This window comes from Schistocerca cancellata, chromosome 1, assembly GCF_023864275.1.
Source record: "Schistocerca cancellata isolate TAMUIC-IGC-003103 chromosome 1, iqSchCanc2.1, whole genome shotgun sequence".
Classification (NCBI taxonomy): Eukaryota; Metazoa; Arthropoda; class Insecta; order Orthoptera; family Acrididae; genus Schistocerca; species Schistocerca cancellata.
In genome coordinates this window covers 745,962,004-746,106,182 of record NC_064626.1, presented here as the reverse complement: position 1 = coordinate 746,106,182, position 144,179 = coordinate 745,962,004, and the positions used below count along the sequence as shown (strand labels likewise).

The 144,179-nt window shown below is 44.1% G+C and overlaps 1 protein-coding gene across 1 annotated transcript; it reads right to left on the bottom strand.

Annotated features, from left to right (window-relative positions):
* Window positions 1–30,076: 30,076 nt before the first annotated feature.
* Window positions 30,077–131,320, bottom strand: LOC126100115 (lipopolysaccharide-induced tumor necrosis factor-alpha factor homolog). The gene is made up of 5 exons (XM_049910683.1): window positions 131,274–131,320; window positions 117,214–117,279; window positions 53,874–53,992; window positions 50,118–50,256; window positions 30,077–30,269 (listed from the first exon to the last, which is right to left on the bottom strand). The coding sequence occupies exons 1-5, from the start codon at window positions 131,318–131,320 to the stop codon at window positions 30,167–30,169; spliced, it is 474 nt and encodes a 157-aa protein (XP_049766640.1). The 3' UTR covers window positions 30,077–30,166.
* Between the last annotated feature and the right edge of the window lie 12,859 nt (window positions 131,321–144,179).

The following is a 144,179-nucleotide window of genomic DNA, read 5'->3' as shown; positions in this document are numbered from 1 at the left end:
ACTGCAACATAGTGTACACATCATATTCTCTCGATCGAATACTAGTTTGCTGTACCATAGGTGGCAGCTGCGGTGCAGCACCGCAAACTCCACTTTATAGGCGCTACAAATAGTCTTCAACAGAAAGGGCAATTTAGGATCTGCAAAATGAGTTTTCACAAACTGATTATTGAAACAGGACACTTCGAGCGAGTTGGTGCAGTGGTTAGCACACTGGACTCACATTCTGGAGGACGATGGTTCAAACCCACGTCTGGCCATCCCGATTTAGGATTTCTGTGATTTCCCTAAATCGCTTAAGGCAAATGCCAGGATGGTTCCTTTGAAAGGACACGGCTGACTTCCTTACACATCCTTCCTAATTTGACAGGACCAATGACCTCACTGTTTGGTCCCCATCCCCAAATCAGCAGCTAAAGCAGGACATGTGGAGTTTGGATAGGTCTAGTATGCACATCCCACGTAAGAAGGCTTCGTAAATTCTACTGGAGTCTTCGGCATCTCCACAGTAACGAAGTTCTTTTTCAATATGGAAACCCATTTAAAGTTTGGTCTGCCGATGCATTTTCTTACGCCATAACGCCCATCCCATTCGGTTCTAATCTAAATTTCATGTCATACCGTCAAATTCTCCAGTGTTTTGCCGAAAATCGAAGTGTTCATTAATTTATAAAAATCTTTCTCAAAGCCACATGCTGTGGAAGCTCTCTGTCTCGTATTGAAATCAATATACTCCTTCAATCAGGAGGACTTCTTGATGGAGACAGCCCTGGCAATTCTGACCTATTAACAGAATTTTATAAGTAAATGGTGTACCCTTTGCTGTGTAATTGACACTGATTTGAATTTCCCATAGTGAGATACTTCCTCTCCAGCACAGACTCCATTGCCAATTTCCAATTTGGGGATGGGAGGGGCTGAGGTATTTACCAGGAGGGAGGATGCATTAATTTATTGTTTTAATCACTCAGTCAATGAAATTAATAGAGTGGGAATAACTCATGCCAGAAAGTGTGCTTGAACTGGTGAGGTGGAGGGGGGAGGGTTGGAGGTTTTCAGATAAATAGGGGAGTTGGAGGGGGAGTGGGAGGAACAATGGGTTTCTCAGAAGAATGGATTATCCCCAGCCAATCGTAAATAAATTAACAGAATAATGGGTTAAGGGGAGGTTGATGGGAAGAAGTTACTGAAAAACCACTTAGCGGAACAGTAGGTTAAAGCCATAGATCAGTCAGCAGTCACAATTTAATTAATTTGTGTATCAATTTGATATCAAAAGTGGCGCAGAGCCCGATTCGTCCCCCTACTCTCAGCTCGATGTGGCAATGTGTTACGAGTGGTGCTTTGCCTTCTACAACAAAGCACTACTGGCAAGACCCAGATGTCAGTTCTGGTATATGGTATAAACTGGACCAAATTTCATGTCTTCCTTTCCATATAACAACATCAAAAATCTATACGTGCACACAGGAATCGAATTTGCTGGTGAAAAGACTGTTATGAGTAAGGATACCAATGCAACAATTTAGAGAAATAGTACGAGATCTTCATTTATATATTTACCTATTGGTGTAGTATGTGATCGCGATCCGTGTGCAAAAGAGTATGAACCCTTGTGTGTGTGTCGTTAGCACTTAGAGCTAAAGCTATTGTTCACTCGCAACATCTCCCAAACGTACTGTAGTGGCTATTAGCAATGGGGCAACAGTAATATACGGCTATGAAGAAGCTTACACGGGATAGAGTAGCATGGAGAGCTGCATCAAACCAGTCTCAGGACTGAAGATCACAACAACAACATGTCGGTCTAGTACATACGTTTGTCTGTTGCCACTTCAGACCAAGGAGAGGGTAGCTTCTCACTTCTTTCCCACATTTTTTTTAACTCATACTCGCTCCAGCGCTGATCCTATGCTCATACTATCCTACGTTTGCTTCTGCAATTCCTTTTCAAGTGTGTCATGGGTTCAAGGTATTGTAGTTATAAAGTGAGGAACGATGAAACATCATACGGCACTAGCAAGCAAAATTGTGTTTCAGAATGGAAAAATCCGCGGACAGTACGTCACAGCCAGTACCGCACGATACAGCAGCAGTTGGTTACGAGCGGGCAGGGAATCCAGATGGAGAGCCGTGCGGAGGGGCACCAAATGAAATGGTCACCGTAGAAGATTCTTTACAATCCGGTAAGAGTAAGCAATTCTATGTCTGTGGCTGTAAAAGATTCTCATTGCCCATTCCCAATACGTCTATCACATCGTTGTTACATTATATCAAAACCTTATGCCAAAGGTATCTGAATACCTGATATGCTTGCAGCCCACATAATGTAACTTCCTTGCAGACCCATTTTCGGTACACTCATTTGACTACACAATATTGTTACTGCAACTGACGCATAGAGACCAATGCTTCCAATTGCAATAAGTAATACCACGATACCGTAAATATCAAGGAACATCTAATTAGAGAGGGGTGGTTATGGAGTGGCAGTTGTAGCACTGCCAGATGTCCCTTTACTAATATTAACTTTTCACCTAGGACTTTTTTCTCGTACCAAGAGCCTTTTTCGAGATATTTAACTGGGTCAAGTTAAAAAAAAAACACTCTGCATGTGCCACGCTATCTAAAATATGGTGGGCCATATTTCAGTTTGCAGGATAAGATTTTGCAGATATGCTGTTGTGTACTCCTATCGATACGACATGCTGAGTGACTCGTGGTGTGCATGAATTCGGGCAGTGCACTGTTCTTGTTCTCCTACGTGCCAATCATGTTAAAGCATTTATGTATTCGAGTTCGGCAAAATCTTTAGGATGTGGTGTGTGATCTGTATGACAGGGCACACAATTATAGTCACCGCCGAAAATTATTTGTTCATAACCACTGAGCCACAGCCCTGATATGACAACAGCTGCTCAAAAATTCTTCATACTCTACGCGTAAATCCTTAGAAAGTGTTTTATCTTTTCCTATGGCCCACTCAGGAGAAATATTCTAGGTACCTGAACGGGATATCGACTTGCTTCTACTCACGTAGTCTGAGCTAATTCGGTGGAAGCTGTCCCACGCCCTCCCCTCGTTAGATTTAAATGTGAAGTAGGTCTACCTAACTCTTTACCTCTCACTTCCTTCTCCAAAAAAGTACTGGAAAAGGGCCTCTCCAACAGATCATCTACAGAAGACACTTTCATTACAAATTTCCTCCCTTTTTTGCCAGTATCTATAGCCTATTGAACTACAAGAGTAGTAATCGTAACTAAACTGAACCTATTACATAGATTGAACTTACCATACATATTTGAATTTTGTAATTGATAGCCAAACATTGCGAGGAATAAAATAAAGCGAAAGAGATTATGGTAGCGGCAGGAATCGAACTCAAACCAACGCAATTGTCAGTTTGTAAACTTGACCACTTATTCCTTATTTTTTATTTTATTTATTTTTTTATTTTATGTATAGTGATTACAGCAAATTCCGGGAAACTTGTTTAAAGTTAGTGCGTACGCAGCGTTGACGGCAGTGATCGCTCACTCACGATCCGTGTCGTCCAAAAATTAAAGTTTTGTGTTACTGAAATACCAAATAATGTACGGCCTGTTTAACAGAACCACTGACCCACAGCACGATTACATCAACTACAGCTCAGGAATCCCTCCTATGCCGCGCGGGATTAGCCGAGCGGTCTCGGGCGCTGCAGTCATGGACTGTGCGGCTGGTCCCGGCGGAGGTTCAAGTCCTCCCTCGGGCATGGGTGTGTGTGTTTGTCCTTAGAATAATGTAGGTTAAGTAGTGTGTAAGCCTAGGGACTGATGACCTTAGCAGTTCAGTCCCATAAGATTTCACACTCATTTAAACACTTGAACAATCCCTCCTACTCTATAAGTAAATCTTTAGAAAGCGTTTTATCTATTGCTAAGGCCCACTCAAGTGAAATATTCTGCGGGCTTGGAATGGGCATCTACCTGAATCTACTCACATACACTCCTGAAAATTGAAATAAGAACACCGTGAATTCATTGTCCCAGGAAGGGGAAACTTTATTGACACATTCCTGGGGTCAGATACATCACATGATCACACTGACAGAACCACAGGCACATAGACACAGGCAACAGAGCATGCACAATGTCGGCACTAGTACAGTGTATATCCACCTTTCGCAGCAATGCAGGCTGCTATTCTCCCATGGAGACGATCGTAGAGATGCTGGATGTAGTCCTGTGGAACGGCTTGCCATGCCATTTCCACCTGGCGCCTCAGTTGGACCAGCGTTCGTGCTGGACGTGCAGACCGCGTGAGACGACGCTTCATCCAGTCCCAAACATGCTCAATGGGGGACAGATCCGGAGATCTTGCTGGCCAGGGTAGTTGACTTACACCTTCTAGAGCACGTTGGGTGGCACGGGATACATGCGGACGTGCATTGTCCTGTTGGAACAGCAAGTTCCCTTGCCGGTCTAGGAATGGTAGAACGATGGGTTCGATGACGGTTTGGATGCACCGTGCACTATTCAGTGTCCCCTCGACGATCACCAGTGGTGTACGGCCAGTGTAGGAGATCGCTCCCCACACCATGATGCCGGGTGTTGGCCCTGTGTGCCTCGGTCGTATGCAGTCCTGATTGTGGCGCTCACCTGCACGGCGCCAAACACGCATACGACCATCATTGGCACCAAGGCAGAAGCGACTCTCATCGCTGAAGACGACACGTCTCCATTCGTCCCTCCATTCACGCCTGTCGCGACACCACTGGAGGCGGGCTGCACGATGTTGGGGCGTGAGCGGAAGACGGCCTAACGGTGTGCGGGACCGTAGCCCAGCTTCATGGAGACGGTTGCGAATGGTCCCCGCCGATACCCCAGGAGCAACAGTGTCCCTAATTTGCTGGGAAGTGGCGGTGCAGTCCCCTACGGCACTGCGTAGGATCCTACGGTCTTGGCGTGTATCCGTGCGTCGCTGCGGTCCGGTCCCAGGTCGACGGGCACGTGCACCTTCCGCCGACCACTGGCGACAACATCGATGTACTGTGGAGACCTCACGCCCCACGTGTTGAGCAATTCGGCGGTACGTCCACCCGGCCTCCCGCATGCCCACTATACGCCCTCGCTCAAAGTCCGTCAACTGCACATACGGTTCACGTCCACGCTGTCGCGGCATGCTACCAGTGTTAAAAACTGCGATGGAGCTCCGTATGCCACGGCAAACTGGCTGACACTGACGGCGGCGGTGCACAAATGCTGCGCAGCTAGCGCCATTCGACGGCCAACACCGCGGTTCCTGGTGTGTCCGCTGTGCCGTGCGTGTGATCATTGCTTGTACAGCCCTCTCGCAGTGTCCGGAGCAAGTATGGTGGGTCTGACACACCGGTGTCAATGTGTTCTTTTTTCCATTTCCAGGAGTGTAGTTTGAGTCAAACTGGAGAGCCCCGTCACACGCGGTCCTCTTCTTAGATATAAGGGCACTTTCAAAAAAACTGTGGACCTGGTGCTATAAGCAACGTAGTACACCTAGTGCCCGAAGAGGTGACGTCACAATAGAGCATGCGCAGTGGAAGACAGCTGACCATTGTTTCAACCATTGAAAATGGTTTCTAGTTATCGTGGAGAGAGCACTACAAAACATGTTTTTGTTCGTTTTATTTGTATACCAGTTTGCATTCAGAGACTAATTGAGTACCTGTAACGCGATTTCTACCTCACATTCTAAGAGAAACGGTATAATTTAAGTTCGATATTTATAGCGAACTGTAGCACATTAGGGCGTGATTGCCCACATTCTAAGAGAAACGGTGTAATTTAAGTTCGATATTTATAGCGAGCTGTAGCACATTAGGGCATGATTATCAGCCACCACTATGTATGTTGTACTGTGTTACGAAACTGAGCAACCATAACGTATCGAGGAACATATCCCAGTGGGTTTCTTGTGGTCTATACCTATCATAACTGTTTGAACTTCCACAACAGAATATTCTACCTATTTAGGCATATATGCACTTGGATAGATTATATCACGTGGTAGCTTTCAGACAGTGCAAGGGCTTTGCTCTCTGCGACAGACATATATATACATCGCAGTATGCAATCAGCATCAACATTGAACGAGAATGTCAAAATCCAAATGGTTCTGAGCACTATGGGACTTAACTTCTGAGGTCATCAGTCCCCTAGAACATAGAACTACTTAAACCTAACTAACCTAAGGACATCACACACATCCATGCCCGAGGCAGGATTCGAACCTGCGACCGTAACGGTCGCGCGGTTCCAGACTGTAAAACCTAGAACCGCTCGGCCACCCAGGCCGGCCGAGAATGTCACTCCATATTTCCATACCCTTGACAAAGGAAGCTCTCTGATTAGCATATTTCCAAGAAATGAAGTAGAAAACGGCAGAGTTGGCACGGCTGAAGAAAGAGTTGTGAAACTTGATTGTACAAGATGATATGACTAAGTAAAATGCTGGGCCATGTTTGAGAGACCAAAATGTGTCTGTCTGTGTGTGTGTGTGTATGTGTGTGTGTGTGTGTGTGTTTGTGTGTGCGTGTGTGTGTGTGTGTGTGTGTGTGTTCTGAAAAATGGTGACAAAGCTGTGTGTGTTCTGAAAATTTTGGCAGAGATATGTGGGTTCCGCAGTTTCTGACAATAGGGCGGTTCTAGGGTATACAGGGTGGTCCATTGATCGTGACCGGGCCAAATATCTCACGAAATAAGCGTCAAACGAAAAAACTGTAAGAAACGAAACTTGTCTAGCTTGAAGGGGGAAACCAGATGGCGCTATGGTTGGCCCGCTAGTTGGCGCTTCCATAGGTCAAACGGATATCAACTGCGTTTTTTTAAAATAGGAACCCCTTTTTTTATTACATATTCGTGTAGTACGTAAAGAAGTATGAATGTTTCAGTTGGACCACTTTTTTCGCTTTGTGATAGATGGCGCTGTAATAGTCATAAACATATGGCTCACAATTTTAGACCAACAGTTGGTAACAGGTAGGTATTTTAAATTAAAATACAAAACGTAGGTACGATAGAACATTTTATTTCGGTTGTTCCAAAGTGATACATGTACCTTTGTGAACTTATCATTTCTGAGAACGCATGCTGTTACAGTGTGATTACCTGTAAATACCACATTAGTGCAATAAATGCTCAAAATGATGTCTGTCAACCTCAATGCATTTGGCAATACGTGTAACGACGTTCCTCTCAACAGCGAGTAGTTCGCCTTCCATAATGTTCGCACATTACTTTCGCCACAGAAAGAAATCCGGGGACGTCATATCCGGTGAACGTGCTGGCCATGGTATGGTGCTTCGACGTCCAGTCCACCTGCCATGAAATATGCTATTCAATACCGCTTCAACGGCACGCGAGCTATGTGCCGGACATGCATCATGCTGGAAGTACATCGCCATTCTGTCATGCAGTCAAACATCTTGAAATAACACCGATAGAACATTACGTAGGAAATTAGCATACATTGCAATATTTACATTGCCATCGATAAAATGGGGGCCAATTACCCTTCCTCCCATAATGCCGTAACATACATTAACCCGCCAAGGTCGCTGATGTTCCACATGTCACAGCCATCGTGGATTTTCCGTTGCCTAATAGTGCATATTATGCCGGTTTACGTTACCGCTGTTGGTGAATGACGCTTCGTCGCTAAATGGAACGTGTGCAAAAAATCTGTCATCGTCCCGTAATTTCTCTAGTGCCCAGTGGCAGAACTGTACATGGCGTTCGAAGTCGTCGCCATGCAATTCCTGGTGCATAGAAATATGGTACCGGTGCAATCAATGTTGATGTAGCATTCTCAACACCGACGTTTTTGAGATTCCCGATTCTCGCGCAATTTGTCTGCTACTGATGTGCGGATTAGCCGCGACAGCAGCTATGAAACTGAGCAACCCATAACGTATCGAGGAACAATCCCATTGGGTTTCTTGTGGTCTATACCTAACTATCCGGCGAACGGTCCGGACACTTGAATGATGTCGTCCAGGATACCGAGCAGCATACATAGCACACGCCCGTTGGGCATTTTGATCATAATAGCCATACATCAACACGATATCGATCTTTTCCGCAGTTGGTAAACGGTCCGTTTTAACACGGGTAATGTATCAAGAAGCAAATACCGTCCGCACTGGCGGAACGTTACGTGATACCACGTACTTATACGTTTGTGACTATTACAGCGCCATCTATCACAAAGCGAGAAAAGAAGTCCAGCTACAACATTCATATTTCTTTACGTACTACACAAATATGTAATAAAAATGGGGGTTCCTATTTTTTTAAAAAAAACGCAGTTGATATCCGTTTGACCTATGGCAGCGCCATCTAGCTGACCAACCATAGCGCCATCTGGTTTCCCCCTTCAAGCTAGACGAGTTTCGTTCTTTGTAGTTTTTTCGTTTGAAGTTTATTTCGTGAGATATTTGGCCCGGTCACTATCAGTCGACCACCCTGTATAGCAACTGACTGTTTCATTTTAATGAACAGAAAAATAATGGTCTGTGATTGGGAGAGGCCGATGATTGCTGGCAGATTCCCAAGAAAGGGGTGTGGATGGGAAGGGAGGGGAAGGAGGAGAGGTGGAGCATGATGACATAGTTTTTTCGCTACAGTTTTTGTCGCCGCAGTCTGCCATATCATCCACCCGCACAGACTAAGGAAAGGCCAGTGTTAATATTTTGTCCCAAAGCCCTGTTCCCCTCCTACTACTAAATAATTTTCATATATGATGACTGCGGCTTTTTTATTTCAGTCTTTTTGGGAATACTTACGAAAACTTTTATGTACTATATTTGTGAGTGAAACATAAATGTCACGACGCTGTTGTATACTTCACAATCACTTGCTTATCACACTTTTTTCTTTTCAGTTTCCAGTCTTACTGCCCACCGAAGACTTCGAAATTTAGAAAAATGAGATTCATTCCACTCATAGAGGATTTTGCGTTACTGCACGGTCTTTCGACCTGTGAGGCTCCTTCAAAATGGTGGTATTCCAGAAGTAATAAGATCCTGCACAGGAATAGCAAGTTCAGTGATACAAAAATCGAGAGCTAGAAGCATTTTAAAACCAGGATCGCATAAATATTTCTTCATTCAAAACAACCAGTTTCGACAGTCTTTGCCGGCCGCTGTGGCCGAGCGGTTCTAGGCTCTTCAGTATGGAACCGCACGACCGCTACGGTCGCAGGTTCGAATCCTGCCTCGGGCATGGATGTGTGTGATGTCTTTAGATTAGTTAGGTTTAAGTAGTTCTAAGTTCTAGGGGACTGATGACCTCAGATGTTAAGTCCCATAGTGCTCAGAGCCATTTGAACCATTTTTTTCGACAGACTTTGCTCTCATGTCAATTCTTAAAAATTTTTCGTTATGAATCGTGTTCATTTTAAGCTGGACCTCACGCCAAATTGTCACGTTTTTAAATATTTTAGTTGCAAAATTCCTTTTGTAATGATCCGCTTTTTATCCAGATGACAATTTGGCATAAGGTCCAACTTAAAACGAACATGTCTCATGACAAAAGGTGTTTTAAGACATGACAACTCTGTCTTTGGCCAACTTAAAACGAACACGTTTCGCAACTGAAAGATTTTTAAGACTTGAATATGACAGCAAGATGTGTCGAAAACAATTGTTTTAAATAAGTAAATATTTATGTTATCTTGGCTTTTGAATGCTTTTAGGACGCAAAGCAGATGGCTCGTTCTGTCTTCTCAAAATGAGAAAATTCAGTCAAAAATTAGGAGAAACCGATACGTTTGTATATGTGGACGATTTATGGAATAATGACATTTAAACATACTTTAAATATGTTGTTGTTGTTGCTGTGGTCTTCAGTCTTGAGACTGGTTTGATGCAGCTCTCCATGCTACTCTATCCTGTGCAAGCTTCTTCAACTCCCAGTACCTACTGCAACCTACATCCTTCTGAATCTGCTTAATGTATTCATCTCTTGGTCTCCCTCTACGATTTTTACCCTCCATATTGCCCTCCAATGCTAAATTTGTGATCAGTTGATGCCTCAGAACAAGTCCTACCAACCGGCCCCTCCTTCTTGTCAAGTTGTGCCACAAACTCCTCTTCTCCCCAATTCTATTCAATACCTACTCATTAGTTATGTGATCTACCCATCTAAGCTTCAGCATTCTTCCGTAGCACCACATTTCAAAAGCTTCTATTCTCTTCTTGTCTAAACTATTTATCGTCCATGTTTCACTTCCATACATTGCTACATTCCATACAAATACTTTCAGAAACGACTTCCTTACACTTAAATCTATAGTCGATGTTAACAAATTTCTCTTCTTCAGAAACGCTTTCCTTGCCATTGCCAGTCTACATTTTATATCCTCTCTACTTCTACCATCATCAGTTATTTTGCTCCCCAAATAGCAAAACTTCTTTACTACTTTAAGTGTCTCATTTCCTAATCTAATTCCCTCAGCATCACCCGACGTAATTCGACTACATTCCATTATCCTCGTTTTGCTTTTGTTGATGTTCATCTTATATCCTTCTTTCAAGATTAAATATGTATAAATCTAAAAGACGTATTAGGGAAATATCTTGGCGATTAGGACCTGTAACAAAGTTGTAAAGTAAAACCTTAGGAATATAGAACATCTGCCGCAGTTGCGAGTACATTGTCTAGCCTTATAGAGAAAGAGTTATTTCATGATGGTGTTTTATTTATTTCCTAAATAATTTATGCCCTTGGACTACTATTCACGACAGCTGTGGGTGAGCACTGAGCAGTTTCTGTGTACTCCCCGTGTAGGTGATACGCTGGCGGCGCCACTGACGCTGGGCCCTAAGTAGTGCACCGTCGTGTGTGCGGCGTGCCACCAATCCGTCCAGACAGAAGTGAAGCTCAAGTCGACCACCAAGACACGCTTATTTTCCCTCTCTTTCTTTGTCGTTGGGTGAGTATGACTTACGTGTCATTAACACGTACGCAGACTGCAGATATAGCATGTGATTCAGTTTCTGCGTAACCTGAGACCCCTCAATCCATCATCTCTTCTGTCTACAATATTGCATATCTCTTACCTATTCAGTGATTTATTATATGTCCCAGTCAACAAGCCGGTCGTTGTGGACGAGCGGTTCTAGGCGCTTCGGCCTGGAACGGCGTTGCTGCTGCGGTCGCAGGTTCGAATCCCGCCTGGAGAATGGATGTGTTAAGTTCAAGTAGTTCTAAATCTAGGGGACTGATGACCTCAGATGTTAATTCCCATAGTGATTAGAGCCATTTGAACCACTCTGAACCAGTCAACGAGATTAAGTTTATCGAATTATCAGTAGCTTCTAGTAAGTAGTTTAGTTTTTGCAGTAATTTATCTTTACTGTCTGAAACTTCACGTCTCTCTTAGTATGTCAATATTTAAAAGTTCATTCTATTCTTACAATCGTGTTACTGTAAAAAGTCTGAAATCTCTGCCGAGTTTCTCTTGAGCTGATGGCCTGCGACATCATACTATACGTCATACTCTACTATAGTAGCTCGGCGTGTTCCTTGACGTCACCAGAAAATAACTCGATATGCCGCAGCGGTGGACTCCACCCTCTTCGTTTGTACTTTTACAGGATCCAGGCACCACAAATATATGACAATACTAATTAAAAAGAGCCGTACGTCACACAGAGAGTCATAAATTAATTATAAAAATTCGAGTACTAACTAATGACTACAGTAACAACTCCAGTCCAACAGCTGCTATAATATTGACTAACTAAGCATATTTGCAACTCTTCTTTCTTGTTATCATGCTAAGTTAAAACAGCGATAGTATTCGAATGAACAGAGTCAAGTTGTGTTTTTGAAGACAGCATTCTGAGGAGCTCTGACGAGTGCGAGGAAAATGCACAAGAAAAGTAATAACTGTTGTATACGTAATGCAGTCTACAGACATGGGCGTTTTCAGAAATTTATCAAGGTTATGATAATGAACTGCGGATTAAAACTGAACCAACTGCATGAAAGTAAGATAATCTGAAAGAATCTGTGGTGTCACCGCCAGACACCACACTTGCTAGGTGGTAGCTTTAAACCGGCCGCGGTCCATTAGTACATGTCGGACCTGCGTGTCGCCACTGTCAGTAATTGCAGACCTAGCGCCACCACATGGCAGGTCTAGAGAGGCGGACTAGCACTCTCCCCAGTTGTACGACGACTTTGCTAGCGACTACACTGACGAAGCCTTTCTCTCATTTGCCAAGAGACAGTTAGAATAGCCTTCAGCTAAGTCCATGGCTACGACCTAGCAAGGCGCCATTAGCCTTACAGTGCTTGTAATTAAAGTCTCATTTGTATCGTGAAGAGCGATGTACCACAATGATGGATTAAAGATAAGTATTATACAAGCTACTTACTTTTCTTATTAGCATTCATTACTTATCCTGTTCCAGACTTCACGCTAGTCGGTGTGAGTTGACGTGTGCCCTTTCGGTAACCTCACCCTGTGTCTAGACTGTCTTGTCTAGACACAACAAAAGTTGGCGACGAGTCTACAAAGGATCTTGTGCTTTATACTTGCTTTGCTCTGATTTGCTTGTGTCATGGCTTCGCCACATTCTCCAGATGTACTGTCCGAATTTTATCGCTTGCAGAATCAGCAGACGCAGGCGTTATTGGATGCCCTTGGACAGCTCGTCCAGGGTCAACGTGCGCTGCAAAACGATGTGGCCGCCGCCGCTTCATCGCTACCGCAGCCACAACATGCAGTTGCACCCCCGTTCCGTCAATTTCGTCCCGACGACGAAAGCTGGACGGAGTGGTCACGCCAATTTGGATTCCATCTCGTCGCCTACAGAATTCAAGGTAATGAGCGGCAGCCGTTTTTGCTTTCGTGTGTAGGTGTGTCCACCTACCGTGTAATAGTGAAATTGTTTCCCCGACGCGATGTAGCAACTCTGTCCTACGAAGAAATTTTGTCTGCTTTAGATGCCTATTTCAAAGAAACAGTTAATGTAGTTGCAAAACGGTATACGTTCTTTCGTACAAAACGTACGGCCGGTCAAACTAATCGGGAGTGGGTTGCAACTTTGCAAGGCCTAACAAGGGATTGTGCTTTTCAATGTGACTGTAGCCTCCCTTATTCAGATACTATGGTGCGTGATGCAATTGCACAGAACGTTTCTGATGTTCGTATACGGGAACAGATTTTGAAACTAGTCAATCCCTCCCTTCAACAAGTGATAGACATATTGGATAGGCAAGACACACTTGACTTTGCTCAGGAATCATTTGCAACTTCGCCAGCTGTGTGTCGCATTAACCGGCCCGCCGGGCGCGCTGCACGGAACTGTAAACAGCCGTCGCGCACGTCCGCACAACCACGTGTCCCGCGAAAGCGAGCAAATGCAGTGCTGAAATCATGCCCGAGGTGTGCAACTAGACATTCGCGTGAGAATTGCCCGTCACGCCAAGCTATTTGCTTTTTCTGTAATAAGAAAGGACATGTTCAAAGTGTTTGCTAGAAAAAGCTTAGATCGGACACTCCCAACCATTCCAGGCCCTTTGCTTCGCGCTGGAGTCGAACCAAGGACACTCAGGCTCGGGAACCTTCGCCCATGGACATTCATGTAGTTAATGCCACTCCGCCCATTGTTCCTCTCTCTAACAGTGACTGTGTTCGTCCCACAAAAAGTGTGCGTCGACGTCGACGGCACTCCCGTCACGTCGCAAGTGATTCTGTCCCAGTGTCTGTTCAAGTTGCACAAAACAATCGCTCTTGTCGTCAGCAGGACAATAAACTTTTTGTGGATTTGGACTTTGCCAGACGAGTGATACCGTTCCAGCTCGATACCGGAGCTGCAGTTTCATTGCTCAATCACGCCACGTACAAACAACTGGGCGCCCCTCCTTTGCATGCCGCAAATGTTCAGCTCACTAGTTATTCACGACAGCATATCCCTGTGTTAGGACAGTGCAGCCTTCTTGCAACATACAAGGGACAAACAAAACTAGTGTCATTTTACGTTCTTCGTTCTTCTGCTGCAGTGAACTTGTTTGGTTTAGATTTATTTCAGTTGTTTAATTTGTCTATCGTAAATCGGGTCCTATCAGTGAACCAGACTGTGCCTTCCGCCAGTATTTCTCGTCTATGTGGGGAATTTGCAGACATTTTTGCACCGGGCCTTGGTTGTGCTAAGAACTATGAAGCACATTTGGAACTAAAAGTCAACGAGCAACCGAAATTTTTCAGAGCGCGCAATGTTCCTCACACACTGCGTGATGAGGTCGCACGAACGTTAAACGATTTAGAATCACAAGGTGTCATTGAACGTGTGCAGGCTTCTCTCTGGGCCTCACACTTAGTAATTTTGCAAAAACCTTCCGGAAAATTGAGACTTTGCGTGGACTTCAAGGCCACAGTGAATCCACAACTAGTGACTGCTACTTTTCCTTTGCCCCGCCCGGAAGATCTTTTTGACAAACTGTGCCCGGGAAAATATTTTTCAAAGTTGGACCTGGCAGATGCGTACTTGCAAATACCGGTGGACGAAGAATCCCAGCGCGTATTGGTGGTTAACACGCATCTTGGATTGTACAGATCCAAAAGACTGCCTTTCGGGTGTTTTGTTGTTGCGTTCTGATAATGATCAGTCTAGGGTCGTGGTCCCACGTTCGTTACAGTCCTCTGTCTTAAAGCTTCTCCACCAAGGACATTGGGGTATAGTGCGTACGAAACAACTTGCTCGTCGGCACTGTACTTGGTTCGGAATCGATGCTGCGATTACGAATATGTGCTCTTCTTGCATGGCGTGTGCCGAACAACAATCCGCACCACCGCGGAAATTCTTTGCATGGCCAAAAGCCACTTCCCCTTGGCAACGCTTACACATAGATTTTGCTGGTCCATTCTGCAATGCTCGATGGTTGGTTGTTGTCGATTCCTTCAGTAATTTTCCTTTTGTTGTCCAGATGTCTTCCACGACGTCATCTGCCACAATCCAAGCGTTGTCTGCTATCTTTTGCGTGGAAGGTCTTCCACAGACTATTGTTTCCGACAATTCATGTCCGCAGAATTTCAGTCATTCTGCAAGGCCAATGGTATTCAACATCTGACATCCGCGCCGTTTTCGCCTCAGTCCAACGGTGCCGCTGAACGTTTGGTCCGGACTTTCAAGTCACAGATGTTGAAGTTGAAAGAGTCGCATTCTCGGGAGGACGCGTTGTTGCTCTTTTTGTCCTCGTATCGCTCTCAGCCCAGGGATGGTCGCTCGCCGGCTGAGTTGCTCCATGGTCGTCCTCATCGAACCTTGATGTCTTTGCTGCATCCGCCGCATCAGGTTCCTGTGCAGTGGCAGACTCCTGCTTTTGCTCCAGGCGACGTTGTATTCTATCGCAACTATCGCGGTTCACGGCGTTGGCTCGCAGGGCGCATTCTTCGCTGCCTCGGCCGCGCGATGTATTTGGTTTTGGGGGCCTCTGGTGAGGTGCGTCGGCATCTCAATCAGCTGCGCCTCTGTCGTCGCACGGGTTCTGCCGCTCCCCGTCTGCTTTCAGCGGCGGTGCCGTCCGGTCAGCGCCCTGGGGACCCATCTACTGGCTCACCTCATCCCCAGGTGTTACCGACGATGCCTTCCGTTTTGCCCCATGGCGACGCGTCGCAGCCGCCGCCGCCGCCTGTTCTCCCGCCGCCGCCGCCCGCAGTGGACGCTTCGCTGCAGCCGCCTACCGCCTCCCTGGGTCACGCGCCGCCGATCTCTTCCCGTGACCAGCTGTCCTCCGCCATGGAACTCTTGCCCGCTCCGGACCGCATGGCGTCATCGCGCGTCGGATACCCCGACGCAATGGAGGTCGACCCTTCGGCTCCTCCTGTCTCATTACGGGCGCAAACGCCGCATGTTGACGTGCACCCTGGAGTAGGTTTCCAGGCGTTTCCTAGCTCCCCTCGGATCGAATGGCCGGGTGCGGGTGGCACAGCCTCGCCTGTTGTTAGGCTCCCCACCTCATCGCATACGTCAACATGGGGCCCTCCCCACGGCGGGCGGAAGCCTTATAACACGACCGTTCGCCGATTTGCGGAGGAGGAATGTGGTGTCACCGCCAGACACCACACTTGCTAGGTGGTAGCTTTAAATCGGCCGCGGTCCATTAGTACATGTCGGACCCGTGTGTCGCCACTGTCAGTAATTGCAGACCTAGCGCCACCACATGGCAGGTCTAGAGAGGCGGACTAGCACTCGCCCCAGTTGTACGACGACTTTGCTAGCGACTGCACTGACGAAGCCTTTCTCTCATTTGCCGAGAGACAGTTAGAATAGCCTTCAGCTAAGTCCATGGCTACGACCTAGCAAGGCGCCATTAGCCGTACAGTGCTTGTAATTAAAGTCTCATTTGTATCGTGAAGAGCGATGTACCACAATGATGGATTAAAGATAAGTATTATACAAGCTACTTACTTTTCTTATTAGCATTCATTACTTATCCTGTTCCAGACTTCACGCCAGTCGGTGTGAGTTGACGCGTGCCCTTTCGGTAACCTCACCCTGTGTCTAGACTCTCTTGTCTAGACACAACAAAAGTTATGGTTGTTGGGAGAGTCAAAGGCAGTGTTGGACAATTCTCTATTAAAACAATGGAAAGGAATACAACAGAAGACGAACGGGTATCTTTGGGTAATGAAATGGTAAAGGCGGCTGATCATCAAATAGGCAAAAAGACAAGGCCCAGTAGAAATTCGTGGGTAACACACGAGGTAATTAATTCAATTAAGGAAAGGATAAAATATGGAAATACAGGAAATTATGTAGAGAAATGGGTTTAGAAGCGTCTAAAAAGCTGGAGTTACAGGAAAAATGGTAAACTGGCGAAGCAGGATTGGCTAAAGGAGAAATGCCTTGCTGGAGAAGCATACATGGTCTACAGAAAGATAAAATTTGGGTATACCAAAGTTAAAGAAACCTTTGATGAAGAGATAAGCAAAAGTAAAAATACAAGGACGGCGAAGTGCTTGAAAATTTGAAAAAATGTTAGTTTTCATTTTTAGATTTATTTTTTATTAATTAGCACAACTCATTGGCAATACATTATTGAAGTTTCACAATCCAAATTGTATCCTAAGTTCCATAAAAAAGTTAAATAACCAGTGTGTCGATCCCGCCATGACTACTTGGCGAAGAAGCTCTTCAGTATTAGCTTCCGTGTTAGTCATACTGTACAATCAGAACACTTCGCTCAAGCAAAATTACAACTTGTTTTGCATATTTTCTGCGACTGTTGGATATCTCCTTTAAAACAGTAGGAAATTGTAATGTTTGCTTACAAAGTGTGATTATTTGTATTTGCTAGCATAATTTGAAGAATTTAGACGTTAAGGCAGGTGAGGGATACAGCAGTCAGTCACAGTCCCATGGGATTGCGATTGATTGCAGTGGCCTCTCGCTCCTTGTTGTATACGGTCGCTGTGCACAACGATTCCTGATGGAATCAAAGTTGGTTAACTTCGTCGTTTTGTTCTACACTCCTGGAAATGGAAAAAAGAACACATTGACACCGGCGTGTCAGACCCACCATACTTGCTCCGGACACTGCGAGAGGGCTGTACAAGCAATGATCACACGCACGGCACAGCGGACACACCAGGAACCGCGGTGTTGGCCGTCGAATGGCGCTAGCTGCGCAGCATTTGTGCACCGCCGCCGTCAGTGTCAGCCAGTTTGCCGTGGCATACGGAGCTCCATCGCAGTCTTTAACACTGGTAGCATGCCGCGACAGCGTGGACGTGAACCGTATGTGCAGTTGACGGACTTTGAGCGAGGGCGTATAGTGGGCATGCGGGAGGCCGGGTGGACGTACCGCCGAATTGCTCAACACGTGGGGCGTGAGGTCTCCACAGTACATCGATGTTGTCGCCAGTGGTCGGCGGAAGGTGCACGTGCCCGTCGACCTGGGACCGGACCGCAGCGACGCACGGATGAACGCCAAGACCGTAGGATCCTACGCAGTGCCGAAGGGGACCGCACCGCCACTTCCCAGCAAATTAGGGACACTGTTGCTCCTGGGGTATCGGCGAGGACCATTCGCAACCGTCTCCATGAAGCTGGGCTACGGTCCCGCACACCGTTAGGCCGTCTTCCGCTCACGCCCCAACATCGTGCAGCCCGCCTCCAGTGGTGTCGCGACAGGCGTGAATGGAGGGACGAATGGAGACGTGTCGTCTTCAGCGATGAGAGTCGCTTCTGCCTTGGTGCCAATGATGGTCGTATGCGTGTTTGGCGCCGTGCAGGTGAGCGCCACAATCAGGACTGCATACGACTGAGGCACACAGGGCCAACACCCGGCATCATGGTGTGGAGAGCGATCTCCTACACTGGCCGTACACCACTGGTGATCGTCGAGGGGACACTGAATAGTGCACGGTACATCCAAATCGTCATCGAACCCATCGTTCTACCATTCCTAGACCGGCAAGGGAACTTGCTGTTCCAACAGGACAATGCACGTCCGCATGTATCCCGTGCCACCCAACGTGCTCTAGAAGGTGTAAGTCAATTACCCTGGCCAGCAAGATCTCCGGATCTGTCCTCCATTGAGCATGTTTGGGACTGGATGAAGCGTCGTCTCACGCGGTCTGCACGTCCAGCACGAACGCTGGTCCAACTGAGGCGCCAGGTGGAAATGGCATGGCAAGCCGTTCCACAGGACTACATCCAGCATCTCTACGATCGTCTCCATGGGAGAATAGCAGCCTGCATTGCTGCGAAAGGTGGATATACACTGTACTAGTGCCGACATTGTGCATGCTCTGTTGCCTGTGTCTATGTGCCTGTGGTTCTGTCAGTGTGATCATGTGATGTATCTGACCCCAGGAATGTGTCAATAAAGTTTCCCCTTCCTGGGACAATGAATTCACGGTGTTCTTATTTCAATTTCCAGGAGTGTATTTTCTAATCATGCCACGACAACGAAAAGTGTTCATGAAGACGTACAAGAAGCGTCTGCGTGCTTTATTAAATTGCAGACACGCTAAGGACGCCAGTAATGGAAAAGAGGTTATGACTGATGACACCACATGTTTTGAACATGTGAACTCACCGTCCATCAGCTCAAGACGGAAGTGTAATTATAGTGATAATAGTGATGAATATTAAAATAGCACTGGATACAGGTTGACTGCCAGTGAGTCGTTGTCCAGTGCAGTGAAGTCGACATGTGCCTGTACGAAATGTGGTTCGTGCAATCTTAATCTTTTCGTTGATGGTAATAGAGGTAATAATTGACGACGGGTGAAATAGAGAGGATGCAAAAGGCAGACTTGTAATACAAAGGAAAGCCTTACTAGAAGAGAAATGTTTTATTATGGAAATAAATTATAAGTGTTAGCAAGTGTTTTCCAGAGAACATTTCTCTGGTTCTAGTCTTGCATGAAAGTGAAACGTGTGCTACAAACAATACAGACAAGAATAGAAGCTTTTGAAAGGTGATGCTACAGAAGAATGCTATAGACTAGAAGCGTAGACCGGATAATTAATAAAACGACAATGATTGGAATCACTAAGAAACGAAATTTATGGCACAACTCGATTAAAAGAGAAAAACGTTATACAACCTAACCTAGAGGCATTAAGGAAAGACCAAAGACTAAACTTGTAGAAGGGGAACAAGATCTGACTATAGTAAACGGAGTACATTACGCAGAGATGAAGCAGCTTGACGGTAGAGACTATCATGGTGGGCTGCATCAAGCCAGTCATCGGAATGAAGACCTCAATAACACCGCAATTCACGCGGAAAAGAGGGGTTAGGTGATGGGAAAGGGATCTACCTAAATTTGCCATGTTTTTTCTACGAATATAATTTTACAAGAGCTATATAATTTATATATGAAGATGCTATCTGATCTTTCGGACATGTCTGAACAGGTTTTTTAGGTAAAATTAGATGCTATTAAAACTGACCGTATGTAATGAAGAAGTAAAGAAGAAAAGGAACACCACTCAATAATTAAAAACGCATTGCAGTATCATATAGTAACATACTGTGAGATACTGACACAATATCAGAAGGAAAATTAAGATAATGAACAGAGGTAATCAGGATTAGCCTGAGAATGAAGACGTATTGGGTTGACATAACATGTACTTATTAAGTCATCCGTGATCCTAGAGGGTCAAAACGAACCAAACAATAATAATAATAAGATTAAATTATATATTACAATGAAATGAAAACCCCTAGCTGCATACAGGCGTTGATATAAGTCATCGGGGACAGTTCAAAATGTGTGCCCCGCTGCTTACATGACAGACGCTCTATACATCTTTTTTTTTCTTTTTTTTGCCTCTTTGTTCGTTGTTGATCGTTGGGTTTGATCGTTGCGGACGTCACATGACATCCGTTTAAGTTCGTTTGTTGATCCTTCCACTCAGTTTTGTGTCTAGGGATGATGATAATGTTTGGTTTGTGGGGCGCTCAAATGCACAGTTATCAGCCCCCGTACAAATTCCCAACCTTTGCTCAGTTCAGTCTCACCACTTTTATGAATGATGATGAAATGATGAATGCCAGTCATCTTGAGGCACGGGAAAATTCCTGACCTCGTCAGGAATCTAACCCGGGACCCCGTGCTCGGGAAGAGAGAACACGACCATGGGACCACGAGATGCGGACGTTTATCTCTGGCACGCCTCCCGTGAAACCCACATTCCCAACTTATTGTCCTGCACTATATTCATTGTTACCCCGCCCATTATACTCATTACTCGCTGCTTTTTGCCGATTCCCGTAAGAGTTCGGGCACTGTTTGTGCATCCGCACAGAAGAAGATGGTAAAACGGTCGGTGAGCCTTTATATATATATATATATATATATATATATATATATATATATATATATTGTAAAAACGAATAAAAACAATATATTTTATATAATAGACACACTGGTGATGTCAGGCATGTTTTTTTGCTTAGAATCATTGATAGTATCTGAGTGGGTGGAAGAAACATGGGGCATGGGACATCTTTCTGCATTTTTGGAAGTTCAACCGCTATGGGGATAAAATAGTGAGTGGAGGATTTTTTAAAACAAAACATAATTAAGGAACTACTAAAGCACTTTTAAAGCTACGTCTGTGAAAACTGGTATTTTGACTTCTCCGTTAAAAAAAAGAAAATATGTGTAGACAGTAGCGAATAGAGAGAGACGTGATTTAGATGTGAGTGAGAACTGCGCAGGAATGTGTGACTCCGGCGCAGGGAGTATGCGCGCAGCAGTGTCTTGTGGTTGCGAGAGCTAATGCAAGATTTAATGGCCACAGCACAGTGGTCATTTACGATGAAGCTTCAAAAGGTTTAAAAGAAGAGTTATTGCTTGGCCACTGTACGCGTAAGGAAAGTTTGCATTTGGTGACGAAACAAGGTTATTGCAATTGTTGCCGCCGAGTTACTATTTTGCGCCTATAGCGACTAAGATGTACGATCGAAATATTTCAGACTTTTAGTGCTGTAAGAGGTTTGCCAGTGTTTTGAGTTACTGGTACAGTATGATATTTGTGCGAACTTCAGTCACAAATTTATAATTGTCGTTAACGCAAGTGATTTCACCTCGAATAGTGTCCATGCCCTATTATTCTAAGTTCCGAACATCACATTATGAGTGAAAAAATCTACTTGTCCAGAAGTTGGTAACTTTTCCGCAAAATGTAACTACATTTTTCTCTTATTTTGAAAGTCAGTTCCTTGTTAATGAATAAAAGCCATTACAATTTTTGAGCTACGGTGATTATAAAAAAACTTTTGAAAGCGATTTGTATGAAAACTGTTAAAACCATTGAATGTGTCAAGCCATAATGAATTATCCCGTTTATTCAATCATGCGGATTACTATTATTTATTTTAATAAATTTTACGTCTTGATCATCGTATTTCGTCATTGCCATTGTATTTTGCTGTTGTTTGGAAATCCTTCACATAAAAATGTAATAATTTCATGAAAGAATTTTAATTATTTCGAAAGATTGGTTACTTAAAATTAGTAACAGTAAAGACAACAGTGAGGTTATGTTACGTAATTATTACCACATTGTATAATGCCGTAATTCAATGGTTTTGATTTTGTCGTTTCAGAAAAGATTTTCAGAAATTCCATCACTAAGGGGTGAAATAGGGGATGAAAATTGTTTTGAAAATAAGTCGCTATTAAGGCAATTTTGAAGCTAGACCTATAAAAGCTGAAATTTGGTTTTTCACTCAGAAATAAAACAAATAAATTTTTCTGCATTTTTAGAAGTTCAACCACTATGGGGATAAAATAGTGGATGACGGATTTTTGAAAACAAATCATAATTAAGGAAATGCGAAAGTATTTTAAAGCTACGTCTGTGAAAACTGGTATTTTGACTTCTCAGTTAAAAATAAAAAAATATGTGTTTGTCTTTTTGGAAATCCAATTTCAACTCAATAAGCGACGAAAATTTTTACGAAAATATTTCTTTATACTAGAACAGTTTCAAAGCTAAACCTATGAAAATTGGTAGTTAACTTCTGAGTTAGGTATAAAGAAATATTTGTCAGGGGATAAAATTTTCTACGGTAAAATCGCAACAGGAACGCAAAAGGCAGGATTAACAAAACCCTTCGACTCCGTCTACCAGAATCGCTTTTTGGTCAGAAGAACATTCGGAAAATATCACGCTTTATGGCCTTAATTAGCGTAAAAAATTTAGAAGGTGTTGCAATTAGTGAGCAACATAAAAATTTAATTAAAGAAAAACACAAAAATCGGTGCATACCTGCAATCAATCATTATTAGGGCAGTGTATTCTTTTATCACTTTTCCGCATCGTTTCGGTCAATTTTCTTCAGAATCGATGCCTTTCCGACTAATCAGAAACACATACGGATATTCCAGTTGTTTGCTAATCCCCTGCTCAAAATGATGTCCGTCAACCTCAATGCATTTGGCAATACGTGTAACGACATTCCCCTCAGCAGGGAGTAGTTCACCTTCCGTCATGTTTGTACATGCATTGACAATGCGCTGACGCATGTTGTCAGGCGTTGTCGGTGGATCACGATATCAAATATACTTCAACTTTCCCCACAGAAAGAAATCCGGGGACGTCAAATCCGGTGAATGTGCGGGCCATGGTCTGGTGCTTCGACGAACAATCCACCCGTCATGAAATAAGCTATTCAATACCGCTTCAACCGCACGCGAACTATGTGCCGGACATCCATCATGTTGGAAGTACATCGCCATTCTGTCATGCAGTGAAACATCTTGCAGTTACATCGTTAGAACATTACGTAGGAAATCAGCATACATTGCACCATTTAGATTGCCATCGGTAAAATGGGGGCAAATTATCCTTCCTCCCATAATGCCGCACCATACATTAACACGCCAAGGTCGCTGATGTTCCACGTGTCGCAGCCATCGTGGATTTTCCGTTGTCCAATAGTGCATATTGTGCCGGTTTACGTTACCGCTGTTGGTGAATGACGCTTCGTCGCTAAATAGAACGCGTGCAAAAAATCTGTTATCGTCCCGTAATTTCTCTTGACGTTATAAGACGTCGCCATGCAATTCCTGGTGCATAGAGATATGGTTCGGGTGTATTCGATGTTGATATAGCATTCTCAACACCGACGTTTTTGAGACTCCCGATTGTCACGCAATTTGTCTTACAAAAGGGGAACAGTGGAGAATAGTTTAATTTAAAATTGATATTAATCACACGAATTACATGTGGTTGGACTGACACACGGTCTGCGAGGCAAAAGACGCGTCATTTAAAAAAGATGTTGACTTATTTCTCTGAAATTATCCGTGTAAACAGTGAAGCCTCCCTGAAAGAACATGGATTATATCGTTGTTGTTGTTGTGGTCTTCAGTCCTGAGACTGGTTTGATGCACCTCTCCATGCTACTCTATCTTGTGCAAGCTTCTTCATCTCCCAGTACCTACTGCAACCCACATCCTTCTGAATCTGCTTAGCGTATTCATCTCATGGTCTCCCTCTAGGATTTTTACCCTCCACGCTGCCCTCCAATACTAAATTGGTGGTCCCTTGATGCCTCAGAACATGTCCTACCAACCGATCCCTTCTTCTAGTCAAGTTGTGCCACAAACTCCTCTTCTCCCCAAACCTATTCAATGCCTACTCATTAGTTATGTGATCTACCCATCTAATTTTCATCATTCTTCTGTAGCACCACATTTCGAAAGCTTCTATTCTCTTCTTGTCGTAACTATTTATCCTCCATGTTTCACTTCCATACATGATGGCTACACTCCATACATATACTTTCAGAAACGACTTCCTGACACTTAAATCTATATTCGATGTTAACAAATTTCTCTTCTTTAGAAACGCTTTCCTTGCCATTGCCAGTCTACATTTTATCCTCTCTACTTCGACCATCATCAGTTATTTTGCTCCCCAAATAGCAAAACTCATTTACTACTTTAAGCATCTCATTTCCTAATCTAATTCCCTCAGCATCACCCGACTTAATTCGACTACATTCCATTATCCCCGTTTTGCTTTTGTTGATGTTCATCTCATATCCTCCTTTCAAGACACTGTCCATTCCGTTCAACTGCTCTTCCAAGTCCTTTGCTGTCTCTGACAGAATTACAATGTCATCGGTGAACCTCAAAGTTTTTATTTCTTCTCCGTGGATTTTAATTCCTACTCCGAACTTTTCTTTTGTTTCCTTTACTGCTTGCTCAGTATACAGATTGAATAGCATCGGGGAGAGGCTACAACCCTGTCTCACTCCATTCCCAACCACTGCTTCCCTTTCATGTCCCTCGACTCTTATAACAGTCATCTGGTTTCTGTACAAATTGTAAATAGCCTTTCGCTCCCTGTATTTTACCCCTGCCACCTTCAGAATTTGAAAGAGAGTATTCCAGTCAAGATTGTCAAAAGCTTTCTCTAAGTCTACAAATGCTAGAAATGTAGGTTTTCCTTTCCTTAATCTTTCTTCTAAGATAAGTCGTAGGGTCAGTATTGCCTCACGTGTTCCAACATTTCTACGGAATCCAAATTGATCTTCCCCGAGGTCGGCTTCTGCCAGTTTTTCCATTCGTCTGTAAAGAATTCGGGTTAGTATTTTGCAGCCGTGACTTATTAAACTGATAGTTCAGTAATTTTCACGTCTGTCAACACCTGCTTTCTTTTGAATTTGAATTATTATATTCTTCTTGAAGTCTGAGAGAGTTTCGCCTGTCTCATACATCTTGCACACCAGATGGTAGAGTTTTGTCAGGACTGGCCCTCCCAAGGCTGTTCTAATGGTATGTTGTCTACTCCCGAGGCCTTGTTTCGATTTGGGTCTTTCAGTGCTCTGTCAAACTCTTCACGCAGTATCATATCGCCCATTTCATCTTCATCTACCTCCTCTTCCATGTCCATAATTTGTTGTGGTATATGCACCACCAAAACCACCCTGCTCCTGTATATTACTGGAACTCAGTTTTTCCTCTATGCATTCTGTGATATCTTATACGTTGCAGATAGCTGGTGGATAGATCTGTGGTATTTTATGTTCTGTCTATCTCCCATCCTGCGAAGGAACACAATTTTACCATGTTGCTTTCTTAGCCTAATGACGTCCTCCAGTTATCGTATTGTAACTGCCGTATTCTGTGACCACTTGTAGATCTTCTGAGGACTATTCCCTCTAGCTTCGTCTATATTTGGACAGCTCTGGAGTCAGCCCCTACACTAGCCTGCAATGAGGTGCGTTCTCGATCCTGAGAGTGTGTCCGTGCGAGTCTTCATCAGTTCGAAGAATTCTCTCTACTGCTTCGGTAATACCTCCAACCTAACGACCACTTCACCGAGCTCTCATGCATAATCCTTACACCTGGCACCACGAATCAGCTCGATTTCTTTATGCTCCATCCACTGTTGTAGCACGTCTCCGTTGTTTCCATTTTGCTCATGGGATAGTTTTGTAATCTATTAGAAGGTTCAGTGCAAGGCATCTTCATATTGACTAGTACAGTGCTGATAAGTGGGCCTTGGATGCCACGATTAGGGCATCGGCAAATATAGACTGCTCTTGTGATATATAGTAAAATGAATTTAAGCAAGTATGTGCTAACGTCATACACTGAAGCGCCAAAAAGCTGGTATAGCCATGCGTATTCAAATACACAGATATGTAAGCAGGCAAAATACCGTGCTGCGGTCGTCAGCGCCTACACAAGACAACATGTGTCTAGTGCAGTTGTTAGATCGGCTACTGCTGATCAATGGCAGGTTACAAAGATTTAAGTGAGTATGGTGTTGTAGTCCGCGCACGAGCGGTGGGAGGAAGCATCTCCAAGATAGCGATGAAGTGGGAAATACCCATACAACCATTTCAGGAGTGTACGTATCGAACCCATAATGTACAGAGCACTTTGATTTGTCAATACATATTCATATCACTGCGTATTTAACATTTATAAATGCGTGTCTGATATCATTTCATTTCGTTTCATTGATTTCATCATGGATTCCGTTCTTGTTTTTAGTACATTTAATTCAGTTGTTGAATTTCGTTACAAACAAAGACGGAGTTTGGTTCAAAAAATGCATCTGAGCTCTGTGGGACCTAACTTCTGAGGTCATCAGTTCCCTAGAACTTAGAACTACTTGAACCTAACTAACCTGACGACATCACACACATCCATGCCCGAAGCAGGATTCGAACCTTCGACCGTAGAGGTCGCGCGGTACCGGTCCGTAGCTCCTAGAACCGCTCGGCCACCCTGGCCGGCGACGGAGTTTGATTTTGCCTAGTCTCAAGGTACTATCACTGACCTCCTTCTGCAGTAGTTGGTGATTGGAATTCAAAAATATTTTTGAGAATACATATACAAAAGCTCGATGCACAGTCTGTCTGTGCATCCCTGTGTTACGATTTTTTTACCTGATGTTGATCATAGGTATAAGAGAATCTCTCTTTTTTTATAATAAGTGTGCAGCTCATTTTCCAAAAAGTGAACAGCAGTACGTCCATCATCTTGAACAGGTGTTGAAAAACGGAAACTCTCCCACTGTTTCCTATGTGATGACACATACCCAGAACATTTCAGGTGTAAATCCCTGTGCAAGGGAGAGGAAGTGGATTCGAAAGTGAGGTAATTTCTATTTTGAATTTCCTATCTAAAATGGGAGAGGAGAGAAGTATGTGCCAGTATATACATATATACATGTTACATAAGATCAGCTAATAGTATCTCACAGGCTTGTTACTGTCTTCATCCACGCCTAACCTTGATGTCGACGACAATCTGGGCTCAAACAGTTCTTCTACTACGATTAAATCTTCTCGCTTTTGAAGTCAAGTCAGTTCGAATGAAATGCTCCAGCTTTCGACGGCTATCTCTGGCATGTCGTCAGATGAAAAACCACTGACTGGCGGGGCTGGGACGGTTTTGCGCCTGTATAAGCACTACTGCAGCCTCTGGTAGCAGTCAGGGGGGCCGAGACGACGCATGCGCGGAAGGCGAGTTAGGCAGCTCATGGCAGCTCCCCATCTCACCTTGTGCGCGCGCATCGTCTCGGCCTTCTCTGGTTGGCACCAGAGGATGCATATATAAGCAGAAAACCGTGCCAGCCCCGGCCCAACAACTGTCATCAGTTTCCACCTCTACTCCATCCCCCCCCCCCCTTTTGTCCCAACAGGCACCTCTATCCTATCTCTGCACTAAAGTGCGCGTCATTTACGACGGCGGCCGAGTTTAGGTTCGTTCCGCGCATCTGACGTCACAAAACACAGTCAGCCAATGAACAGAGAGCGACGTTGCCAGAGCTTGACTGCAGTGCATAGCACGGACGAGTGTCTTCAGTTTTAGAAACATTCAGTCATAAATAAAGTAATTGAACAAAAGCAATGTCTTGATAGCAGACTTTCTTGTATAGAAAGTTTGGAAAAAGCATTCTTTGTACCAATTGCTTCATATTCTGTTAATTAATTAAAACAAACAAGCAATAAGCCTCCAATTCAGGTGATAGAAAGGAAAGGTGTTTGTATCATTCTCACTAACCGTTTTTTCGCAATAAAGAACAGCAGTAATTGTTTATTTCCTATTGTACTTCGACGAAACGTGAGTAATTCATAGTCATACCAGCAGTGTTTGTCGGTATTTTCTGTGCTATTTTAAAGTCCTGCAGGAAATCCATAGAACGATGAGCTGTGTTAGCATAATGGTTAAAGTGTTTGGCTCCTAAGCGAAAGGTTGTGAGTTCAAATGTTGTTCGATGCTTAATATTTTCCTTAATAAAAAACAATATTGAAGTGTCTTACTTCATGAATTTTATTCGTGTGAATGTAATTTTTTGAAATTTCTAGTGGCAACTAAAATCGACCATATGGCAAGTATAAGCTATGGACTTTTACCTCTGCAAACTCTTCAAAATTTCGTGCAGCGATTTACTACATCTAGATGCACAATAACTGCGTTGAACATCCAAACAAAATTAAGTCATTTATGGGGGGGAACGTATCAGTCAATAAGATGTGTAAAAATCAAATTTTTGGGCCAAATAGTCTTTGTGAAATCGAATGATAAAGTGTGTCAAAGCAGTCGAAACACCATGTGTCTGCACAGGCGAGCAGTGCAGTGATGACAAAATCGCGCACAGCCCGGAATGCAGGGAGCATGTCTCTGTAGCAGTGAAAGGGTTAATGCGGCCGTGGTGGCTTTACTGCATAAACTGCACGCTCCCCCCTAAATGTAAGTTTGCAAACTATACTATGGCACTGTTCTCTTGGCGCGTACAACAGGCAACGCAGCAATCTCCCGCGTCTGGGCGGGCATGCGCGAACCGCCAAGATAAAAGAATTGAACTATAGTCGCCCACCTTATACCACAGTCCTATCTCTTCACCGACCAACCTTTCCCCCTTCAACAACTGACTTCCTATACCATGGCATGTCCTTCCAGTTTCTAGTGACAGGAAAGTATTTTCACATATCAGTTTGTCAGCAACATGTTTAAATGTGCACTTATTGTATTTCATTGCATGTTTTATTATTACTGTTTTTAACCACCAGTGCAAAATGTCATCCATCGTATTTCTCCAATGATCCATTTCAGTTTTCGCCTTTAAGTTTTAAATACAGTGTATATATATCCGCTACCTGTTCCTTGTTTTTTCGTCTACTTTACTTTCCTGTTGTCCATTGGCTGAAGACCCAGTTGCCTGTACCATTGACAGCCCACCCCCTCGCCCGTATAGGTCGCGAGGGGAGGGGGAGGAGGATAAAATAACAATAATGAAGAAAAATCAGCCCCGGCAGTCAGTGGTTTTACTACTGACGAAGATGGCGGAGATAGCCATCGATAGCTCAAGAATATCAGTCGAACTGATATGGCTTGGAAACCGAGAAGATTTTATTCAGACGTGCCACCACAAAAGACTCCAAGCACACAGTTCTTATTTTACTCTCCACGTGTATTATCTATGCTGTAACTGTCATGTTCGTTTGTAGTGTCAGTACATACTATTTGGAAATTTATTTGCAATGTGACCACAAGTTTGTAACAATCCATCTTTACATCTTTTAGTTTCCTGTATCAAAGTACTCAACATTTCACCTCCGGTGGATTTATTTCTCATTATGACATAAAATAGACAATTTCCCGAAATGAAATGCAAAAGAGATCATCGGATCAATTCAGTGCGCGAATGTAGTTACAAAAATTAAACGCAATCTGTCTTTTTAGCAGTGTTGGCTTCACAATATAAGCTTCGAATATGAAACACTGGTTTTAATTGAATAAGCAAACTCGTAATATGACAATACTCTCTTTAGAAATTAAACTTTTTTTACGTGACAGTAAAAATATTTTGAGTATATTGATGATGCTAATACAGATTCTGGCTGAGCGTTAATAACTAAAGATTTCGGAAATCTCTGTGGCTGCCACAAATATTTCTATAGATTAGGAAAATCGTTAGTATATGATCATTTATTGCGATAGTTTCACCCTCGGTTTCTGTTTGCTTTACAGTAGCTTTGGAAGGCGAATGTTAACTGACGAATGGCTCACAAAGAATTTGCAAACAATAAATATTTATTAACGGTCATGCAGCTGCAGTGTCATAAACACCAAATTCATGCGTTTCTGTAACAAAAATTAATAACAATTTTACATATTTTGTGTTATCACGAACACATCATTTGTCATACGTGCCAATATAAGCACCACAGTTAGGGCAGTAGTGTATCTTGCTTTTGCAGCTGTCCATACAGTAAGGAATCCACATGCAACACAGGCCTCTGAAACAGAAATGCATCATAATGAGAACATTAAGGTGAGAAAAGATAGTTGCAAAATAGAGAAAAAAGTTAATATATGAATACACTGTAGTTATTCTACAGAGAAGAGCACACAGCTTTATCAGTGGTACGAGTATAGGATCGAGATACTGAACCATTCATATTACATGTGCATGAATGTTATAAAAAGCCTCATAGCGGCTGAAGTAAATATAATGAACAATACATCTGTGGGTTATGTCGAACAAAACTAAATGCTCGCACAGTTACATGTAATCGCTTAATGTTGTACTTTTAGTCAACATGTGATCCAGAACACTCAGAGACTGCCATTTCCGTTTAAGTTCAAAGATAGCGGTAAATGTTATGCAACTTTAGTTTTACTCGATGAAGTCTGCTGACATTTGCGTTAAGTTGAATCGCGACATACACTATGTGATCAAAAGTATCCGGACACCCCAAAAACTAACGTTTTTCACATTGGGTGCATTATGCTGTCACCTATTGCCAGGTACTCCATATCAGCGACCTCAGTAGACAATAAACGTCGTGAGAGAGCAGAATTGGGCGCTCAGATTTCGAACGTGGTCAGGCGATTGGGTGTCACTTGTGTCGTACGTCTGTATGCGGTATTTCCACACTCCTAAACATTTCTAGGTCCACTATTTCCTATGTGATAGTGAAGTGGAAACGTGAAGGATCACGTACAGCACAAAACCGAACAGGCCGACCTCGTCTGTTGACTGACAGAGACCGCAGACGGTCGAAGAGGGCCGTAATGTGTAATAGGCAAACGTTTACCCAGACCACATCACAGAAATTCCAAACTGCATCAAGATCCACTGCAACTATACTACTGGCCATTAAAATTGCTACACCACGAACATGACGTGCTACAGACGCGAAATTTAACCGACAGGAAGAAGATGCTGTGATACGCAAATGATTAGCTTTTCAAAGCATTCACACATGGTTGGCGCCGGTGGCGACACCGACAACGTGCTAACACGAGGAAAGTTTCCAACCGATTTCTCATACACAAACACCAGTTGACCGGCGTTGCCTGGTGAAACGTTGTTGTAATGCCTCATGTAAGGAAGAGAAACGCGTACCATCACGTTTCCGGCTTTGATAAAGGTCGGATTGTAGCCTATCGCATTGCGGTTTATCGTATCACGACATTGCTGCTCACGTTGGTCGAGATCCAATGACTGTTAGCAGAATATGGAATCGGTGGGTTCAGGAGGGTAATACGGAACGCCGAGCTGGATCCCAACGGTCTCGTATCACTAGCAGTCGAGACGACAGGCATCTTATCCGCATGGCTGTAACGGATCGTGCAGCCACGTCTCGATCCCTGAGTCAACAGATGGGGACGTTTGCAAGACAACAACCATCTGCACGAACAGTTCGACGACATTTGCAGCAGCATGGACTATCAGCTCGGACACCATGGCTGCGGTTACCCTTGATGCTGCATCACAGACAGGAGCGCCTGCGATGGTGTACTCAACGATGAACCTGAGTGCACGAATGGCAAAACGTCATTTTTTCGGGTGAGTCCAGGTTCTGTTTACAGCATCATGCTGGTCGCATCAGTGTTTGGCGACATCGCGAGGAACTCACATTGGAAGCGTGTATTCGTCATCGCCATACTGGCGTATCACCCGGCGAGATGGTATGGGGTGCCTTTGGTTACATGTCTCGGTCACTTCTCGTTTGCATTGACGGTACTTTGAACAGTGGACGTTACATTTCAGATGTGTTACGACCCGTGGCTCTACCCTTCGTTCGATCGCTGGAAATCGTACATTTCAGCAGGATAATGCACGACCGCATGTTGCAAGTCCTGTACGGGCCTTTCTGGATACAGAAAATGTTCGACTGCTGCTCTGGCCGGCACATTCTCCAGATCTCTCACCAATTGAAAACGTCTGGTCAATGGTGGCTGAGCAACTGGCTCGTCACAATACGCCAGTCACTACTGTTGATGAACTGTGGTATCGTGTTGAAGCTGCATAGGCAGCTGTACCTGTACACGCCATCCAAGCTCTGTTTGACTCACTGACCAGGCGTATCAAGGCTGTTATTACGGCCAGAGGTGGTTGTTCTGGGTACTGATTTCTCAGGATCTATGCACCCAAACTGCATGAAAATGTAATCACATGTCAGTTCTAGTATAATATATTTGTCCAATGAATACCCGTTTTGCCATGGGGCAATGTTTTTAAAGTTTGCAATGTAACAGAGACACGAAAAAGTCTCACGCTAAAACTTGCAGCTGGTGTGGTCCTTTTAGCGTTATCGTAAGATCTATACTGTTCTTCTGGAGGGCTCTATCTTTTAACATGGGCAGGGGGGTGGTCCTGATGTAACAGAGACGTGAAAAAGTCTCACGCTAAAACTTGCAGCTGGTGTGGTCCTTTTAGCGTTATCGTAAGATCTATACTGTTCTTCTGTTGGCTCTATCTTTTAACATGGGCAGGGGGGTGGTCCTGATGTAACAGAGACGCGAAAAAGTCTCACGCTAAAACTTGCAGCTGGTGTGGTCCTTTTAGCGTTATCGTAAGATCTATACTGTTCTTCTGGAGGCCTCTAGCTTTTAACATGGGCTGGGGGTGGTCCTGATGTAACAGAGACGCGAAAAAGTCTCACGCTAAAAACTTGCGGGTGGTGTGGTCGTAGCGGTTAGCTGGCGACGTGGGTGTCCGTCCCTTATCGTATGGCCTTCTCGCTTAACACGGTTCTGCTCTCGGCTTCTGTTTTCGTTTCTCCCCTCGGAACTGCGTCTGTCTCACGGTGGGAAGGTATGACATGCATTTAGGCATTCTTGTGTTAGTCTGTGGTATTCCATTTGTTCACTCGTTACTCGTATTACTTTGGTTAATTTAATGTCACGATTTATTCGGAGCTATGTGACATACTACTGGATTTGCTTATCATGTCAGGGTTTTCATGGAAGGTGTTGGTTTGCCTGACACCTTACAACAGGTGGTTCTAAAATATTTCTGTTTGATCGTGACACTAGCTTGGTAGTAGAGGATGTTGTGTGCAACGCTGGCACTGTTTCAAATAGTGCAGTTTAAGACATAAGTTCTTGGTCTGTATAAAATAAACTAACTTCAAATCACAGTAGACTCAGTTTTTACAGTTTCTAACACACAATTCAGCAAAAGCTGACGTTTTAGTCACACAGAATGGCCACATGATTGGTGAGCCTGAACAGTTCAAATTTCTAGGTGATCAGATGTAGTAAACATTCGTGGAAAGCCCATATTCAGGACCTTGTCCAAAGACTTAATGCTGCGATTTGTACCATTAGAACAGTATCTGAAGTAAGTGATAATTCGACACGAAAAGTAATCTACTTTGCTTATTTTCGTTCGCTTATGATGTATGGTATTATATTTTGGGGTAACTCTTCCCATTGTCAAAGTATAATTTTGGCTCAGAAACGGGCGGTACAGCCAGTAAGTGGTGTAAGTTCGCCAATCTCTTGTCGATCCCTGTTCATTACTCTGGGTATTCTGAGATTGGCCTCTTAGTATATGTATTCTTTAACGTGGTTTTTGACAACAATATCAGCTTATTCCCATGAATTAGCAGCTTTCACTCAGTTAATACCAGGCAGAAATCCAATCAGAATTTGGACCGCACATCGTTGACTCTTGTGTAGAAAGGCGTGCAGTATACTGCTGCATTAATTTTCAGTAATATACTACAAGTATTCAACTATCTTGGCAGTAATCCACGCCCTTTCAAATTTAAACTGCAGAGTTTCCTCATGGGCCACTCATTCTATTCTGTGGAAGGGTTCCCTGAAAAATTAAGCTAACTCTTGTGTTATATTGTTGATTGCGTTTATATAAACTTATAGCTTCTCTTTCTAGGATTCATAAACATTTCATTCTATCTGTTATTATTTTTCTGTTGTAATTTCAGATACTAACGCGGTCCATGACGATGGCGATAAGCTCCTCCCTTTGGTCCTACGGAACTAGACTTCACCTGATGACATGCAACGACATAATACTGCAGCCTGCTCAGACATCTCTTCTGAACTGCTAGCACGTGTGCAGCAGACGTTCCAGAACAGGCTGGAAGCGTGTTCATTTTGAACACAACCTTTGATGGTCAGTTGTCTCGTCACTAGCCAGAATCCACGTAACTAGTGTACGCACTTCAGTTGTTCTTTAGTGTGTGCTACTACGACATTTCGCAAACGACTCGCACTACAATCCTGCAACAGACACCACTGACATTCTAATATACTCCATCTTTAGTTTGTTAATGTCAATAACCGTTGTCCCATTTAAAAAGTGTACTTTAGCACAAGAAATACAGTTTCTGAGTATTTTTACTGTCTGGTTATTGGCTAACTATATGAACTCCTGACTACCAATCCATATTCAATCCATTCTGTGAAAACTGTACATCAATAGTACAGATTCCCGTATGGAGGACATAGTGATAGACATCCCTGGGGATGTGGAGCAGCTGAATGGGTTGAAAATAAATAAATCGCCAGGTCCTGATGGGATTCCAATTCGGTTTTACAGAGAGTACTCTACTGCATTGGCTCCTTACTTAGCTTGCAGTTATCGCGAATCTCTTGCCCAACGTAAAGTCCCGAGCGACTAGAAAAAAGCGCAGGTGACGCCTGTATATCAGAAGGGTAGAAGGACGGATCCTCAAAATTACAGACCAATATCCTTAACATCGGTTTGTTGCAGGATTCTCGAACATATTCTCAGTTCGAATATAATGAATTTCCTTGCGACAGAGAAGTTGCTGTCCATGCATCAGCACGTCTTTAGAAAGCATCGCTCGTGCTACACGCAACTCGCCCTTTTTTTTCACATGATATCTTGCGAACCATGGATGAAAGTTATCAGACGGATGCCATATTCCTTGACTTCCGGAAAGCGTTTGACACGGTGCCCCGCTGCAGATTCTTAACTAAGGTACGAGCATATGGGATTGGTTCCCAATTATGTGAGCGGCTCGAAGACTTCTTAAGTAATAGAACCCAGTACATTGTCCTCGATGGTGAGTGTTTATCGGAAGTGAGGGTATCATCTGGAGTGCCCCACGGAAGTGTGGTAGGCCCGCTGTTGTTTTCTATCTACATAAATGATCTTTTGGATAGGGTGGATAGCAATGTGCGGCTGTTTGCTGATGATGCTTTGGTGTACGGGAAGGTATCGTCGTTGAGTGACTGTAGGAGGATACAAGATGACTTGGACAGGATTTGTGATTGGTGTAAAGAATGGCAGCTAACACTAAATATAGATAAATGTAAATTAACGCAGATGAATAGGAAAAAGAATCCTGTAATGTTTGAATACTCCATTAGTAGTGTAGCGCTTGACACAGTCACGTCGATTAAATATTTGGGCGTAACATTGCAGAGCGATATGAAGTGGGACAAGCATGTAATGACAGCTGTGGCGAAGGCGGATAGTCGTCTTCCGTTCATTGGTAGAATTTTGGGAAGATGTGGTTCATCTATAAAGGAGACCGCTTATAAAACACTAATATGATCTATTCTTGAGTACTGCTAGAGCGTTTGGGATCCGTATCAGGTCCGATTGAGGGAGGACATAGAAGCAATTCAGAGGCGAGCTGCTAGATTTGTTACTGGTAGGTTTGATCATCACGCGAGTGTTACGGAAATGCATCAGGAACTCGGGTGGGAGTCTCTGGAGGAAAGGAGGCGTTCTTTTCGTGAATCCCTACTGAGGAAATTTAGAGAACCAGCATTTGAGGCTGACTGCAGTACAATTTTACTGCCGCCAACTTACATTTCGCGGAAAGACCACAAAGATAAGATAAGAGAGATTAGGGCTTGTACAGAGGCATACAGGCAGTCATTTTTCCCTCGTTGTGTTTGGGAGTGGAACAGGGAGAGAAGACGCTAGTTGTGGTACGAGGTACCCTCCGCCACGCACCGTATGGTGGATTGCGGAGTATGTATGAAGATGTAGATGTAGATGTTTCCACAATAACCGCGGTGCATATATGACGTATCAACCCGCCAGGATAGCCGAAAGTGCTAACGCGCTGCTTCCTGGACTCGGGTAGGCACGCCGGCCTCGGATAGAAACCGACAGTCGGATTAACGACGACGGCCGGTGTGCCGGCCAGCCTGGATGTGGTTTTTAGTCGGTTTCCCACATCCTACTAGATGAATACCGGGCTGGTCCCCAAGTCCCGCCTCAGTTACACGACTCGCAGACATTTGAAACAAATTCACACTATTTCACGATTTACACTAGACGCAGACAGCTGGGATAAACTAATTCCGTCCCCGGGGGTACGGGGTTGCGGCAGGAAGGGCATCCGGCCACCCCTTAAAATTAACCATGCCAAATCCGTACTTAACCCTGACGACCCTGCGCACAATGCGGGATAAAGGCAGTAGCAAAAGAAAGAAAAGAAGATATATGATATATCAGACAACATTCAAGATCTGTGAAGGAAAACCTACAGAGGATGGACGCTTCGTGCAGGGATTAGCAATTAACCCTCAGCATAAACAACGTACTGCATATGCATAAAGAACTTTTATTGCATGATTGCACTATTGCAGAACAATCACTGGAAGCGTTACTTCCATAAATTACCGAGGAGTGTGTGTACGAAACGACTGAAGTGGAAGAGCTACATAAAACAAAAAAAGTAGCTTGCAAAGTCCTCGTTCGCCAAATACTTGAATACTGCTCGTCAGTATGGGTTCCGTACCAGATAGGATTGATAGAGGAATCAGAGAAGAGCCAAAGACGAGCACACGTTTCGTTACACGTCATACAGTCACCACTAAAACGTCCCCGAAATAATGAACCGACTCCAGTGTCAGAGGCTGCAGGAGAAGTTCCGAGTGTGTGCTTTCCTCGAAGAGTCGACAAATATTTTGCTACCTCCTTGTTCCACCTCGCGAAAAGACCTCGAAGATAAAATTCGAAATTCGAGCCCTCACGGACGCTTGTCGGCAATCGTTCTTCCCGCGAACCATTAGCGACTGGAACAGGAAAGGGAGAAGTGAGAGTGGTACACGAAACATTCTCTGCCACACACCATTAGATGGCTTGCAGGGTATACAGTGTAACAGGATGAATGGTCAATCTTCAGGGATTTGTGTCACCGAGCGAGGTGGCGCAGTGGTTAACTATCTGGCTTCTCATTCAGGAGGACAATGGTTCAAACACGCGTCCGGCCATCCCGATTTAGGTTCTCCGTGATTTCCCTATATCGGTTCAGACAAATTCCTAGATCGTTCCTTTGCAAGGGCACGGCCGATTCCCTTCCCTAATCCGATGCGACCGAAGACCTCGTTGTTTGTATATCTGTAACTTGAAGTTTTCACGAGCCTTAATAATTTTGCTTTGTTCATGAACATTTACGGCATTTGCCGGTGTTTCTTTCCAGCGAAGCTTAATTTGACGCGCAAGGTAATGGAGATAAATTTCTTGTCGAAAAGAGTTCGCGGCCTCTTCCGCCGGAGGTTCGAGTCCTCCCTCGGGCATGGGTGTGTGTTTGTGTGTGTGTGTGTGTGTGTGTGTGTGTGTGTGTGTGTGTGTGTAGTTATTAACATAAGTTAGTTTAAGTAGTGTGTAAGTCTAGGAACCGATGACCTCAGCAGTTTGGTCCCTTAGGAATTCACACACATTTTTGAAAGTGTTCCATAGCATTCTTATTCACATTAATTCAGTCTCGGAGAGAGGAATGAACCTCTGAGCCTCTGACTTAATGTGATGGGCATAATTCTTTTTGTCTCTATTCTTGAGTGTGAATCGTGAATGTTTATGTGAACTTTTCCGATGCGCGCCGAAGATTTGGTTTTCATTTATCAGCGCTGTGCACCACAACACAATATAATAGCAAGTGAGATAATGAATTACATAAGAGGCAACGACAGATCATAGTTTATAATTATTTTGTGAATTTTAATATGATGTTTTATTATAATAAACTATGCTAAACTGCGATCACTGTTTCTCAGACCAACCCGCACAAAAGGCAGGCCTTATATATGTAGTCTTTCTTTGATTATCGTATTCTTTTTGTTGAGGCTTAAGCTCCTGCTTGCCCTGAATTATTTTATTTAACGATCGTACTTAAATAGTTTCCATGTGCTCATTCCATATGCTCACTTGGATCTTTTTATTAATATTAACACGTTAGTTATAGTTACCAATTCAGTGATTAATTCAGTTCTTATATTACAATTTCACAATTTTAACGAATTTGGTTGTTGTTGTTGTTGTGGTCTTCAGTCCTGAGACTGGTTTGATGCACCTCTCCATGCTACTCTATCCTGTGCAAGCTTCTTCATCTCCCAGTACCTACTGCAACCCACATCCTTCTGAATCTGCTTGGTGTATTCATCTCTTGGTCTCCCTCTACGATTTTTACCCTCCACGCTGCCCTCCAATACTAAATTGGTGATCCCTTGATGCCTCAGAACATGTCCTACCAACCGATCCCTTGTTCTAGTCAAGTTGTGCCACAAACTTCTCTTCTCCCCAATCCTATTCAATACCTCCTCATTAGTTATGTGATCTACCCATCTAATCTTCAGCATTCTTTTGTAGCACCACATTTCCAAAGCTTCTATTCTCTTCTTGTCTAAACTATTTATCGTCCATGTTTCACTTCCATACATGGCTACACTCCACAAAAATACTTTCAGAAACGACTTCCTGACACTTAAATCTATACTCGATGTTAACAAATTTCTCCTCTTCAGAAAGGCTTTCCTTGCCATCGCCAGTCAACATTTTATATCCTCTCTACTTCGACAATCATCAGTTATTTTGCTCCCCAAATAGCAAAACTCCTTTACTACTTTAAGTGTCTCATTTCCTAATCTAATTCCCTCAGCATCACCCGACTTAATTCGACTACATTCCATTATCCTCGTTTTGCTTTTGTTGATGTTCATCTTATATCCTCCCTTCAAGACACTATCCACTCCGTTCAACCGCTCTTCCAAGTCCTGCTCAATAAACAGATTGAATAACATCGGGGAGAGGCTACAACCCTGTCTCACTCCCTTCCCAACCACTGCTTCCCTTTCATGTCCCTCGACTCTTATAACTGCCATCTGGTTTCTGTACAAATTGTAAATAGCTTTTCGCTCCCTGTATTTTACCCCTGCCACCTTCAGAATTTGAAAGCGAGTATTCCAGTCAACATTGTCAAAAGCTTATGAATTTGGTGGTGACCCAGAAAAATTTTGTAACAGACGAAACGTACAGTAGAGTGCATAGTTTCACATTGGTTAACTTCCCCCGGTTTCTGTTTGCAAACCTCTCTCTAGATAACCATTTATCCAGCAGTAACCGTTTACAACAGAAAGTACCTCAGAAAAATTTTGACACGTGAAGTAGTGATATGGATAAAATGTACGGGGAAAGTGAGAAATAAAAGCCAACGCTTCTACACTTGCACCTATGCTCAAACGCACAACTGGATGTTCACAGTAAAAAGGGTCGCCTGCACTGAGGAGTCATAGTACACGTTGGTACACGTACGTAGGATTAGAGTGCTTAAAAGGAGACGTGATGCGATGCGCCTTGCTTGCCAACAGGCTTCTTTTCAAGCACTGACGAATGTTTTTTCGTGCGAAGGGCGCTTACTTTGATGAAGTGGCGCTACCGATATTTCTGCCTGTATACTTTACAACGCAGATACTGCACGCATGGATTGGACGAGTACCAGAAGAAAAATCAAAGATCATAATCTATATCTATAAAAACCTCTAAATAGCACGGGTATGGTTCGACAGCTTCTGGTTAATAGAGAGAATTATGACATTAACAAAGCGATAGTTTGATCATGTACAGGGATTGTCGATTGATGATGTCATCAACGAAACCTCTAGATTTCGTAACCATGCAGTGGACTGACATCTCTTCCGTTGTTGAAATCTTTCGTGGTTTTTACTGTTCCCTGGTGTGCCTGGCACTTTCCATCACTGTTGCTACAACTACTGCGTGGGTCATGCGCTGGACAGGCGAGCGAGAAACGAAGACAACACAACGAATCATCAAGTAAAGCCCGCATGGGGCGATGATTGAGGTTTCACTGTCGAACCAATCCTCACGTTAGTATATCCGGATGAAACCACAGAATGAATAGTCGCCTTCGTTGATGACATCCTAGTTACGTGTGCTAGAACTGTTGAGGAGCTGATGAATCACTGTGTAATGTGGTGAACTTGTACAAAGGAAAATTATTCTTTATTAGATTTCAATATCAAATGATATTCATGTCTATAATGTGAAGTATTCCCAAAGAGCATAGCATTACGGCTACAGCATATAGACTTAACTGTGGCAGGAAAATACGGAAACACTTGATATACAAACATTTAGTGTGGCTCTAACAGCCACTGTGGTCAGAGGTGTTGGATACGAAAGGACAAAAAGTAAATAATATTTCTTCTCTGCGGGCAGAAGGACAGTAATGGATGTATCCTGCTGGAGACTATGACAAGACAGTGCTTCGGAAGCAGTCTCACCACGTACGCAAATCAGTGATGGAATATGATTTAATCGGAATATTTAATTTGCGTCAGTAAAGCTGTTATACTACGGTACTAGTGATTTTCAGTGTAAATCTCATGCCTCATGCCGTCTTGCTGTTCTCCTACTTTTAATTCACGCTTGAAGAAATGTAACAGTGGGAAATGTTGAAAGCTCTGTGAGGCGACAAGCAGGATCGCACTCGGGCCGAAGCCGTAAGAGAGTCACCCTCCAGAGCAAGTTATTGAAAAGACCACTAGGGATGGTCCAAGGGGTTGCTGGACAAAGAAGGAGGCTGTTGCCATGCCCAAGAGCTGCAGGAAGTTAACCCATTGTATAGAAACGCAGATAACATCGCCATAGAGCAATGCCTCGCGAAAACATTTTACGACTAGGAAATGGAATGAGAACTTTCTCTCTTTACCTGGAATGCACCTTTGTATGCAAGATGTCGAAAGCTGGATGTTTCTCCAGAAAAGCACAGACAGTGGACGATCAGTCCTAGACCTTTGAAATTGTGGGAGACTACCAAATGCTCTGACTCTGCGGAAGAACAATGTTATTTGATGTGAAACCCGCCGCTATTGGGTAACGTACACAAGCTCTACAGTATGTTAGAAAGAGTCACTGGTCTGTGACGAGACAGAGAGGCAACAGAGAGAGACAGAGAGGGTGCCGCGAGACGTATTTTCATATTGTAAAAATGCTTAGAAAGTGTGTATCTTGTGCAAATATACACTTTTTAAATGGGCCAACGCTTATTGACATTAACAAACTAAAAGTGGCGTAAATTAGAATGTCAGTGGTGTTTGTATTAGCCACTGGAGAGGGCCACTGGTTCCAGTAGTGAACTATTCTGCGGCCACTTGAACCATCACCTGCAATACTACGGTGAGATCGTGCAGCACCCGCGAAACGAGGGTAGGGAAATAAGAGTCACTATTTCATCATCCTATTACTTCAAGCTTCTCTATTGAAACTTGCATTTTGTCAGTAGTGAACAATTTGCTTTCGACTTCGCGCACTGGTGGGGCGCTTTTCCTTTCTGTAGTATGGTTCAAATGGCTCTCAGCACTATGGAACTTAACAGCTGTGGTCATCAGTCCCCTAGAACTTAGAACTAATTAAACCTAACTAACCTAAGGACATCACACACACCCATGCCCGAGGCAGGATTCGAACCTGCGACCGTAGCAGTCGCGCGGTTCCGAACTGAGCGCCTAGAACCGCTTGGCCACCGCGGTCGAATTCTGTAGTATGAGTTAGTACCATTAACTATACGACAATCACTAGGCATTCCGAGATCGTGAGTAAATTTATTGTGTGATTATTAGCTTTTCCCCCCAACGCTTATGCCAGGTGTGCCAAGGACATGAAAGTAAATTTTCCACAGGTTGCTACTCATTTGTGTGTTTATCTGTGATTTACGGTGCCAATGTTACCACAGGCTGCCATTGAAACAAAGAAAAAGAAAACAAGAAATGATCGAATAGCATTGATGACCTGTTTATTCCATCTGAGCAAGTTCAACCGCCAAGCTGCCAGTCTTTTCAATTGATACCACGCTGGACGACTTGCTTGTTGATGATGAAGAAATAATGGTAAGGACAAAACATCACTCAGTCCTCGAGCGAAGAAAATCTCCGACTCGGCTGGAAATCGAACCGGAGCCCGCTGCATGGCAGTCTGACGTGCTGATCACTCAGTTAAGGGGGTGGGCTTGCACTGTTTAATATTCATTGTATTGTAATAATCTAATGTAATTACAGCTCTTGTTTCAATTAATAATGCTCAATTCTGCAATCTCAGTATTGGAGGGTACATTTGCACACGTTTTATCGACGCCTAGAAGAATTCGGTTCACTGACGTAGAGCGTCAGCCCCCCGTTGAGTAGAATAGAGAATCATCCGCATGGAAGCATCCGTCAGATTACAGTTTTATTTTAAAAATCTCCGTTTTACGGGTTTGAGGATTTTGCAACCAGTCCTTGCAGATAACCGCGCTATCGTCAAACGCGTTTAGTCTGGAGAGTGGTTTTCGCTGTATGTTGGTCAGCCACACTCCTAAGACTCGTTATATTCCTCCAGTAGAGTTTAAAGGAACCGACTATTCTATTGCTTCTATCGATTGCGCCTTTGTCCCGCATTGGCGTGGTTAAATCGGATTTGGCACGTGAAGGTGAAGAGGTAGCCGGATGCCCTTCCTGCCGCCAACCCGTACCCCCCCCCCCCCCCCCCCCGGAATCAGAGTACCCCATCTGTCTGCATCCAGTGTAAATCATGGAAAAGTGCGGATGTGTTGCAAATGTCTGTGAGTCGTGTAACTGAGGCGGGACGTGGGGACCAGCCCGGTATTAACCTAGAGGGATGTGGAAAACCGCCTAAAAACCACATCCAGGCTGGCCGGCACACCGGCCCTCGTCGTTAATCCGGCGGGCGGATTCGATCTGGGGCCGGCACTCCTACCCGAGTCCAGGGAGCAGTGCATTAGCGCTCTCGGCTAACCTGGAGGGTTAATTTAAAGGAACCGACTATAGTATATGTGGTGTCACCGCCAGACACCACACTTGCTAGGTGGTAGCCTTTAAATCGGCCGCGGTCCGTTAGTATACGTCGGACCCGCGTGTCGCCACTATCAGTGATTGCAGACCGAACGCCGCCACACGGCAGGTCTAGAGAGACTTCCTAGCACTCGCCCCAGTTGTACAACCGACTTTGCTAGCGATGGTTCACTGACAAAATACGCTCTCATTTGCCGAGACGGTAGTTAGCATAGCCTTCAGCTACGTCAGCTATTGATACTGGAGTCATGTACAGTCAAGAGCGACGCCCATCATTAATGTGTTAAAGTTAAGTATGCCACCAGCTACGTCCGTTTTTCTAAAGTCTAATTTCCTTGTCCTGTTCCAGACCTCACGCCAGCCTGTGTGAGCTAAAACGCGTGCCTTTCGGCTTCCTCTAGTACCCGGTGTTGGCTCTCCTGCCAACCCACAACAGTATGCACATTCTCTCCATCCACAGGCAGTGGCAGACCCATCAGGACCGACCATCCGCTGTGTCATCCTCTGACAGTGGCATCGTTGGAAGCAGTATGGAGCGAGAGGCTCAGCGCACCGTTCTCTCCGCCGTTGTCAGTTTTCGTTACCTGGAGCCACTATCACTCGGTCATGTATCTACTCAATTGGCCGGTCCAGTCCTACCACCAAGGGAAAGCCCCTGGCAGCACCGGGAATCGGACCCCGATCTTGCACACGGCATCAGCTACGGAAGCGGACAATCTAGTTATCTAGGGTGTGTCATATTTGATAGAGAAAACTGACATTGGTTCTATCTACGAGCCGCCACTGAGTTCAGTATGAAATATTTTCGCAGCTTTGAATTGTCTCATGTAACTGGGACCATGGAAATGAAAAAAATACGTAATTTATTGTTGGGCCTCGTGCAGTATTCCCGCTTCAGACCATATCTTATTATGAAGGTTCGATAAGTAACGGAGGTGTGTTTTAAATACAGAGTTGCCATGGTGTTTTTTTGTGAAGGGAGGGGGGGGGTGGGGGAGAACCAGAGCATCGCAGAAATTCATAGGTGTTTGCAGAATTTCTACGGAGATCTGGCAATGAACAAAAGGACAGTGAATCGTTGGGCGAGACGGGAACCCAACCCTCGTGCCGGCCAGCAAGACACAGCAGCGACTCCTGCAACGCTGGCAGGTGTTGATGCTCCCATTCGAGGTGATCGACTGATCCGAATCAGACACCTCCCTGCACAGTTGAACGTCTCTGTTGGCAGTGGTGACACATTCTGGCAGTGGTGACACATTCGTCCACCTGTTGGGATATCAAGGGTGAGCGCCACTGTGTTCCTCGCTGCCCATCAGAAGACCACGAAGAGCAACGAAGGACCATCTGTGTGGATTTGTTTGCGCGTTATGAAGCTGATCGTGACAATTTTTGTCAAACATGGTCAAAGGCGATGAAACATGAATTCATCACTTCGAACCGGAAACAAAACAGCAATCCATGGATTGGCATCACACCACCTATCCTCCGATAAAAATGTTCAAAGCCTCATCTTCAGTCGGTAAAGTCATGGTGACTGTATTCTGGGACTCTAAAGGGGTTATTATGTTTGATTTACTCCCTCATAGCGTAACGATCAACTCTTAATTGTACTGTGTTACCGTCAGGAAACTGAAGTAACGACATCAGCATGTTCGTCGCCACAAAAATGAGTCCGCGGCTCATCGTCTAATGACTAGCGTCGCTGCCTCTGAATCACTGGGTCCCCGGTTCGATTTCTGGCCGGGGATGGGTGTTTGTGTTGTCCTCATCATTTCATCATCATCATCATCATCATTCGTGGCAGTAGCTAGATTGGACTGTCCATAAAAATGTACTGCGAAAAAGTTGAGATTTTGTACGGGCGCTGATGACTGCGCAGTTGAGCGCCTCACAAACCAAACATAATCACAAAAATGCAAACGAACTTTTCCTTCTCCTTGACAACGCTAGGCCTCACACAAGTCCGTGCACCCCAGAAGACTTCACAACACTTCATTGAAGTGTTCTTCCTCATCTATCCTACAGCACATATCTCGGATCTACAGACTTCCGTCTGATTGGCCTAATGACAGATGCACTCTGCAGGAAGCAGTGCGTGGTTGATGGGGAAGCTACTGATGAGGCAAGATGACCTCTCCGACGTCGACCAGTAGAGTGCTACCGTACTGGCATATAGGTCCTCCCGGTTAGATGCGGTGAGACAATCGCCGTGAGCGGAGATTGTATTTAAAAATTAGGTTTTTTAGCCCGAAGAGTAAGGAATACTATGGTGTATTGGATAGCGAATAAAACCAACCTGCTTTCAAAATCAAAATGTGTTGCATTACTTATTGAATCCCCCATGTAGATGTATGTTGGAGCACTGGAGGTATTGATGCTGATCTGAGATGACGTTTAACCCTCCAATAAGGTCCAGAATGGACAGATCGAACAAGCCTGTATCACGGTCTTCAACATCGTCTGACCTCAATCTGTCGGGTTTTTGCTGTCTGGGATGAAGTATAAACACTTCCGTTGATAACGTTGAAAAACTGGAACTCAGAAATGTACAGTATTGCCTAAATATTCCAAATATTCAGGAGTGGTGGAAATAATCCGTTACTCACCGAAGCATCTAGTGCAGTACTGCATGTAAAAATGAGAACGACCCTTGGAACACTTTCTTATGATATGTACGAAAGTACAATTAATGTACATTGAATGTACATGTAACGTGCTGCTGTAGTAGGTCATGGACGGTTTCTGCCGAGTTACTTGGAGATTTAGTCGAATAGTTTATATTTCAAATTTATTTGTGCTAACTAGGATAACGTTTCGTAGCGAAGTCAGTGACTACTGGTAACCACGCATTCACATTTACCTCGCAAACAGCTCGTTGCGGATCTGTGTTTACCGGAGCATTCTTTCTGCTATTATCGAGTATTTTAGCCTTGTCAGTTTTCACTATTATTAATGATACACACTGTATACTCACGCCTATGGTACTTCGTATTGGGAGAACATGCGTCACTGCAAATGTCTAGCAGGGGTAAAATACCTATTTCATCTACAGGCATGATATCAAGCACATCTTTTTATGGAGCATATCGACCAACCCTCCATTCGACGGTAATTGCAGGAGAGATGCACGAATACCCGTAAAGTGAGGAAATGTCCAGAAATACCAACTCCAAATTCGCTTGAGGATGCAGCGGAGGCTCTACGCCAAAGTATTGCAGACTCAGTGCAAGACATTCTGTACGGTCAGATCCCCAGTTAGCAAAGCTGTTGCGTATCCAGTGTTGCCAGGCTAGAACATTACATCATGTACGTGTTATTCTCAAGTCGACGGGCGGTACAGGATCTGAAGACATCCGAGGCACGTGAGTAGCCGACGCACTCTCTTGACCGTGGCGGACAGTACCAATATCCCATCAACACAGCACTTCCATATGAGTGAGTTGCCTATGAGCATACATCGCTCTAAGAGTATGTGACAGTCCGTTAAAGTAAGTGCGTGCTGGTAGAACCGTCCGGTACACACGTTCTTTCACGTTCACTTTCTTGTCCTGGAGTCTACAGTTCATTTCCTCCATACGTGAAAGAAATTGGCTGCTGTACGATCATAGGCCGTTGTCATTTTCAACTATCTGGAATGGCAGGATGACTCGTGACGACTAATGCAGGTGATACGCTCTCCCATCGCCTTGAGCCGGCCGCGGTGGTCTAACGGTTCTAGGCGCTCAGTCCGGAGCCGCGCGACTGCTACGGTCGCAGGTTCGAATCCTGCCTCGGGCATGGATGTGTGTGATGTCCTTAGGTTAGTTAGGTTTAAGTAGTTCTAAGTTCTAGGGGACTGATGACCATAGATGTTAAGTCCCATAGTGCTCAGAGCCATTTGAACCAGCCATCGTCTTGGCTGTTAGTAGCAGTCGGCCAACACGCCAACTGCGTTCGCTCAGTGTGTCTAAGGCGTTCAGTCTGACCGAGTTGCCTCCAATCACGTCTGAGGCGATTGCCTGGTTGAGATGAAGAGAACATGATACCAATCCTGAGCGGTCCATTCGGCATGTTGGGCCCATCTGTACCGCGCTGCATGGTGTCGTGGTTGCAAAGATGGACATCGCCATTAAAGTCGGGAGTGAAATTGCGCATCATGCAGCCAGTTGCACACAGTTTGAGTCGTAACACGACGTCCTCTGGCTGCACGAAAAGCATTATTCAACATGAGGCGTTGCTGTCAGGGTTCCTCCGAGCCGTAATCCAAAGCGGTCATCCACTGCAGTAGTAGCCCTTAGGCGGCCTGAGCGAGGCACGTCATCGACAGTTCCTGTCTCTCTGTATCTCTTCCATGCCCGAACAACATCGCTTTGCTGCACTCCGAAACGCCTGGACACTTCCCTTATTGAGACTCCTCCCTGGCAGAAAATAACAATGCGGACACGATCGAACCGCGGTACTGACCGTCTAGGCATGGTTGAAGTACAGACAACACGAGCCGTGTGCCTCCTTCCTGGTGGAATGACTGTAACTGATCTGCTGTCAGGCCCCCTCGGTCTAATAGGCGCTGCTCATGCATGGTTGTTCACATCTTTGGGCGGGTTTAGTGACATCTCTGAACAGTCAAAGGGACTGTGTCTGTGATACAATATCCACAGTCAACGTCTATATTCAGGAGTTCTGGGAACCGGGATGATGCAAAACTTATTTTGATGTGTGTAGAACATTGCGGGTTGCATAAAACGATATAGGGTAGCGGCAGAAGAATCACCTCGTATAAAACCTGAACGCAGCATAGCCCCAGTAGTAAATGCAGGGTGAATCCCTTTTATTTCGTGAACGGTTCAAAATACCGAAATGAGGTTCCTGGCATACGTGTATGATAGGGCACGTAGTTTTGATGTGTGTATTACTCTTAATGTCGTATCAACCGAGACATTGAAGTAAATTTGTTTTTTTAATATAATGTTTTTGAAAAGACGAGTACGGTGACATAACAGTCGGTAATGTTGTTGTTGAAACTTTTTGCAAAAGTATCTGAGAAATGTACAAAAGCGGAAAGTAAAATGCATGGAATCGGCTGTTACGATGTATTTTCATGTCAGACTCCGTCTTATACACAGCATGAATACAGGGCTGCACTACTACGACAAAACGTGTTTTGTCTTGGTTCTACTTTATACGACCCAGATATTAATTACTCACTCTAAGAAGACTATCGGAGCCACCCTGTGATTACAATAATGTGCAGAGGACATCCACTCACCAATAACTGAAGCTGACAAATTCGTTTACGAATAGTTTGATGCACTGACAGAGCGCAGTGTCGTCTGTTAGCCAAAGTTCTCCATGAAAGCTGTGGGTACCGACGAAGGCCATTCGATTTGCATCGAAACAACTACTCCCGTCAGCCACAGCGTCACAACTTTGCTTTGAGTGAACACTTAGTACAGCGTCAACTGTACTAATCTAAATAAAACTGAATGCCAATTTCTACAGTATCAGAAGGGGATGGCAAAACTATTTCAAGTGTTATTGTGTATAATATCTAACGGTCAAAAGAACAGCATTTTTACAAACAAATAAATATTTGAAAGCTCTGATGCAGCAGTGATGCCTGGCTTGAGAGTCAGAGTTTATACGGCAATAGCTGATTCCGGCTCGCTTTCCTTTTTGTTTAAGCACATTTCTGGAATATTTTTGAATTTCAATGTTAACAAGCGTTATATCACTGTATTCGTGTTTTCAAGAGCTTTTGATTGCTGCTACAAGAAATACATCATAGATAGCTTCATGAATATGCGGTGTAGATGATCTTCAGAGCAAAATAGAACAGTTAGAGACAGACATAAATAAGAATATAAAAATTACAATACAAGAATAAAAAGAAAACATATTCGACACCAAGGATGTAACTATAAAAAATTATCACAGCCATTTGGCATCTCTAGAAAACCCAAAACAAAAGACCCAAAAATAAACGAACCGCAGACCATGTACAGAATAACAGAGAAGCTGCAATCAGATACATACTAAACATAGTCAATAAGATCCCGCTAAACACTGTAAGACAGATAACATTAAAAATGAGTGCAAAGACACAATAGTCCGCGGCTCGTGGTCGTGCGGTAGCGTTCTCGCTTCCCGCGCCCGGGTTCCCGGGTTCGATTCCCGGCGGGGTCAGGGATTTTCTCTGCCTCGTGATGACTGGGTGTTGTGTGATGTCCTTAGGTTAGTTAGGTTTAAGTAGTTCTAAGTTCTAGGGGACTGATGACCATAGATGTTAAGTCCCATAGTGCTCAGAGCCATTTGAACCATTTTTTTGAAAGACACAATAGTAGATAAACAGAAAAATAAAGACACTACAGATGAACCATTTCAACAGAAAAATTTACGTAGCTATCGCAGACTCAGGGGAGCAATCGACCCTGTAAACTGGAACAATCTAAAGGAAATTTTGAAAATGATTAAATTAGACTATACGGTCAGTATAGGAAATAAATTCGAAACGCTGGGCACAAACATTGACTACAAAACAAATACTTCATTACAGAAACACATCCCAAAACTAAAAGTAGAAACAGTCACGTACCAACAGTCTGGTATCTTCCAACTCAGTTGCACAGATTGCGAAAATATCCACGTGAGTGTGACAGCCTGGGCGTTTGACACGAGGCGTAAAGAGCACATCTGAGTATGGAAATACCACACAAACGAAACACTATAGTACGGAAAGCATGATAAACCCGCGAGCGGCAACAGGTATAAGAGCGCCTTACCCCACCAGACACAGGATGCAGGCGTTGCAGTGTGTCCTGCTGTTGCTGACGACGTCCACCCGGGTCTTCACGGAAGCGTGGCAGAAGGGGCACACCAGGGAGCACGACTCCGGCCCGATCGCCAGCTCAGTCGCCACCACTGCACAAGACACCAAACACACGACCTCAACAAACTACAAGCGATCAGAAGCTTTTGAAATGGCAGATCAGAAGATTCCGCTGTCGACGCTTGCGAAGTCTGCGGTCTATCCAACGGCTGGATCAGTTCCTTCGTGAGTAATCGTTTGCGAGAATTCAGCATCAAGCACACTAATGTAAATGTTGAAATTATTTCTGAACACATATCAGAGTAAAATCTAATTAAATATGGTGTACCTGAAAGCTCGGAAATGTACTACTTCCTTTACGCATCAATAATCTGAGTTTAAATGTTTAAATGTGAACGCCCATAAAACTGTCACATTATCAGAAAACACACATAGTTCTGTTAATATGGGGAAACAAGAAAGAGTTTCAGGTACTAGTAAACACTGTCACAAAACAACTTAACTAATGGGCACAGAATAATCACCTTAAAATAAACAGTTAAAAAATCTCGCGATGCTTCGGACAAGCATATTTACATGCTTCGGACAAGCATATGTACATCGTGGTTACCTCTGACAACGATAAACGAGATGCTAAGAGGGTAGAAACCATATTCTTAGATTATTACTGCAAACCAACATTAGATGAAATAAGCATAAACAATATCTAATTCAAAATCGAGCAAACTTGCTATCTTGTTTGTTCACTAAAATCCTGAATGTGAGAAAAGCAGAAAACAGTAAAGGGTGCATATCACCCCTACTTTAATTCTCGCCTTAATTTTGGGATCACATTTTACCAAGCACATACAAACGAAAACGGATGTCAAAACCTATGCAAAATTTTTAAAGTCATATTTAACGCATGAATGATGTCACTCCATTGAAGAATGTTTAAATATATGAAGTGTATTATATAAATATTTAAATGTATGAAGTGAACTATCTGCAATTTCAAATATGTATGTATAGGAATCACTTTCACCTGTATGCGTATGAATTAACTTCTTCAATTTTGTAGCCATATGCTGTTTTTGTATTCAACATGTCCAACAAAACTACAGAATACTTAAATTCAGCCGGCCGAAGTGGCCGTGCGGTTAAAGGCGCTGCAGTCTGGAACCGCAAGACCGCTACGGTCGCAGGTTCGAATCCTGCCTCGGGCATGGATGTTTGTGATGTCCTTAGGTTAGTTAGGTTTAACTAGTTCTAAGTTCTAGGGGACTAATGACCTCAGAAGTTGAGTCCCATAGTGCTCAGAGCCATTTGAACTTAAATTCAGTGCAGTACTCTCAGCCAAGGAGGAACGCGGGAGAACATGCACTATTGTTAGAGAAACACGTGTTCGTGTGACATCGTGACGACAAATGCTCTAAGGTGTTTCTCTGGAACTTGTTTTCAGGGTACCGAGGAAGGTGACCCGTGGATTCCTATTCGGAAGGACGGCGCTTGAAATATCCGTAGGGCCATCCTGATTCAGTTTTCTCCTGATTTCCGCACATCGCTTTAGATGAATACGAAATGAATACGAAACTGCTTACTGTGAATTGGAATGCCCGATTTCGATCCCTCACCTTGTTCAGTCTCTAATGACCTCGTCGTCGACGAGAACCGAAATAGGCACTTCTCAGAGTCAACTGCGACGACTGTAAATATAAAGCTCGAGGTGATGACAAGGACCAAAGAAGTCATGTTGTCGACACACTGCTGGAGGTGTGAGCATGACCCAAAACTTCTCCACTCCTTTACGTGTAAAATATGGTTCAAATGGTTCAAATGGCTCTGAGCACTATGGGATTTAACATCTGAGGTCATCAATCCCCTGCAACTTAGAACTACTTAAACTAATCTAAGGACATCACACACATCCATGCCCGAGGCAGGATTCGAACCTGCGACCGTAGCGGTAAGCCCCAGACTGCTTTTGGCCCTCCAGCTGCTCTCGAATGAAAATTCCAATCCAGAACACCAAAAACTAAAAATCAACTGGATCATGTAATGGAAAACCCACACGTTCTCAATGCCTTTCACTACGAAAGAACTCAACCAGGGCTACTATGAAGAACGGTAAAGCAGTTGGGGTGGATGATGTGTGCACGGAGCAGATAAAACATTTTGACCTGGGTGCCAAAATGTGTATCCTGCAGCTCTTCAATCATGGTCACAAAACTAACAATATCCACAAGACGTGGGGAAAGGCAAGGATAGAGGCCTTGCTGAAGCCTCGAAAGAAAGCATGGTCTTGTGTCATTTCTTTGTCACCTGTACAAATTGCATGAGAGGCTCATTTTCAACCGCGTGGCAGACTCTATCGAACTGAAACGTATCTCTCAAGAAGCTGCTTTTAGGTCCGGCAAAGTATGCACCATCCGATTTCTGTACCTGACAGAATACACAGAAGAAAGGTGCGAAAGTAAAAAGATTTTAGGGCTAGCATTGGTCGATCTCAGCTCTCCATACGGTTGCTCTTCTATACAATCTGCAACGAACTGATAGATTGCCATTTTGTCGAGATCATTGAGTCTCCCTTCCAAAAACAGAAAATTTTGTGTCGTTCTCGATGGAAAGAACACCTGATAGGGAAACGAAGGAGATGGGCTGTCCCAGGGAAGCGTTCTGGCCCCCTTCATTTTTAACCTTTACACTAATGGTCAGCCAGTACCAAATCATACTAAACGTATCCTATATGCAGATGACTTGGCAATCACAGCTCAGGGGAGGACTTTCGAGAAGGTAGAGCAGAAGCTGGAGAAAGCACTCAGAGTCTTATCAGAATACTATGAAAGTAACTCCCTTAAACCGAATCCTTCGAAGTCTCAAGTAAGAGCTTTCCACCTTCCATCTCGGCAAACAAAGCGGAAGCACAATGCTTTCTTGAATAATACCACGCTGGAACATACAGATGAACTGAATTATCTGGGTGTGGCGTTAGAAAGTTCCCCGACACATAGATACCACTGCGAAAATAACCATTAGAATGTGGCTTCCAGTAAGAATAATTTGCGGGAACTCGTAAACAGCAAACGGGGAGCAAAGCCTACTATCCAGAAACCACTGGCCAAGTGCTATCCTTCCCCACCGCTGGACATGCCTGCCCTGCATGGACTGGGTCTATCCATGCGAAGGAAGTCGACATAAACCTTACTGAAGCATGTCTAATCACAACAGGATGTATGAAAAGCGGACCCGCACCAAAGCTTTGCTAAGCTTCTGGCCTTGCGAGTCTCAGCTGCTGAAGAACACCTCACGAATTCACAGAGAGGCTCAGACAAACCATCGATGATCTACATCCTGCTCTTTGGCACTGAGTGCGAGCCTGTACGACTAAGCTCTCGTAAAACCGTATAGCGCCTGGCGTCTCCCACACAAACTGGAAAACGTGGAACCGCATAAGAAAAGGCGTGGCTCCGGTGAAAACAAAAGTGATCAAATGGTTTCATGGTAACGTGGATGACGACAAGTGCGATTATGACTCTGTGCAAGACATGGAAGAACAGCCCCCCCCCCTCATCTGTCCCTAAAGATGCAATTTTAACGGATTGGACAAGAAGCCCTGAACATGGCCTAACGCTAGGTTGAAAAACTATTATTGGTTTCCGGGTGGAAAAAGGAAAGTAAATATTAATCAGCATCTTTCTTTTACCGCTGGATACTAGCACCGTATACGTACACACTGGCTGTTGAACGTTGGCAGTACTGGGCGGAGGTGCAGGCTGAGGCTGTGGCTCGGCGTATGGAGGCGGCTGGTCGGAAGGAGTCTTCTTCTGCTCTTGTTCTCCGTCGTCCCGCCTGAAACAGACGGCAGTTGACGTAACTGCATTTCGCTCTATCTACGTCCTGTACAGTTTTCGGTTCTCAAATGCGACCTCTTCTATCGCAAGTTGTCTGCAGTCGTCCACTGGCAGAACAGTCAAACTTTTTCTGTTCGTTGTTTCGTGTTGGAAAGGAGGCTATTGATAAAAGAGTGACCGACAGTCTGATCAACAGGGACAGTGGCTTCACTCCCAGTAAGGCATGGGGCAAAGAGCTTAGCCACCTGGCTGGGCACTGTTATTTCGCTGGAAGAGCTTAAGATCTCAACAAAGATTACGATTCACATACCGGTTATAATCCTACACATAGTTTCAGTCCGGTATACACCTCCATCAATCTCTACAGGGTGGTCCATTGATAGTGACTGGGCCAAATATCTCACGAAATAAGCATCAAACGAGAAAACTACAAAGAACGAAACCTGTCTAGCTTCAAGGGGGAAACCAGATGGCGCTATGGTTGGCCCGCTAGATGGCGCTGCCATAGGTCAAAATGATATCAACTGCGTTTTTTTAAATAGAAACCCCCATTTTTTATAATATATTCGTGTAGTACGTAAAGAAATATGAATGTTTTAGTTGGACCACTTTTTTCGCTTTGTGATATATGGCGTTCTAATAGTCACAAACGTATAAGTACGTGGTATCACGTAACATTCCGACAGTGCGGACGGTATTTGCTTCGTGATACATTGCCCATGTTAAAATGGACCGTTTACCAATTGCGGAAAAGGTCGATATCGTGTTGACGTATGGCTATTGTGATCAAAATGCCCAACGGGCGTGTGCTATGTATGTTGCTCGGTATCCTGGACGACATCATCCAAATGCCCGGATCGTTCGCCGGATAGTTACGTTATTTAAGGAAACAGGAAGTTTTCAGCCACATGTGAAACGTCAACCACGACCGCCAACAAATTATGATGCCCAAGTAGGTGTTTTAGCTACTGTCGCGGCTAATCCGCACATCAGTAGCAGACAAATTGCGCGAGAATCGGGAATCTCAAAAACGTTGATCCTGAGAATGCTACATCAACATCGATTGCACCCGTACCATATTTCTATGCACCAGGAATTGCATGGCCACGACTTTGAACGTCGTGTACAGTTCTGCCACTGGGCACAAGACAAATTACGGGACGATGACACATTTTTTGCACGCGTTCTATGTAGCGACGAAGCGTCATTCACCAATGGCGGTAACGTAAACCGGCATAATATGCACTATTGGGCAACGGAAAATCTACGATGGCTGCGACAAGCGGGACATCAGCGACCTCGGAGGGTTAATGTATGGTGCGGCATTATGGGAGGAAGGACAACTGGCCTCCATTTTATCGATGGCAATCTAAATGGTGCAGTGTATGCTGATTTCCTACGTAATGTTCTACCGATGTTACTACAAGATGTTTCACTGCATGACAGAATGGCGATGTACTTCCAACATGATGGATGTCTGGCACATGGCTCGCGTGCGGTTGAAGGTGGACAGATGGATTGGTCGCCAATTTCTTTCTGTGGGGAAAGTTGAAGGATATTTGCGTTCGTGATCCACCGACAACGCCTGACAGCATGCGTCAGCGCATTGTTAATGCATGTGCGAACATTGCGGAAGGCGAACTACTCGCTGTTGAGAGGAATGTTTATACGTATTGCTAATGTATTGAGATTGACAGAAATCATTTTGAGCGTTTATTGCATTAATGTGGTATTTACAGGTAATCACGCTGTAACAGGATGCGTTCTCAGAAATGATAAGCTCACAAAAGTACATTATCACATTGGAACAACAGAAATAAAATGTTCAAACGTACCTACGTTCTCTATTTTAATTTAAAAACCTACCTGTTACCACCTGTTCGTTTAAAATTGTGAGCCATATGATTGTGACTATTACAGCGCCATCTATCGCAAAGCAAAAAAAGTGATCCAACTAAAACATTCATATTTCTTTACGTACTACACGAATATGTAATAAAATACGGGGGTTCCTATTTTTCAAAAAACGCTGTTGATACCCGTTTGAGCTATGGCAGCGACATATAGCGGGCCAACCATAGCGCCATCTGGTTTCCCCCTTCAAGCTAGACAAGTTTCCTTCTTGTAATTTTTTCGTTTGACGCTTATTTCGTGAGATATTTGCCCCGGTCGCGATCAATGGACCACCCTGTATATTCCGCAAGTCTCTTTTTCTCTGTGAAAGAAGGTACTTCGTGTACCATTATCATCTTACGTTCACGGTCATTTCGGGAGATATACACTCCTGGAAATGGAAAAAAGAACACATTGACACCGGTGTGTCAGACCCACCATACTTGCTCCGGACACTGCGAGAGGGCTGTACAAGCAATGATCACACGCACGGCACAGCGGACACACCAGGAACCGCGGTGTTGGCCGTCGAATGGCGCTAGCTGCGCAGCATTTGTGCACCGCCGCCGTCAGTGTCAGCCAGTTTGCCGTGGCATACGGAGCTCCATCGCAGTCTTTAACCCTGGTAGCATGCCGCGACAGCGTGGACGTGAACCGTATGTGCAGTTGACGGACTTCGAGCGAGGGCGTATAGTGGGCATGCGGGAGGCCGGATGGACGTACCGCCGAATTGCTCAACACGTGGGGCGTGAGGTCTCCACAGTACATCGATGTTGTCGCCAGTGGTCGGCGGAAGGTGCACGTGCCCGTCGACCTGGGACCGGACCGCAGCGACGCACGGATGCACGCCAAGACCGTAGGATCCTACGCAGTGCCGTAGGGGACCGCACCGCCACTTCCCAGCAAATTAGGGACACTGTTGTTCCTGGGGTATCGGCGAGGACCATTCGCAACCGTCTCCATGAAGCTGGGCTACGGTCCCGCACACCGTTAGGCCGTCTTCCGCTCACGCCCCAACATCGTGCAGCCCGCCTCCAGTGGTGTCGCGACAGGCGTGAATGGAGGGACGAATGGAGACGTGTCGTCTTCAGCGATGAGAGTCGCTTCTGCCTTGGTGCCAATGATGGTCGTATGCGTGTTTGGCGCCGTGCAGGTGAGCGCCACAATCAGGACTGCATACGACCGAGGCACACAGGGCCAACACCCGGCATCATGGTGTGGGGAGCGATCTCCTACACTGGCCGTACACCACTGGTGATCGTCGAGGGGACACTGAATAGTGCACGGTACATCCAAACCGTCATCGAACCCATCGTTCTACCATTCCTAGGCCGGCAAGGGAACTTGCTGTTCCAACAGGACAATGCACGTCCGCATGTATCCCGTGCCACCCAACGTGCTCTAGAAGGTGTAAGTCAACTACCCTGGCCAGCAAGATCTCCGGAACTGTCCCCCATTGAGCATGTTTGGGACTGGATGAAGCGTCGTCTCACGCGGTCTGCACGTCCAGCACGAACGCTGGTCCAACTGAGGCGACAGGTGGAAATGGCATGGCAAGCCGTTCCACAGGACTACATCCAGCATCTCTACGATCGTCTCCATGGGAGAATAGCAGCCTGCATTGCTGCGAAAGGTGGATATACACTGTACTAGTGCCGACATTGTGCATGCTCTGTTGCCTTTGTCTATGTACCTGTGGTTCTGTCAGTGTGATCATGTAATGTATCTGACCCCAGGAATGTGTCAATAAAGTTTCCCCTTCCTGGGACAATGAATTCACGGTGTTCTTATTTCAATTTCCAGGAGTGTAGATAGAACGAAGCAACATATTGTCTGACTCTTCCAGAAAATTGCTCTCGGAATTTTAACAGTAAATTACATCGCGATGCACAACGCCTCTCCTGAAGCGTCTGCCACTCGAGTTAGGTGAGCGTTTCCTTCTTGCTTTAACACGAATACGTGAGGAAACGCACTACTATTCTTTTGATCTTCTCTATTTCCTCTATGAATTATCTCTGGTACAGATGCCAGACTGAAGTTTCGAGGAAACTAGGGATTTTGTAAGCTACCTCCTTCGCGCTTGGACTACACTACATGAGGATTTTTCTCAGTCTGACATCTGCCTTTCCTAAGATTAGTTTTAGGTGGCCGTACCACTTCAAATCGCTCCGGACGCGTATTTCACGATATTTAAAATATGTGAATGCTACCATTGATTGTTCGAAGTTGTGTAATCAAACAATAACTAACCTTTCTACGTATTTACGCGCAATGCGTTACATTTGTTACAGTAATGAAGATTAAATGCCAATCCTTGTTGCAAGCGTTCCACTGTTCGTGTTCCTGCGTTTCGCTACAGTTTTTTTTTATCTTAGCGAAAATATCACACGGGAACAAACTCAGGGAGCTTCCGTCTTCATCCACTAGTTGATTTGTAAATTATTTATTATGAACAGTAACGATCTTTTCATACTCCCTTGGGATACGTCTGAGGTTACTTGTTAAGTCAGAACATTTTCCTCCGTTACAGAATGAAATGCTGTGCCCTATTTGCTACAAGTTGTTTAGTCACAAACGTGGTTAGATATTCCTCACGCTAGTAGTTTGTTAACATGGCGTCAATGTTGTACTGTATCAAGCGCCTACCGGAAGTCAAGGAACACAGCATCAATCTGGACGCCTGTATTTAATGCCTTGTCGACCTCGTGATCGAATAAAGCGAGACGGGTTTCAGTCATTGATTACATAATCTTTCTTGATTCCACAGACGAAAGTTTTGTTTTCCTGTTATGTCACACCATGCGAGCACAAAACGAATTCAACAGTTCTACAACAGACCTCTGTCAGAGATATAGGCTTGAAATCGTGTGCGTCTTTATGACGGCCCTCCCTGGACACGGGAATGACCTACGAGCGCTTCGTTCCTCCAGAGAACTATCGTAGATCGATGCAAGCACAGGAGTAAGTTCCTTCGCCTACTCAATTTAGAATCTATAGGTATCCCATAAAGTCTAGTGGCGTTAACTGTAGCGAGCGATTTTAACTGATTATCTACCGCGTTGTCGCTTATCTCAAGAAATGTCGTTTTGGCGTTCATGAGACGACTGATCGAAGGAACTACAATACGATCTTCCTCAATGGCTAATATAGCTTACACTCTACTAAACAGTAAATGCATTTCATTCCTTACTCCACACACTGGTAGCAGTGTCCAGTAGGATTTGCATAGCACAGAATGGGGTTTATGTATTTTGATTGTTTTCTTTTCTGATTTTCCAAGTTTTATGGAATCGATTGATTTACTTACAACTTGTTTGAATCGTACTTAACAAAAGAATGCAAAATGTTGTGGTGAATAATTCAAACAACGTTGGAAGGATAGAAATTATTAGTGACTTGGGAGAAACCACAAAGGGGGTCCCACAGGGTTCAATTCTGGGTCCACTCCTACTCTCTACATATGTGAAGGACCTTCCATTTAACATTCAACAGAGAGGATTGATACATTTTGCGGTCGATACGAGTGTACCAATAAATATCATTAGAGAGAAAGAAACAGAGAAAATAGTTAATGATGTTTTTCAAATTACACACATCAAAAAAGTTTTGCACCACTGAGGTTCCGAGCGCTCTGGAATCTGTACAGAAAATTGGAATAGAGATTAATATAAGCATCATTTCCGCCCTTTTTACTGCTCATGGAAACCATACATTGCATGTTGCACCACCATACACCGAGACCTTCAGAGGTGGTGGTCCAGATTGCTGTACACACCAGTACCTCTAATACCCAGTAGCACATCCTCTTGCAATTAACCTTGCAATTTAACCTAAAATTATTTCTCCTGGATAATCCCGATGAATTTCTATTTAAAAACTGGTAGCCTGAAAAAAGTGTAGTTGCAGTAAAATAATGGGTTCATTAATGTTAAGACTGATCGTGTATACATACCTTGTAAACTGACTTGTTCCACTTCATTCCGATGAAAAAAATGCTGCAAATAGTCTGTGGAACATGTAACTAACTAACTAATAAGACGTAAACAGATTCGTCAGTTGGTAGTATTCGGCCAGACAAAAAAATGGCTCTGAGCACTATGGGACTCAACTGCCGAGGTCATTAGTCCCCTAGAACTTAGAACTAGTTAAACCTAACTAACCTAAGGACATCACAAACATCCATGCCCGAGGCAGGATTCGAACCTGCGACCGTAGCGGTCTTGCGGTTCCAGACTGCAGCGCCTTTAACCGCACGGCCACTTCGGCCGGCTCGGCCAGACACAGCCAGATCTTGGAATCGATTTTTTTCTGTATCAGATATCCAGTAGGTCTTGGATTTGAATCCTGCGGGGACAGTTTTACACATTTTGCTCTTTATATCATTTTTCGGCATTTCCCGTTGTTTCTGCGGTTAGAGAGCACTGCGTAAGCATCTGGCTTTCGAGTTTGAAATCCAGGTACAGTTCATCCGCCAGAAAACGCGATTTTGGACATTTTCTGGAATATTAGTCGCTTTTAGACTTTTTAATAATGTAAGTGCTTTGTTATTTCTGCTTTCAGAAACTGCGCCCAAGGTCCGCAAGTTTAAGGTCATTTTTCAGACTTCTCTCAATTTTAGTCATTTTCTTATCTTTACTTTAATTATTTACTGTCGTTGCCGCAGGATAGGTGACTGTCATTTTTTTCTCAAGAGGGCCAGCGACTAGAAAGAGGTTACTTTAATTACTTTCGTTGACATATTTGCACACTATACGCCACGTATTTTACGCACAGATATAGAACCGCAAATAGAAGCTAGATCTCGTGAACGAACACATATATTCTGCTACACACGTGCAATCATTGATCATAACAACTACTCACATTCGCAAGCCATGAGAATCATGTACCTAGTCATACTCTGAAGCGACAAAGAAAGCGGTATAGGCGTACTCAAATGCAGATATATGTTAACAGGCAGAATACGACGCAGCGGTCAGCAACGCCTGTATAAGGCAACAAGTGTCTGGCACAGTTGTTAGATCGGCTACTGCTAGGTTATCAAGATTTAAGTGAGTTTGAACGTGGTGTTATAGTCGGCGCACGAGCCATGGGACACAGCATCTCCGAGGTAGCGATGAAGTGTGGATTTTCCCTTACGATCATTTCACAAGTGTACCGTGAATATCAGGAATCAGGTAAAACATCAAATCTCCGACATCACTGCGGCCGGAAAAAGATCCTGCAAGAACGGAACCAATAACGATTGAAGAGAATCTTTCAACGTGATAGAAGTGCAACCCTTACGCAAATTGCTGCAGGTTTCAATGCTGGGCCATCAGCAAGTGTCAGCGTGCGAACCATTCACCGAAACATAATCGATATGGGCTTTCGGAACCGAAGGTACACTCGTGTACCCTTGAAGACTGCACGACACAAAGATTTACGCCTCGCCTGGGCTCGTCAACGCCGACACTGGACTGTTGATGAGTAGAACCATGTTGCCTGGTCGGACGAGTATCGTTTCCAATTGTGGCGAGTGAATGGACGTGTACGGGTATGGAGACCTCATGAAACCATGGACGCTGCATGTCAAAAAAAAAAAAAAAAAAAAAAAAAAAGTTCGAATGTCTCTGAGCACTATGGGACTTAACATCTGAGCTCATCAGTCCCCTATAACTTAGAACTACTTAAACCTAACCAACCTAAGGACATCACACACATCCATGCCCGAGGCAGGATTCGAACCTGCTACCGTAGCAGTCGCGTGGTTCCGGACTGAAGCGCCTGCATGTCACAGGGGAAGCTGGTGGAGGTTTTTGTAATGATGGGGGGCATGTGCATTTGGAGTGATATGGGACCCCTGTTACGTCTAGATACGACTCTGACAAGTGACACGTACATAAGCATCCTGCCTGATCAACTGCAGCCACTCAGGTCCATTGTGCATTCCGGCGAATTTGGGAAATTACAGCAGGACAATGCGACTCCCCACACGTCCAGAATTGCTACAGAGTGGCTCCATGAACACCGTCATGAGTTTAAACGCTTCCGCTGGCCACCAGACTCCCCAAACATGAACATTATTGAGCATATCTGGGATGCCTTGCAACGTACTGTCCAGAAGAACGTCCCCCCCCCCCCCCCCCAGCTGACCCACATTCTCAGCTTTCTCGACACACTACGAAAGGAGTGCAGCCTACCCATTAATTTCAATGCTGAGGGCAAGGCCTATTCCCGCATGAGTTCGAGCGTATGTGAGCATTCGTAATTTCGGCGATCACAAGCCAAGGGTCATTTCCCGCTCGACCTCGTGCGGGAATAGTCCTTGCCACGAGCACTGAGGTTTGTGGGTAAGCAACACTACTTTTGTAGTGTAGATTAAGTTGAGAATGTGGGTCTGCTGGAGGGCGCGCTTAGGGTAAGTCCGGGCAGCCGTGCTAATTCCTGTGTACGCGATGGCTTAGGGGTTAGAGCGCCTGCCTGGTAGGCAGACATCCCGGTCGGGCACACATTTTCAACTCCACCCGTTGACTTCCATCAACGTCCCGTACACAGTTGATGTTTGTAATTCATTGAAATTTCGTTCTTTACGGTTGTCCAAAAGAACATACCCATATGGTTACTAGAATGCACTGATGCTCAAACCGTTATATGCACTGAAAGCTGGCTAAAGCCATAGGAAAGTTCAGGTGAAATTTTTGCGAAGAACCTAACATTGTTTCAGAAGGATAGGCTAAACACAGTTGGCGATGGCATGTTTGTTGCTGCTAGAAGTAGTTTATCTTGTACCGAAATTGAAGTAGATAGTTCCTGTGAGTTAGTATGGGCAGAGATCATTCTTCGAAATAAAACAATAACTGTTTCCTCTTATCGACCTACCAACTCAAAGCTTCAAAGATAACTTGAGTTTAATTTCAAACAGGTACCCAACTCATGCAGTTATATTTGGTGGTGAGTTTGATTTACGCTCGATATGTTCGCGAAAATAGATGTTTAAATCCGGCGGTACGCATCAACATCATCCGAAAATGTAATAGACGCATTCTCTGAAAATTATTTCGAGCAGTTAGTTCACGATTCCACGCGAATAGTAAACAGTTGTGAAAAAACACTTAACCTCTTAGCAACAAATAATCCTCAGCTAATAACGAACACCAAGAAGGAAACAGGGATTAGTGAACACAGGGTCAGTGTAGCGAGACTGAATGTTTTAACTCCTAAATCCTCCAAAAAATCAACGAAAAGTACACCTGTGCAAAAAAGCAGATAAACTGTCTTCCTGTGAGACAATCTCCACTCCCTCCAAATTAACAATGTTAGTGTGGAACAGATGTGACTTGAATTTAAAGAAATAATATCGACAGCAATCGAGATATTTATACCAAGTAAATTAACAAACGATGGAGCTGATCCTCTTGGTACACGAAACGGTTCAGACCACTGTTCCAGAAACAACGAAAAAAATGCCAAATTTAAAGAATGCAAAATCTTCAAGAGTGGCGATCTTTTACAGAGGTCCGAAAATTAGCGCGGACTTCGAGATGCACATAATAGTTTCCACAATGAAACTTTGTCTCGAAACCTGACATAAAATGCAAAGAGATTCTAGTCGTGTGTAAAGTATGCTAGCGGCAAGACACAATCAATGCCTTCTCTGGGCGATGGCAATGGGAATACTATCGACGACAGTGCTGCCAAAGCAGAGTTACTAAACATAGTCTTCCGAAATTCCTTCATCGAAAAAGAGGAAGTAAATACTCCAGAATTCGAATCAAGAACAGCTGCCAACATGAGTAACTTAGAAATAAATATCCTCTAAGTAGTGAAACAACTTAAATCACTTCATGAAAGCAAATTTTCCGGTCCAGATTGTATATCAATTAGGTTGCTTTCAGAGTATGCTGGTGAAATAGCTCCATACTCCACAATCATATACAACCGCACGCTCGACGAAAGATCCATATCCAGAGACTGGAAAGTTGCGCAAGTCACACCAATATTCAGGAAAGTAGTATGAGCAAAACTCCTTATGTATAATAGTTATTACTTCCCTATTGTCACCTATGGAGGAGAAACATGGAAAATGACAGAAAGGGACTGGAGCAGACTGCAAGCAGGGGAAATGAAATTTCTCAGAGCAGTTAAGGGAAAAACAAGAATGGACAGAGTAAGGAACGTAGATATCAGAAAGGATCTTAAACAACAACGTATGAGAAAAGAAACTGAAAAAAAAAGAGATTAACATGGTAGGGGCATGTTAAGACGATGTGTGGACAGAAACTCCCCAAATTTATATAAAAACTAAAGATATATGGAAAAAGACGCAGAGGGCGCCCGAGAATGTGGAAAACGGAGTGAGAATATCTGTGAAAAGGAGAGGTGTGATCTGGCAGCAAGTGGAGGAAGAAAAGTGGTGGGACGACCGAGCCAAATGGACAGGACTCGTCACCACCCTGACCCGGCAGTAGCTTCAGCGGGATCCGGATATAATAGATAGTATGAGTAATCCATTAAATTACAGGCGCAAGTCATTAATATATGCAAAATGGTTCAAATGGCTCTGAGCACTGTGGGACTTAACATCTGAGGTCATCAGTCCCCTAGAACTTAGAACTACTTAAACCTAACTAACTTAAGGACATCACACACATCAATGGCCGAGGCTGGATTCGAACCTGCGACCGTAGCGGTCGCCCGGTTCCAGACTGAAGCGCCTAGAACCGCTCGGCCACACCAGCCGGCGTCGATATGCAGCAGGATTTTGAAATATATATTGTGTTCCTGACGACACTGTAATTCTATCAGAGATAGCAAAGGACTTGGAAGAGCAGTTGAACGGAATGGATTGTGTCTTGAAAGAAGGATATAAGATGAACATCAACAACAGCAAAACGAGGATAATGCCATATAGTCGAAATAAAACAGATGATGCTGAGGGAACTAGCTTAAGAAATGAGACACTTAAAGTAGGTGAGTTTTACTATTTCGGCGGGAAATTAACTGATGATGATCGAAATAGAGAGGATATGAAATGTAGACTGGCTATAGTAAGGAAAGCGTTTCTGAAGGAGAGAAATTTGTTAATATCGAGTATAGATTTAAGAGTCAGGGAGTCCTTTTTGAAAGCATTTGTATGGAGTGTAGTCATGTATGGAAGTGAAACATGGACTATAAATAGTAATAGACCTTAAACGAGAATAGAAGCTTTCGAAATGTGGTGCTACAAAAGAATGCTGAAGATTAGATGGGTAAATCACAAAACTAATGAGGAGGTATTGAACAGAACTGGAGAGAAGAGGAATTTGTGGCTCAACTCGACTAGAAGAAAGGATCGGTTGGTAGGACACGTTCTGAGGCATCAATAGAATACCGATTTAGTATTGGAGGGAAGCGTAGAACACCGATTTAATATTGGAGGGAAGCGTGGAGGGCAAAAATCGTAGAGGGAGACAAGAGATGAATACACTAAGCAGATTCAGAAGGATGTAGGTTGCAGCAGTTATTCGAAGGTGAAGAGGTTTGCACAGGATAGAGTAGCATTGAGACCTATTTTAAATCAGTCTTTGGACTGAATAACAGAACAACAAAATTTTGTTTGAACATTATGAATTACCTCGAAGAGAACGGTCATTGACACACAGTCCACACGGATTTTAAAAACATTATTCTTGTGAAACTCAACTAGCTCTTTACACACACGAAGCCTTGAGTGCTGTTAAAATTAAAATATGGTTGAATATGCTAAATATGACAAAGTGCATAATCAGATCCCATTTTAAATGTTATTTTTAATGAAGATACTCTAGTTTCGTTGTCATTTCCGGATTATTGTGCCGACTTCAGTGTTAACGTACACGTATACATCTTGAGTGCTGTTGTACCACACAAGCGGCCTGAAATTACGTGCTGATAGGAATATTGTCTCATTTATGTAACTGGATTCGTGATTTCCCGTCAGAGAGGTCACGGTTCGTAGTAACTGACGTTAAGTCATTGGAAAAAATAGAAGTAATTTCTGGCGTTTCCCAACGTAGTGTTATAGGCTCTGTGCTGTTCCTTATCTATATAAACGATTCAGGATATAATGTGAGCAGCCGTCTTAGTTGTTTGGAAATGGCGCTGTCATTCATCGTCTAGTATAGTCATCAGAAGATCAAAACAAATTGCAAAACGATTTAGAAAAGCTATCTGTATGGTGCGAAAGTTGGCTGCACCTCTCATCTCGAAATCTGAATTAAGCGCTCCGCCTCTCTACAGCGGACGGTAGAAAAGCCTCGATCTGTTCGATATGGTTTATCTAGGACTGTTTCGGTTCTTGTTATTGGACGAGGAAAGCAGTATGAAAATAACAAGCATGTTTTCCTTTTAGTTTTATCATATAAAACTGCTAATCAGCAGAAAAGTCTTAACAGTGACATTTAAGTCGGCTTAAAGTGGTCCGTGATGCGATAATCCCTAACATTATCATTTACGGCTTCAAAAACGTGTTTTCCTATAATCCAGAGTGTATCTGGTGATGATACGAATAGCGGAACCTAATGGACAAAATTAAACAGGCCGAATGCAATGATCAGATAACGGAATTCTTACAAAAAACAGCTTTCAGAGCTTTTTTTTTTTTTTTTTTTGTATGAACTGTGCAATACTAAACAGCGATCACTCCAAGAATTGCAGAAATAATGGTTACTTTTTATAAATAGTACAAAAATATGAGAAAAGCAGAAATACAAAGAAATTGTTAGTTACCCGAAAAACCTCAGAAATTTTACAGCTAAGAAGTAACAATAACATTCATCTTAACATAGAAAATATTATAAAAAATGAGGAAGAGGAGACTGGTATTCTTTGTAGATATTTACACAGTGTATGAAACAGCTTAACCAAAAGAATTTTCAAATATATTTTGTAAAAAAGTCAAGATTCACTTGGATACAAGCGATCAAGGATGATTTAGAGAGAAACGTCAAATAGAAGATGGAGTAATACAAAGAGGAATACTTAGGAGGAATGTCTAAAAAAAAAGATACTAAATGGTCTGAAGATAAGTAAAAGAAACACAAAATAACAATAAAGAAATACAGGAACAAAAGGAAGGAACAACGAAAGGTTAAGGATTGAAATTTCTACATGTTCTCTAGAAGACGATAACTCAGAAAGAAAGAAGAAATAATTAGCCATCCATATTGTAATTCAAATTATTGTTTGTTAACTCATGTGTACTGAAAAGTTTTCTCAGCTTCAGGATTTTACATACATTGTTGAACAAATACATTGTACAGCAAGCAATTACAGTTAGGTTTATCTATAACTGCGTGGTCTCTTCGGTATCAATGACTGTTAATGACTTTTCGCTATTGCAACAGTCATGAACGTCGGTATTAGAGAAACTGCATTGTATTGAGTGGACCTAACTGTAGGTTGCAGTAAATGTATACGTGTACGTTAACACTGAAGGTGGCACAATAATCCGGAAATGACAACGAAACTAGAGTATCTTCAATAAAAATAACATTTAAAACGGGATCTGATTATGAACTTTGTCATATTTAGCATATTCAACTATATTTTAGTTTTATAGTTGATATGTAATATAGTAGAACTTAGGTATATCTATAAATAAGACAAAGATAATGGCTTTCAATGGAAGGAATCCCGTCAGAGCGAAAACAGTAAATGAGAAAATTTTGGAACAAGTACCCCACATCAGTCATCAGGAATGTGATATTAGTTTTAACTACGACTAAGACATTGAAAAGAAGGTTGATGAACATCAAGCTAGCGACGGAACAATTGGAAGAAATTTGGGAAAAAAAAGAAAACAACACAAATGAAATTCTATAACTTATGGCTGTACCTAGTCTTGTACACGGTTTAGAATCATGGTGAGTATCCAAAAAAAATCACATGTACCAGTTGCAGAAATAAATTTCATGTGAGTCTGCAATAAAAAGGATAAAATAAGGAATGAAACAAAAAGGTCATATTTTCAAATATTTTCAGTTAATGACAAGACAGAAGAGAATAGTATGAAATGAGAGGATCATGTTGACAGAATTACAAAAAAATAGATCGCCAAAAAGGTAGTGAATTATTGAACGACTGGAAAAGAGAACCATGTAGACCTTGTAAGTGATGGATGGACAGATGGATGAATGATAGGGACTAAAACAGATGATTACAACACCTAATCCTTGGGAGGAGATGATAATGATGATGATAACTGGTATACCATCAACACGGTTTCACACGGTTTAGCGTCAATAGTTTTCACTGCGATGTTAACCTTTCTGTCGTACTCTCGTATTCACGTGTAACCACCATTGATGGTAACTCATTTTGGACGCTGCCGGTGACACATTTTAGTTAATACGGTGAATCTACCTGTAATTCCTTTCATTTAATTCTTTTACATAACTTTCTTCTTTTTCCGTTATTTCACGCGTAGATCTGAATATGATATAATTCTGACGAAGCCAGTAACATTAATAAAATGTGTGATGTAGACTGTCTTGTTCAGAAAATATGTAATAACGCTTATAGTACATCCTCGATTATAAAGAAGCCAAGTCGACATGAGGTTGACTCAGACCTAGCTGCGTTTTGGTGTGGAGAACCTATTATTGCTCAACAAGTGGTGTTAGACGTGGTTCTGAGCTGTTATATTCTGTTTCACTGGTCTTAGTGCATTTCCTCTTTACGATAACTATATGGACATAAGAAGAACATTCCACAATTAACTGTGCTAGATTGACAATTTTCGAGACCAGTCAATTCCTCTGAAGTATTCAACAAATATTTTAAAATTACAATTGTGACTAAATAAACACCATATCATAGTTCAGAATAGGCAGAAAGTTGTAGACAGTGCAGTCCAGGTTAGTACTGTGCGTAATTATTTCTGGAAACGTATGACGCAGCCCCATACTATCGTTCAGTAAATAAAACACACCGAGTTGGAAAAAGTCATGAGCTACCTGCTAATACCGTGTCGGACCTCCTCTTGTCCGACATAGTGCAGCAACTCGACGTGGCAAGGACTCCACAAGTCGTCCGCCCCGACATCTGAACGGTCAGCGTGATGGACTGCCGTCCTAAGGGGCCCGGGTTCGATTCCCGGCTTGGTCGGGGATTTCCTCCGCTCATGGACTGTGTGTTGTGTTGTCTTCATCATCATTTCATCCCCATCCGGCGCGCAGGTCACCCAATGTGGCGTCGAATGTAATAAGACCCGCACCAAGGCGGCCGGACCTGCCCTGTAAGGGGCCTCCCAGCCAATGACGCCAAAAGCACATTTCTATTGGAAGTCCCCTGCAGAAATAGTGAGCTATGTCTCTCTAGCCGTCCATAATTGTGAAAGTTTTGCCCCTGCAGGATTTTGTCCACGAACCGACCTCTCGTTTATATCCCATAAATGTTTGATGGGATTATTGTCTGGCGACCTGGTTGGTCTGATCATTCTCTCGGATTGTCCAGGACGTTCTTCAAACAATTCGTGGAACAATTGTGCCCCGGCGACATGGCACACTGTCGTCACAAATATTCAATCTTTGTTTCAGATCATGAAGTTCAGGAATGGCTGAACATCGTCTCATTTGGTTCAACTGGACCAGAGGGCTCAATCCATTCCAAATAAACGAACCCCACAGCATTATGGAGCCACCATCAACTTGCAGAGTGCCTTATCGACAATTTGAGTCCATGACATCGTGACGTCTGCACCACATTCGAACTGTGCCGTCGCCTCTTAGCAACTGAAATAATGGTTCAAATGGCTCTGAGCACTATGGGACTCAACTGCTGAGGTTATTAGTCCCCTAGAACTTAGAACTAGTTAAACCTAACTAACCTAAGGACACCACAAACATTCATGCCCGAGGCAGGATTCGAACCTGCGACCGTAGCGGTCTTGCGGTTCCAGACTGCAGCGCCTTTAACCGCACGGCCACTTCGGCCGGCTCTTAGCAACTGAAATTGGCACTCATGTGAAGAGGCCACGGTTTTCCAGTCTTCTAGTGTCCAACCGATACGGTGACGAGCCCAGGAGAGGTAATGCAGGCGATGTCGTGCTTTTGGCAGAGATAATTGCGTTGGTCGTCTGCTGCCATACACCATTAACGTCACATTTTGCCATACTGTTCTAACGGATACGTTCGTCTTATATTCCGCATTGATTTTTTCGATTATTTCATGTGGTTTTTGTTTGTCTGTTAGCACTGACAATCCTACTCAAACGCCTCCGCTCTCGGTTGTTAAGTGAAGACAGTCAGCCACTGCGTCGCTCATGGTGAGGGGTAATACCCAAAATTTGGTATTCTCGACATACTTTCGACTCTGTGGATCTCAAAATATCCAATTTCTCGAAGATTTCCGAAACACGTCTAGCTGCAACTACCATTGCGCTTTCAAAGTCTGTTAGTTCCCGTTGTGCGGTCATATTCACGACGGAAACGTTTTCAAATCACCTGAATACAAATAACAGCTTCGCCAATGCACGACCCTTGCGTACTTTGTGAATGCAATACTACCATCATCTGTACATGTGCATATCGCTATCCCATGACCTCTGTCGCCTCAGTGTACATGATTACGGAATAATGCATTGCAGATTTAATAGCAACTATCTCATTACATTCTTCATATAACGAAGAGTTGTAGGTAGTGGGAGGGAGAGGGCTCATGCTAGAAGCGATAGCATCGTCGGATCTACCTCAAGCAAGTATAAAGTGATCATTATTATCAAAAGTAAACTTTGAACAAAACCATGGTCATGTCCAGATGTCCTCGTTGAAAGGGGCAGAGTAATGGACAGAGGTTTACGACACGCTCTTGCCCTTGGAGAGCATTGATATCCCTAAAATCTGAAGACGCAGCAGTGATCAACGGCATACGTATGCAGAAGGCAACGGGAAGCGCTGTACTATAAAAAAAAATGGCACTGAGGACTATGGGACTTAACATCTGAGGTCATCAGTCCCCTAGAACTTAGAACTACTTAAACGTAACTAACCTAAGGACATCGCATACATCCATGCCCGAGGCACGATTCGAACCTGAGACCGAAGCGGCCGCACGGTTCCAGACTGAAGCGCCTAGAACCGCTCGGCCACATCGGCCGGCGCTGTACCATATACACAAAAACTGTATTGTCGACGAGCGCAGTCTTCTAAAAAATATTCTTAGTTACTTGAAAGAAGATGAACTTCTTATCCAATATCGCTTGTAAACAACCTTTATTGTCGAGTAATGTTTCGGAAAGTACGGTTACTATCTTCAGACTTAGATAAATGGTTATGCTTACCGAAACAGGTAGTCGCCGATAAAAGTTGTTTACAAACGATTTCGGGTAATAAGTTCAACTTCATTCAAGTTGTTAAACCAGATCGCCCCTTAACGCTCAAGATGAGTAAACTAATGAATATTGTTATGATTACATCTTCGAAAATAATTTTGAAAGCAGGGTAGTCATCGATTCTGATTTCTTTGAGGAGATGGTCAAAGTGTGAAGCAGGAAGCTGTAACTAGCACTCAAAAATTAAGCTAATGTTTTATGAAGTGCAATATCGAAAGCGATAAGTGTAAACGTTGTACTGCAAACTGGAAAGAGAGATGAGTGTAATTAGGTATTGCTGCAACGAAACGCAAATACGACTATTTATGTCCAGATGATTGTAGCAACGGTATGAATGGCGTAACTTATACTGAGATGGGTATGAGTAGCAAGAACGAAGGTGAATTAATGTGAAAAACTCAGAGACAGAGTTGTTCTTCTCAGGACTGATTAAGAACTGACGTCAACAATTGTTTTCACGTTCATGTGCACACATCGGGATCTAATATCACGAAATGTGAGTGAATGATGCAACTGAGCAATTCACAAAATAAATAAGACTATTTGAAGGTAACTTGATGGTGCTACGTCACTGAAATACTGTGATGCAGCTGAGCAATTCACAAAATAAATAGGAAGATATGAATATAAATTGTTGGTACTAGTTCACTGAAATACTGTAGTAAGGGAGAGAATGGAAAGAATTATTGGAGGTCTGAGGGGAAAAAGAGACAGTTCTGCATTAAATTTCGCCTTGTTGTGGCTAACATTATATCCCAAAATCGCAAGAACGGTACATCTGGAAAATCTGGGCTACATAATGAAGTATCAGTAGTACTAATCTTGTTTGAACAAATATTTAGAAATCATATAGTAGACTATAAAGGAAACTCAAGTTTAGGCAGATGATACTCCAGCACCCATGAACGATGAAATGTGCATAATTATGGCGAGACGACCGGTGATATCTTCAGTGCAGATGCACACCAGGCTCAAACTCTTCCGGAAATCGGCTAAATGCCACGAGCAATAGGGTAAGGGCAAGGCGCACAACGTAAGTAGTGTGTGGATAAGCTGCAAATTTAGATCTGATGGGAGGCGTGCTGGGGTAGTCCATGCAGTTGCTCTGACCACTGTGTCCGGATGGCGTAGTGGTCAGAGCATCTGGATAGCAAGCAGGAGACTCAGATTAGAACCTCAGTCCGCCACAAATTTTCAACTTTGCCAAATGATTTCAATCAATGTCCACTCTTAACCAATGTCTGTAACTCCTTTGTCTCTTAAAGAAAAAGGATTACACAATGAAATGGAATATTGAAAATTTGAGATAGAATAAAGTAAAACGTACACTACTGGCCATTCAAATTGCTACACCAAGAAGAAATGCAGATGATAAAGTGGTATTCAATGAACAAATATATTATACTAGAACTGACATGTGATTACAGTTTCACGCAATTTGGGCGCATAGATCCTGAGAAATCAGTACCCAGAACAACCACCTCTGGCCGTAATAACGGCCTTGATACGCCTGGGCATTGAGTCTAACAGAGCTTGGGTGGCGTGTACAGATACAGCTGCCCATGCAGCTTCAACACGATACCACAGTTCATCAAGAGTATTGACTGGCGTATTGTGACGAACCAGTTGCTCGGCCACCATTGACCAGACGTTTTCAATTGGTGAGAGATCTGGAGAATGTACTCGCCAGGGCAGCAGTCGAACATTTTCTGTACTCAGAAAGGCCCGTACAGGACCTGCAACATGTTGTCGTGCATTATCCGGCTGAAATGGAGGGTTTCGCAGGGATCGAATGAAGGGCAGAGCCACGGGTCGTAACACATCTGAAATGTAACGTCCATTGTTCAAAGTGCCGCCAATGTGAACAAGAGGTGACCGAGACGTGTAACCAATATCACCCCATATCATCACGCCGGGTGATACGCCAGTACAGCGATGACGAATACACGCTACCAATGTGCGTTCACCGCGATGTCGCCAAACACTGATGCAACCATCATGATGCTGTAAACAGAACGTGGATTCATCCGAAAAAATGACGTTTTGTCATTCGTGCACCGAGGTTCGTTGTTGAGTACACCATCGCAGGCGCTCCTGTCTGTGAAGCAGCGTCAAGGGTAACCGCAGCCGTGGTCTCCGAGCTGATAGCCCATGCTGCTGCAAACGTCGTCGAACTGTTCGTGCAGATGGTTGTCGTCTTGCAAACGTCCCCATCTGTTGACTCAGGGATCGAGACGTGGCTGCACGATCCGTTACAGCCATGCGGATAAGATGCCTGTCATCTCGACTGCTAGTGATACGAGGCCGTTGGGATCCAGCACGGCGTTCTGAACCCACCGATTCCATATTCTGCCAACGGTCATTGGATCTCGACCAGCGTTAGCAGCAATGTCGCGATACGATAAACCGCAATCGCGATAGGCTACATTCCGACCTTTATCAAAGTCGGAAACGTGATGGTACGCATTTCTCCTCCTTACACGAGGCATCACAACAACGTTTCACAAGGCAACGCCGGTCAAGTGCTGTTTGTGTATGAGAAATCTGTTGGAAACTTTCCTCATGTCAGCACGTTGTAGGTGACGCCACCGGCGCCAACCTTGTGTGAATGCTCTGAAAAGCTAGTAATTTGCATATCACAGCATCTTTTTCCTGTCGGTTAAATATCGCGTCTGTAGCACGTCATCTTCGCAGTGTAGCAATTTTAATGGCCAGTAGTGTATATCAACAACAAGAGAGTGACAATACGCTAACTGAAAAGAGGAGAGGAACGTAATGACATGAAATAATCGAGCCGCAACAACACATCGCGGTTACAGTGAAATCGGTGGCACAAAAGCAAGGAGAGCTCAGGGTGTATTCCAATTCATCGAACCTTGAAGTTGTTGTAAGTGTGCTACGAAAAGTGCTAATAAAGAGAAACAAAGGACAAATCTCTGATAAGTGCATGAAAAAGGAGAAACTTACAGGAGATGGGGAAGAATATGTCAAAGACTCACACGATGTATTAGAACTGTGTCGAAGTGTAATGGAAAATGGGCATCTAAGTTGATGTGGAAGAAACAGATGATGCAATAATGAGATCTGAGGTTGACGGATTGCAGAACAATCTAAGATCAGGCAATTCAGCAAGAGTTGATGTTATAACTTGGGGCCTGCTAATATCGCTAAGAGGAACGGAATTAAAATTTCATCTGACCTGGTGTCAAAAATCAATGGAACGTGTGACATACCACCAGTTTTCCAAAAGTGTTACCATCATTTTATGTCAGTACACTAGAGAATAAATATAAAATGTAACAGACTATCAATCTATTAGGCCACATTTGTAAGGTGCTGTCCAGAGTTCTGTAAGGGTAATTACAAAGAAAAGTTGAGGCGTTACTGAACGAAGATACGTTTTGCTTCCGGAAAGGAAAATGGTATTAGAGAAGCAGTTCAGATTTTGCGCTTCGTAACGTAAAGAATAAATAAAATTCAGGGTTTGCTAACATTTGCAGAGGATGTAATCATTCCGACAAGGTGAGGTAGACATCAAAGGCCTTCCCTATGGACTGGACTGGATACTTCGCACCGAGTATTAGATAAGTGAAAGCGTTGTTGGAAACTAAAATGAATAGAACTGTGACTTGCTTAGCTTCAAAACTGAAAATGAAACAGCTGTAAGAAGATGTCAACCGGGTAGTTGTTAAAGAAAAGAAGATATCTAGTCCTTCTCAGGGGAACAGAGCGATCTCGCTGAAAAATCTCGATTGGTATGAAATATTGATTTGGGATTGAGAAAAAGCTTCCCGAGAGTGTATGTGTGGGATATGTCACTGTATGGAAGTGAATCGTGGACCACGGGAAAGAGTACACTGAAGGCCCTATGAGGGGGAAGAATTGTCTGATGTGACGGAAGAGACAGTAGTAGATTTAGAAGAGATAGGGGATCCATTGTTAGAATCAGAATTTAAAAGAGCTTTGGAAGATTTAAGACTAAATAAGGCAGAAAGTATGGATAACATTCCATCAGAATTTCTAAAATTGTTGAGGAAAGTGGCAACAAACGAACGAATGAGGCTGCTGGCGGTATAGCAGCTGACTTTCGGAAAAATACCAGCCACACAATTCCAAAAACTGCAAGAGCTGACAAGTGTGAGAATTATTGCACAATCAGCTTGACAGATCATGCACCCAAGTTGCTGACAAGAATAATACACAGAAGACTGGAAAAGAAAATTGAAGATGTGGTAGATGACGATCAGATTGGCTTTAGGAAAAGTAAAGGCACCAGAGAGGCAATTCTGACGCTGCAGTTGATAATGGAAGCAAGACTAAAGAAAAGGAAATCAATGATAGCTCTCTGCTAGGAACGCACCTCCACTGCAGAAGCCATTTTCAAGGGGACATACGGCGCCGCTGGCTATTGGAACGTTAGGAAACTATAGGGGCTGAAGCAGGAATATTCCACGATGCACCACAAAAAATTCCGAATTTTTTCAACCGAAATTGGTCGAGAAAAAGTGTGTTGCATTACTTATTGAACGCCCCTCGTAAAATAGTGGAAAATGCTGACAAACTGGCTCCAAGAGAGAAAGACTGAGTCGATTTTCAAGGTATTGTTATTCATAAACGTTCAGGATGACAATTATTGAACTATATGAAATAAAATCTAATGATTATAAATAATCCGCCTCGATTGCAAATAGAAATCGGGTGTTGACCTAGGTTTTGGCGCGGATAACGACGCCTTCTTCGGAACATACTAAACTACAAATTGCCTAAAGAGGCATGATCCGATATTAATACAGAACGCCCAAAAGGGCAAAAGACTCGCGTAAAATGTAAAATAAACGGTACGTGTGTACCATGTCAATAGCTGTACTTAGCTCAAACGTCAGAAGCGTGCTTCCTCACCCCAGCCAACGTTCGATGGGCCGCGGGCTCTCAGGTAGCTGGGGCTATATTAAAGACAATGTGTACAGCAATAACCCCAAAATCATTTCTGAGCTGAAACCGCCTTTCAAGAGGTCATCGAGAGTATCAATGTTTCGACACTTTAGTGGGTCATGCAGGTTTTCGCTATTCGTCTACGCTACACCATCACCAATGATGGCAGGCAATCGAACATTTCATAACCTAAATCCGAATATTTTTATTGACGTTTACAAGTTGAATAAAAGGTGCGGACGCCTTAGTCTGTAGCTAATTTAAGTTTTTTTTCACGTAGTTCAATATTTGTTACCCTGTATGTAGTCATATCTTACTCGCTAATTGGCTGGTTCAAATGGCTCTGAGCACTATGCGACTTAACTTCTGAGGTCATCAGTCGCCTGGAACTCAGAACTAATTAAACCTAAGTAATCTAAGGACATCACACGCATCCATGCCCGAGGTAGGAGTCGAACCTGCGACCGTAGCGGTCGCTCGGTTCCAGACTGTAGCTCGTGATGACTGGGTGTTGTGTGATGTCCTTAGGTTAGTTAGGTTTAAGTAGTTCTAAGTTCTAGGGGCTGATGACCATAGATGTTAAGTCCCATTGTGCTCAGAGCCATTTGAACCATTTTGAACCAGACTGTAGCGCCTAGAACCGCACGGCCACTCCGGCCGGCTACTCGCTAATTAATCTTGGCACATCTACCTCTATAGTCCCGTTCGAGCGATATTCATACTCTTCAGTGACGGCTAGTTCGCATAGTCTTCTTCTCCACACTCCTTCTGTGTAGTAAGAAGACATCTACTCTCCAGAGCAACATTCTCCCTCGTTGCCTGTAATTTGTCCCTAAGACGTGATCGATAGAGTACTGCGCGTAACCATCAAGTGTACTTGTCTAACACGCCTCCGTTGTCACTGGTGGGATAAAACTCTGATACGAATTAAAATTATGGCATTAAAAGAAATTCTCACCAATATTCGACCGTAATATGGAAGAGAGGCAGTGCCTTACCTGCCAAAATCCTCATCTAATACATCAGTATCCCTGATTAAGCACAAAATCTTTGTGCATTTTCTCCTGGGATAAGGTGATATGAGCCAGTTGATAGTGAAGCACTCTTCGCACAGATAGACTGAGCTCTGCAGTCACCTTCGTCCCATTTTAGAGAAATTTTTTTGAGTTTGATTCTCTTCCTCCTGTACTAACGTCACAAAATACCGCGGCACTGCACTGTATACAGGAAAAGTATATACTGTACTTGATGCCCAACAAGAACACTTTTCGAAGAAATCGTCCCAACGCACAGGAAGAAAGCATACTTTTCCGTCTAGCCAGTCCCTGTCAACACCATACGACTTTATTTTTTTCTGTTGACACGAATCTTACATTTAGGTACGTTAATAGTTAAGACTTTTTCTGAAACACTTCCCCCTAACTGCTAGAGAATCATAGAACTTGTATAACGTTGAAAACGGTGTACTTGCCTTTGTTCGACATTTGCATCCATTTTGCACTAAAGCTCCCGTTCTTGTACTGACCACAGTTTCCTTGTTTCCTTCCTTAAATAGGCTAGCAGCAATTGGGAGGAGAGGGGACACAATTCTGTTTCGAGTGTTGCGAAAAACACCTGTTATTATCAAAGATACCAACGACCTGTCTTTTCCTCCAGGTCCCTCCCCCCGCCCCCTCAACCACTCTGTACGTTCCAGATTCCCGTTACTATTACGACAGGTGCCCGCGTGACGTCAAAATTGCACCATCAGTTATCGTTAGCGGTACTGTATCACTCATCACAAGGAATGTAGTAAGACCGAGATAAGCTGTGACAGTGTGGGCGTTAGCGAAAAAATGAAAACAACCTCGTCAGTACAGTACTACAAGTGAATACCTTCCTCGTTCAACATATCCTGCTGTAAGTGAACTGATTTTATTAACATGTCACAGGAGATCCACGAATCTGTTTTCACAGTTACATTGAGACAGCTGTTTAGCGTAACCACTGCTCATTAAGGAAAAGATAGAAATCACAAAGTGACAAGACAGAGCTGCCTATGAACTTAAGGAACGTTAGCTGACTTTCACAGTTCCTAGTAGTGATTAAAGGTGCTGCTATCGCACGTCTTGAGCGATTTGCGCTCACCTGTAGGTGTAGTACAAGATCTGATGACATTGTGTCAGAATATGAAAGAAATAAAAGGAAAATCTGTGATATCTGGAAAGAAACTTGTAACACATGAGACACGGGTGCATAAACTACTACCTTTGCTAAAGAAAGAATAAGACTGATACCCGATACGTTGAAGAGGACGTGCACACTACCTCAGAGGCCAAAGTCGCAATTCTGTGTATTAACTGCGGATAATCAGAAGATCGATCACAGACACCAATTGTGGAGCTTCATCATGAACACCTAAATACATAGCATTCGATTTTTCAACTCACGCACATGTCTGTCACAACTATAAATGTTAGCACAATGGCACGGGTTTATGAAATAGCATTTACATCTACAAAAATGTTTATCAATATATCGATGTATGTTAAGTAAAAATATAAACGAGCGTCGAAATAGTATGGAAAGATAGCAAAGAATAGCACTGTCTACTACAAGAAAAACTGATGTGATGGAGACGATTTGTCTTATGTCTCCTAATATCGATTTCAAATGGTTGACCGCGGCTGTCGATGTCAGCAAGCAACCAAGGGCTTTTCTGTAAGATGAGATGACACCAAAACTCTGTATGCCAGTAAAGTGAAGAAACTACGGACGGTAGTGATGGAAACCTCCTACATACTGCAAAACGGCTTGATGGAAGTCGTGGAGTAGAAATAGACCCTGGTTCCCTCCACAGTTTCTGTAACTCAATACATACTGCTGGCCATAAAAACAGCGAAAGTGTCAATCCAGCATTTCAGTAAATTAAAGTCAGGGTTCATGGAAGTCTCTGTAATATAAAATGAAATATGCCTTGATTTATTTTCCTCTTCTAGTCACCTTTCTTAGAACAGAATAGTTTAACTGTGGATACGAACTCCCTCTTATTCAAAACATTAATGATACATGACACTTTTTGTACGGCTTAGGTGCTACAAATTCGCTTCTGATATTCCGGATTTTGGCACCACGCGGCTCTGTGCCCTCTTGTTACGATCGATCGCGCGCTAGGCAGGGAGGGCTGGTCTAAATGGTTCTTCGTGCAACAAAAAGAGTAACTGCAACAGTTTTTAAAAAATGCTTCCGCCTTGCCAGCTAAAATTTTGACAGTTCATTTCTTTCGTTGTATTCTTCCTCCGTAAAAAAATTTCAAGGTAGGTTTCGACATGTCGGATTGAACTATTCGCTCTTCAGTGTTGATGCTTTACATTTTTATTTGCAACTTGTAGTTTGCAGTATGTAGCAGTGCGCTAAAGGAGTATAAAAATCCTTAAATGAATATTTCCAATACCATCGTCGTTCCTCAAACAGGTACCGACGTACGAAACGTTGTGAGGTAGCGTGTAACCGTCGGTCGCAGTATTATACAAGCTGAAAATTGAAGCGAAAAGACTTCCCTACTTAGAATACTGACAGCGACTTGATGCGCTCCATCACTACAGACTCTGTAAAGTGGAAAGTGAACTAAAATAACCTAATACAAAGTTGCCGTTTCATGTACCGAATTACACAGACAAAATCACATAGATTTTCACTTCTACATCGGCATATTGCGTATGTGTACGCAGTTTTCTTTGTAGCTTTCCGTGTCTGGATACGTAAATATCTCGAGGATGTATACTGAATTACGCGCCAGTCTTAATCGCGATTAGTTTGTATTCAGTAAAACCTCTATGACAAGTTTTACGATCACCCACTTTCATCAAATCACCGAATATGCGCACAGTTAATGATTAAGTTTAGTGACTATTCATTAAGCTTTCAATTATATAAAATACTTTAAAATTTTCATTTAAATGTCGAACGATTTAATGACATATAGGTTCTTTGCGCAAGTTGATTATTATAGGTAACTGGATAAGGAGCCTAGTGAGACCTACTGCAGATACTGTTGTTGTATTTCGGGTCGTTATGAAGTAGACAAGAGGATGAGGCATAGAATGAAACCCGAGCACGCTGCTAGGCCCGTAACAGGTCAACATAGCCCACACCAAAGTGCGACACAGATGTTCCAAGAACTGAAATTGGAATCTCTCAAAGAAAGAAGGCGACGTCACTCGTCTTGGACAAATTTAGGGACCGAAATTAGAGGAAAACTGTGTGCAGATCTGCTACCTCCATCACGTATATCGCTTAGGATTTTATAAATCTGGTGATTATTAGATAGCAGCAACAATTCAGAATTGCCAGCGCCTGTTAATGGATGTGAACTATTCTCCGCAGAAAAGGGAGTGTAAGAAGATAAGATAGCCTATAATGTGTATTTAAGTATACGGACAGTAAAGCTTTCCTCGGCTCATACGGGAAACGGATTGGTCAGAAAATTGTTGAAAAGCAAACGTAGGTAAGACACAAAAAATGAAGCCATCACCTGTGGTGTTTAACATCGCTTCCTCCGGCAGTCTGCTGATAATCTATTCGGTGTCATCGCACACTGTGAACACAGGATCAATGATTTCTGTGCCAGTTCGGTGCATACGTTTCGAAAACCCATTGATGTTCTTTCCAACGACAATGAACTAAAGTGTACCGTACTTCCTTTCATTGTCATAATTTTTTTACTGTGTCTTAGTAGACCATCTTATACTATGACATGGTTCAGTAACGTTACGCGATGACAATGGCTCCCTCGAGCAAGGCATTGTGACTTTCTACAAGTAATTCTCACTCTCCAGCGGATTGTGAGCTGATACGCATCTTCCTGGAAGATTAAAACTATGTGCCGGACTGGCACTCGAACCCAGGACCTTTGGTTTTCGCCGGAATGTTCTCTACCAACTGACCTACCCCAGCAGGACTCACGACTCGCCCTCACAGCTTGTTTCCAGAATGAATTCTACCTCCGAATCTGAATGTTCCTGGCAAATAGCTTGATTATGCCGACCATAGGACAGTATTATTGAAAATATCGTCAGCAGTAAAAGTAACACTGCAGCCTCTTCACTATCATGTCTTCTCATTTCAAAAATTGTGTGTACACTTCTGGAACAGTGTTCGATACACACAGGGTGAAACAGCTGAGACAGGCAAGGACGTAGGCATATAGACAGGCAAGGAGGTTCGGACACCCCCCCCCCCCAAACTCTTCCCTGCTCCTATCACCTAAATGAAATTATACACAAGCTATTTGCCATGTAGTGAAACTGAAAGATTTATTTTTCAGTAATACAACGAAAAAGGGTTATAAAAAGTCTAAACCATCTATACATCCATAGCACTCTACCAGCTATCGCCCATACCTATTTTAACCTAGACCGAGAGCTCAGTTATTTGTTAATTAAGTCAGTTCTTACCTGAATTTAATGTAAGTGCTACCGTTTATTCTTTCTGTGCTGTGAACAGTTGCGATAGTTTCTAATTATGGATAAGTTTGTAACAAGAAAGAAGAGGAAAACCGATTTTGATTCGTGTAAATTGAAAATATGTAGGGACTGCTATAATATCCTAAGTATCTGTCTACAGCAGTTTAATGTTAGCATTGGATTTGTTATTTGGAGGCTAGAAGAACTTTGTGGTTGCAATATTTCAGTATTTCACACGGCAAGGGAGTGGTAAATATCATTACAAAACACTAAATTAAAATCAATGCATAAAAATTCACTTGAATGTGTCTATGTGGCCCCAAAACCGCGTTGATCAACAAAACTATCGGCTGAAAGGCTATAGCTGCATTTTTTTTTAATTTGCTCGATATTCTATCATTAACAGGCCAAATGCCAAAAAATCGCCCGGTCTGGTCCCCTGGGTGGTATTCGTTTATAAAAGCCAGTACCGATAGGGAAGCCAACGGCCTTGCTGCAGTGCTCGCCTGTTCCCGTCAGATTACCGAAGTTAAGCGCTGTCGGGCGTGGCTAGGACTTGGATAGGTGAACACCCGGTCTGCTGAGCGCTGTTGACAAGCGGCGTGCTCTCAGCCCTTGTTGTGAGGCAAACTGAGGAGCTCCTTGACTAGGGAGTAACGGCTCCGGTCACGAAAACTGACAACGGCCGGGATAGCGGAGTGCTGACCACATTCCCCTCCGTATCCTCATCCAGTGACACCAGTGGCCTGAGGATGACACGACAGTCGGTCGGTACTGTTGGGACTTCAACGCCTGTTCGGACAGCGGTCCGTTTCGTTTAGTTTAGTTCCGATACGAAAGGGAACGATGGGGAGGGGTTTGTGGAGGGCGGAAGGAGTATTTGCTGACAGCACATTATACAGTTCGGTTGGTTGGTTGGTTTGAGGAAGGAGACCAGACAGCGTGGTCAACGGTCTCATCGGATTAGGGAAGGATTGGGAAGGAAGTCGGCCGTGCCCTTTCAGAGGAACCATCCCGGCATTTGCCTGGAGCGATTTAGGGAAATCACGGAAAACCTAAATCAGGATGGCCGGACGCGGGATTGAACCGTCGTCCTCCCGAATGCGAGTCCAGTGTCTAACCACTGCGCCACCCCGCTCGGTTATACAGTTCGTTCGTTTGTAAAAGGTATTTTCAGCGGACTGCTTGAATTCGTCCCAGCCGACTGCGCCCTGCATCCCTCTCTCGTCCAAAATCTATTTACGCTCTTGTAGTACTATAATAACTGAAGCCAGCAGTTCCATGCACAATTAAATCTTAAAATATGGGTGCACTAATGCACTATCAAATAATTAAATATACACGATTAAAGGAAAAAAACATACACTTTCAGAATTCAGACTTTTGTTGTCATTCATTTTATTTTAAAACAGTGTACAACAAACAGTTTTTTCCAAATTCTCCACCGACTCTGGTATCTCTGCGTACAGAGCCGCTAAAGTAGCAGCCTCTGGATTTGGGAGGCTATGTGGATTGAGTCCATCTGGTGGCAACCTTTAAAATGGTTTTCTGTGGTTTCTGATGCCGGGGTTTGTCCCTCTCTGTGGGCCTGAGCCAATTCTTTCCGAATACCTTTCTTTCCTGACAGATTACAGTTCCCTTAAAGATGCAGCTCCTCTACTTAAATGAAAAAGAGCTTTATCGAAGGTGAGCCGAGCACCTCTTCAGAGGCTAAGCTATATGATAAGCTAGATGATAAATAAATAATAACACGAATTCTCCCGATTTAGACTCATACATTCGTCTGATGGGACGTTCTTCAATACAGAAAATGATCTTTCTTACAATGCAAGAAGTGGCAGATGCATACTTAAATGAGGAAATGGGAGTGTGTAAGGTTGAACAATTCCGGATCCTATGCATTTTCGCACCAAAAATTGTTCTAGCTTCTCCGTCGAATCATCTCTTTACACAAAACCCCTGTCTCTAGTGATCATAGTGTCCCAAAAAGTCTGCACTCGTTCATTCTTGATCACTTCCTCAGCTCAAATCCAGACTGAAAGAGGAAGCATGTAAAATGACGTGCAGGTCGAAGATAAACTAGGGCATGAGTACTTCTCAGTGGTTTCCCAAAATACAGCCCTCCTAATCAAATCAGGTGACAAAAGTCAAAGGACATCTCCTAACATCCTGTCTGACCTTTTCCCGCCGTAGTACAGCAACTTGACGTGGTATGGACTCAACAAGTCGTTGGAAATTCACTGCAGAAGTACTGACTGATGCTGCCTCTACAGCTGTCCATAACTGCGAAAGTGTTGTTGGTCCAGGATTTTGTATGGCCTCTAAATTATGTTCCGAAAATGTTCGATGGGATTCATGCTGGGCGATCTTGTTGGCCAAGCCATTCGCTAGAAAGTTCTTCAAACCAATTGAACAATTGCGGCCCAGTGTCAGGGCCTATTGTCATCCATAAAAATTCCATCGTTGTTTGGGAACATGAAGTCCATGAATGGCTGCAAATAGTCTCAGAATATCAGAGGTTGAAAATATGACCGGTTTCGGGATCTCATAAGCTCATCTTCAGGTGTCGAACTTGGTGCTGTCGCCATCCAAGGCCTAGGTGGACGTTTACTAGGCGCTGTGTGCTATCTGTGAGCACAGAACGGGGAGCCACAGCACCAAGTTCGACCCCTGAACATGACATTATGAGAGCCCGAAACCGGTCGTGTGATAGTAAAAGAACTTTACAACTGAAGCAGTACTTTCAACTTCTGGTATAATGCTCCGTTGCGGATGTTCCCACAACAGGATTGTTTGTAGTCTCAGAATAGCAAAACTTAACCATTTACAGTCAATGATAGTCAGCTGGACCAGAGGACCCAGCCCATTCCATATCAACACATCGCACACCTACCACCATCTTGCACAGCGCGTAGCTGACAAGTTGGGTCCATGGCTTCGTGCGGTCTGCGTCATACTCGTACGCTACCATCAGTTCTTACCAACTGAAATCTGGACTCATGTGATCAGGTCGTCTAAGGCCCAGCCGACATGAGCACAAGTCCAGAAAACACGCTTCACAAGATGTCGTTGTGTTACCAAAGGCATTCCCGTCGATCGTCTGCTGCCACAGGCCATTAAAGCCAATTTTCGTCGCACTATCCTAACAAATGTGTTCGTCGTACGTTCCACATTAATTTGTACGGTACCTTCACGCAGTGTTGCTTGTCTGTTAGCACTGACAACTCACCTCAAACGTTGCTACTCTCGTCGTTAAGTGAAGGCCGTCGGCCACCGCGTCGTCCATGGTGACCTGGTAATACCTAAAATGTAGTATTGTCGGCTAACTCTTGACTCTATTGATCTCTGAATACTGAATTCCCAAACGATTTCCGAAATGGAATGTCCCTTGCGTCTAGCTCCAATTACTATTCACGTTCAAAGTCTGTTAATTGCCCTCGTGCGGCCATGACAGTTCGCCCAATGCACTGCCCTTTTATACCTGGTGTACGTGATACTACCGCCATCGTCGTGCGGTAGCGTTCTCGCTTCCCACGCCCGGGTTCCCGGGTTCGATTCCCGGCGGGGTCAGGGATTTTCTCTGCCTCGTGATGGCTGGGTGTTGTGTGCTGTCCTTAGTTTAGTTAGGTTTAAGTAGTTCTAAGTTCTAGGGGACTTTTGACCACAGCAGTTGAGTCCCATAGTGCTCAGAGCCATTTGAACCATTTGAACTACCGCCATCTGTATTTGCGCATATCGCTATCACGTGACGTTGTCACCTCAGTGTATCTATGTTTGGTGAAAACTTCGAAATCACCACCGAGAAAAATGGTTTATCGATCGTTGTGAAAAAGGTCATCCTTTACAAATGGGACACCCTTTGACCAAAACCTGGCTGCGTCCTTGAGAAAGGCAATCCCAATACACCCATAATGAATAAATATATGAAGATGCGGTTATCTCCAACTTATAGCAGACAATATGGCGGATTTCCTGACGTGCGCAACTTGTTTTTATCGTTTAAATTCACCGAATAACGACACCGGCTTTGTTCCTTTCTAACGGAACTGCGGCATTTGAAAGAAGCTTCTAAGAGGGCTTCAATGACATAACATATATGGGGTTTGATAAAATTGTATCACGATAACAACGCCGCAGACCACTATCCCTCTGGCAGCAGAAAAGGTTACACATACATTATATGATCAGAAGTATCCGGACACCCCCAAAACATACGTTTTTGATATGAGGTGCATTGTGTTGCCACCTACCGCCAGGTACTGCATATCAGCGACCTCAGTACTCATTAGACATCGTGAGAGAGCAGAATGAGGCGCTCCGGGGAACTCACGGACTTCAGGTGATTGGGTGTCACTTGTGCCATACGTCTGCACCTGAGATTTCCATACTCCTAAACATCCCAAGGTCCGCTGTTTCCGATGTGATAGTGAAGCGGACACGTGAAGGGACACGTACAGCACAAAATCGTATAGGCCGACCTCGTCTCTTGACTGACAGAGACCGCCGACAGTTGAATAGGGTCGTAATGTGTAATAGGCAGACATCTATCCAGACCATCACACAGGAATTCCAAACTGCATCAGCATCCACTGAAAGTACTATGACAGTAAGGTGGGAGGTGAGAAAACTTGACTCCATGGTCGAGCGGATGCTCATAAGCCACACATCACGCCGGTAAATGCCAAAAGACGCCTCGCTTGGTGCAAGGAGCGCAATCATTGGACGATTGAACAGTGGAAAAACATGAAGAATCGCGGTACACAGTGTGGCGATCCGATGGCAGGGTGTGGGTATGGTGAATTCCCGATGAACGTCATCTGCTAGCGTGTGTAGAGCCAACAGTAAAATTCGGAGGCAGTGGTATTAAGGTGTGGTCGTGTTTTTCATGGAGGGGGCTTGCACCCCTTATTTTTTGCATAGCACTATCACAGTACAGGCATACATTGATGTTCTAAGCATCTTCTTGCTTCCCACTGTTGAAGAGCAGTTCGGGGATGGCGACTGCATCTTTGAACACGATCGGGCACCTGTTCATAATGCACGGCCTGTGGCGGAGTGGTTACACACAGTAACATCCCTGTAGTGGACTGGCCTGCACAGAGTCCTGATCTGAATCCTATAGATGTTTGGGATGTTTTGGAACGCTGACTTCGTGCCAGGCCTCACCGACCGACACCGATACCTCTCCTCAGTGCAGCACTCCATGAAGAATGGGCTGCCATTCCCCAAGAAACCTTCCAGCACCTGAATGAACGTATGCCTGCTAGAGTGGAAGCTGTCATCAAGGCTAAGGGTGGGCCCACTCTATACTGAATTCCAGCATTACCCAAGGAGGGCGCCACGAACTTTTAAGTCATTTCCAGCCAGGTGACCGGATACTTTTGATCACATAGTGTACGTATGCTGTGTTAAACAAAAAGCAAGCGAACACGTAACTCAGGAACGGTTCTTGTACTTAGCGGTGCGCTTGAAGTTCAAGAGACTGTGTTCTGCTCTTGTAGCAGTCAGATGACTTGCTCGTAAAACTGTTGAGAGATTCACAAAGCATCCGATAGTCGAAAAAGTGAATATCGCTTACGGTGAATGCCTGGAAACTATTATAGCAGCTTTGCGATTTGTAAGCTGAAGAGTGTCCAGAGCGTGACAAGCGCTCACGATCTGTCTTTGCAAACATTATAAGAAGAACGTTTCAGAAACTGAAAGTGTGGAGAATAAAATACGCCAAGAAAAAGAAGAGCAACTGATGAGAGAAATTAAACCAATATTTTAGCAGCAGTATCACACAACGCAAATGTCACTAAGAGCATCTCTAAAGTACGACAGGGTTCAACCAAACGAGTGTTCTGCGAACACCACACTAGATAGCATTTCGTCTTCTTCACATATCGCTGCATCTGCAGCTTGATGGACGTGACTTCCAGAATTGGTTACTGTTCTTCGAACGTAATCTACGAACAGAGCACAGTAATGCGGTATATCTAAGCAAAACTTTGTTTAATCGTCGCACTATACACTGATCATCAGCCGAAAATTCACAATGAGTACAGAGAAGTGGGTAAAAACATCGATCTTGTTCCATCAACGTTTTGTGCATGTTTCTCAAGATCTGTATCATGTTAAAATTCAACGTGCGCTATTGTTTCTCCAGAGTCACTTTATAGAATGTAATAATGCCAAAAGTGAACATTTTGAGCACTCGGTATGACAGCCATGATAATACATGTGGTATAACAGAGTAAGCGTTTGTGGAACCTTATCTGCTGACGACGGGACACTGGTTTGCGGCGCTGTTATTTTGATATTATTTAATCAAATCGCACACACGTTATGTCGTTGAAGTTCTCTTAGAAGCCAGTTTCAACTGGCACACAAAATATATATAGTTCCTTTAGAAAAAAAACAGTCAGTGTCGTAATTCGGCTATTATAAATGATAAAAATTACTTGCGAATATCACTAAATTTGCCATATTGTCCGTATAACTTGGCGAAAACGGCAACCTTGATATATGATTCATTCTGGATACATCTGGGATGACCCGTGTTATTTGTTACACATTAGTCTGTCGCACAACCAACGCTCTAGTTCATCCGGAAGACTTACAATGGGGTTGAGCAACGCCGTTCGGAAAATACATCCAATTTTATTGACACCACGACGCAGTTGCCCTTGCTTTGTAGATTCGTGCGTTGACGTGTTAAAATAAATAAAATCTTATTCGGAATGTTGCAGCAATACCGGTAGCTACTACGACGCGTATTTTTATCGTAAGTAAGTGCATTCCTTTTCATATGTACCAAAACTAATGGTCCAAGACCGAACTTGCCAACATAGCCTCAGACTTCCCTTCCCTTCTGTGACCCCTCCATCACTCTCCTCACAGTTTCATCTCCCACAGTTAACCATTCACCTATTATATTTTTTCGTGTGCACTACTCTGCAAACGACTGTGAAGGATGAGGCAGTGGGTACTTTATTTTGTACTACGTGTTGCGGTTCCATTCGTGTAAGGAGCGGCGTAAAAGAAAGACTGCTTACTGCACAATCCTCTATATGCGCTGTAGTTACTCTAATATCGTCTTCCCGATCTCTGTGGGCAGTAGTGCGCTCCTGAACTCCTCACTCAATACTGGCTCTTGAAAGTAGGCTTTCTCAGGATAGGTGGTTTCTTGCTTCAGGCGTCTGCCAATGCAGCGCAATTTCCCTGCAACAGTACGAGCGAATGTCTTAATGGTCCCTTCTCCACCCTTGTCCAGAAGGGAGTACGCTCCAGCTTCAATGACCTCGAAGTCTACGGAGCGTCACGCTTTTCCTTCCTTTCTGCTCCCTCTTTCCAAAATTGGATTTCAGAGGGCAGCGTCATACAGGTCAACAGAAACATCAAAAGCAAGTGGTACATTAGCATGTCAAATGTTATGTAGTATGAAGCCAAAAGTATCATATGAATATAAACAGCGTAGTAAAATGTCTGTAAACAATAACGTTTTTCTTGATCTTGGGTCTTAAACTTGGAAACATCTACGTGTGGATTCTTATTAAGCTGCATCCAAATATAAGCTAGACAAATATTCTTACGTATAAGGTACGGAAAATAAATTACGCAGTTACTGTTTCCTTGTACCTTTCTCAGTATCTACTATCTCCAGCCGATATAATTTCACTGCCCAGCTTAACAGCTGATAAGGAAACGGTCGTATCGTTTTCAAGGCAATCTCCGGTAAATTCCAAGCGGTCGCGTAATGTTTAGCTTGCACATAAGATAAAAGTAGATAAAGATCCTCGTATTAATTCTCTAGAGCTCTCTATTTTCCTCTTTGGCCAAAAGTATCTGCAACTTACAGAGATATCTAAAAAGGAAATATTTAAGTCTGCTAAAAAGTGCAGGCAATGACTTGAGACGAAGGATTCCGTTTGCCTGCAGGGGACAGTGGAGACAATCCTGCCATCCTGGTGTGATAAATATTTATACGGGATAAAGTGGAACAGTCGTTGGCGACTGCAACCCTCATATCAACAACAAAGTGAGCTCCTGGAAGATTACAACTACTGGAATATTCAGAGTTCAGTAAGACGGGCAACCAGTCCACGCTCTTGAATTCTTTTAGTAACTTAAATGAACATTTATGGCCATGCTTCCACATTGCCTCAAAATTCCTACATGTTTCATTTCCAGCGACGAGTCAGTTCGAAATCGGACCTTGATGCTGTTAAGAAACTCATAACTGTGACTGCACCTACATCTTCATCTATATGGATACTCTGCAAATCACACATAAGTGCCTGGCAGAGGGTTCATCGAATTACCTTCACAATAATTCTATATTATTCCACCCTCCAACAGCGCGGAAGATATATCTTTCCGCGCAAGCTATGATTTCCCTTATTGTTATGATCGTTTCTCCTTATGTAGGTCGGCTACAACAAAATATTTTCGCATTTGGAGGAAAAAGTTGGTGATTGATGTTTCGTAAGAATATTCCGCCGCAACGAAAAACACCTTTGTTTCAGTGATGTCCATGTCCGTGAGACTCTCTATTTCGCATACAATTTTGAACTTTCTTGATGTACTCCGCTAATCCTTGGGGAACGCCAGATATCACTTTTGTTTTATTCGATGACTTTTCATCAGTTACTATGAACTGTGACCTCTCTGACAGGAAATCACACATAACTGAGACGATATACCACAAGCACGCGGTTTCACTACAGGCCACTTGTGTGGTACAGTGTCAAAAGCCTTTTGAAAATCTCGAAATACGGACTCAATTTGAAATCCCTTGTCATTAGCACTCAACACTTCGTGTGTGTAAAAGCTAACACGTTTCACAAGAACGATATTTTCTAAATCCGTGTTAAATGTATGTCAATAGACCGTTCTCGTAGAGGTAATGTTCCAAAATCGACGTTAATGATATGGGCGTGTAATTTAGTGAATTACCTCTCTTTAATATTAGTGTGACTTATGTAACTTTCCAGTCTTTGGCTACGGACAGAACGTCGAGCGAGCTGTTGTTACGATTGTTAAGTATGGAGCTATTTCATAATCATACTCTAAAAGGAACGTAATTGGTACACAGTCTGGATCAGAAGATTTGCTTTTATTAAGTGATTTAAGTTGCTCCACTACTCTGAGCACATCTTCTTCTAAGTTACTCATGTTGCCAGGTGCTTTTTATTTGAATTCTGGAATACTTCGTCTTCTTTGGGTAAAGAATTTCGAAAGGCTGTGTCTAGTAACTCTGCTTGCGCAGCAGTGTCATCGATAGTATTTCCGTTTCTATCGCGCAGAGAAGGCATTGACCGTTTTCAGCTAGCATACTTTGCACACGACCAGAATCTCTTTAGATTTTCTGCCAGGTTCAAAGATATAGTTTCGTTGTGCGATCTATTATAAGCATCTCGCATTGGTGTCTGCGCTAAATTTCGAGCTTCTGATTGCCAGTCTTGGTGATTTTGCGATCGCTTAAACTTGGCTTGCTTTTTGGTTGTTTCTGCAACGGTGTTCTGACCTCCATCGTTTGTTAATTTACTTGGTACAGATCTCTCAATTGCTGTCGATACTGTTTCTTTGAATTCAAGCCGTATCTGGTCTACACTTACATTTTTAATTTGGAAGAAATGGAGATTGTTTCTCAGGAAGGCGTCAGGTGAATTTTTATCTGCGTTTCTGATTAGGTATATTTTTTGTTTATTTTTGGAAGATTTGGAGGTTACAATATTCAGTCTCGCCACGACAACGCTGTGTTCACTGATCCCCGAATCCGTTTTGATAATCGTTGTTAGCTCAGGATTATGTGAACCTGATAACTGCTAGTGCACATACGATAAAAACGACGTCTCAGCTGAATTCTGTATAAGCAATTAGTTTTCGAGTTCAAAAAAATGGCTCTAATCACTATGGGACTTAACATCTGAGGTCAACAGTCCCCTGGACTTAGAACTACTTAAACCTAACTAACCTAAGGACGTCACACACATCCATGCCCGAGGCACGATTCGAACCTGCGACCGTAGCAGCTGCGTGGTTCTGGACTGAAGCGCCTAGAACCGCTCGGTCATAGCGGAGTATTGGAGATCAGTAACGAAGGATTAGACAGTACGAAGTTGAAACTAGGAAACTTGACTACCACGTATGTATGCTCTGATTTCTCTGTTGGTCAGAGTGTTACCGTGTAAGGTAAACATCTGCGTTGGAAACCCAATCCGTATCACAATTTCAGTCTCCGAGATTTTCACTTGAGGTATCGTTTATAACCATGTAATATGTCTCGCTTACACAAACTCTCCACTGTTTCCCCGTAGGTATTGTCAAATAATTGATTTTCCAAAGCAGCTGATCGTGCGTAGAATCTGAATATCTCTAGAACGAACATAAAAATTATGGCGTTCAAGGAGGGCGAGCTAGGCCGGGATAGGGCGGTCAACATTCAAACAAAAGAAAACAGATCGATACGTAATCTTGCGTTACCTACACGTGTAACGTTGAAATCAAAATTCCAGCATCTGGATGACTCATGAGCAGTCTCAGAAAGTGCAAGCAGAGATAACGCTCAGACCCTCTAATGTAGGAGCAGTTCTTTTACTGCTGTATGATTAAGAAAGCTGAACACTCACGAAAAAACAAGACTGGAAGAACACAGTGGGTGGGGATTAAAGTCATATGGAGTTGGTAGGATGTTCACTATTGCATAGCCAGAGGAAAATACTAAAAGGTTACTTTAAATAGAGCTCAGGGGAAGCGATGTCGCGGTAAGAGTTTAACACTCTGCGGGAATAATTCAGCTCAGTCACAGTACCAAACGCTGCTGAGTTGCAATTCGATCGGAGAATCAATGGTTGTATCAAGACACTCATGGACAAAAGAAACAAGAAATCTTTTAACCATCAATCTCCATGAAGATAGCTATACGGAAGCAATGGCCATCTGCCGTTTGAGACATTCTAATATACGTATTCGGAGACCTGATTCAGCAGCCAGTCGACGCCGCCTGGAGTATTTTGCAGCTGAGTTTGTCAAACTTTTCTGTACAGTTGTAGGTGGCCTGTTACGCACGTACCGTCTTTAGATAATTGCCTCTTGCTTCTTTCTACGTGACTTGTCGATATCATTGTACAAAAATATCACAGGAAGGATAAACATTATTAATAATATTGTTATTACTATTATTAATATGCGTACGAAGATTTATTCCAGAAACTGTTTTATTGTACAGTCCATCATAAAATGTTCGAATACAGGGCAACTGGTTGATTTCAGCAGCATGTATTCAAAACCGTTTCGATAACCAGAAAAACAGAATTTTAAGGGCAAACGATCGGAATTTGGACGGAAAGACATTATAAACTACAGATCAATTGTTATGTGGGGCAACCACAGCTGTAGTAACCCATTTCAACTAATAAAACCGCAACAGGTGCCAAATATTGATTTATTAATCATTCAGCCACTACTGGTTTCTTGAACATGAAGTCTCATCTTCAGGTGAAAAACTAATCACAAAGTAAGTTCACCTGTTTCTCACAATATTGTAACTTTATGGTCACGAATGTAGTTGTGACAAGACGATTAATAAATTGAGCTCTGGCAGATGTTGCGGTTTTGTTAGCTGAAGTACATTAGGAACTATCTCTAAATACAGGGCTTTTTTTTTACATATAATCTGGTGAGGAAATAATTCACTGGCTGTCCTAACAGGCGAGTGTCTAAAATTGGAGATCGACGTAATTAATAAATGTGCTATTAGATTTATACCCGAATGCCGATGTTGCGATTGTAGTGATCAATATACAGAATCCACTGCAATAAATAAAGTTCATTTTCGTAAAACGCTGATGTCAAAACTGAAAAAACGAAAACGTGAAACAGGCTATGACAGAGTTATAACTCTCCCATCGTACATTTGGAGTAAGGCCTTTTTTCTCTTCTTCTAACTGATTTGATGCAACCTTGTAATGTAAAAATATAAAAACCATGTAATCTTATTCTTAATGACACAATAGTAGCGTCTGAAACAACTTTTCTGAAAATGACTAACAAGAATGTTCTTAATAGTGTAATATCTTAAGTTAGCCCGACACAGACCAGTAATTAATAAACTAGCTCAGTTCTCAGGGTAGTTACGTAATCGTCGATAATTAATTGTCCTTTCCTTCTTTACCCAACACCACAGATATTATTCCAGGATGGTGAGAAGTCGTGTGCTTATTGCACCAGAGATGTAAACTACTGCAATACGTAACTTAATGCGTGGTTTCGTCTCGATTCCCCAATATAAGATAACAAGAGTAGCATCTACAAATGAAATCCTATAATGGAACTGGAATCCTGTGACCAGACCTTTTCTGCCAGGGATGTTATCTCATTGTATAAAGAAAAGCTGTAAGTAAAAATTGTTAAATTATTATCAGCGGCCGCCGGGCTCGAAGGATCTGCAAGAAAGTTAATTGTCCTAACCTACGGCATGTCTCGCAGATGAGCTAAAAGAAAAATGTTAAAGATTTTCTGAGATGGCGCCTAACATTGAAAATTCTTTGTTAAGGCCCATATCTACTTAGGACAATCCAGGTATCAGATTACAAATTGATTGACCGCATACACAAATTCTTTTGACAAAATAATCATTACATTTTTCTAGTTTTAAGTACAACTTACATTATTAGCTGGTACAGCAAGATGAGCTTTACACAAGAACGTCCTCTTAGGTCCGAATCCAAGCAGATAAGGTAAGCGAATGACGAAGGAAAGATAGTTCATGCATAGAAGCGCAAGAGTCCATGGAATAACATGTCCATTGTACTTCTGTCTCTTTTTCCTTGGCGTAACTTGTCGGTTCTTTATAAAATTTATCGTATTATTTAGTTTTCATTTTTTTAAACCCAAGACCACCCAGGAGAAACAGTACGAGTACAACCTGCCACGACTTCATTTCCCGTGCGAACCTCTTCATCTCAGAGTATCACGTCGACCCGAAGTTCTCAATAATTATTTGGATATATTTCAATCAGAGTAAAGAATGCTCCTATCTTATTACACAAAAGAGGCGAATATGTTCTGGACAGAACTAGGGATGAAACAGAAGGGAAGTAGCTTTTCGACTTATCTGACAGCTTCAAAGACATTTACATCAAAACATACTGACATCCCACTTTTCTACTTGTTAGTATTAGTACCTATGTCATGTAACATAATGCATCGTCTCATGTAAAGTAACAAGACACGCAGTGTCACGTTGTATATAATGACACATGCCATAATGTCATCCAATATGGCATTTGTTATGTCTTGCAATATGACATAAGTGTCATTAAAGTTTAGTTGATTGGTGACTCCATGGATTGTTCTATGCACCACGATCAGATAATGGATATGCTTGGAAGGAGAAACAGCATTGGTCGTATTTTTTTGTTTTATTATCCGCAAAATCGATTTTCGGTCACTTAGTGACCATCCTCAGTGCTGTAATATACAATTTAAATTGGTAGGCACTGGTATAAATAAGCTTAGAGCGATCACATAAACTGAGACCAATGCTGTTTCTCCTTCCAAGTATATATTAGAGTTTAGGATACATGCATCCACACTCTGGTATACTTCTTACTACAGGTGCACCCCCACTCTTGAATACTTTCTACTGCAGATGCGTCCCACTTTCTAGAAGCGCATAAATTTGTCTGTTTGTTCTTACACCTCCTACCGTACATGGGATGGGTCTGAGAGAACTCATTGAGCTGTGGAAGTAGGGTTAAATAGAAAAACAGCGCGAATATGTCTAGATGTTTTGATTTAAAGATCTTTGAAGCTGCTAGAAAAGTCGGAAAGACCGTTTTCTTCTTTTACATCACTAACGTTTTTTGTGCTACGATAGGAACATGTTTCATTCTGTTTCCCAACTTTCACTCTACCATAATTTTGACTTTAGACCGCCAAAACTTGGCAACGGATACAGATTCTTGTTGGCACGGGCGACGACTGATCCGGTAAAGGTTTTTTTGTCTTTCTAACCACGATGCTTATATCGTGACAATGGATAAAGCTTTCACAAAACACAGGATGACCAATAATCACATGTATTTGTCTACCTTCTTACAAAATTTGAACCTATTCGCACAATCTTAAAACATAGAATTGGCGCACGAAAAAAGACTCACAAAAAACTTGTTTTTTGCGTTTAAAATCAGGTTTAGCTAAATTTTTGAAAGCGAGTTTTCACTTTTATCGTAAGAATACTTTTTTATTCACTTTAAACCGTTTCCACGCATTCGTTTCACGTACGAACGAATTTTACGTGCTACATTTAACTCGACTTTAAACCATCGTATCTCCATAACGGATGAAGATTATTAGATAAAAAAAATTCATTTTGACTTTATGCATTTATCTACCTTTGCACGAAGTTTGAACCGATTCGTATAAGTTTAAAGTATGGAAGTGGTGCGCGTCAAAAATCTTCCAGAAAAAGGTTAAAACATCGTATGTCAACAACAGATAAAAATTATTTGATAAAAAAAACTGACCGATTCCTACAAGTTTGAAGTGTAGAAGTGGCGCGCTTGAAGTGTAGAAGTGGCGCGAAACTTTTCATTTCTTTTTTTCAAGAACAATTGAAATGAAGAATTTTTTTTTTTTTCATACGGTTAAAAGTTATCTTAGACCAAGGCTCGACACACCGATTGACCGAATTTGAACCATCAGTCTCGCTAGTCCGAGTTATTTAAGGGTGAGTGTTTCTGTGCGTGAAGTCCGAATGTTGTTCACGCAAATAGTACTCTTAGCTGACCATTAATTTCAGCCCAATTAAAATCTATTGCAAAAGGAATTAATCGATTCGCACAATCTGCCTGGACGCCAGTTCCGGTTCAACGTTCAAACCTTTCTTAATGTACTGTAACATAGCAGCAGTAACACAGGTGTTCGAATGGCTTTACAAATGGCTTATGGTCCGGGCTAAACCAAGACTTTATCACCCCATGTTCATAGGTCAAATAGGAACTGCACACCAATCCCCTACCTTTTCCAAATCGCGATGTAACGCGCTGTAACGTTTTCTGTCTTTCCGCATAGTTCCTACAGCTCCCTCTACACCCATGGAAGTTGGTCCCTGCTGTCTTAACATATGTTCATTCATCCTGTATGTTTTCATGTCAGTGTTTTCAATGTATTCCTTTACTCATCAAAAAATCTTGAAATGTGTGTGAATTCCTAAGGGACCAAACTGCTGAAATCATAGGTGCCTAGACCTACTCACTACTTAAACTAACTTACGTTAAGAACAACACACACACCCATACCCGAGGGAGGACTCTAACCTCCGGCGGGAGGGGCCGAGCAATCCGTGACATGGTGCCCCAGACCGCGTGGCCACTATACGCGCCCCTTTCCTCATCCATTCTGAGGAAAATCTCTTCATTTCTTATCAGCCACCCAATCTTCAACGTCGTTCTGTAGCACTTCATCTGAAACGTTTCGTTTCGCTTGTCTTGTGGTTTTCCCTCTGCGTATTATTCACGTAAGTCTTGCTTCAATTGCAAACAAAACGACCGAACTGCCTCTCTGATGTCTTAAGCTTTCCGAAAGTCAAACTGATCGTCGTCTAACAGACCCTAAATTTTCTTCTTCATTCGTCCGCAGCGCGTGGTCTATCGGTCGCGTAGTGGCGTCACCGGCAGGCAAGGGGAACTCTACTGTCGTACTGTTGAAGACCGACTATGACCAGAAGATCAGTCAGCTTTTAGAGGACCCTGCTTACAGTCTACTAGAGAACGACCCCACCGATAGAGAGGACAGGAAAACCAGATCTCTGCTCTAGGAAACAGGATGGCCTGAGAAGGTTGTCAAGCAACTGAAAGCTAAGGCACCAGTACCACCTAGATTATATTGATTGCCCAGGTCCATAAAGAAGGTATACCGTTGCGTCCTATCATAATCAATATTGGTGCAGCCACCTATCCTACAGCCAGCCAGCTTAAGAAGATGTTAGCACCGTACGTGGGAAAGTGCGTCCACCACATCCGCAATTCATCAGACTTCGTGGAACGTCTCAAAAACCTACGAGCTTCGATGTTGTGTCTTCACTAGGTTACCGCTTCAGGACACACTCGATTTAATCAGTGAAAAATTTGGTGGAGTTGTGTTGGAACTTTTCAAGCATATCTTAACATCCACCTATTTCCTATGTGGAGGCCAATTTTATAAACAGACTGAAAGAATGGCGATGGTTAGCCCCTTATCTCTCTTAGTGGCAAATCTGTTTATGGAGAGATTCGAGGATGAGGCAATTACGACCGCTGCCTACAAGCCGACCTGTTTCTTTGGGTACGTTGATGACACGTTTGTCATCTGGCCACATAGTCGGGAAAAACTGCAATGTCCTGGTGAAAAGGAAGACGACGGCACATTAGGTCACAGTGTGTATAGAAAACCTATACACACCAACTTATACCTACAGGCTGACAGCTGCAATCAGCACAGAAGAATGTGGTGCTGAGAACACTTGTTCACCGAGCCAAAACACTGTCCGACTCAGCTTGGCAGGAGAGTTACTCAAGGTACCCTCCGCCACACACCGTCAGGTAGCTTGCAGAGTATGGATGTAGATGTAAATGTAGTACACGTACAGCAAGTGTTCGCAGACAGCTCATACTCAACAAGGGACATCCGCAAGGCGCTACATCCCTCCAGATGACCTGATACTGAGGGAGAAGAACAAACAGAAGAGACCAGGAGGGTAGCCTTTCTACCGTATGCAGGACCTGTATCTGCTAAGATCAACAGAATACTGAAAAAACACAACATCAAGATTGTGTTCTGCCCACCAAACAAGATCAGGGCGCTTCTTGGAACGGTTAAGGATGATCTGGTATTGAGATAACATGGTATCTACCATATACCATGTGAATGCGGTATGCCTTACATTGACCAGACCACCAGCACCGTTGACATAAGATGTAAAGAGCACCAAAGGCATACCAGGCTATGACAAGCCACTAAATCGGCAATAGCAGACCATTGCTTGGAACTTGAGCGCACCATGAATTATAATAAAACCAGGTTCTTATCTCAGACCCCCCAAATTTTGGGATAGCGTCATCACTGAATCGATTGAAATCAAGATGACAGAGAATTTGATAGACCGGGAAGCTGGATACCAGCTCAGCACGGCGTGGAAGCCGGCTTTGGACCTATTACAAAAACAACGGAAGAAAACACAAGATCTGGAGAATGGCAGGGGCTCTGGAGAAAGTCTGAACGGTCACGAACAGCAAACTCAGCCTGTCGACAGTGCGATGAACGCGCCTGGCGGGCGCGGACCTAGTAGGGAAGGCCATGAAACGGCCGCCACCGGGGAAAACAGCGGAAGAGCGCGGACGGAAGACGGAACACCTGGCGACCAACCGACACGGTCGCCTTGGAGAATGTCGGGACGGTCACCAACATCGCCTGGCGGGCGCGGGCCTAGTACGGTACGCTATGAAACGGCCGCCACCGGGGAAAACACCGGAAGCGGGCGCGGACGGAAGATGGAACATCTAGCGACCAACCGACATGGTTGCAGCGGGAACGGACGGCGTAGGGAACGCCAGACACCTTCCAGACATAAATACGGGCCACGGTCAGACCGTCGTTGAGTCACAGGAGGCACCTGATGAAGACGCCGAGTTACGACGTCGAAATATTGTGTTAGAAAAACGCAGACCACCGGCAGTACACCCGATTCAGCGAGATGTCAAGACAATTTGAGTTTTACACTTTTACCGTGCCCATTAGAAACTGTGTCATTCAATGACTCTGTAAAGTTATGCGTAGATTGCTGCAATCACACACAATATAACGCATGGCACAGCACTTTACAGCAGAACAAGGTACAGCATGCAGAAACTGAGTTTCTTAAATCAGTAGATCTGAAATCACACAATGTCGTCATTCGATATAACTAACCCAGTGGAATATGATGAGCGTATTATACACTAGGAACAGTTCTTGCAGAAACTTAATGCATCAACCACATTTAACAACAACAATGAAATTAGGATTGTCATCCAACAACAACACGCTTTAACCCTCCTACACAGGAGTTTCATGTACACTCCTGGAAATTGAAATAAGAACACCGTGAATTCATTGTCCCAGGAAGGGGAAACTTTATTGACACATTCCTGGGGTCAGATACATCACATGATCACACTGACAGAACCACAGGCACATAGACACAGGCAACAGAGCATGCACAATGTCGGCACTAGTACAGTGTATATCCACCTTTCGCAGCAATGCAGGCTGCTATTCTCCCATGGAGACGATCGTAGAGATGCTGGATGTAGTCCTGTGGAACGGCTTGCCATGCCATTTCCACCTGGCGCCTCAGTTGGACCAGCGTTCGTGCTGGACGTGCAGACCGCGTGAGACGACGCTTCATCCAGTCCCAAATATGCTCAATGGGGGACAGGCCAGGGTAGTTGCCTTACACCTTCTAGAGCACGTTGGGTGGCACGGGATACATGCGGACGTGCATTATCCTGTTGGAACAGCAAGTTCCCTTGCCGGTCTAGGAATGGTAGAACGATGGGTTCGATGACGGTTTGGATGTACCGTGCACTATTCAGTGTCCCCTCGACGATAACCAGTGGTGTACGGCCAGTGTAGGAGATCGCTCCCCACACCATGATGCCGGGTGTTGGCCCTGTGTGCCTCGGTCGTATGCAGTCCTGATTGTGGCGCTCACCTGCACGGCGCCAAACACGCATACGACCATCATTGGCACCAAGGCAGAAGCGACTCTCATCGCTGAAGACGACACGTCTCCATTCGTCCCTCCATTCACGCCTGTCGCGACACCACTGGAGGCGGGCTGCACGATGTTGGGGCGTGAGCGGAAGACGGCCTAACGGTGTGCGGGACCGTAGCCCAGCGTCATGGAGACGGTTGCGAATGGTCCTCGCCGATACCCCAGGAGCAACAGTGTCCCTAATTTGCTGGAAAGTGGCGGTGCGGTCCCCTACGGCACTGCGTAGGATCCTACGGTCTTGGCGTGCATCCGTGCGTCGCTGCGGTCCGGTCCCAGGTCGACGGGCACGTGCACCTTCCGCCGATCACTGGCGACAACATCGATGTACTGTGGAGACCTCACGCCCCACGTGTTGAGCAATTCGGCGGTACGTCCACCCGGCCTCCCGCATGCCCACTATACGCCCTCGCTCAAAGTCCGTCAACTGCACATACGGTTCACGTCCACGCTGTCGCGGCATGCTACCAGTGTTAAAGACTGCGAAGGAGCTCCGTATGCCACGGCAAACTGGCTGACACTGACGGCGGCGGTGCACAAATGCTGCGCAGCTAGCGCCATTCGACGGCCAACACCGCGGTTCCTGGTGTGTCCGCTGCGCCGTGCGTGTGATCATTGCTTGTACAGCCCTCTCGCAGTTTCCGGAGCAAGTATGGTGGGTCTGACACACCGGTGTCAATGTGTTCTTTTTTCCATTTCCAGGAGTGTATCTTGAGGGATCATTTACGGGAAGGGATGGTGCTGCCACAGTGGCATCAAATTTTACACGTAATGCTTCAGCATTCCTGTTTCATGAGATATTATTTGAACTTAACAAGGTCGATTTTGAGTGTACATACAATGTAGGCTTAAAATCAACTCTTGAAACGTATGTCTGCTTCTTCCTCGGATTTGAACGATCTCGAAAATTCTGGATTGTTCATAGACGACCCAGTGGATAGAACAGTGGAAGAGTACAAGAGATTTACTGCGTGTATACCTCAAAATGATTATGAGATGCTTTGAGGACATGCACACAATGTTCTGAATGCTAAATAGGAACTTATTCTGGTACGAAGTGCAAATGATAACTAGTACATTAAATGAACTCAAACGGAGAACGAGATCACCTTCAATAAAATATGGAAAATGCCACACATCACTGCATCAGATGACTGGCATTTGAAGCTTCCGAAAGTTCTGAATTCCATTGATTTCTAACACTATCTTTTCGTTCATGGGAGGTTTTCGAGAATCCACTGATAGCGACTGCAGGCCGACAAACGTGGGCTATTGAAACCTCTGCTCAATAGGAGACGGCCATGTTCATTATATCTGCATTTCAGACCAATTGAAGAGGGAATGTAGCAAATGATGCTATCAGATTTGGCAGTTGCAGGTTCATGAATGCCAGAATGTACATGAACTCCGAATTCTGCCTTTGATAATTTACATCTGCAGTGGCGTGAAAATATAAATAGTCTAGCATATGACATGTATGTGAAGCTCCGTGCTTCACAGAATGAAGAGGAATGATGCCTACTCAGTCCACAGAAATGCAAGGAGATGACGTCAATCATCGTAATAGCTTGCTCAAAACTGAACGAGATAATCAAATTTGTACCTATAGATATATGAATTGAATTTTAATCCTTAGAAAATTTCCCAGAACATACTGTACCGTAAGCTCTAGTTCTATATGACCATGTGATTAATTACTGCCTACTCACTGGTGTTGTGCAGCGAGCTGAACAAGTGAAGACCCATACCCAGAGCATTTCACAGTGGCATCTGAGGATGTAAACAACGTTGCAGGCACTTAGGGTTTCTGTTATGATTATAAGCACAGACAGTTCATATTTAAAGATGTTGCAGCAAAGCACACACAGAAGATGACAAACATTGCATCACTGAGGTCTTTCAAGGATGTGAAGTATGCTAAACACGGAGCGCGAATTGGTTAACATGTTTCTACCATGGAACTCAATGGGATGACCCTGTTACACCCTATAAAGATATGGTGACGTCGCTTCGATTATTCAACCACACGGATACCATCATCTACGTCAAAGGTGAGGAGAAGATCACAGGGATGTGTCGAATCTTCAAGTTTGTTGCTATTCGAGACATGGAATTCTACATGTGTCCCCCTCTACATCGACTCAAGAAAATAAAAACTTGTGAAAATAGCGTTGCGTCTGCCTATGAAAACGTGTACTTACTTTTAATTTGGATGAGAAATAAATGAATTTTTACCTCATAATCTGTGTATGGCTTCTTTTACCCTACGCTCACCTTAATAGTATACAGCTTTGCCCAGGTACGACATCTGTGGTTTTCTTCAAGTACTGGTGATATAATTTTAGACGTGTTTGTTATACATCTTTGGAAGCAGACAGTCACATACCTACTGCTCCCATAAGCCAACTCATGCTGCACGATAAGTGTAATCCCATGCAACATTTCTACATAATTGTTTATCTTCTACGTTAAACTTCACCTTCATGTTCGAAACTAATGTCATTTTTGTCTTGCACATCCTTTATACACTCCTGGAAATTGAAATAAGAACACCGTGAATTCATTGTCCCAGGAAGGGGAAACTTTATTGACACATTCCTGGGGTCAGATACATCACATGATCACACTGACAGAACCACAGGCACATAGACACAGGCAACAGAGCATGCACAATGTCGGCACTAGTACAGTGTATATCCACCTTTCGCAGCAATGCAGGCTGCTATTCTCCCATGGAGACGATCGTAGAGATGCTGGATGTAGTCCTGTGGAACGGCTTGCCATGCCATTTCCACCTGGCGCCTCAGTTGGACCAGCGTTCGTGCTGGACATGCAGACCGCCTGAGACGACGCTTCATCCAGTCCCAAACATGCTCAATGGGGGACAGATCCGGAGATCTTGCTGGCCAGGCGAGTTGACTTACACCTTCTAGAGCACGTTGGGTGGCACGGGATACATGCGGACGTGCATTGTCCTGTTGGAACAGCAAGTTCCCTTGCCGGTCTAGGAATGGTAGAACGATGGGTTCGATGACGGTTTGGATGTACCATGCACTATTCAGTGTCCCCTCGACGATCACCAGTGGTGTACGGCCAGTGTAGGAGATCGCTCCTCACACCATGATGCCGGGTGTTGGCCCTGTGTGCCTCGGTCGTATGCAGTCCTGATTGTGGCGCTTACCTGCACGGCGCCAAACACGCATACGACCATCATTGGCACCAAGGCAGAAGCGACTCTCATCGCTGAAGACGACACGTCTCCATTCGTCCCTCCATTCACGCCTGTCGCGACACCACTGGAGGCGGGCTGCACGATGTTGGGGCGTGAGCGGAAGACGGCCTAACGGTGTGCGGGACCGTAGCCCAGCTTCATGAAGACGGTTGCGAATGGTCCTCGCCGATACCCCAGGAGCAACGGTGTACCTAATTTGCTGGGAAGTGGCGGTGCGGTCCCCTACGGCACTGCGTAGGATCCTATGGTCTTGGCGTGCATCCGTGCGTCGCTGCGGTCCGGTCCCAGGTCGACGGGCACGTGCACCTTCCGCCGACCACTGGCGACAACATCGATGTACTGTGGAGACCTCACGCCCCACGTGTTGAGCAATTCGGCGGTACGTCCACCCAGCCTCCCGCATGCCCACTATACGCCCTCGCTCGAAGTCCGTCAACTGCACATACGGTTCACGTCCACGCTGTCGCGGCATGCTACCAGTGTTAAAGACTGCGATGGAGCTCCGTATGCCACGGCAACCTGGCGTACACTGACGGCGGCGGTGCACAAATGCTGCGCAGCTAGCGCCATTCGACGGCCAACACCGCGGTTCCTGGCGTGTCCGCTGTGCCGTGCGTGTGATCATTGCTTGTACAGCCCTCTCGCAGTGTCCGGAGCAAGTATGGTGGGTCTGACACACCGGTGTCAATGTGTTCTTTTTTCCATTTCCAGGTGTGTATAAACAACCAGGATAGATTTCTTGTGAATTCAAAGATGTAGGGTAACGAGTTTTTTTCATTTATTCAATTCTTGCAGATACAGTTTTACTCTTGAGATACAATTTGGCCTTTGAGGTACAATTTGGTTGTAATATGCAATGCAAAGATACTTTTTCTATACAAAAACAAAAAAATGAACTGATTGAAATATTTAGTTTTGATATATATAAATCTAAGCTAAAAATTAATGAGATAGTTCTGTTCTTGCTCTACAACAGTCCTAGTACTAGTAGTTTTATGGCTGTTATACAACAATTCTGAAAGACTTAACTATGTGTATACACATGCACATAAAACTAGTCAGATGTGGATAACTAGTTGAAGGTGAAACTTAAACTATTGTATTTACGTGACATGCAGGGTAAGTATATATATTTTTGGTGTACAGTTTCTTTCTTGACACATATGGTACACAGATATTTTTCAAGTCCAAATTTTTGTCGACGAACATGGTGTATAGATTTTTCACCAGATATACAAGGTGGTCCATTGATCGTGACTGGGCCAAATGTCTCACGAAATAAGTGTCAAACGAAAAAACTGTAAAGAACGAAACTTGTCTAGCTTGAAGGGGGAAACCAGATGGCGCTATGGTTGGCCCACTGGATGGCGCTGCCATCGGTCAAACGGATACAACTGCTTTATTTTAAATAGGAACCCCCATTTTTATTACATATTCGTGTCGTACGTAAAGAAGTATAAATGTTTTAGTTGGACCACTTTTTTCGCATTGTGATAGATGGCGCTGTAATAGTCACAAACATATAAGTACGTGGTATCACATAACATTCCGCCAGTGCGGACGGTATTTGCTTCGTGATACATTACCCATGTTAAAACGGACCGTGGCGACAGACATGCACCCGTTTAAATGCCACCCTACCTATAAACTCGTCCAAGTTCTGGTCAGCCTTCCGTCGCCTTACCGGAACTAAACCCTCCCCCTACTATCCTCTTCTCCATGATGATCACCCCTTCCCTGACACCCTTAGTAAGGCCAATCACTTTGCCTCCTACCTCTCCGATGTCTTTTCCATCCCCGATGATCCCCCGATGATCCCCAGTTCGATTACTCCCACTTCCCGGATGTTCGTGATCGAACTGACACCTCTGTCCCCCCCCCCCCTCGCACCTGGTTTCCAGTACTTGGACAACACTGCACACACGGAACTCAATGCCCCTATCACTACGCAGGATCTCATTGCTACACTCTGCACGAAATGCAACACTGCTCCTGGTCACGATCATGTCACCTACCATCACCTTCGTGAAGCTCCTGTCTCTTTCCTCTCCACCCAGGCCAGGCTCTACAATGTAGTCCTGTCCACCGGTTACTACCCCGACCTGTGGAAAACCTCCTGTATCCTGATGTTCCTTAAACCTGGTAAACCGCCATCCGCCGTCTCCTCCTACCGTCCCATCAGCCTTACCTCGGTCTTCAGCAAGGTCCTGGAATCTATCCTCACCGTCCGCATCCACCAGCATCTCCGCCAACACCGCCTCCTTCCCATTACCCATTGTGGCTTTCGGCCGTCCTTCTCTTCAAACGACCTTCTCCTTCACCTCACTCATCTCCTTTCCGAACAGCTTAATTCCCGTCGCTCCGCCATCTTCCTCTCCCTGGACCTCGAACATGCTTATGAAGACGTATGGCATTCCGGTCTCCTCTTCAAGCTCCAAACCTTCGCCCTTCCCATTAACTATGTCGGTCTGATCGGCTCCTTTCTCTCCCACCGTCCTTCGTACGTCACCATCCATCACACGGATTCCTACACCTTTTTTCCCTCTGTTTTGTGCCCCAAGGCTCTGTCCTATCCCCCCTTCTGTACCTTTTATATACAGCGGACATGCCACCACCGTCACCCCACATTCACTTTCTCCAGTTTGCCGATGACACCGCCTTCCTTGCCCTTGCCCCCACCCTGCAGCGCTCCCAACACCTTCTCCAATCCCATCTTGACTGGTTCACCGCTAGGTGCAACCAGTGGTTGCTCAAGGTCAATCCCTCCAAAACCCAGGCGATCATTGTAGGCAAAACCACCCGTTCCTTCCGCCTCCTTGATTTCTATCTCACCATCTATGGCCGTCCTATCGCCCTCACCCCCACCCTTAAGTACCTTGGCGTCACCCTCTACCGTCGCCTCTCCTGGGCCCCCCATTTCCAGACAATCCAAGCCAAGGCACACTCCCGACTCTGTCTCCTGAAGCTCCTTTCCGGCCAAATGTGGGGTCTGGATCCCTCCACCATACTCCACACCTATAAATCCCTCATCCGCCATATCCTTTGTTACGCCCATCCAGCCTGGATCTCTGCCCCCCATACCTTTTATAAATCCCTTCAGATCCTTGAACGCCATGCTCTCCGCCTCGCCTATCGCATCCATCTCCCCTCCCCCATGCAGATCCTGTACGACCTCATTCTGTTCCCCCACCTCCTCCTTTTCCTTGCAAGGATAAGGATCCTGTACATCTCCCGTAAATTCGATCCTCCTCACCCGCTTGTCTCACCCATCCTCTCCCACCCCCACCCACTGCCGCGCCTGTATTCCCACGTCCCACCCGGTCTCCATCTCTCCACCCTCCATACCCTCTCCCAAGGTGGCTTCCACCAGCTCCCCCTCCCTGATGATGTCCTCCTCCCCTCCATCTACCCCTCCTACCAACTCTGATCCTCCCTCCCTCTTCCTGTATTTTTTCCTTTGGGCACCCTCCCTCCCTTCTCCTTCCCTTCTCTCCCCCTCCCCTCCCTCCTCCCTTTCTCCCCGCTCCTCCCCCGGGCTTCCCCTCCAGCCCTTCCTCCATTTTTTCCTCCATATCCTCCGCCATTGGCATCCTTGCTCACCCCTCTCCCTCCCACTCCCCTTTCCGCCCCCTTGGCAGGTCCCCGGACTCGTACACGATCTGTGGACTTTCGCGCGCTGTAGATCATAGCCATCAGTTTCACGTGTATGTGACGTCGTTTTGTGTTTTTAGTGTCTGCCGTCATGCTTCTACGTTCGCTTGTGCAATCGGATTCGTGAGTGTTACGTGCGCCGTGTCAACATGTTTTCAGTGTCGTTATTGTCGCGTGTGAACGGCTCCGTGTTTTTTGTGTATCTGTGACCGCTATCCTTTGCCCGTCACTATGTTCACTCTGGTTCTCCATTCTGTGTTCTGTTATTGTCAACTCTATGGCTGAAGAGCGGCGTAGCATGCCGCTGACAGCCTACCTGATTGTTTAGGTATGAAAATAACAATAAAGAAAAAAAAACGGACCATTTATCGATTGCGGAAAAGGTCGATATAGTGTTGATGTATGGCTATTGTGATCAAAATGCCCAATGGACATGAACTATGTATGCTGCACGGTATCCTGGACGACATCATCCAAGTGTCCAGACCGTTCGCCAGATAGTTACGTTATTTAAGGAAACAGGAAGAGTTCAGCCACATGCGAAACGTCAGCCACGCCCTGCAACAAATGATGATGCCCAAGTAGGTGTTTTAGCTGCTGTCATGGCTAAACCGCACATCAGTAGCAGACAAATTGCGCGAGAATCGGGAATCTCAAAAACGTCGATCCTGAGAATGCTACATCAACATAGATTGCACCCGTACCATATTTCTATGCACCAGGAATTGCATGGCGACGACTTTGAACTTCGTGTCCAGTTCTGCCACTGGACACAAGAGAAATTACGGGGTGATGACAGATTTTTTGCATGCGTTCTATTTAGTGATGAAGCATCATTCACCAACAGTGCTAACGTAAACCAGTATAATATGCTCTACTGGGCAAAGGAAAATCCACGATGGCTGCAACGAGTGGAACATCAGCTACCTTGGCAGGTTAATGTATGGTGCGGCATTATGGGAGGAAGGATAATTGGCACCCATTTTATGGATGACAGTCTAGATGGTGCAATGTATGCTGATTTCCTATGTAATGCTCTACCGATGTTACTACAAGATGTTTCACTGCATGACAGAATGGCAATCTACTTCCAACATGATGGATGTCCGGCAAATAGCTCATGTGCGGTTGAAGCAGTATTGAATAGCACATTTCATGACAGTTGGATTGGTCGTCGAAGCTCCATACCGTGGCCCACACGTTTACCGGATCTCACAGCCCCGGATTTCTTTCTGTGGGGAAAGCTGAAGGATATTTGCTATCGTGAACCACCGACAATGCCTGACAACATGCGTAATTGCATTGTCAATGCATATGCAAACATTATGGAAGGCGAAATACTCACTGTTGAGAGGAATGTCGTTACACGTATTGCCAAATACATTGAGGTTGGCGGATATCATTTTGAGCATTTATTGCATTAATGTGGTATTTACAGGTAATCACGCTGTAACAGTATGTGTTCTCAGAAACGATAAGTTCACAAAGGCACTTGTATCACATTGGAACAACCGAAATAAAATGTTCAAACACACCTACGTTCTATATTTTAATTTAAAAAACCTACCTGTTACCAACTGTTCGTCTAAAATTGTGAGCCATATGTTTTTGACTATTACAGTGCCATCTATCACAAAGCGAAAAAAATGGTCCAACTAAAACATTCATATTTCTTTACGTACTACACGTATATATAATAAAAAATGGGGGTTCCCATTTAAAAAAACGCAGTTGATACCCGTTTGACCTATGGCAGCGCCATCCAGCAACCATAGTGCCATCTGGTTTCCCCCTTCAATCTAGACAAGTTTCGTTCTTTATAGTTTTTTCGTTTGACGCTTATTTTGTGAGACATTTGGCCTGGTCACGATCAGTGGACCACATTGTATATCTGGTGAAAAATCTATACACCATGTTCGTCGACAAAAATTTGGACTTGTAAAATATCTGTGTACCATATGTGTCAAGACAGATGAGTTTCGCTCTTTGTAGTTTTTTCGTTTGATGCTTATTTCGTGAGATATTTGGCCCGGTCACTATCAATGTACCACCCTGTATATGTTTACAGGCGTATGTAGAACATATTTCTCACCCACATGATGTGCATAAATAAACAAATATTTACATCACACACACACACACACACACACACACACACACACACACACACAGAAGACTTACACAATGATAAAACCGTCTTACTATTCTGCAAAATTTACCTCTCAGTCCCACGACCCCCCCCTTTCTCTCTCTCTCTCTCTCTCTCTCTCAACAAGTGAATAGTGCGAATACAGGATTGTTTTATCCCATCATCACAAATGACCCTTTATCATCGTAAGGTGCCAGGTCAGCTTTAAATTGCAGCACAGCATACACCTCATGTCCTCTAGATCAAATACTAGTTTGCCACACCATACGCTGTATCTGTGGTGGAACCCTGCAAACACCACTGTAGAGACACTGCAAATAGGCTTCAATCAAGAGGCCTCTCGATGCGGCATGCCCTTAGCCCACCTCTGAGTGACATTTTCACATCTTCCAACGTGTGATACACATAAATTTTTGTTCACAGATCTAAAAACTCTACAATTGGTGACACATTCGTCTAGTGTTTCATTAGGATGATAACCGTTTTGTGTGGAATAGTATCATAAGGGTTATTGGCCATGTATGAAGATGTGTCAAATTCTTCGTGGTTACACCCCTTCGCTTCATATGGACTGCAGTTCTTCACCCAATAGATAAAGCTATCCATATCCATATGAAGTAACCTAGGATCATCTAAATGGGCAAATTCATAGTGCAAGTGGTACATGTGGATGCCTAGTACACATGTCCCCACATAGACCGGATTCATGAACAATAGTAGTGCTATCACACTTCCCTGAGGAACTCCTGACAATACCCTTGTGTTTGATGAACACTTGCTGTTGACGACAACATACTGGGGTAAGTCTTCGAGCACTCTCATATCTGTGCACTTTTACATTTGCTCTTACCTTCATCAACAGCCTGTAGTGGGGCACAATGTGAAATGCTTTCTGGAGATCTACAAATATGGAATCTGCCTTTCGCCCTTCATCTATTGTTCACAATATATCAAAAGTGAGCTGAGTTTTGCACTAGTGATGCTTTCTAAAACCATGTTGATTCACTGATGTAAGCTTTTCAATCTCAAAGAAGTTTATTATATCCAAACTGCGAATATGTGCAAGGATTCTACAGCAAACAAGTTAGGGATATTGGTCTGTAATTCTATGGTCCATTTTTTCATCGTTCTTATACACCTGAGTCACCTGTGCTTTCTTCCAGTTGCTTGGGACTTTGTGCTGGGTAAGAAATTCACAGGGAAGGAAGGGAAGTAGAGGGGGAGAGAGGGGTGGGTGGTTTCTCAGAAGGAGGGAGTACCCCAGATGCTTGTAAATTAGCCCTCGAGTGATCATAAATCAATTAGCATAACAACAGGTTAAGGGGAGTGCAGGAAGCGATAATTTGCTGCTGAATGCATGCTTGCCCTTGAATGTATGTAACCCACACAAACAAAATGCACCAGAAACAGCTTTGCACCACTACCTCACACAAGTGTGTGCACCTAAGAGGAGTTCATAAAAAATTGGACTGTTCATCTTCATCCACCCTACAGCCCTTATCTTGCACCTTCCAATTTCCATTTCTTTGGCCTAATGAAGAATGCACTCCATGGGAAGCAGTACACAGATGGATACAGCAAGACATTGGCTCCAATGTCTACCACTAGAGTGGCACCATAGGAGCAAGTAGACCCTCTCAGCAAGATGGCATAAGGCCATCGCATTGAATGAAGACTATATTGAAACATAGGGTTTTGTAGCCAAGAGTGGAGAAGAACAAGGTGAACTGAAATCCAGGATAAAACCAAACCGCATTCAGAAAAAATGTGTTGCATTATTTAATGAACAGTCCAGAAATATACTGTAACTTTATAGAAGAAACCATTCCTGCAACCATCTGATTGTGTCAAGAAGGACTGCAGCATGATTACCGGACAGAGCCTTGTACCCACTGCTTCTGTATGTTACATGCAGTAACAGGTTGAGGGATACGAAATGCTGATTGAGTTCAAGCTGTATCATTGTTCTTCCAGAAAGCCTTGGGTGCAGTTTAACACAGTCGTTTAATGAATCATGTTACAGTTCCTTCCCGTCACTTACCAAAGAAACTTCGTCCTTGAGTCAATAGGCTGATGTACACTCCTGGAAATGGAAAAAAGAACACACTAACACCGGTGTGTCAGACCCACCATACTTGCTCCGGACACTGCGAGAGGGCTGTACAAGCAATGATCACACGCACGGCACAGCGGACACACCAGGAACCGCGGTGTTGGCCGTCGAATGGCGCTAGCTGCGCAGCATTTGTGCACCGCCGCCGTCAGTGTCAGCCAGTTTGCCGTGGCATACGGAGCTCCATCGCAGTCTTTAACACTGGTAGCATGCCGCGACAGCGTGGACGTGAACCGTATGTGCAGTTGACGGACTTTGAGCGAGGGCGTATAGTGGGCATGCGGGAGGCCGGGTGGACGTACCGCCGAATTGCTCAACACGTGGGGCGTGAGGTCTCCACAGTACATCGATGTTGTCGCCAGTGGTCGGCGGAAGGTGCACGTGCCCGTCAACCTGGGACCGGACCGCAGCGACGACCGGATGCACGCCAAGACCGTAGGATCCTACGCAGTGCCGTAGGGGACCGCACCGCCACTTCCCAGCAAATTACGGACACTGTTGCTCCTGGGGTATCGGCGAGGACCATTCGCAACCGTCTCCATGAAGCTGGGCTACGGTCCCACACACCGTTAGGCCGTCTTCCGCTCACGCCCCAACAGCGTGCAGCCCGCCTCCAGTGGTGTCGCGACAGGCGTGAATGGAGGGACGAATGGAGACGTGTCGTCTTCAGCGATGAGAGTCGCTTCTGCCTTGGTGCCAATGATGGTCGTATGCGTGTTTGGCGCCGTGCAGGTGAGCGCCACACTCAGGACTGCATACGACCGAGGCACACAGGGCCAACACTCGGCATCATGGTGTGGGAAGCGACCTCCTACACTGGCCGTACACCACTGGTGATCGTCGAGGGGACACTGAATAGTGCACGGTACATCCAAACCGTCATCGAACCCATCGTTCTACCATTCCTAGACCGGCAAGGGAACTTGCTGTTCCAACAGGACAATGCACGTCCGCATGTATCCCGTGCCACCCAACGTGCTCTAGAAGGTGTAAGTCAACTACCCTGGCCAGCAAGATCTCCGGATCTGTCCCCCATTGAGCATGTTTGGGACTGGATGAAGCGTCGTCTCACGCGGTCTGCACGTCCACCACGAACGCTGGTCCAACTGAGGCGCCAGGTCGAAATGGCATGGCAAGCCGTTCCACAGGACTACATCCAGCATCTCTACGATCGTCTCCATGGGAGAATAGCAGTCTGCATTGCTGCGAAAGGTGGATATACACTGTACTAGTGCCGACATTGTGCATGCTCTGTTGCCTGTGTCTATGTGCCTGTGGTTCTGTCAGTGTGATCATGTGATGTATCTGACCCCAGGAATGTGTCAATAAAGTTTCCCCTTCCTGGGACAATGAATTCACGGTGTTCTTATTTCAATTTCCAGGAGTGTAGTTTACTATCCACCTGTTACTGGCCATGCCCTCCCGCAGTTTTTAAATAACTTTCCCAGGCCAATGGGGCAACTAACACTGGCGCTCCACTGGGATTTAAATTACACTTTAAGAACAAAAAGAAAACGCAGTGCAGAAAGTTATCCGAATGGAACTGAAATCTGTAGATGTGATGTACATTTGCAGACAAAGAAAGATTACAGTTTCCAAATAATTCTATGATCTATTCAAGAGAAAGTGCTTCACAAACTGAGCAAGTCAATAGCGCACTGGTTCACCTCTGGCACTTATCCTAGGAGATATTTGGCATGGCACTGATTGAGCGAGTTGTTGGATGTCCTAACAGTTATCTTGCCAAATGCTGTCCAGTTGGCGCGTTATATCGTCAGAATTCCCCCAATGCCAAACCGAATAACTGGTTGCTCAATTTGTGAACATCTTTATCTTAAATGTATCATCCAATTTTTTTCTGAATTTGTAATGATTTGTTTATCTATATCGCCCATATCTACCGATTTCCGCCCCACTCGGATAAAAAATCGGTTAATGGTTAACAATGTGATGTATTTTGAGAATACAGCTACAGACACTGAGCCAAGAGTAGCCTCCACATAATACCATTTAAGCCAGGGAATATGCCACTACATCAGAGTACGACTACCGATCAATGTTCATGATCATGATCAAAGTGACGAAGGGAATGGCTCCGGTGATTTCTTACCACAAAGCTGGCGCTGTCACATTTCGGCTGAGGTGCGACTTAGTCGTACATGCAGAGTGGAAACGGTGGTACCAGAGTGTGAACCGCATGATGACGTTCTACTCAAAGAAGCAGTGTCTTCATATAATGCGACAAATGCTAGGAGCAGATCGTGTTCACGTTGGACGATCTTGATGCAGGTTAGTGATTGAGAGAGTGAGAATGTTAACAGCTGCACTCCGGACTTCGACGTACTGAGACGTTGAACTTCAGTAACCTTCCTATCATAAAAAAAGTAGCGTCGTTGCCAAACACAGTGAGGAGTAGAGACCAAGGACTACCTTCTGTGGTGGGGAACTGACCGACTTTCACAGCTAGATGTTGCTGACTATGCCTCAGTTCCAACAATCAAAACTTGTCGCCTACATCTCCGCATTTACACTAGCTAGAGAGGAAAGTGTTTGATACTTAACGTACGTTTTAACGGTTGCTGCCATCTCACGCAAATTATCAACTTCTTCTATATCCAATTTCAGTTGCAGTCATTCAGTTCCTCAGTAGGATACACCTGGATTCTTAATTTTGGTCTCTCTCCATCTGGAATTTTTTCTAAGGGATTATATGCAACAAAAATATTAAGAAGCTAGAAATAAAATTAATAGCTCCAAAACACATTCACCATGGGTTGGTCATGGGGAGAGGATCCCAAATGTAATTATATGGAAAGATTACTGATTATTAATTGCCTCATCTTTCTTGGAAGCCTTGCACTGATAAGTATACTGTTTGATAAGTGACAATCCTGGGCAGAGCAGCTGTGAATAGCGGTAGAAGAAAATTTTGTTTATTGTGCGGCTCCAGGAATGTAACAGTACCGTCATTTTCAACGAGATAAATATAAATTAAGTGGCACATTTGGCCGTTAGCTACCTGTCAGATTGTCCCTTAATGACACATACTTACAGAAAGATGGGAACTATTTCTAAACGCCGTAACACCTGCCGGTGATGATAACTTGGTGCAGATTTTGGAAACTCACTCTTTACACGTAAATCTAATCTCGTTGGTGAAATCCCTAGACACAGGATGGGGCAGGACCAAGAAAGTATAGAAGGGCGAACCCAGAATAACAGCGTCATTTGCCGTTTGTTTACATTTAACCACCACATTATAGCATGAATACATTGATACAATTAACACAAATAATTATGAGTGACAGGGTAAAGCTAATTTGTTGGCTACATCAATAATCTGCTTTAACAAACGATTTTAGCTTAACAAGGCACAAAACTCAGTGGCAGACTAAATACAAAAGAGGAAAAAATATTTAAAACTTGTTTTCTTATAAAAATGGAACCAGTCAAATTGCAGCAGCAACAGTCTCTTATAATAATTTAAGGAAAGGTGATGAAGCCTTCGAAGGATTTTCGGGAAACTCGTTGAATTTTTTTAATAAAGAGGCTCTTAGTGATGTGTTGGCAGAAGAGCCAACACCGTGTTGCTAGAGGAGGCCGAAATGCACGCGTTTCAGCTCACGCAGACTGGCGTGCAGTCTGGAACAATGTAAAGTAGTTGAGTCTAGTAATAAAAGAACGTAGTTGCTGGAATACTTAACTTTAATCCATAATGGGTGTACATCGCTCTTGACGGTACAGGTTTTACAATCTCAATATTAACTGGTAATGAAGCCTTGCTAGGTCGTAGCAAATGACGTAGCTGAAGGCTATGCTAACTATCGTCTCGGCAAATGAGAGCGTAGTTGTCAGTGTAGCATCGCTAGCAAAGTCGGCTGTACAACTGGGACGAGTGCTAGGACGTCTCACTAGACCTGCCGTGTGGCGGCGCTCGGTCTGCAATGACTGACAGTGGCGACACGCGGGTCCGACGTATACTAGCGGACCGCGGCCGATTTAAAGGCTACCACCTAGCAAGTGTGGTGTCTGGCGGTGACACCACACTTAACACACAGGGCAGCAACTACAGCGCTAAGAATCAGACTAACATCTACTGGAAATTTTATCGAGTACCAAAATAGCAAAATGGATTAAGATTGTCCATCCGTGAGACAGGTACATTATCAAGTTAGGCTCGAACAGTAATCGTGGTTAAATAATTTGGAAACATTATCGGAACATAATAATCAAGACAGAGCTTAAAGAAAAACTTAGCTACCCGGGATTCACAAAATGTGCAATACAAGCTTATTCCAAAGGAAATGTAAAAATTTAAATACGGTTCCACTAATTAGTGATAGAGCCATTACATAAAATCTTTTAGCAGGCAGCGCGAACCAGCGTTCCAAGACGACACGCCTCAAAGGCAGCCGATAAACACGGAAGCCCTTCCATCCTTTCCTCGTCCTATCCCACCCTGTATTTGGGGATTTCACCAACTACCTTACATTTACGTGCAAAGAGTGAAATCGAGAATTTGCACAAAGTTATTGTCACCGGCAACAAGCCCACGCGGTCACCACCCGCTGGAAACCTGGCCGCGAGGCTCAGAAGACTACGTAGGGCTGTTAAACGCGAGGCCCACGAGAAAGACAGGCCGCGGAGCGTACGTCACGAAGGTAGGCATGAACTCGCTCGCTCAGCTCAGCAGACAAAATGCGTTTCTAAACCTGTTCACTCGCAGCTGGGCGCCTGCGTACTAAGAATTGCGTATTTTACTGGAATCTGCTATTATCAAGCCTTACTAGAATAAAATTTAATTTAATACTCGATATAAATGGTATAACGGCTCATTTAGTCTCTTCTGCTTAACAGTCCTCATTTCATACAAGAAGGTGCCTTATGCAACTGATAATCATGTTGGCACGATTTTAATCTTATTATACCCCAGTGCAGCTGTAACAAATTATAAGTGGACCTATGGACTTTCGCCGGACGCAGTGGTCTAGCAGTTCTAGGCGCTCAGTCCGGAACCGCGGGACTGCTACGGTCGCAGGTTCGAATCCTGCCTCGGGCATGGATGTGTGTTATGTCCTTAGGTTAGTTAGGTTTAAGTAGTTCTAAGTTCTAGGGGACTGATGACCACAGATGTTAAGTCCCACAGTGCTCAGAGCCATTTTGAACCAATGGACTTTCCATCATTGTAGGACTAATAATAGTAAGACTCCATAATAGCGGATTCCAGTAATAGATGCAATTCCCGTTTTGGAAGCACACACCTAGTTACAGGTTAAGAGGTGCAGAAATGTGGTTTGTCTGCTGAGTTGAGCAAGCGAGCGAGCGCAGGGCTACCTCCCTGACGTACGCGCCGCGGCCTGTCTTTCTCGTAGGTCTCGGTCAAACGCACCTTAGGCGAAACATAGGCCAAGCAAACAAGTTAGGCAAATATTAATGTCCACCATCTCGAGAAATGCTCAGCATAAGGGCTTTTAATCCGCCACAGAACTTCAAAAAATTACCCTTAACCACATTTCATAATATCAAAAAGCGTAATAGTGGCGAAGGTAATGTCTCTTGAAGCATTTAGCAAAATAAAATTTGATACAGAGGAAATTAATAAACGCTCAGAATAAGATCTGACAAATTTAGGCAAACCACACGGCAAAGAACCTTGCGTGAAGCAAGCAGTTATGTAAGAAAAGTGACAAGCTTACCCCTGCGAGGCGGTACCTTCAGATCCTACAAACAATGCCTCCTTCTTGGTACTGTGGTATGTAAGCCTACAACACAATTTTAATACATAGATTAAATACAGGAAATTTTTTGTTAAAATGAAACACTAAACGCAAAATGCTTAAAAACACTGAAAATACAGGTACAATTACATACACAGCCAAATTCTACTGATCAGAAATACGAACAATCTGAAACAACACAGCCTTGACATGGGTAATTACACTCAAATACTTCGCCCCCCCCCCCCCCCCCCATGAACCATGGACCTTGCCGTTGGTGGGGAGGCTTGCGTGCCTCAGCGATACAGATAGCCGTACCGTAGGTGCAACCACAACGGAGGGGTATCTGTTGAGAGGCCAGACAAACGTGTGGTTCCTGAAGAGGGGCAGCAGCCTTTTCAATAGTTGCAAGGGCAACAGTCTGGATGATTGACTGATCTGGCCTTGTAATAATAACCAAAACGGCCTTGCTGTGCTGGTACTGCGAACGGCTGAAAGCAAGGGGAAACTACGGCCGTAATTTTTCCCGAGGGCATGCAGCTTTACTGTATGATTAAACGATGATGGCGTCCTCTTGGTTAAAATATTCCGGAGGTAAAATAGTCCCCCATTCGGATCTCCGGGCGGGGACTACTCAAGAGGATGTCGTTATCAGGAGAAAGAAAACTGGCGTTCTACGGATCGGAGCGTGGAATGTCAGATCCCTTAATCGGGCAGGTAGGTTAGAAAATTTAAAAAGGGAAATGGATAGGTTAAAGTTAGATATAGTGGGAATTAGTGAAGTTCGGTGGCAGGAGGAACAAGACTTCTGGTCAGGTGACTACAGGGTTATAAACACAAAGTCAAATAGGGGTAATGCAGGAGTAGGTTTAATAATGAATAGGAAAATAGGAATGCGGGTAAGCTACTACAAACAGCATAGTGAACGCATTATTGTGGCCAAGATATATACGAAGCCCACACCTACTACAGTAGTACAAGTTTATATGCCAACTAGCTCTGCAGATGACGAAGAAATTGATGAAATGTATGATGAGATAAAAGAAATTATTCAGATAGTGAAGGGAGACGAAAATTTAATAGTCATGGGTAACTGGAATTCTAGTGTAGGAAAAGGGAGAGAAGGAAATGTAGTAGGTGAATATGGATTGGGGCTACGAAATGAAAGAGGAAGCCGCCTGGTAGAATTTTGCACAGAGCACAACTTAATCATAGCTAACACTTGGTTTAAGAATCATGATAGAAGGTTGTATACATGGAAGAACCCTGGAGATACTAAAAGGTATCAGATAGATTATATAATGGTAAGACAGAGATTTAGGAACCAGGTTTTAAATTGTAAGACATTTCCAGGGGCAGATGTGGACTCTGACCACAATCTATTGGTTATGACCTGTAGATTAAAACAGAAGAAACTGCAAAAAGGTGGGAATTTAAGGAGATGGGACCTGGATAAACTGAAAGAACCAGAGGTTGTACAGAGCTTCAGGGAGAGCATAAGGGAACAATTGACAGGAATGGGGGAAAGAAATACAGTAGAAGAGGAATGGGTAGCTTTGAGGGATGAAGTAGTGAAGGCAGCAGAGGATCTAGTAGGTAAAAAGACGAGGGCTAGTAGAAATCCTTGGGTAACAGAAGAAATATTGAATTTAATTGATGAAAGGAGAAAATATAAAAATGCAGTAAATGAAGCAGGCAAAAAGGAATACAAACGTCTCAAAAAAGAGATCGACAGGAAGTGCAAAATGGTTAAGCAGGCATGGCTAGAGGACAAATGCAAGGATGTAGAGGCTTATCTCACTAGGGGTACGATAGATACTGCCTACAGGAAAATTAAAGAGACCTTTGGAGATAAGAGAACCACTTGTATGAACATCAAGAGCTCAGATGGAAACCCAGTTCTAAGCAAAGAAGGGAAAGCAGAAAGGTGGAAGGAGTATATAGAGGGTCTATACAAGGGCGATGTACTTGAGGACAATATTATGGAAATGGATGAGGATGTAGATGATGATGAAATGGGAGATACGATACTGCGTGAAGAGTTTGACAGAGCACTGAAAGACCTGAGCCGAAACAAGGCCCCCGGAGTAGACAACATTCCATTGGAACTTCTGACGGCCTTGGGAGAGCCAGTCCTGACAAAACTCTACCATCTGGTGAGCAAGATGTATGAGACAGGTGAAATACCCTCAGACTTCAAGAAGAATATAATAATTCCAATCCCAAAGAAAGCAGGTGTTGACAGATGTGAAAATTACCGAACAATCAGTTTAATAAGCCACAGCTGCAAAATACTAACACGAATTCTTTACAGACGAATGGAAAAACTAGTAGAAGCCGACCTTGGGGAAGATCAGTTTGGATTCCGTAGAAATACTGGAACACGTGAGGCAATACTGACCTTACGACTTATCTTAGAAGAAAGGTTAAGGAAAGGCAAACCTACGTTTCTAGCATTTGTAGACTTAGAGAAAGCTTTTGACAATGTTGACTGGGATACTCTCTTTCAAATTCTAAAGGTGGCAGGGGTAAAATACAGGGAGCGAAAGGCTATTTACAATTTGTACAGAAACCAGATGACAGTTATAAGAGTCGAGGGACATGAAAGGGAAGCAGCGGTGGGGAAGGGAGTAAGGCAGGGTTGTAGCCTCTCCCCGATGTTATTCAATCTGTATATTGAGCAAGCAGTAAAGGAAACAAAAGAAAGATTCGGAGTAGGTATTAAAATCCATGGAGAAGAAATAAAAACTTTGAGGTTCGCCGATGACATTGTAATTCTGTCAGAGACAGCAAAGGACTTAGAAGAGCAGTTGAACGGAATGGATGGTATCTTGAAGGGAGGATATAAGATGAACATCAACAAAAGCAAAACGAGGATAATGGAATGTAGTCTAATTAAGTCGGGTGATGCTGAGGGAATTAGATTAGGAAATGAGACACTTAAAGTAGTAAAGGAGTTTTGCTATTTGGGGAGCAAAATAACTGATGATGGTCGAAGTAGAGAGGATATAAAATGTAGACTGGCAATGGCAAGGAAAGCGTTTCTGAAGAAGAAAAATTTGTTAACATCGAGTATGGATTTAAGTATCAGGAAGTCATTTCTGAAAGTATTTGTATGGAGTGTAGCCATGTATGGAAGTGAAACATGGACGGTAAATAGTTTGGACAAGGAGAGAATAGAAGCTTTCGAAATGTGGTGCTACAGAAGAATGCTGAAGATTAGATGGGTAGATCACATAACTAATGAGGAAGTATTGAATAGGATTGGGGAGAAGAGAAGTTTGTGGCACAACTTGACCAGAAGAAGGGATCGGTTGGTAGGACATGTTCTGAGGCATCAAGGGATCACCAATTTAGTATTGGAGGGCAGCGTGGAGGGTAAAAATCGTAGGGGGAGACCAAGAGATGAATACACTAAGCAGATTCTGAAGGATGTAGGTTGCAGTAGGTACTGGGAGATGAAGAAGCTTGCACAGGATAGAGTAGCATGGAGAGCTGCATCAAACCCGTCTCAGGACTGAAGACCACAACAACAACAACACTTCGGGAAGCCACCAAGTGCAAGCAAAACATGTGGGCCTATCGTAGTATGAGAAATACTGACCAAAAACGCACGATGTGGCAGATATTTGATTGTTGTTGTTGTGGTCTTCACTCCTGAGACTGGTTTGATGCAGCTCTCCATGCTACTATATCCTGTACAAGCTTCATCTCCCAGTACCTACTGCAACCAATATCCTTCTGAATCTGCTTAATGTATTCATCTCTTGGCCTCCCTCTATGATTTTTACCCTCCACGCTGACCTCCAATACTAAATTGGTGTTCCCTTGATGCCTCAGCACATGTCCTACCAACCGATCCCTTCTTCTAGTCAAGTTGTGCCACAAACTCCTCCCCAATCCTATTCAATACCTCCTCATTAGTTATGTGATCTACCCATCTAATCTTCAGCATTCTTCTGTAGCACCACATTTCGAAAGCTTCTGTTCTCTTCTTGTCCAAACTATTTACCGTCCATGTTTCACTTCCATACATGGCTATACTCCATACAAATACTTTCAGAAATGACTTCCTGATACTTAAATCCATACTCGATGTTAACAAATTCCTCTTCTTCACAAACGCTTTCCTTGCCATTGCCAGTCTACATTTTATATCCTCTCTACTTCGACCATCATCAGTTATTTTGCTCCCCAAATAGCAAAACTCCTTTACTACTTTAAGTGTCTCATTTCCTAATCTAATTCCCTCAGCATCACCAGACTTAATTCGACTACATTCCATTATCGTCGTTTTGTTTTTGTTGATGTTCATCTTATATCCTCCTTTCAACACACTGTCCATTCCGTTCAACTGCTCTTTCATTCCTTTGCTGTCTCTGACAGAATTACAATGTCATCGGCGAACCTCAAAGTTTTTGTTTCTTCTCCATGGATTTTAATACCTACTCCGAATTTTTCTTTTGTTTCCTTTGCTGCTTGCTCAATATATAGATTGAATAACATCGGGGAGAGGCTACAACCCTGTCTCACTCGCTCCCCAACCACTGCTTCCCTTTCGTGCCCTTGATTATCCTGAAAATATCTAGTGCGGCTCCCAGCACTCAGTCCCGCACAGCATGGAATATCAAAGCCGGACCAATTAGCAACCATAGACAAAAGGACGCCGTACCCAGTTCGATGTCTTAACTTCGACTTCACCAATTTCACCAAGTCTTAACATGTACAGAGATAATAGGCGACTGATCCAGTGTCCGAAACTCGGTACGTGACGCCCTCTTTCCCGCTGTGACTCTCTGCCTGGCTCGTATTGGCTTCCCCTACGCAGCTCAAGGCGTACGTTAGGACTCTCTCTACCAGAGACAGTCAGCGACAAACTACAATCGATTCTCACTGCCAATAGTGGTGCCACTGAAAAATGCTCGAAATCCAGGCACGTGAAATCGATTGCGAGCCCGCCACGGCTCAGTTGAGATAGGAAATACAAAGATGTTGGATTGAGTACACAATATTGTGATCCTTCGTCAGACATAGTAGTTATGTACTTAGGCCCTTACAGTTGGCGAAGATCTAAGGAAACACAACAACATATCTCAAATACTAAAAATCGTAGAGTTTTACGTTGCATCGAGATCTAAATCATTAGATAAAGAGCACAAACTCAAGATACGCAACGAATTCCAGTATGGTCGGAAGTATCCGCTCCGATATTCGCTTGAAAACGTGATAGCCGAACAGTTATTTGAAATCGTCCCGCCGAATGTGAGGCTAGTCTCTTGACTGTTATGCCGCTTTCATTAGGTTAGGAAGCAGATACAGTGGTGATACTGCTTTCAAACTGTTATGTGACGTAGTAGTAATTGCCGTTCCTCTGTCTGCGATATCTACCGCACAGAACCAGCGAAAAAAGAAAGAAAGAAAGGAATCGTTTAGAACAGATCAGCGCGTTTCATCTCAAGTTCTATTAGATTATGTGTAACACATAAGCTCGAAAACTTCCCGTGAAAAATGATGACACGAGAAAGATAACTCCGGACAATTCCAAGAAACGGCGTTCAGAGAGTAGTCGATGAACATTTTTTTACCGCCCACAAAGACATTGTGCAATCTGTAGCGACGTGAAAACAGATAAGCTTTCGCTCACATACAGTCACTCAAGCATTCGAGATTTTGCGAACGATACTCGATTGCGATCGAAAGGCGGTTTCTTGTAGTTGTACGAAGTCGTTAAAACTACACTTCAGCTACTTTAGCCACAGTAGACGGAAAACTATTTACTGCACAGGTATCTGATTTCGTAGGAACGTTCGTCAGACAGTGTTCTGCAGGAGTTTCGTTGTTAGTAGTGTATGTGTAATGACTTGCCGCTAGGCTACGCCACTTGGGCATTACTGTTGCAGCCAACATGGACGGATCCGGACAAGGTGAGCAGCGCTTTGCTCCTAAAGCTGTTTTATCAAAACAAGAGCTCTTCGCGAGCATCGATGCACTAGAGAAATGCGGAGAGGTCCTTTTCTCGCAAGTGGCGATTTGGAAACTACTCCTGAGATGCCAACGCCAGACGCAACTTGTAGAAGAAGGGACTGTTGCGACGGTTAAGAACGCAGGGCGCAATGTGAAGTGCACGAGCTGTCTCGCGAACGTTCTGAAAGTGTTGCGAACAATATGTTTTGATGCACGATGGAGCTCCACCTCACTATGTTCGTGAGATCACTCGATTACTCCATATCATGCGCTGACGAAAAGAAATCGCAACAACAGAAAATAATTAATGTACCAGGAATACATTTGTGTAGGGACCGTATTTAAATGATTAACGCTGCAAGATCACAGCTTAATAGCGAGATAAGCCACTGCAAATCTCAAAGGTACTTTAATAACCGGCATAAGCGCCACAATGTTGACAGCGTGCAGATGTATATGTACTGTATAGGTGCCAGATGTCAGTTTGAGGGATGGAGTTCCATGCATGTTTCACTTGGTCGGTCAGTACAGGGAGGATTAATGCTGTTGGTGCTGTAATTGTTGTCCCATATGTGTTCGACGGGAGACAGATCTGATAATGGAAAAGGCCAAGCCGGCATGTCGACACTCTGTAGAGCACGTTGGCTTACAACAGCTGTATGTGCGCGAGCGTTGCCCTCTTGGAAAACACCTCCTGTAATGTTGTTCATGTACACTAGCAGGCATGATGCGTGGGATAACAACGAAAGCGGTCCTGCTGTCATACGAAATCACATCCCAGACCACAACTCCAGGTGTAGTTCCAGTGTGTCCAGCACGCAGGCAGGTTAGCTGCAGGCCGTCAGGTGGCCTCCTTCTAACCAACAAACGGCCATAAGCGGCACGGAGCAGAACCAGCTTTCATCAGAAAATACAATACACGCAAGCAACTTTCTGGTGAGGACAAACACAGCTCAGAGACATTATGATTAACAATAATAAAACTCAACATTCGATTGCCATTAAAATTATCATAAAAATTACAACAACTTAAAAGTCAAGAATGATGAGGTATTTCCAAAAGACACACAACTGTATGAAGGTGCTTTATTCTCAGCTATCAGTCTCACATCAGCATAGACACATCTTCTGGTTTACAATGGTTATATTTCCGTAATGTACACTACTGGTCATTAAAATTGCTACATGATTAAAACTGCACATGATAAACGGGTATTCATTGGACAAATATATTATACTAGAACTCACATGTGATTACAATTTCACGCAGTTTGGGTGCACAGATCCTCAGAAATCAGCACCCACAACAACCACCTCTGGCCGTAATAACAGCCTTGATACGCCTGGGCATTGAGTCAAACAGAGCTTGGATAGCGTGTACAGGTACAGATGCACATGCAGCTTCAACACGATACCACAGTTCATCAAGAGTAGTGACTAGCGTATTGTGATGAGCCAGTTGCTCGGCCACCATTGACTAGACGTTTTCAATTGGTGAGAGATCTGGAGAATGTGCTGGCCAGGGCAGCAGTCTAACATTTTCCGTATCCAGAAAGGCCCGTACAGGACCTGCGACATGCGGTTGTGCATTATCCTGCTGAAATGTAGGGTTTCGCAGGGATCGAATGAACGGTAGCGCCACGGGTCGTAACACATCGGAAATGTAACGTCCACTGTTCAAAGTGCCGTCAATGCGAACGTGAGGTGACCGAGACGTGTAACCAATGGCACCCCATACCATCACGCCGGGTGATACGCCACTATGGCGATGACGAATACACGCTTCCAATGTGCGTTCACCGCGATGTCGCCAAACACTGATGCGACCATCATGATGCTGTAAACAGAACCTGGATTCATCCGAAAAAATGACGTTTTGCCAGTCGTGCACACAGGTTCGTCGTTGAGTACAGCATCGCGGGCGCTCCTGTCTGTGATGCAGCGTCAAGGGTAACCGCAGCCATGGTCTCCGAGCTGATAGTCCATGCTGCTGAAAACATCGTCGAACTGTTCGTGCAGTTTGTCTTCCTAACGTCCCCATCTGTTGACTCAGGGATCGAGACGTGGCTGCACGATCCGTTACAGCCATGCGGATAAGATGCCTGTCATCTCGACTGCCAGTGATACGAGGCCGTTGGCATCCAGCACGGCGTTCCGTATTACCCTCCTGAATCCACCGAATCCATATTCTGCTAATAGTCATTGGATCTCGACCAATGCGAGCAGTAATGTCGCGATACGGTAAACCGCAATCGCGAAAGGCTACAATCCGACCTTTATCAAAGTCGGAAACGTGATGGTACGCATTTCTCCTCCTTACATGAGGCATCACAACAACGTTTCACCAGGTAACGCCGGTCAACTGCTATTGGTGTATGAGAAATCGGTTGGACACTTTCCTCATGTCATCCCGTTGTAGGTGTCGCCACCGGTGCCAACGTTGTGTGAATGCTCTGAAAAGCTAATCATTTGCATATCACAGCATCTTCTTCCTGTCGGTTAAATTTCGCGTCTGTAGCACGTCATCTTCGTGGTGTAGCAATTTTAATGGCCAGTAGTGTAGATGGACAATTCCCGAAAGCGGGGACTCCGTAGCTGTCCATATACTTTATGGAAATATAACCATTCTAGACCTGCCCAAACAATGAATACCTCGATATGCTTATGGTGCCGGGTGCATCCGAGAACCAAGCTGCTTCTGCTACTTGTGGGTATGCTGCAGGGTACCCTCAAAGGCGCCATCCCGATAACAATGTTTTTCTTCGCCTGGAGCCACGCATTCGGAAACCGGTAACCTTCGTTCACAAATAATGGACAGAGGTCATCCAAGGACTAGACGTACGGGGAATTATCCGTGATAGAACAAGGCAGATCCATATACCTCAAAGACTGGTTGTTGAAGTGTTGCGATTTGAAAAATTGCATCTATATCATTACGCGTTACTTCAACACCAGCAGCCAGAAGACCGCATTCTACGAGTATTGTTTGTGACCTCCCCCTTCCTAATCGGCCTACTGGATTGCCGGTGTAACTGACCGTGATCGCATATTCCAATGAAATTTTGGAGTTAGTAAGGGTATCGTTACCGAAGTAAAATAACTCCGGCTAGTTGGAGGAAACTAGACTCTTCTGACGGAAGAATCTATTCTAAACTTAAGCTAAACACTGTTGATAATTTTGAGATGGGTGAAGTATAGTGCAATAGCTTACGAACCGCACAGGGGAGAAAAAGGGTACCACATAATATTTACTACTAAAATTACTGATAACACAAAGAAAACACTGATTAGCTAAAAAGGAGATAAACGGTTGCCAGCCCGTTGGGGCAATGCATTTTCAGAATCTTGAGAAAGGTAATGGCAAAGAATTTCAAGCAAATAATCACTGGCGCGGCAACAGAAGGTTGTCACGCTTTTCCACAACACAACAATTCACGAGAAAATAAATCAATCAGAAAGCACTGAGTTTGCAGTTACTCATTCTGAAATACTAAACTTTGAAGATAAAATTAAATGGTTTTACTGGTTAAATGAATGACAGGCTTAACTTAAACTCTGTTACGTAAAAAAAAAAAATGCTTTCAGCACCCTCAGTATAACGTAATGCAAAATTTAGAAAGAGGTAAGCAATTTACTTTTGATTATTGAAAGACTGAAGTGAATTTACTTCAAGCAAATGAGCAATTGATTTTACTTTTAAATTAACAACAATAAAATACATACCAAGTTATCAGAAGTCACTTGCTAAGCTAAATACAGAATAAATGAAGTTGCTCTCTCTTAACGTATGCTACATCTTTAGTTTTTAGTTTTGCCAGTCAAATTTTACTTTACTGTAAGTAACCTGTGTCATGCAATACAAGAATGAACAGTTACTGGGGCAGAAAATTTAGGCTGAAACTAATCAGTACCAAATACACAAAACTGGCAGTAAACCTTAATCAGTTTCTATATTCTTACGACACTCGGTGATTGCATGGAAAGGAAAGGGACACTGCTTGGTAATAATGTCTGAGGACAGTGACAACACAGGTGCCCTATAAGTTTTAACTGTTGCAAGTTATTATTCAAGTTATTCATATTTTGCGAAAGAAACGTTGCTGAGCAAAGCCTCTACTTTACGATGTTTGTCAGTTAACACTTTTATAACGTTGTAGCTGTGCGGACGACAACGCTGAGCTGCCGTTGTTGTTGCTGTTGCTGCTGCTCGATGAGAAGAACCCCGAGTCATCTCCAGAGTCACGGATAATTGTGGGACAGGCAGAAGTTGGAATTGCAGCTTCCTCCGCCTGTCCACCTCTACCGCGCTCTCAATACTTGCGGGTAAACGGATCAGGCACGCCTACACTAGCGCGAGCATAGCTGCACACCGCGTCTGCAGAAGCGCCCAACAAACACTTCCGCACTCTTTCATCACTCAAGCTGCTCTGCTTCCTATCTGCCCGCAACGCGACAGAGACCTCTCAATACCCAAAGATAAACAATGGCACCGATACATTTCAATAAAGTTCCCTTGGCTGTCACCCAACAATTTACAATATTTTCATCATAATTACAATCAATTATACAGCGTGTCCCAAAATAATGTATACACTCTTTGAAACTGAACATCTCTTTAATGAAAGGGATTACAAATACAATTTTAATGGTGTCAGGTGCCTCATGGTCTGACTTAAGGTGTGCAAATGTTCAAACTGGTATCCGTCCATCGCAATACACCATCGACGAAGACTCAAGACTGAGCCACATGCCAACTTTGTTTCCAACAGAACAGCATCACAGACTTGCTCAATTTGCTCTCTAAGATCTTTGTTTCCAACAGAACAGCATCACAGACTTGCTCAATTTGCTCTCTAAGATCATCAGTGGTGTGTGGTCTCTCAGTGTAACCTGTGTTCTTGAGTGTATCCCACAGAAAGATGTCTAGAGGAGTTAAATCTGGAGATCGAGTGGGATACTCCACAGTCCCTTTGGCAGGCAATGTAAGATTGAGAAATGCCCTCACATCCAGGTGAAAGTGAGGTGGCGCCCCACCCTGTTGAAAGTAATAATCTTCATTTCCAAACACCAATGCTAAGACGGGAGTTATCATTTCCAAGTAGGAGTTGCCCATGACAATGTTGTCAAAGGAGTGCGGTCCGATTAACCCTCTAGAAGTCCACACCAGACTGTTGCTCCTGGCAGATTAACATCCCTTCGCTCAGTTACGTATGTATTTTTCGTGGCCCAGTACATGCAATTATGGCAGTTAATTGTTCCATCAAGTTTAAGCGTCGCTTCATGTGACCAAAGAATTCGATCTTGGAAACATTGCTCTTTTTCACATCTGTTAATGAACCACTTACAAAATTCGCTTTGCCTATCAGGATCATCCTCGTTAAGAGCATGGAAAAGTCTTGGAATGTAAGGCTGAAAGTTCTGGAACCGCAGAATTCTACGAACGCTGCTTCTGCAGATCCAAGTCACACGAAAGCATTGCGTCACAGATTTCTTCGGGGATCGTGTATATACCTGGATTACTGCATCAACACTCTGATTATCTGTTGACCTTCTCTTTCGTCCGCTATGTCCCTTATTCGTATTGTGCACCGTTCCTTCGACTTCAAACTTATCTCTGATTCTTGTAATTGTTACTCTTGTCGGTGGTGGTGTTCCAAATTCAACTCTCCAACGTCGGCGTACAGCACTCACTCTCTCCGTTTTCCAGTAACACTTTAGCATCCATTTCCATTGTTCAAACAATAATGCCATGTTTGCTGACAATCCTGAAATGAAAGAAAACATTATATTTTTCGACATCTTGGATATTCGGGAATCCAGCCGGATGTTCGCGTCGTTCTCGCACGATATTTCAACAGCGTGCCTCGCTGCCTTCTTCAGGTGCTACCTGAGACTGGTCCTTGGGTCGATCGAGTCCAGTATTTATGCCTGGGAGGAGCTGGGCGTTCCCTAATCGGTCCGCGCCGGGTCGAGTGTTCCATCTGTGGTCCGCGCCCGCCAGACTCGGCTTCAATGGACCCCTCCAGTCGCAGATGTTCCGACTGCCGTCGGCGCCCGTTCTGGCCGTCCTCAACGGATGTGGTTATCATCTGAGGTGTGTCAGACCTGGTCTGAGATGTTGGGTACTCTATCTCCTGACTGTTACTATGATTTCCACTTCTGTTTCGTGCTGGGCGCTCCCTAATCGGTCCGCGCCGCGTCGTGTGTTCCGTCTGAGGTCCACGCCCGCCAGACACGGCTACATTGTCCCTCTCTGGTCGCTGGTGTTCCCTCCGCCGTCCGCGCCCGGCCTGGCCGTCTTCTGAAGTCGAGTTCATGATCTGGGGGTGTGTCAGATCTGGTCCCCAATGTCAGACACCTTGTCTAACGGCTGTTCTCTCGGTCTCCACTTCTATTTCTTGTAGAATCCCTGAGTGTCCTGCGTTGAGTTTTCACAAGCTCAAGCGCTGGATTCCAGGCAGTGCTGATTTGGTATCCCGAGTCACGGTTGATAAGATTGTCTGTGACCTTAATCTCAATGGCTTCTTTAATGACACTGTCCCAAAATCTTGAGGTCTGTGCCACAATCTTGGTGTCATTGTAATCCATTGAATGACCAAGTTCCCCAGCATAGCCCCAATTTTGGTGGGTGGGCAAAATATGCTCTTGATGTCATATTTCTTGAGAATCCTGCTGATCTTGGCAGAGATAGGTCCGGCATATGGCAGGTATGCCATCTTCTTTGCCTCTTCTGGTTCTTCTTCTTGATCCTTTGGCCGGTTAGCAGGAAGGATGGACTACTTCCGTTCTTGGATGTTCTGGTGAAGAGAAAGGCAGATGGCACATTTGGACACAGTGTGTACCGCAAACCTACGCACACTGACTTATACCTACAAGCCAGCAGTTGCCACCATCCGGCACAGGGGGTCATTGGTCGAGTGGTTGTGTCTGAATCCTGCTTGTGTGAGGGGGAGTAGGTTTTTCTCCCCCTCACACAAGCAGGATTCAGACACAACCACTCGACCAATGACCCCCTCCTTAAACTGACAGACAGCATCACCAAAGGGTTCAACCAGGGACACTGTACACTCGCAGTGTTCCTAGACATAGAACGGGCCTTCGACAAACTATGGCACCAGGGCCTGCTGTTCAAACTAATCAGCATCGGCATCCCATCCAAAGTAGTCAGGATTGTCCAATCATACATCACCAACCGGACCTGCAGGGTTCACGTCGCCAATCAGGTGTCAGAAGCCTTTACCCCACAAGCTGGCGTCCCCCAAGGTGGCATCTTGTCCCCACTACTGTACACACTTTACACTGCCGACATACCTACCGTAACGACTCCCCACGAATAAATGGGACTATATGCAGACGACACGGCCTACTGGTGTACGGAACCACGCACAACGACACTGCAACGAAAAACGACCACATACCTCCACCGCCTAGAAACCTGGATGGCAAAATGGAGGATACGACCTAACCCAACAAAGACACAGACAGTCCTCTTCAGACACAGACACTTAACAAAAAAGAAACAATAGAACGAACATGACATCCGACTAACCCTCTGGAACAGCCCCCTACAACTAAACGACACAGCTAGATACCTCGGAGTATACCTAGACAAACATCTCCACTGGAAAACTCACCTGACGTACCTCCTTAACAAAACCCGACTCAGACAAAACCTAATACGACAAGTGCAAGGACGCTTCCATGGCTGCAACATTCAAACGGCACTACATACCTACAAAACCTTCATTCGTCCAGTTCTAGAGTATGCTGCAGCCCCCCTGGGAGGCATACATGCGCCGATTGCGAAAAGACTGTACAGCACAGAACGCAGACTAATACGAAGTATCGCAAGGCTGCCGTATCTGACACCAAGCAATGAAGTATATGAGACAACCAGAATGGAACCACTACAAACCAGGTTAGCCAAGATGAGAGCCAGATACGGAAATCATATCCTAAACAAAAGACCGGACATGGAGGACCTAATCACAGTCAACCACAGAACAAAAAGGAAACCCAGATTCAAATACATAGCACCCACCCACACAATCGCCCACAACACAGCTAAGACGTACCCCGATCTCACCCCAATACTATCACCACTAACAGCAAACACCACCATCCCCCCACACCTAGACGAGAGGACTCAAGCATAAAACACAAACACCACTAAACACACAAGTACATGGCCCAAGAAGAACCACCAAAATACACCTAACCCAACTCCCTCTACTCCCCCTCCCTCGCTCTGTACACTAAATAAGAAATATAAAACAAATGCATATGTATAGTAAAATAAGTAGTTACCCATATTATAAGATATCTGTAATTATAAACTAATAGCGACAAGAACAAATGCATGTAAAATAAAATAAAGCAAAACGAAACTGTAATGTAATATTAATAAAATTGTTGAAATACCACTGAAATTGCTAAAATATCATTGTAGTTGTCCAAATCTCATTATATTTGTTAAACTACCACTAAAACTGCTAAAATATCATTGTAATTGTTAAAATACCATTGTAAATGTTAAAATATCTAAAGATCTTGTAATTGTTAATGACCAAAAGGAAACTTGCACTATGTAGCAAGACAAATGTAAAAATTGTTTAAAAAATAAAATGTACAAACCCATGGCTGAAAAGGGCAAATAGCAAGCCCTAAAACAGCCCGCTCTGTCCCCTCTGGCATTATTTTGGGACACCCTGTATATACAGTCAAAATTAAATACACTAGTACATCGATTACATATTAAACACAATTCCTGTAATATAGCTTACAACTTCAGAATCAAAGGTATAGTGCAACTTATCAACGGATAATAAACGTCAAATATTTTGGATGGTGCAGAAGGTATTTTATCTGCATTTTCGGTGTTACAAGTTTTGTGAATGGCTTTTGCGCAAGTGGAAGATAATGAGTATTTCATAAATAACGTGATCTGCAGTGACGAATCCAACTTCACTCGTGAAGGTGTTTTCAGCCTCCCCATCAGCAGTTATTGCTCAGAGCACAATTCACATGTCACCTGTGAATGTGGCTTTCAAGAACGCTGTGGCATAAGCCTGTGGGTTGTAATCATGGAGGGAGTGCTTTTGAGCCCTTACCTATTTCGGGACAAGTTCAGTGCATCCCTGTACTGGTCGTTTTTCACATTAATTTGTCTGACGCATTATAAAGCGATCCACTTGGTGTTTGGTGACAGCTATGGTTTCAGCATGATGGTGCACCGCCACACTTCCTAATTAATGTGCGTAACAACTTAAATGAAGGGTTACCTGGAAAATGGATTCGCCGTGAAGGTCCAATGTTCTGTCCTCTGCATTCCCCGGACCTTAATCCACTAGATTTTTATTTGTGCGTACTCTTAAAGGAACAGTGTATAGTACTCCACCCATTGACGTACACGACCTAATAGCTCACGTGCATGCCACTTCGGCAGTGGTGGATGCAGCTGTGTTGCATAAGGTCCAGAAAAGTATGTTCCAGCGAATGACGAAGTGTTTGCAAATGCAATATGGTCACTTTGAACATCTTCTCTACACTGAACGTTGCTTGTGTGTATACGTACCTCCTCTGTGAAGATAAGTCTGGACATAAAATGTACAGAATGGAATTATTGTGAACAGCATACTGTCCAATCTCGTGTAGACTCTTATTGTGGTTTTTGTACCTTGTAACGTCCCCTTAGAACAATTATACACGACTGTGCTGATAAACCTCTTACACTATTTGCTTTTCAAACAGCTGAGCAAAACTGAACGTACTCAAACATTCACTAAAGTGACACACAATATTTTTAGCGCAACGCAATCTGACTATCAAAGATCCCTGCAAAAGAATGGCCCTGAGTAACATTAAACTATACCTTTCAGAAATCACTTACCTCACAAAAATCTTCATTACTCGAACTACTGCAATACAGCGAGCGCCACTATTGCCAACTAAATAAAAGATTCAAACTACAGAAGGCACTAACTACTGATAGGGATAGTTAGCAAATGAAAGATATTAATAGAGAACAAACAATGTATTTACCTTAATAGTCATAATATATATAGCAGTTCATGACAAATTACAAAACTCCGCCATCTCCCTCCCCACATCCACCACTGCTGGCGGCTCACCTCCAACTGCGCAACGCTACGCGCTGTTCACATCCAGCTGCCGCTGCCCAACACTACAATGGCAGACAACAATGCAAACTAGCCACATACTGCACACAGCACAGCCAGTGATTTTTATACAGAGCGCTACGTAACGTTGCCAATAAGAAAACATAAACAGCCTACTTACAACCTCACTGGATGTTACCGTATCTACTATTATTTTCTATTGGCTTTGTTTGTGTCATGAACGAAACAAAGTGGTCGTTTATATCTGTGAGAAGTTCATGTAGTGGTGTAAATTGCATACAATTTAACTAAAAGAACTGTTTGGCGCGAACGCTACTCGAACATCGGCGAATCTGCATATCCGTTCCCCATTGCCTCGTCTCACTGAGATAATGGAAGAGCTCCAGCGCAGTAGTGTTCATGCTACCTGTTCTTGGCGACGCTGCACGCAGTTACAGCCTTGTCAGAGCTTCGTTTTTTAAATCGCATTTCTAGTAAACCCAATGGTGGGACCAGGTTTTGCTACATACACTTTTGACTTGAACTGGGATGAAGAAGCACATGCCGACTGCCAAGTGCGACATTTTCTCTTCACCCTGAATGTATGGTGTTAAAATGCCTGCAAGCCCTCGCCCACTACGCGGAAAAATATACAATCGCACTGTACCATTAGATAATCTGCTCAACCAACTTTTCCAGCGTCTTATGGACGCAGGTTCTCTAGCTCCCAACAATGTGAACAGGGACAGCCTCGGTCAGTCCGTACATCTCAGATGGAGGACCCTGTTCTAAATTTACTGCATGAAAGACCTGGAACCAGTGTGTGGCGACTGGCACTAGCATAAGGCATGAATCGTCCTCTTAAATGGAATTTTCACTCTGATACGAAACTTCCTGGCAAATTAAAACTGTGTGCCGGACCGAGATTCGAACTCGGGACCTTTGCCTTTCGCGGGCGAGTGCTTGGAAGGTAGGAGACGAGGTACTGGCGGAATTAAAGCTGTGAGGACGGGGCGTGAGTCGTGCGTGGGTAGCTCAGTTGGTAGAGCACTTGCCCGCGAAAGGCAAAGATCCCGAGTTCGAGTCTCGGTTCGGCACACAGTTTTAATCTGCCAAGAAGTTTGATATCAGCACACACTCCGCTGTACAGTGAAAATTTCATTCTAGAAACATCTCCCAGGCTGTGGCTAAGCCATGTCCCCGCAATATCCTTGCTAGTCTGCAAGTTTCGCAGGAGAGCTTCTGTGAAGTTTGGAAGGTAGGAAACGAGGTACTGGCGGAATTAAAGCTGTGAGGAGGGGGCGTGAGTCGTGCGTGGGTAGCTCAGTCGGTAGAGTACTTGTCCGCGAAAGGCAAAGGTCCCGAGTTCGAGTCTCGGTGCGGCAGACAGTTTTAATCTGTCAGGATGTTTCAATCGTCCTCTTGACTGGGTGGTTCAACATGAGCAACTGCTGTATCCATATGACCTTCAGCACGTCCAGGCACTGCACCATAGCAGACTGCAGTTCTCAGTGGCTCTTACAGACATGAGCTACACATCCACTGTGTCCGCTGAAGATTTCTTTTTCGATGAGTGGAGTTCGCAAGAAATGACGGTGTGAACTTTCATAACCAGCATGTCTGAGCTGATGAAAATCCCTACGCTACTGCCGAAAGAGGGCATCAGCATCCTTTCTCCACCATTGTATGAAAAGGCGTTCTTGGTGATAAAATGTTAGGGCCATACAGCCTAGCACAAAGATCAAATGGGGCTTATTCTCATCATTTTATTGTTAACGTGTTGCCTACCTTGTTCAAGGATGTGCCATGTCAGCAAAGAGTACAGATGTAGCTCACACACGATGCCACTCCATCACATTTCCTCCGCAATGTGCGTGAATGTCTGACACACATTTTTAGGGCCGTCGAATTGGCCAGGGAAGTCCCACACCTTGGCCTCGCCGTTCCCCACGCTTCAGTCTCCTAGATTTTTGGTTATGGGGACACTTGTCTTAGTCTGTGCCACCCCACTCAACGACGTCCAGACACTACAAGATCGCGTCTTCAATACAAGCCAGCACTTAAAACAATCGAGTGTATTTCCAAGAGTGAGTGATTCCTGACGCTGAAGTGCAGAGGGATCATCGCCAGGGCGGATGTCACGTCGAACACCTCCTACAAGAAGTGTCATGAACGAACGTCAGGCTGAACCCCTCCTTTGAACAAGTGTACAGATCACAGAAAAAATGTGTTTCCGAACCCATGTGTAATGTATTTTTTTCATGATATGATGTACACTAGCACCTGTGTCAATTATAGACATTTTTGTTTCCAGTCACTGTGAATAAATGTACAGATCTCAAAAAATATGCGTTTCCACTTCCATTTTTATTGGGCCTTCTTTTTCTTTTTTTTTTGATGGGTGTTACCACTGAATGTCGCCTGGAGGCGTTGTTCGCTAAGGAAAGTAGAAGGAGCTTTCAAATTAAAACGAGGCGGTTCGAAAAAACTGCTTATTATTTCACAACTAATCGTCTCAACGGTTAATACACTTATCCCATTCTAAGAGAAGACGGTCAGTGCCTCCAAGGAAAAATGTTTGCGACTGTCTACGAAACCATGATTGTACCCAAGCGTGCGCCTCTTCGTCTTCCTTCAGCGCTCCAAAAATATGGAACGGCCTGGAAAGAGATTACGATTGCATGAAGGATGCGTAAGGGTTTCCGAGTGCAACTTCTGTAGTCAAAACAAGTGTTAGGGGGGAGGGGGGGCATTACCCTGCGACAGAATGATGCCGTCCGTCAACATTCTTGGGCGTTTGAACTTGATGGTTAGCTTCAATTTTTGCAAAGTATCCACGTAACGCTATGTGTTAATTGTGGCGCCGTGTTCCGGAAAGTCAATGAGCAGGGACGCCTGCACTCAAAAAGATAGGGCACCATGTGTGCAACGCGTATCTGTTGTTGGGACTACGCTACTCAAGTTTCTCTGGGAAACCCTTATGTATCCTCCATGCAGCCCCGATCTCTCCCCAAGCTAACTGCGTAATTATATATGTATGGTGTCTGTCCTTCCGGACATGTCCGAAAGAACAGACTCCAAGGTCGTTCGTGACAGCCGTGAAGAATGAAATTTCAATGAATTACAAGCCTCAGCCGCGGGAACAGGCCTTGCCACGAGGATTGAGATTAATGGGCAAGGAGCACTGCTTTCGTAGTGTGTGGAGTAAGTTAATTTGGGTCTGCTGGGAGGGGGGGGGGGGGGGGGGGGGGTGCCTGTGTAAGTCCGCGCAGCCACGCTGATTCCTGTGTTCTTGGCGGCTTATGGGTCACAGCGCCTGCCTAGTGAGCAGGAGATCCCGGTCGGTCACACATTTTCAACTCTCCCCGTTGATTTCCGTCAATGCCCCGTACACAGCTGATGTTTGTAATTCATTGAAATTCCTAATTCCATAATTTTTGTGCCCTGTAGAAAGACTTTAGTGGCCGTCGATTTGCTTCGAAGGAAAAGGTGCACGCCTGGGTACAATCATGGTTCCACAGGCAAACGCAAACATTTTTCCATGATTCGGGAATCATGCTAGCGACGATACAGTGCGCACTGACTTAAGTGACTTTAAGACAGAACAGATTGTTATGGTACGGCGTCTGGGATCGAGTATCTCGGAAACGGCGAAGCAGACTACGACATCCACCGAATGAATTTTCACTCTCTTGCGGAGTGTGCACTGATTTCAAAGACCCTACCAGATTAAAACTGTGCCCACGAAAGGCAAAGCCACCAGTCTCGATTCCTGATCCTGCTGGTCTATGTCAAAGGGTAAACACTAGGTACACACAGAAAGTTTTTGCTATTGCGAAGCTCAGTGTGAGAGATGTACACCTATGTCTTCGTTTTATAGACTGCCTCATGTTCGTATCTTCTGGTACAGGGTGACAATTATTGACCTATATGAAATACTAACTTCCAAATGGTTTGCGTTAGGACTTTCAGACAGCACAGTTGCCGAGGAGCAGGATGGAAATTAGTAAGCTCTCTGCGGTTTGGTTTAGCGACGAAGCCCTGTTTAATTTGGATGGTTCATCAATAAGCTAAACTGGTGCATTTGGGGGGCTGAGTATCAGCATTTTGCTATCCAGAAGTCTCTTCACTCTCAACAGGTGACTGTGTGGTATGCAGTGTCCAGTCACGTAATAATCGGTGCGGTATTCCTTGATGGCACGGTGACTACCAAACAGTATGTGAAGATTTTGGAAGATGATTTCATCCCCATTATCCAGAGTGGCTCTGATTTCAACAAGAGGTGGTTCGAGCAAGACGGAGCTCGACCCCAAAGAAGCAGGAGAGTGACGTCCTGGAAGAGCACTTTGGGGACAGCATCCCGACTCTGGGGTACCCAGACGCCACTGGCATGAGTCTCGATTGGCCGCTACATATGCGACTTCCTTTTGTGGGGCTATACTAAAAACAAGGTGTACAGAAATAGCCCCAAATCCACTGCTGAGGTGGAAACAGTCATTCAGGAGGTCACCGACACCATCAATGTTCCGAAATTTCTGCGGGTCATACAGAACTTTGCTATTCGTCTGCGCCACATCACCGCCAATCAGCAACTGCCCACCACTACAATTGAAAATTCCAACAATGCCACCCAGCCACAGACTGCACACAGCACAGCCAGTGATTTTCATACAGAGCGCTAGGTGGCGGTGGCGTTACCAATATAAGAACCTAAACAGCCTACTTACATAGACACAGCACAGCCAGTGATTTTCATACAGAGCGCTAGGTGGCGTTACCAATATAAAAACCTAAACAGCCTACTTACAGTTGTACGACGTAAACGGAAGTTGGAAGGCGTGTTCTTCGTCTAAAAGATTATGTCTGTTCAAATTTCACGCCAGTCGTATAATAGTGGTGCTAGCAACGCCACTACAATAATGCAAATCACGTTTCCTGTAAATACACGTTGTAGCAAGTTGCCTTTGACACTGTACGTGGTGAGATGATGTTAGTCAAGAATGGCCTTAAGGTGATAAAGACGCCATTATCAACACCTCACTGAGTTTGAACGAGGTCGTGTAACAGGACTACGAGAAGCAGAAAGACTTGGCAGGAATGATTGCTGGCAGCGGTGGTCACAAGAATGTACGGTCGCAAAAAGACGGGACTGCAGAAGGCCACGTGGCACTGCCCAGAGGGAAGACCATCGAGATCAGCGGATCGCTCTAGAGCATCGTAGTGCAGCTGCAGCAGCCATCTGAGCAGCAGTTGGCACCAGTGACACAACGAACTGTTACGAATCGGTTACTTCAAGTACAGCTCCGAGCCAGACGCTCTGTAGCGTGCATTCCACTGACCTCAAATCACTGCCAATTGTGTCTTCAGAGTTGTCCAGCGAGAGTTCGTTGGAGGTCCGTTGTCTTTTCTGATGAAAGCACAAGGGACCTACATCTGGAGTTATGATCTGGGTTGCGAATTCGTATGGCAGCAGGAGTGCTCTCGTGTTTATCCCGTGTACCCTGACTGCAAATTTCTACGTCTGCCTAGTCATTCGATGTGTTCTGCCGCCATTTATTAACAACTTTCCAGGAGTGCTTCCCAACAGGATAACGCTCATCCACATACGGCTGTTGTAAACTAACAAGCTCTACAGAGCTCCGACATGTTGACTTGGCCTGCTCGATCACCAGATCTGCCTTCAACTGAGCGCATATAGGGCATCATCGCACAACAACTCCAGCGTCATCAACAACCAACATTAAACGTTCGTCTATTGACTGACCAGGCAACGGCCTTGCCGCACTGGATACGCCGGTTCCCGTGAGATCACCGAAGTTAAGCGCTGTCGGGCGTGGTCGGCACTTAGATGTGTGACCATCCAGGCTGCCATGCGCTGTTGCCAGTTTTCGTGGTGCACTCAGCCTCGTGATGCCAATTGAGGAGCTACTCGACCGAATAGGAGCGGCTTCGGTCAAGAATACCACCATAACGACCGGGAGAGCGGTGTGCTGACCCCATGCCCCTCCTATCCTCATCCTCCTCGGAGGGTGACACGGTAGTCGGATGGTCCCGCTGGACCGCTTGCGGCCTGTGGACGGAGTGGTTTTATTGTCTGACCAAGTGTAACAGGAATGGAACACCATCCCACAAACTAATGACCGGCGCCTGCATAACACAATACACGCACGTTTGCACGTGTATGTTGAATATTCTAGCGGTTGCACTCATTATTAATCTGCCAACATTTCACATTTTCAATAGATTATCTCGAGCTTAACTTAAGCTTTGATCTTGTAATGTTAATCACTTAAATTTGTTATGTAGACAAACGTATTCCCGAAATTTCATTACTCTACATTCATTATAATTGGTGTTGCGAATTTTGTCCGTCGATTTACAATGAAGGTAATTAGCTTCGAAAAAATCTCCTCTCCCATTCGAATGACATTATGAAATGAACCTCGATCTTGAAACACATGTGACGAAGTACGTTACTTCAGAGGGTTGGCAGTCAACGCATCGTCGAGAATATGGATATTACGACGCGCAGACTGACATTAGGCTCTAATTTTATCTATATTCTATTAAAAATTCGAAAATGTGATGGAAATTGAACTTCTAATAGTACATATCTAAGATCGTTGTACAGCATAGGTACTGTTCCTGTACCAGCAATTCGCTGTTCAAGCCATCGATGAATCCAGAATCTTCTTTGGCATTTTCTCCGCCCTTCTTCGGCGATCACGACGATCATTAATAGTGTTAACAGAACTATTTCACACATGTCCATTTCCGCAAAGAAACCGTTTGATTAATGCGCCAGGTACAACCGATAACTGCAGTTGGAGACAGCAGCATTCGAAAATCACAGTGAGTGTTAGCAGGTGTTTCAGAGCGTGTAGTCCCTGGGATGGGTGCCATGTTTGTCGTGCTTCGCAAGAGAAGCACCTGCAATTTATGAAGGACTTTATAGTGAAACATCTGCCACTAGAGTTGGTTTATCGTTTTTGTAATCAACTCGCACATAACAAACAAACAAACAAACCCGGCTCCATTGCACAGCTCTCTTTGAATGTCCTGCTTTATAAGGACGTCTTGTTAATGTCGCGATCAGCATTACTCTGTGTTCAACCAAGTCATCACATGTAAACAAAACTATGTTCCATAATTCTATATAATACAGATGTAGTATTATAAGATAGTAGATTTGCACATACCTCATGCAATATTTGCATGAAACTAACATATGCATATAAGTGTTCGTCAGATCACTCTATAGTGGAAGACAAAGGATACTTAGTACTGTTACTTCACGTTCTTCTTCGCATCCTTGACACAACCATCTTTCCTGCTGATGGAAAAACCACCATCTCGTGATGGTGGTGGTTTTGGTGCGGAGATTCATTAGAGAGAGAATGGTGGTGATACGCTGTTTACAATAAATGATTTTTTATTTTTTTTATTTTTGGGTCATCAATCTTCTGACTGGTTTGATGCGGCCCGTCACGAATTCCTCTCCTGTGCTAATCTCTTTATCTCAGAGTAGCACTTGCAACCTACGTCCTCAATTATTTGCTGGATTTATTCCAATTTCTGTCTTCCTCTACAGTTTTTGCCATCGACAGCTCCCTCTAGTACCATGAAAGTCATTCCCTCATGTCTTAACAGACGTCCTATCATTCAGTCGCTTCTCCTTATCAGTGTTTTCCACTCCAACTCTGCGCAGAACCTCCTCATTTCTTTACCTTATCAGTCCACCTGATTTTCAACATTCGTCTGTAGCACCACATGTCAAATGCGATTTATGTACGTATTTAACTTACAGGACTATTCTACTCCATATAACAATACTTGCTAAGCCAGAATAAAGGGAAAAAATGTAAACTCAGCTGAGGATGAGCCTAAATTGGCGTGAAACCGGTCGTAGTTTTAATAAAGGAACTTTCTGCAGTCGGAGTGGTGTTGTTTGTCTTCTAACAAAAATGTACATATATATTTTATTTTATCATAACAGAGCTGCGTGTTGAAGACGGCGATTTAAGTTATCATGTTGCCAAACAACAATTTCTATGGTAATGGCTAAGCGCCCCAAACTACATTTTATTCATCTCCGGTTTTTTTTAGAAAAAAAATCTTTTGAGTATAATTTCCCTTACGTGAATAAAAATACCTTACGGCGATTTACAAAAAATTGCACTAAATTTTTCTGCAGCACTGCTCAAAATCTTTTGTACACCCAACGTCATTCAAGATAGTAATCACATATAGGGGTTATGAATCTCTATATTAAGAGCACCACAATACCAAAATAATGCTTCGTGTTGTTATTACTAAAAAGAGCAGCATTTCTGTTCTCTTTCTTCCGTTACGATGTTATCTGAGCCGCCCCACGTCCTTAAACTAGTTTCTTATCTCTGGCACTGTTACCTAGACGTAAATATAAGGGGCGTTCAAAAAGAAACGAGCCGAAGCTATAATTACAGAAACCAGTATCTCTATGTTAGAAGTATTCACCCTGGCTGTTGAGACACTTGTCCCACTGTGATACAAGACGGTGAATGGCTGTCTCATAAAATTCCTGGGGCTGCGATGTTAACCAGTTCCGCACGTACAGCTGGACGTCGTCGTCCGAAGTGAATCGTTTGCCCCTATGTTGACGTTCTTCTTTGACCAAGATGGACCCCTTCTGATTCACTTCCTGCAGCACGGGACAACAGTGAATGCCCAGCGTTACTCGCACACCTTGACCACCCTTCGCCAAGGGATCAAATCAAAACGACCAGGCAATCTCACCCGTGGGGTCATTCAGCTCCACGTCAATGCAAAGCCTCATACGGCCAACACAGCCGCGGCACTCCTGCAGAAGTTCAAATGGGTGGGTCTCGGCTACTCACCATACAGTGCCGACCTCTCTCCCTGTGACTGCGCCATTTTTGGTCCCCTTGAAAAGGCTCTGTGGGGCAAACGATTCACCTCGGGCGACGAAGTCCAGCAGTACGTGCGGAACTGGTTAACATCGCAGCCCCAGGAATTTTTTGAGACAGCCATTCATCGCCTTGTGTCACAGTGGTACAATTGTCTCAACAGCCAGGTTCAATACTTCTAACATACTGGTACTGGTTTCTGTAAATTAAGCCTCCAGCTCGTTTCTTTTTGAACGCCTCTTATACAATCGGTCATGTTGAAGACACTATTGTATTGTATCGTATTGTATTTTATGTTAACCGGGGACCTAGAAACGACGGAGAGGCTCCGTCCCCGCCGCAGCCGCAGTGGTCCGCAACCCCACGACGACTACCGCAGTCCACTTCACACCTCCGCCACCCCACACCGAACCCAGGGTTATTGAGCGGTTCGGCCCCCCCGGAGGACCACCCAGGGAACGTCTAACACCAGACGAGTGTAACCTCTATGTTTGCGTGGTAGAGTAATGGTGGTGTACGCGTACGTGGAAAACTTGTTTGGTCAGTAATCGACGACATAGTGTAACTGAGGCGGAATAAGGGGAACCAGCCCGCATTCGCCGAGGCAGATGGAAAACCCCCTAAAAACCATCCACAGACTGGCCGGTTCACCGGACCTCGACGCAAATCCGCCGGGCGGCTTCGTGCCGGGGACCATGCGCTCCTTCCCGCCCGGAAAGCCCTGCGTTAGACCGTACGGCCAACCGGGCGGGCTGAAGACACTGTAGTTTCTACATCAGCCGACATACAGATGCTAGTCAGAGACTGAACGGGGGAAAAGTTCCATATCGCAAGCACTCAGTGTTCTGTAACATATCTTAGATCTCGAACTGGGTGCGATCTGTATACATGTCAGTACCCCACTTGCTTTCCACATTCCATTGCGTAACAGAATTTCTCGGTAGAGATACGCAAAAGTATCTTGCACTCACAATAATCTTATCAGTTATTACTTGTTGATCGCATCACCCGAGATGGAATATGTGCACGCTACCATATTTACCGCTCCTCTGTATATTCTACAGGATGTGCTGACAGCAGCAAGGTAAACTCCCCACAGGTAGATACAAATATCCAATCAGCACAACCACACACATCACTTATGATAAGTGCTGTAGCTGCGTAATGTTTAAGGGGAAAAGAGAGAGAGAGAGGGAGAGAGAGAGGCACTGCAGGAACGGCTGAGAACTGACTATGCTCCATGCTTTGTGGTTTTGTTTACAAAAAGCGTGCCCTCTTCAGCAAATTTTCAAATCCTCAACTCCCATGAATACACTTATGGACGTTGATTTGTCCAAGATCGCAGGTCCATGAATACATTTCGTGCTAAGCTGCTTTTCTTCTTCTTCTTTTTCATGTGCCTATGTCCTACATGGGCGAAGGGTTGGCATCATTATTATAAAGGATTAATTTAAGGATTGGGTGGATGCGCTACATATCGTTCCCACCCCCCCCCCCCCCTCCCCCGGCCCTCCTTCCACGACGGCATATGTGCACCCCTACTACCTGTGTAGAGTGTTATTTACGTGTTTCTAAATGTTATTCACTAAATGGGATGTCAGAAACTCCTAAAAACCTCATCCAGAAACTCGTCGTTCATCCTCTGGGCGGATTCCATTCTGGGCCGGCGCACCTCCCTGTCCCTGAAGTGGTGCTTTAACATGCACGGCTATCATTGCGGGTTTATATTATGGTGATTTTAAATTTATAAGTAACAAACAAAAACATTCCATAATGTTTCTTTTAATTACTGTTCAGTACAAAACGAAGAATATTACTCCACTTCCACCCTACATATTCAGTGCAGCCATCACATTGTTAATTGAATTAAACCAGCAGACTCAATAACTGGTCTTACTAGCTAAACACTCTCCAGAACTGTTCACAACTGTTTACTATCAGATGACACGGTTTCTAT

Coding starts and splice junctions, on each gene's coding strand:
- LOC126100115 (XM_049910683.1), bottom strand. CDS start 131,320: ATGGTGGTGTTTGCTGTTAGTGGTGATAGTATTGGGGTGAGATCGGG. Junction 53,993..117,213: donor GAAGGTACCGCCTCGCAGGG/GTAAGCTTGTCA, acceptor CGTCTGTTTCAG/GCGGGACGACGGAGAACAAG. Junction 30,270..50,117: donor TGCATCCTGTGTCTGGTGGG/GTAAGGCGCTCT, acceptor TTTCTGTTTCAG/AGGCCTGTGTTGCATGTGGA.